The sequence below is a fragment of the Hypanus sabinus genome, chromosome 4 (genome assembly GCF_030144855.1).
Source record: "Hypanus sabinus isolate sHypSab1 chromosome 4, sHypSab1.hap1, whole genome shotgun sequence".
Lineage (NCBI taxonomy): Eukaryota > Metazoa > Chordata > Chondrichthyes > Myliobatiformes > Dasyatidae > Hypanus > Hypanus sabinus.
In genome coordinates this window covers 163,239,530-163,383,708 of record NC_082709.1, presented here as the reverse complement: position 1 = coordinate 163,383,708, position 144,179 = coordinate 163,239,530, and positions in this window count along the sequence as shown.

Below are 144,179 nucleotides of genomic sequence, written 5' to 3'. Positions count from 1 at the left end.
GTTTTGTAAACTGTCTTCAGGACATCACTTTGGTCACGTTGCTCACTAATGCCATCTTGCCAGGATGCATAGGATGCTTTCTATGGTGAATCTGTGAAAATTGTTGAGTTATTGGAGATACGCCTAATTGCCTTAGCCTTCAGAGAAAGTATAAGTGCTAGTGCACTTTCAAAAATAACTTATCACTGTAAACTACACCCCGACTCCCCAACTTGCAATGCTTTTGTTTTCTCTATTCATGCAAGTTGCATCCCTTGTCTCCTTATACCATTCCATTGGCAATTCTGCCTTCCGTCATATATTTCCACTATTTGAAATTGTGTCCTATTCTTCCTCTTTCAAACTCATCTTAAAATTCAACCTTTTGACCAAGCTTTTGGTCACTATCTATTAATCAAGTGCCTTGAAATAAACTTCTACACCAAAGCAATGCATCAATGCAAGTTGGTTCAGTCTTTCTTTTAATCCACATTTGCTGCTATACTTCTGTCATTGTGATATCCCATTCGCATTAACAGGTCTGCAGTCTCCATCAATCTACTTATAATGCCCACTTTATTGATCTGTCCTGACCAGACTTCAGAGGAAATGATGATGTCATTAGTAAATTTAAAGATTGATTGGAACACTTGCATCTGAAACTGATTGTGACAAACAAGGGTTGAAAGTTATTAAGCACTGTAAATGGAAAATGTTCCTTCAACAACCGGGGAGATTGTTCCTGAAGAAAGAAATGGAAGAAATGGATGACCAGCTTCTGTGAAGCTAGTCGGTTATTGAGTAGTCTGAATGCTGAAGGAGGTTGATACGGCGACAGCTCTGATGGAAGCATGCCAGTGACTGGCAGTACGAGTCGAGTCTGTGGCCAATGATTTATTGTTCTTGGATACAGAAAGCATAAATTCTACCATCCATCACTCTACCACGAGTCACACACTAGTACTTATGATGGGACCAGTTAAATAGTTAAGAAAGCAATGCTTGGCTGTCTGATCATGAGCTTATAGCCAAGGATATTGTAAAGTTAGCTGATGTTCTTAGTAAAATGGTTCATTGCTACAAGAGGAAGTACTGTTAGAATGAAAGGCCAACAATTTCCAGAGGGGAACTAAGGATTTACTATTTACCATTGTTAATTTTCATAATACGTTGGCTACTTATGTAAATTAGCATTTAATGAGGATTTAAGTGAACAATCTGAACCATGACAGGTGGATTCAGAATTGGCTTTCCTGCAGAAGGCAGAGGGTCGTGGTGGAGGGAGTACATTCAGATTGGAGGGCTGTGACTAGTGGTGTCCCACAAGGATCTGTTCTGGGACCTCTACTTATTGTGATTTTTATTAACGACCTGAATGTGGGGGTAGAAGGGTGGGTTGGCAAGTTTGCAGATGACACAATGGTTGGTGGTGTTGTAGATAGTGTAGCGGATTGTCAAAGATTGCAGAGAGACATTGATAGGATGCAGAAGTGGGCTGAGAAGTGGCAGATGGAGTTCAACCCAGAGAAGTGTGAGGTGGTAAACTTTGGAAGGACAAACTCCTAGGCAGAGTACAAAGTAAATGGTAGGATACTTAGTAGTGTGGAGGAGCAGGGGGATCTGGGGGTACATGTCCACAGATCCCTGAAAGTTGCCTCACAGGTAGATAGAGTAGTTAAGAAAGCTTATGGGGTGTTAGCTTTCATAAGTCAAGGGATAGAGTTTGAGACGCAATGTAATGATGCAGCTCTATAAAACTCCAGTTAGGCCACAATTGGAGTACTGTGTCCAGTTCTGGTTGCCTCAGTATAGGAAGGATGTGGAAGCATTGGAAAGGGCACAGAGGAGATTTACCAGGATGCTGCCTGGTTTAGAGAGTATGGATTATGATCAGAGATTAAGGGATCTTGGGCTGTACTCTTTGGAGAGGAGGAGGATGAGAGGAGACATGATAGAGGTGTACAAGATATTAAGAGGAATAGACAGAGTGGACAGCCAGTGTCTCTTCCCCAGGGCACCACTGCTCAGTACAAGAGGACGTGGCCTTAAGGTAAGGAGAGGGACGTTCAAGGGGGATATTAGAGGAAGGTTTTTCACTCAGAGTGGTTGGTGCGTGAAATGCACTGCCTGAGTCAGTGGTGGAGGCAGATACACTAGTGAAGTTTAAGAGACTACTAGACAGGTATATGGAGGAATTTAAGGTGGGGGGTTATATGGGAAGCAGGGTTTGCGGGTTGGCACAACATTGTGGACCAAAGGGCCTGTAATGTGCTGTACTATTCTATGACTATTCATCTTAAATTGGAATGTCAGGCATTTTATTTCTATAGTTATAAATCCTTTCACAAATTTCCTTTGCTGGTGTAACACACAAATTGCTGGAGAAATGTCCTGAAGGAGCGTCTTGGCCTGAAATGTCGACTGTTTATTTATTTCCATTTTCATTTTAAAATCTTTTTATTAATTATTATTGAAGATTAACAAAAAGATACAATAAATCAATGTCATTATGTACAGTAAGGAATTAAATTAGCAAATAACTGATTAAGAAAGCTAAGCAATATATCAATAATAATAAAAATAAAGTGTTAAGAATATTTTTTGAAAGAAAAAGGGGGAAAAACCCCCTATAAACTAAAAAGGACCCCTACTAACTGAAAAAAACGAAAAAAAACCCCATTGGTAGCACAACCCCAGAGCTATACATCGTACAAGCCTCCATAGAAAAGCATCAATCCGCCAACTCAAATCCACTTAAAGAAAAATCGGAAGGAAACCATATTAATTAATTCAAATCAGATTAGAGTAGTGGGTGACTGAACCCCATCTTTTCACAAAATCGAATCAAGGATCAAAAGTTCAACTCCTGATTTACTCTAAACTGAGACATTACATCACCCGAGAGAACCAAAGTAGGAGCAGAAACATCTTTCCATTTCAACAAAATAGCCCTTCTGGCCAATAACGTAACAAATGCAGTTACATGTTGGTCTGATGGAGAAACACCATGAATATATTGAGGGATTATACCAAATAAAACTGTCAAGTTATTAGGTTGTAAACTAATTTTTAAAACTTTAGAAATTGTAGAAAAAATAGACTTCCAAAAATGTTGCAGTACAGAACACGACCAAAACATATGTGTCAATGTGGCTGTCTTGGTTTTACATCTGTCACACTGACTATCAACTTTAGGAAATGTTTCAGACAGTCTCTCCTTTTTCAAATAGCAACCATGTACAATACTAAATTGAATTAAAGGGTGATTGGCAGAAGTCGAAGAAGAGTTAATCAATTTCAAAATCCGCAACCAATCTTCTGCTATTAGGGTCATGCTAAGCTCTCTCCCAATCTTGCTTAATCTTAAGTGAAGGGTAATTATACTGTTGTAACAATAAATTATAAGTTTTCCCAATAAAACCCTTCACTAAAGGATTCATTTTTAAAATAATATCTAACAGGTCAGAATCTTGTATATATGGACAATTACTTAAGTACTTTTGTAAGAAGTGTCTGACCTGAAGATATTGCAGGAAATGTGAATACGAGAGAGAGTTTACTTACTTCCATAGATACTGAGTCACCTGATGAGTTCCTGCAGTATTTTGAAGAAACCCAGCATATCAGGCAGCATCTATGGAGATGAATAAACAGTTGATGTTTTGGGCCATGACTCTTCCTCAGGACTGCAAAGGAAGAGGACAGAAGCCATCATAAGAAGGTAAGGGTTGAGGACAGAGTGCAAGCTTGCATCAGGCAAGGGAGAAGAATGGCCGGTGGTGGGGGGGGGGTGGATATGAAGAAAGAAGCTGGGAGGTAATAGGTGGAAGATGGTAAGGGCTAAAGAAAGAATCTTATAGGAGAGGACAGTGGACCATGGGAGAAAAAGAAGGGGTAGTGGCCACCAGGAGGTGGTGTTGGGCAGGTGAGGAGAGGGGTGAAAGGGGGCCAGAATGGGGAATGGAGAAAGAGAAGGGTGAGTAGGGGAGAGATTGCCAGAAGTTACAAAAATCGATGTTCATGCCATCAAGTTGGATGCTGCCTATGATTGTTCATGGTTTGAAAGATAGGATGTGAACAAAATAAACAAAGAAAATTAAACTCCTTTTAATCTTATTTTTGGGAATTATGTTGCTCCATGTAACAGGTCACCCTATAGAACATTAAGTGCTTTGAGACACTTTCCTGTAACCAAGCATTGCTTTAGACACTTGTAGCTGGTCACAGTCAGAATACTCACAGAAAGTGCACTGAGGTGGTACTGGAGTGTCATCAACTTCATGCAAAATTTAACCTTTTGAATTGTAAGACTGGCAGTATGTCAGAACCGGAACCATCCTTTTATACAGAGTGTAAATAACCATCTCATAATATGTTCAACAGTCATTGTGGTATACTCATGTAAGTTTAACTCAGAATGCCCAGATTTTCCAAGATTCCTAGGATTTGCTAAGCTTCAACCCAAATTAATGGCTTAGGAGCAGTTAGGAGGAGTGAGGAGTTGGCTGAAAAATTAGACAATAAATAGTGCTATCTCCTAACTAACTCCCTAAGTAACTTTAGTCATAAGACTTGGATTGGGAATTTAAGGAAACATCATAGAAAATATTAATATAATTTTGGCTGAGCTTGTAAACTTCAGCTGAACACTATCAGCACTTTGGTGGTGCCCTATTTGTTCGCTCCTTCCACCTGTCCTCACCCACATCACCACAGCAATCAGAGTGAGAGCAGGAGGAGAGTGCAATAAATCTCAAGAGCGGCACTAGGCTTCTTTTCATGTACTGCAACTGTATTGGAGATAGTAACTCAACAGAAATCCCAGCTCCCAAGCAGGATACACCCTGCACACGTGGTGTATAGGCAAAGGTAGAATTTCCTCAGCATGTCAAGGTGGTCATGGTGTAGTGCCAGATGTTGGTAAGTACTTACTTCATCGTGGAACAAGACCCATTGAATATGGGGGCTACACCACATCTTGCAGACAGTCACCACTACACTCGATTCCCACGAGAAAGAATCCCTTTCTGTGCTCTGCCACACAAAATAGCTAACTAAACAAATAAATGCAGCAAGATTTGCTGGACCTTTATACTTAAATGCTTGACACAGAAGTCTGATACCTTGTTTTCCAAGGGGGTAAGTACTTACAACATTTGATTGATAGACAAAAGATAGAAAGGTAAAAATACAAGTGGCCTGGCAGTACTAGTGATACAGTAATATATCAGTATAGCTCTACACACATACACTTTATTCAAAGCCCTCAAAGGTCCCCACAGAGGGGAAAACAAACTCAGTGAAATAATTGCACACTAAAAAATAGCACAGAACTTAGTCCCTGCCTAAAATACAGAATCATCTCTCAAATAATTGCAGCTGAAGTGATCTAATTGTGGTCTCAGCAATGCAGTAAGTGAAGCACAACTTCCCTACCTTTGTATTTAATTCCCCCAGAAATAAATTATAATGTTCTGTTAGCTTTCTTAATTAATTAACCTACATATAAGCTTTTAGTGAATCAGACTCCAGGATATGGGAATCTCTCTGCATCTCAGTTCTCTGCAATCTTGATTATCTGTTGGATATTAGATTTCTTTTTAAAAACACTGCAAAAAGAGTTAGTTTCACATTTTTCTTTACCACTTACCTACAGTATACCCCCTTCCAGCCTTCTTGTGTCTTCTTCGCAACTTTCTTGCCAACCTATTTTTTTTCCATTGCCAAATTTAGCCAACGTATTTTCAAAGCACCATGCATAAAATGTTTGAGGAACTCAACAGATCAGACAATATTTATGAAAATGAATGAACAGCTGATGTTTTGAGCCAAGACCCTTCTTCAAAACTGTCTTCAGCATACATATCTTCAGTGACTTTCCCTAAATTGTGGAATATTGAGGCCCCAATCACCGATCACTGTGGTACAAGTTAGATATCGTGAATGAGGAAAAGGCCCATTTATGTCTACTCTTTTTGTATTAACCAGCCAATATTCCATCTCAGTCTATGAGCATTTTTTTGCAATTAGTATTTGGTGCAACACACACAAAATGCTGCAGGAACTCAGCAGGCCAGGCAGTATCTATGGCAAAGAGTACAGTCGAAGTTTCAGGCTGAAGACCTTCAGGAAGACTGGAGAAAAAATGATAAGGAGTAGATTTGAAAGGTGAGGGGAGGGTAGGGAGAAACACAAGGTGATGGGTGAAACCAGGAGGAGGGGTGAAGTAACGAGCTGGGAAGTAGATTGGTGAAAGAGATACAGGGCTGGAGAAGGGGTAATCTGATAGGAGAGGACAGAGGACCATGGAAGAAGGAAAAGGGGGAGGAACACCAGAGGGAGGCAATAGACAAGCAAGGAGATAAGGTGACAGAGGGAAAAGGGGATGTGGAATTGTGAAGGTGAGGGGTGGGGGTGGGGGGGCATTACATTTTGTGAAATCGATGTTCATGCCATCAGGTTGGAGGCCACCCAGGCAAAGTATAAAGTTTTGCTCCTCCAACCTGTGTGGCTTCATCGCTACAGTAGAGGCAGCCATGGATTGACATATTGGAATAGGAATGGGATGTGGAATTAAAATGGATGGCCACCAGGAGAACCTGCTTCTTCTAGGTGCTCAGCGAAACGGTCTCCCAAACTACGGCAGTATGCCAATATACAGAATGCCACACCAGGAGCACCAGACACAGTATATAACGCCAACAGACTGACAGACGAAGTGTCGTCCCAGCTGGAAAGACAGTTTGCGGCCCTGAATGGAGATAGAGACTGGGTGCTCGGTGAAGCAGTCTCCCAGACTTTAGTAACTGTCATAGGCTTAAATACCTGGCTGATCTGGGGAATCTACAGTACATTCCAGAAGGAATTCCACTTCAATGTCATCACCCACACTTTGGCTTCTGAATGTGCCAGCCCAGCTCCCAATGGCCCAGAGGATGGAGTAGGAGGAAGAAGTGGTAAGAAGGAGGCAACAAGATGAAGCTGTTCCTAGACCTGCTGTTGGGACAGAGTTAATTCCACAATTCAGCTAAATACTTCACCCTCAGCTTTGCCTTCTGCACTGACCCAATGAATAACAACAAATGTTTGAAGAACTTCACCTCATTTTTCAAGTAGCCCTTCCATCCTTAATACTCAGTTTCAAACGGTCAGCAAATATTTCTTCCAGTTTCCTTTAACGACAAAGAGAATGGCCATTCTGGCTCTTTGGGTTTCTGCCAGCTCTCAGAGCCTTCCTGTAACCTGCTAATATTTTCTGCAACCTACTCACATCACGGTATCAAGAACTTGGCCTTCGTTCAATCAGCCTCCAAACTACAGGCAATTTACAGTAATTAATGTATATATTGATCTGCATGTATTTGGGATGTGGGATGGAATTAGAGAACTCGGCACATGGTTACAGGGGAGGTGGGGTGGTACAGACAGCACCAGAGGTCTTCGGTACCAAGAGTCTGCAGCCCTATTAGTTGTGCCATGCCACTGTATTAGATATCATTTACACCGACCTCATGTCTTTACTTGTCCCCTCTCTCCTCAGAACATTATCACTATTACCATCCTACCATCCACCCTCTCTCAGCTTCTCTCCTTTCTGCCCCTGCTTCAGTGAAAGGTCAATTACCTGGTACATTAGCACTATTTCTCCTTGAACACCGCCTGATATGACCTGTTCTTCTAACATTTCTGCTTTTATTACACCCATTTGTCACCATTGACATGAATTAACATGGAGACACTCAAGCTTGTTGTCTGGATGTAGGATGTTTTTCACTGCACTCCCAGGTTACCCAGAGCATAGAAAATAGATCACTGCAGCACAGGTCCTTTAGCCCATGATGTTGCGCCAACCTTTTAAACTACTTTAAGATCAAAATAACCCGTCCATCCTGCACAGACCTCCATGCTTCTATCATCCATGTGCCTAACTAAGAATTTCTTAAATGTCCCTCATGTAGCTGCCTCTACCTCCTCCCTTGGCAGGTCATTCCACTTACTCACCACTCGGTTTAAAAAACAACTTACCACTGACAACCCCCAACATATTCCTCCAATCACCTTAAAATTATGTTCCTGTTTTATTACTGTCTTCTTTCTTCAATAAAAACCTCAAATGGCAATCTATCCCTTGCCCATTCCATATTGTTCAGCTTTGATTGACATTCACCTGGTTGGCATGGACTCTTTGGGCCAAAGGGCTTGCATCCCATTTTTTTCTTCTAAATAATGTCACAAGTTATAAAAAAAAAATATCATTCACTAAGCATTAGGTAGCCCAACCCAGTTTATCATCCGAACAAATAATTTTGGCGTCAGTCCAAAGGCTAGAACATGCAAACATATGATTCAGGACAAGGAGTAGTCTTCTCGGCCCATCAAGTCTGTTCTGTCATTTGGTAAGATGTAACTACTTGACTACAACCTTAAGTCCATATTACTGTTCCTGCCCAGTAATAAGTATCTGTCTATAAACACGAGATCATCGCAAACATCAAAAGCTATCGCTTGTTCAGCTGAGGCAGTGCGAGATTTAAACGGAGCTCAGGGCCTTTCAGGAATTTTGAGCAGCCTGCAATCATACTAATCTACTCGGCATTCAGTAAAGGCCAATAAAAAGAAGTGAGATGAAAGAGGGGCAGCCGTTGCAGGAGTGGACAGGTTTGGCTCAATGGACTTGTGCGAGAACAGCAGAGGTTTTAAGGAACTTTCAATTGAGTTCTCTCTCTTTGTCTATTACAATAGTACATACTGTAGAGTGATGAGAATCAATCCAGGTTTAATGGCATGTTCTTTATAAGAGATGTGGGAACTCTGGGAGACCTCCCTTCTCCCTGATAACACCTGCATGAAGTGCATGGAGCTGCAGGTCCCTGGAAACCATGTTAAGGAACTAGAGCTGTAGCTGGATGACCTTTCAGCTCATATGGGAGAATGAAGAGATGATAGATAGGAGCTACAAGAAGTAGTCAGCACTAAGTTGCAGGAAACAGGTATCTGGATGATAGGAATCTGGATGATAGGTATCTGGATAGGTATCCAGGAGAAGGAATGGGAATTGGCAGCCCACGCAGAGTACCCGTGTGGCTGTTTCCCTCAGTAATAAGTATATTGCCTTGGATACTAATGGGGGAACGACCTATCAAGCCTAGAGTGCTGAGTGGCTCTGTTGGTAAAAGTGAAATCAAATCTTTAGAAAGAGGTAACATAACATTGGAAATTGTAGAATCCTTTGGGTAGAGTTAAGAAACTGAAAGGATAAAAAGACCATCATGGGAGATGTATGTAGACCTCTGAGCAGTAACCAGGATGTGGGGTACAAATTACAATGGAAGGTAGAAAACACATGTAAAAAGGGTGATGTTATGATAATCATGATGGAGTTCTTATCCAGGCAGATTGGAGAAATTATGTTGGCGCTGGATCCCAAAAGAGATAATGCATAGCAGCCCTATTAGATGGCTTTTTAGAGCAGCTTCTGGTTCAACCCATCAGGGGAAAAGCAATTCTGGATTGGGTGTTGTGTAATGAACCAGATTTGATTAGAGAGCTTAAGGTAAAGTAACCTTTAGGAGAAAGTGATTATAATATGATAGAATTCACCCTGCAGTTTGAGGAGAAACTAAATATTTCAGTTGCATAAAGGGAATTATAAAGGCATGAGAGAGGAGCTAGCCAAAGTTGATTGGAAGGGGGCACTAGCAGGGATGATGGCTAAAGAGCAATGCCTGGAGTTTCTGAGAGCAGATGTAGGATAGATACACCCCAAAGGTAAAAATGTATTTTAAATGGAGGAAGATGCAATTGTGGCTGAGAAGGGAAGTTACAGACAGCATACAAGCAAAATAGAGGGCATATATTACAAAAATTAGTTGAAAGCTAGATGAGTTGGAAACTTCCTAACACCAACAGAAAGCAACTAAAAATTGATAAGGAAAGAAAAGATGAAATATGAAGGTAAGCTAGACAATAATATAAAAGAGGATACCAAAAGTTTCTTCAAATACAGTATATAAAGAGTAAAAAGGAGGTAAGAGTGTATATCAGAAAATGATGCTGAAAAGGCAGTATTGGGGAACAAGGAAATGCCAAATATATTTAATGTTAGTCTTCATTGTGGAAGACACAAGCTGTATGCCAGAAATTCAAGAATGTCACAGGATTGAAGTAAGTGTAGTTGCTATTACTAAGGTGAAGATGCTTGAGAAGCTGAAAGATTTGAAAATAGATTTCTCGCCTGGACCAGATGGACTACATCCCAGGGTTCTGAAAGATGTATCTGAATACATTATAGAGGCATTAGTAATAATCTTTCAAGAATTACTAAATTCTGGAATGGTTTCAGAGGACTGGAAAATTGCAAATGTCACTTTGTTCTTTAAGGGGTGGAGGTTGAAGGAAAATATAGACCAGATACCTCAACTTCAGTGATTGAGAAGGAGTTGGATGAAGTTTTAGTGTACTTGGAGGCACATGGTAAAATGGGCCAAAGTCAGTAAGGTTTCTGTAAGGGAAAACCTTGCCTGGACCATTCTGTTGCAGTCCTTTCAGGAAATAACAGTCAGGCTAGACAAAGGACAGTCATTGGTGGCTTTGTGGCCAGTTTTGCAGATGATATGAAGCCAGGTGGAGGGCAGGTAGTGTTAAGGAAACAAGGAGTCTTTACCCTGCAATTCTCCCAGACAGATTTGGAGAATGAGCAAAGAAGGGGCAGAGTGCAGGGAAGGGTATGGTCATGAATTTTTGTAGAAGAAATAAAAGCCCAGACTATTTTCTAAATGGGAGAAAACTGAAATAAATCAGAGATGCAAAGGGACTCTGTGCAGGATTTCCTACAGGTTAACTTGCCAGTTGAATCAGTGATAAGGAAAGCAAATGCAATGCTAGCATTCATGTTGAGAGGACTAGAACACAGCACAGGTGTTACGCTGAGTCTTTATAAGGCATTGACTAGAATGTACATAGAGTATCGTGAGCAGTTTTGGGCTCCTCATCTAAGAGGGGTTGTGCCGGCTTTAGAGAGGGTCCAGAGTAGGTTCACAAGAATTATTCCAGGAATGAAAGGGTTAATATGAGAAACATTTGTTGGCTTTGGGGCTGTACTCTCTGAAGTTTAGAAGAATGTGGGGAATCTCACTGAAATCTATTGAATATTGAAAGGCCTAGGTAGAGTGGGTGTGGAGAGATGTTTCCTGTACTAGGCGAGTCTAGTTACAAAGGGCACAGACTCAGAATAGAGCGGTACCATTTGGAACAGAGATGAAGAGGAATTTATTTAGTCAGAGGATTGTGAATCTGTGGAATTGATTTCCACAGGGGCCTGTGGCAGTCAAGTCATTGGGTAAACTTAGATCAGAGGATGATAGTTTCTTGATAAGTAAGGAGTTTCTTGATAAGTAAGGGTATCAAAGGTTATGGGGAAATAGCATGAGAATAGTGTTGAGAGGAATAATAAATCAGCTATAACAGAAAGATGGAGTAGGCACAATGGGCTGAATGGACCAATTAGACCATAAGAACACAAGACATAGGAGCAGGATTAGGGCTTTGAGCTCATTGAGCCTTCTCCACCATTCCATCATGGCTGATTCCAGATCCCAGTCAACCCTATACACCTGCCTTCTTGCCATAGCCTTTGACCTGACCAATCAGGAAACTATCGATTTTCTCTTTAAAAATACCCAATTCTAGGCCTCAACAGCTGTCTGTGACAGAGCATTGCACAGATTCACTACTCTCTGGCTAAAAAATTCCTCCTTACCTCTGTTCTAAAGGGTCGCCCCTCAATTTTGAGAACTGTGCACTTTAGTTCTAGACACTCACATCACCAGAAACATCCTCTTCACATCCGTGTTATCTAGTCCTTTCAACATTCAGTAAGTATCAATGAGATTCCCCCGCATTCTTCTAAATTCCAGTGAGTTCAAGCCCAAAGCTGCCAAATGTGCCTTATATGTTAACCACTTCATTCCTGGAATCATCCCTGTGAACTTCCTCTGAACTCTCTCCAATGACAATACAGAATGCTGGAGGAACTCAGCAGGCCAGGCTGCATTCTATGTGTGTTGCTTGGAATTCTGGCATCTGCAGGATTTCTCTTGTTTGTGACTTGACATCCTTTCTGAGATACGTGCTCTCACAATTTCTCAACTCCACCCACAAATATTCTAAATTCTCTGACCCTGTGTCACCTCTTTCTGAAGATGTAATTCAATATCTTACCAACAGAGCCTTATCACCACCTGTCCTTTTGGTACAAAGTATATCTTTTGATATTAAGCTCCCGACTATGACCTCCTTTCAGCCACGACTCAGTAATGCCCACAACGTATTACTGACCAATCTCTAATTGCGCCACAAGTTCATTCACCTCAATCTGAATGCTACGTGCATTTAAATACAGCACCTTCCACCCTGCATTCTTTGCCCTTTGGAATTTTGCCTCTGGCACAATTTAACTCTTTGCATTGCCTGCATTTGTACCCAATCATTGGCTTGTCCTTCCTTACAGTCATGTTACAATCATCACCTACTTGTAAAGCTGTTGGCTCATTCTCAGCTCTATCATCCTAGTTCCCATCCCCCTGCCATATTAGTTTAAACCACTCCTTACAGCTCTAGCAAACTTGCCCGCAAGGTTATTGGTCCCACTCAGGTTCAAGTGCAACCCATCCCTTTTCTACTGGTCACACCTGCCCCAGAAGAGGTCCCAAAGATCGAGAAATCTGAATCCCTGACCCCTGCTCCAATGCTTCAGCCACACATTTACCTGCCATCCCATTTGATTCCTATCCTCACAGTTGTGTAGCATAGGCAACAATCCTGAGTGTAACGTTCTCCTTCGCGTGTCACGAATGCCGAATTTAATGTCGAGATAAACCAGTTAATAAGAACCAGATCGCAGTAAGATTAACCATTTACTGTTCACTCTTCACATTAACATATGGTGAAAACTGTTGATAAAACAATACAAGATTGATACAGTATTTGTTCCTTCCTTAATATCACATTTCAAGTGTAAATACTTGCAAAGGTGACTATAACTACATTACACTAAGGTGCAGTATACAGGGAGAGTTTACCTGCTCCATTGACTACTTTAAATACACTTCCATGCAAACTATCCGCGACTCTTTAACTAACGAAAGCATAAACATTATCTACCGTCGTTACTTCTAACAGGATCGGCATTAACATCTTAGTTCAATATATCGATTATCTATTAACTTACAGCGTTGCTCTCACTGTGATTTCTCATGCCTGCAAAACAACTTCTGCTCAGGTGTGCCTCGTGGTAAGCCCCCACCCTCGCGCTAATTTCAAACCGGTGTTTTCCCACAAGACGCAGCGAAACCGGATGTGACGTCATCGCATGCCGATATATTTTACATGCAATGAATATACTTTAAACACTTCTAATTCTAACTAGAAAATACTATCGAATGAATTACTAAGCGAAAATATTATAAACTAAATAACTGTCGTAAAGACAGCACACTGAGATTACTGGACTCAGGCACCCGGGAGCCAAACTACCATCCGTGTTTCCTTTTCACATCCACAGAATCACCTATTTATCCTCCTAACAATAGAGTCCCTATTACTGCAGCCATCCTCTTCAGTTCCCTAACCTTCAAAGCCACAGGGCTGGTCTCAGTGCCTGAGGCACAGTTGCTGTTGCTTCCCCCAGGTACTTCTTCTCCCATGTCTTATGGACTTATGGTCCACAAGATTCTGCAGATGTTGGACATCCAAAGTAACACACACAAAATGCTAGGGGAACTCAGTAGTTCAGGCAGCTTCAATCTATATCTGCCTGTAAAGTATTAATAATCTGAAGACACAAGACACACTGAGAGAAAAAAACATATCACTCAAGTCGAGTCAAGTCACTTTTTATTGTCATTTCAACCATAACTGCTGGTACAGTACACAGTAAAAACGAGACAAAGTTTTTCAGGACCATGGTGCTACATGAAACAATACACTGAACTACGTAAAAACAACAGAAAAAAACAACTACACTAGACTACAGACCTGCCCAGGACTGCATAAAGTGCACAAAACAGTGCAGGCAAGACAATAGGCACAGTAGAGGGCTGTAAGTTGGTGCCAGTCCAGGCTCTGGGTATTGAGGAGTCTCATAGCTCGGGGGAAGAAGCTGTTACATAGTCTGGTCGTGAGAGCCCGAATGCTTCGGCGCCTTTTCCCAGATGGCAGGAGGGAGAAGAGTTTGTATGAGGGGTGCGTGGGGTCCTTCATAATGGGGTCCTGCTTGCTTTACGGATGCAGTGTGTAATGTAAATGTCCGTGATGGCGGAAAGAGAGACCCTGATGATCTTCTCAGCCAACCTCACTATCCTCTGCAGGGTCTTGCGATCTGAGGTGGTGCAATTTCCGAACCAGGCAGTGATGCAGCTGCTCAGGATGTTCTCAATACAACCCCTGTAGAATGTGATGAGGATTGGGTGGGGGGGGGGGGGTGGGAGATGGACTTTCCTCAGCCTTTGCAGAAAGTAGAGACGCTGCTGGGCTTTCTTTGCTATGGTGCTGGTGTTGAGGGACCAGGTGAGATTCTCTGCCAGGTGTACACCAAGAAATTTGGTGCTCTTAACAATCTCTTCAGAGGAGCCATCGATGTTCAGCGGGGAGTGGTTGCTCCGTGCCCTCCTGAAGTCAACAACCATCTCTTTTGTTTTGTTCACATTAAGAGACAGGTTGTCTGCTCTGCACCAGTCCGTTAGCCGCTGCACCTCCTCTCTGTAAGCTGTCTCGTCGTTCTTGCTGATGAGACCCACCGCGGTCGTGTCATCGGCGAACTTGGTGATATGGTTCAAGCTGTGTGTTGCAGCACAGTCGTGGATCAGCAGAGTGAACAGCAGTGGACTGAGCACACAGCCCTGGGGGCCCCCTGTGCTCAGTGTGATGGTGTTGGAGATGCTGCTCCCGATCCAGACTGACTGAGGTCTCCCAGTCAGGAAGTCTAGGATCCAGTTGCAGAGGGAGGTGTTCAGGCCCAGTAGGCTCAGCTTTCCAATCAGTTTCTGAGGGATGATTGTGTTGAATGCTGAACTGAGTCTATGAACAGCATCCGAACGTATGTGTCTTTTTTGTCCAGGTGTGTTAGGGCCAGGTGGAGGGTGGTGGCAATGGTGTCATCTGTTGAACAGTTGGGACGGTACGCAAACTGCAGGGGGTCCAGTGAGGGCCGCAGCAGGGTCTTGATATGCCTCATGACAGTCTCGAAACACTTCATGATGATGGATATGAGTGCAACGGGACGGTAGTCATTGAGGCAGGACACTGAAGACTTCTTCGGCACGGGGACAATGGTGGCGGTCTTGAAGCACGGTGGAATGATGGCGCTGCTCAGGGAGATGTTGAAGATGTCAGTGAGAACATCTGACAGCTGGTCTGCACATCCTCTGAGCACTCTACCAGGAATATTGTCTCGTCCAGCAGTCTTCTGTGGGTTGACCCTGCACAGGGTTGTCCTCACATCAGCCATGGTGAGACACACCACCTGGTCATTTGGAGGAGGGGTGGACTTCCTCACTGCCATTCTCTCTCTTCCAAGAGGATCATGAACTTGTCACAGGCTGTGGAGGCTTGAGTGCTTCTGTGACCCAGGGAGCTATTAAGGCCAAAGCCACGGCATTCTACTTTGGCTCTTGGTAGGGTCATCTGTGTCAAACAGGTCAAAAGGTAGAGGCCAGACTAAGAGTGGTCCACTGGTCCTCCAGGTTCGGGGTTCAGCTCAGGACAAACAACCTTGACTGGAAAAACAAAATTGTTATGGAAACACAAGACCATAAGATCATAAGACATAGGAGCAGAATTAGGCCATTTGGCCCATCAAGTCTGCTCTGCCATTTCATCATGGCTGATCCATTTTTCTTCTTGGCTCCAATCTCCTTCCTTCTCCCTGTGTCCTTTTCTACCCTGTCCATTCTGCCTTAAATATACATACAGATTTGGCCTCAACAACTGCCTGTGGCAACAAATTCCACAGATTCACCACACTCTGGCTAAATAAATTCCTCCTCATCTTTGTTCTAAAAGGACACTTTCCTATCAAGTGTCCTCTGGTCTTAGACTCTCCCACCATTGGAAACATCCTCCTCACATCCACTCCATCAAGGCCTTTCATCTTTCAATAGGTTTCAATGAGGTCACCCCTCATTCTTCTGAATTCCAGTGAATACAGGCCCAGAGCCATCAAACACTTCTCATATGTCAAGCCTTTCAATCATGGAGTAATTTTCACAAACCTCCTTTGAACCCTCTCCAGTTTCAGCACATCCTTTTCTCACAATACTCCAAGTGAGGCCTCACCATTGCTTTATAAAGTCTCAACATTACATCCTTACTGTCATATTCCAGCCCTCTTGAAATTAATTCTAACATTGCATTTGCCTTCCTCACCACAGACACAACTTGTAAATTAATCTTTAGATAATCCTGCTCAAGGACTCCCAAATTCCTTGGCACCTCAGTTTTTTTGTTTTTTCTCTCCATTTGGAAAGTAGTCAACACTTTCATTTCTTCAGCCAATGTGCATGACCGTAGCCTTCCCGACACCATATGCCATCTGTCACTTCTTTGCTCACTCTGCTAATCCATCTAAGCCCTTCTGTAACCTCTCTGCTTCTTCAAAACTACCTGTTCCTCCATCTATCTTCATATCATCTGCGAACTTTACAACAAAGCCATCAATTCCATCATCTAAATCATTAACATATAACGGAAAAAGAATTGGTCCTAACACTGACCCCAGAGGAACACCACAGGTCACCAGCAGCCTACTAGAAAAGGCTCCCTTTATTCACACTCTTTGCCTCCTGCCAATCAGCCACAGCTTTATCCATGCTAAAATCTTTCCTGTAACACTATGGGCTTGTAGCTTGTTAAGCAGGCTCATGTGCGGTACCCTGTCAAAGGCCTTCTGAAAATTCAAGTACACATCAACTGATTCTCCTTTGTCTATTCTGCTTCTTATTTCTTCAAAGAACTCCAAAGTATTTGTCAGACAAGATTTCTCCTTGAGGAAACTATGCTGACTATGGCCTACTTTATAATGTGCCTCCAAGGACCCCAAACTGAGAGGTGGCTACTTGCATGACGAATGAAGCCCAGAACACCAGTAGAGATAAAGGACTTTCACTGCTGCCCTAAATGCCAGCAATGTAACGGGCAGTAAGTATGTACCTCATCTCTGCCTTAATATGCAACCTTTTCTTTTACCAAAGTTACCACCAGTTCTAGATTCTCAGCTCTAATGCTTAATGCATACAAAAACCTCAGCCTTGGCTGTGAAAGATTCTATGAGACGAGAGGAGTACAAAGAAAAAGATATAGATTAATTTTATTTATCTCATATGCATCAAAACTTACAGTGAAATGTGCCATTTGTGTCTAACCAAATCAGCGAGGGTTGTGCTGGGGCAACCTGCGTGTGTTACCATGTCAACATAACATACCCTCAACCTACTAACCTAAACTAATATGTTTTGGGAATGTGGGAGGAAACTGGAACACCCAGAAGTACCCCACTTGGTCACAGGGAGAAGGTACCAACTCCATACAAACAGCTGCAGGAATTGAACACCGATCTAGAGTCGGAGCTGTAAAACATTGCACTAACAGCGATGCTACTGTGCCGTGTATGAGTTTCTGATGCTGTGGGTGATGTGGGGGGGGGTGGGGGGGAAGGACGTAAAGGCAACTGGTTAATCAGATGGAGACCAGCTGAGTTCCTCCAGCAATTTGTTTCATGATCCAGATCTATTAGATGTACCACTTCCCTGAATATGATGTTATATCCAAACTTCTTATTTCAGGAATAGAAATATTTTTGCAGTATGAGTTACATCACACTGCCTTAGCCCTTGATATTTATTGCAATGCTGACATTTAAACAAGACATGATATTTATGTTCATGCATTACTACTCAGTTTTCACCAGTTTTGTAATAGTTTACTGAGCTTTTTAATAGCTTTGGAATGTGGTTCAAAGTTTCAATCCCACTCCCCATAATAAATATCAACAGGCCCTTCCCCAGCATATTGACTTCAATCAACTCCCCCCAAAAACCTGGCCAGAAAGATATTTTCTTTTAAAGCAATGCTTGATACAAAATGGAGATCCAATCCTGACTTTGTTGTTTTAATTTTCTGTCATTGTTATTTATCTTTATTTGGAAATTAAATTGATATGGAAAAGTGCACGAATACTGACATTACCTGAACCCATGAATGCGACACTGCCCTTTATGCTCGCTTGTGTTCTAATTATGCTTAATTCAGGATTATAACCTGAATCATTATCTGACCTGACAGCTAGGGTACTTACCATTATGCTGAAGGCTTTCGTGTGTAATACAATTAGTTAAATCATATTATCAAGCACCTTGGTTAACATCAAACAGCTCATTGCTGCACTTGTCATGCCAACCACACAGTCCCTATTTGTTCAGCTATGTAAGGAAAATCACAGCATCATTACAACTGAAGAAGAGGTCACAAGCCAACATGGTTCAATTTTTGTTTGTATTCATCAGCAGAATACTTCAAGATTCAAAGGCAGCCAGTTCTCACGAGTATTTCACAATATGATTGTGTTATTAAGCTTTATTTCCTCGGAGGCAGTTGTGCTGGAAAACTATCTCACTACTTGCTACTATAGCATATGGATCCTGCTGCGCCCATTTGTCCCACACACCTTAACAATCAATGTAGAACTGTGGGATAACTGAAATATGGACAAAAATTACACTGCCTTCTCAGCATTTATCCAATCATGCTTCAATCGGCAATCGGCACATTCTGCCAGAGTATTCACTCTATTTTAAATAGTAGCTGACTATTAAAAAGTTTCAATATCACATAGTAACTAAGTAATTGCAATCTTTTTTAGTGTACACATATTTTTGTTAATTATGTAATTTTTCATTTCTGGTTTTGGCCATCCTGCCTTTCAAAAACAAATTTATCTACCTCCATGCTGCCATTATGTGATGAGACTCCTTGCTGAATCTGTAAAGTTCTAAACTTACATTGATTAAACTTAGACAATACAAACTGTTTCTGCAGTGACTTTGGACTGTTGTTGAAACAATGTCTATTCTGGAGCAATGTGCTCCTTTAATCTTCATGACATCAAACTCCAGTGTGTCATACACTACAATTTTGGAATTAAGTCTTGATGCCTTCCAGTCAAGGCAAACGTAAAGGCAAGCCTTAGTACTAAGCATGCCTGAAAGCAATGCCCATCATGACTTGCTAGAGGAATTCATCAAGCCAGGCAGCATCTATTGGGGGAAATTTTCAAGAGGTCTAGAATACAAGAGCAGGGATGTGATTCTGAGGCTTTAATAGGTACTGGTGAGATCTCATCTTGAATATTGTGAACAGTTTTGAGAAAGGATGTGCTGGCATTGGAGAGGGTTCAGAGGAGGTTCACAAGAATGAATCTGGGAATGAAAGGATTAGCATATGAGGAACATTTGATAGCTGTGTCTGTACTCACTGGAATTTAGAAGAATGAGGGGGTTTATTATTGAAACCTTTCGTATGTTGAAAGGCCTAGGCATGGTAGATGCGGAAAGGATGTTTCCCATGGTGGAGGAGTCTAGGACAAGAGGGCACAGCCTCAGGATAGAGGAGCATCCATTTAAAACAGATGTAGAGACATTTCTTTAGCCAGAGTGATGAATTTGTGGAATTTGTTACCATAGGCAACTGTGGAAGTCAGGTCGTTGAGTGTATTTAAGGCAGAGCTTGATCAGTTCTTGGTTGGACATGCCATCAAAGGTTATAGGGAGAAAGCCAGGGAGCGGAGCTGAGGAGGGGAGAAAGGATCAGCCATGATGAATGGGGAAGCAGAGTCGAAAGGCCAAATGGCTTAACTCTGCTCCTTATGTCTTATGGAAATTAAACAGCTGATGTATTGGGCCGAGACCCTTCATTAGGACTGAAAAGACTGGAGGCATAAACCAGAATAAGAAGGTTGCTGCCTGACTTGCTGAGTTCCACCAACATTTTGTGTATTTTGCTCAAGATTTCCAGCATCTGCAGAATCTCTCGTATCTATCAATAGATGTGTAAGGGGTTTCTTATTGGTGTAAAGTGTTTTTTCTTTGTTACTGCTTATGTTAATCAAAATGGATTCTTTGTTTTGTTAAAAGTAGGAGTGCTTCTTTGTTGTGATAAGAGCTTTCTCTCAGTTTGTATGGGTTTAGAATTACTGATAATGAGAACCATGAGTTCATTTGTCAACTAATTGGGATTAATGCTGTTCTCTCTTCTGGGTCTGTAAACTATTGTTGGCAGTCTTTTGGGGAGGCAGCGCGAGGGGGGTGAGAGAGAGAGGACATGATGCTGTAAACTGGGTGATGGAACGGACCCCGAGTGGGGGTCCGAGACCAGGATTTTCGGCGAGGAAAGGAGACAAAGACAGATATGCCGGGGGGTACTTGGTTGATCACTTCAGGTGGTCCTGAGCTACGAGTCGAGGAGGCCTGAGGGGATTGGATGGTGGCCAGAAGACTTTGTTAATTGAGCTCAAACTGTTGTGCACGAAGTGGTTTGGACTTTGATAAGTTTTGGCACCTTTTCTTTATTTTCTTTTCCTTCATATATACTGTATTGTTATTAATCACTTAGTTCTAATAATATCTATAAAGTGTTATCTTTTAATCGCAGTGACAGGCAGTGGTCGTTTCATTGATGCAAGGGAGAGGATGGAGGTGATGGTGGAAATCATAGACCTGGAAAGAAAAGCATTACCGCCAAATGTTGTGACGGAAAATAACTGATTATTTGAGTCTCAACAGTAGAGACCTAGACACACACAGTTTTAATAATAAAGAATTTATTTACAAGGGGAAGTTGGGTCAACACAAGCAACTACAATACACAGGAAGCGGTGTGGGGAGAGGGTATAGTTACACAAACAAAGAACAAGGGAAAAGCACTACGACAGCTATCCCCCTTGACCTTGGATAGCTGCGGCTCCCTTACCAGGACAAATGATAGACCTTCCCAAACATAAATCAATGCACTTACCTCCATTGTGGTGGTCTGTAAGAGAGGGTGAGGAAGGCCTAGTCTCAGCTTTTAAAGCATGGGGCTGGGCGAGATAATCCAACTAAGGTGACCAATAATTTAGGTGTGCATTGATTAGTTGGGAGGGACCAAATGTTGATTGGCATGTGGTGTGACCTCCGACCAGCCAGGTGGCAGTGCGTCTGTCACGTGGCCGGTATCTCTGGATACACTCCACCCCTGGGAAGACACACCACATAGCCAACACACATGAGAGGGTGAAACAAAATTGCATATACCAGAAATAACCAATTTTGAGCAGCTAAGTAAATGCAGAGACACTCTTAATCAGCTGGCATGTGCAACATAGTACAGAAATGGCTATGATTACAAGAATGAGTGCCATGGACCAGTGAATGACAGTTGCCCACCACCCCCCTAGGGACCCAAACGGCCACAATTGCTCCATGAGGTGTTGTGCTGGAGGAGCTGGTCCCTTGATTTTTGAATTTTAGCCACTGAGTCCCGAATGTGAGCGGCCAAGTGAGTGATGTTGCTGGACTCATCAGGGATAAAGGTACAGCATTCCTCACCAACCACTGCACACGTTCCTCCATCAGCAGCGAGTCGGTAGTCCAGGGCCATTCGGTTCTGCAGGGCGACCATCCTGACAGCTGTCAGTTCTGCCGCCATTCGGGTGAGGGCATCCTCCGTGTGTTGCAGTGCCACTGCCGTCTCGTTGGCCAGAGTCCCGAGCACACTGGTCATCTGGATCACCTCCCGGGACAGCCACAGCTGGGAAAGGCCATCATCCAGAACCTCTCTGCCTCTGTAATGGCCCTCTTGTCCCGGTGGCCGCTGTACGCCGGATGCTCCCCGAGGTCATTCAGGGGGTGGATGAAGGGCACCACATAAGCTGGAAAGCAGCAGCCGTACCAGCTCGTGGGGAGCCACGGGTAGGCGCGGTGGCCGAGGATCCAGTAGGTCCCGTTTAGGGTCCAGCGAGCTCCCAGCTTAGCAGCATCGTCGACAGTGGTCACTGGGGCACCCGGGTACCAGTTTCGCTGACAGTTGCTGTGACCAACGGAAAAGTTAGAAGTGTGCGCATCGCGGAGTCTGCACCAGCATTCGTTAGGTCTACTCAGTGACTGTGGAATAACTCTGAGGGTGGGGACTCGGGTGGAGGTCAAATTGTAGGGAGGGAAATACCAGTTCCTGAAGCACCCACCCCATCGGGGGTCAAGCGAAGAGATGCTGTGTAGTGGGGAGGAGAGTGGTGGAGGACTGCCAGCAGGGCCCCCCCAAACAGATATGCCAAAACCAGCAGGAGCAAACAGTCTGTGTAAACAGTTCATCGCAATGCCATCCAGCGGGGTTGGCGGGAGTGGCAGCGCATCATCGGCGTGTGCTGGGGCCCGCAAGCAGATCCAGCTGTCCAATCTGTTGGTGTTGCTGGTAAACTCCTGAGTGACCCTGAGGAAGGTGTTGGCAGCTGTCACAGAGCCGAGCATCACAGCGACCAGGAGGGATGACTGGAGTCGCACCATTGTCCTGTAGAGGGAGACGGGGGTGCAGGGGTGGGGGTAGGTGTAGGAGGAAACTCATTCCCATCTGGTTAAATGCCGGGTATGTATACAGGACAAATCAGATTTGCCCCGAATGGCAACCCAGCGGGTGTCCCCTGGACCGCGCGTGACAATTTCTCCCTTTCTGGGGAGGCTCCGTGGCTGTCGGATCCATACTCTGCCCGAGTCCTCGGCCTCGGGGGGGGGGGGGGTTCGGTGGTTTCCCAGTGCCAGGTGGCGGGCCACTGGGGATCCCCCTGGCTAGTGGGCCGTGTGTTTAACTGGTCGACAGCCTGCTGAAGGACACTTAGCCACCCCTGCAGCGTGCGAGAGGGTGTCAGAGTGCAGATTTTTTCCTTGAGCAGGCCATTCATTTTTTCAATTAAGCCCGATGCCTGGGGGTGGTGGGGTATATGCAACAGCCAAGAGATCCCCGCCTCAGCCGCCCAGGTCTGGGCCTTGGTCCCAGCAAAGTGTGAGCCCTGATCGGATTGTACCTCCCATGGGACCCCACAGAGAGAGGAGAGGTGCTGTAATCCTCTGATAGTGCCGTCCGGCCGGCCTCTCACAGAGCACCGCCAACAGGACACCCGAGTATGTGTCCACCATCGTGAGGACATACTGCTTCTTATTCTGTCGCGGGAGCGGTCCAATATAGTCAATTTGCCATACCTGACCCGCCCCCGTGCCGCGATGAATGTGGCCCGGTGGTCCTATCGGCCTGTCCCGTGGCCTGACTTGCTGGCAGATGGGGCGGTTATCTCCCGAGGTTTTACATTGATCAAGTGTCAAGGCGACACCAAATTGTTCAGCCCAGCGCCGCATGCCATCGGCCCCTAAGTGGCCACCTTTGCGGTGTGCCCACTCAGCTAGTGCACTGGGGTCTGTGTCAGGGGAGGAAGTGGTGGCAGATGATATTCGGGCAGCTTGGTCCACAGCAGCGTTAAACGTTGCCATTTCATTATCTTTCCGGGTATAGGCATCCACATGGTGGACAGAAATTTTTCTGTGTGTAGCTTGGTCCCAAATGAAACGCCAGTGTGTTTACATCTATTCCCTGTTGGACTTTAGTCCTGCGGTTCTTATTTTGAAAATCCTCTTGCTTGTAACAATACTTGAGGCGACCTAATAGACGACAATACAGAACCACAGGATTTGCAATTAGCTGAATCAAGTTAGGTTTAGCTCGCTGTTGAGACCCTCACTTCCTAAGCAACCCACGGTTTTCTGGACCAGATTTGAAGGCTGAATGAGATCTCCATACTTGGAAGATTGGCTGCAAGCATTGCCTGTCAAAACGAGGATCACAACATAAATCTTTCTTAAGGTCTACTACCTAGAGAAACTTAAAACTATTGAAATTCCTGGAAATAATGTTAAACATGGAAAATATTCAAAAATTAAAAATGATGAGTAATTGAATTCATATTTTTAAAAAATTAGGAATTAAAGACATCAAAATCAAATAAAAATTTAATCTTAACTATGTCCTCCAATTTTCCAGTCTGGGAGTCTCTAGAAAAAAGATTGCATATTCAATTGTCACTGTAGATCAAATGCATTGGACCAGAGGAATAGATTACTCAGGGATGCTGGGAATCCTGGCCATGCAGAACATTGCTTTTGGACTCCATTTAGGTGAAGTATGCATGGCTTCTTACTATAAGTGAATATCATGCCAGAAATCTAATGAACCAGCTGGAGATCTGGAGACTGCTAAAGCATGTTTATCTTGTTTGCTAACTTCTCTCCATTGTACTATGTGTGTCTGCTTTCAACAAACATGCACAACATTGCCTTCCACTTTTTGAAAAGAAACTTTGATTCACATATTCATGTTTTAGATGCAGGTTTTCAGACACTTTAATTTTCTCAAAGAAATGTTGCCATTGGCAGTGCATAAAAACTTTATAAGAACAGTCGTAGATGAGTGTGGCCCCACAAAATCATTCAGAGTCTTCCCCAGCCTGAAGCCCTGGATGAAGCATGTGATCAGCAATCTGCTGATGGTCAATCAAAGGCATTCAAGTTTGGCAACCAAGGAAGTTACATGAGATTCAGGTACAATCTCTGCAAAGCCATCTCATAGGTGAAATGGCAATTCCAGACTAATCTTGAATCAGTGAAGGATAATCAACAGCTGTGGTAGGTTTTGAATGCTACCATCCCTTACAAAATGAAATCAAGCAACATAGGTGTCAACAGGGCTTTGCTTTTAGATGAACTCAATGCCTTCTATGCTCACTTTAACTGTCAAAATATGGAGGAACTATTAAGAACTATTAACAACCCTGTGGCTTCATTCCCTGAGGCCGACGTGAGAGCATCCTCCTGGAGGGTGAACCCACGGAAAGCATCCGGTCCAGACGTGGTACATGGCCAAGTACTAAAGACCTGTGTTGATCAACAGCCAGCAGTGTTCACTGAGATCTTTAACCTTTGGCTTCATCAGTCTAAGGAATCCATCTGCTTCAAGCAGGCTTTAGTTACTCCAGTGCCTAAGAAGAATGTGGTAACCTGCCTCAATGACTATCATCCGGTAGCACTTACATCCAAAGTGATGAAGTGCATTGAGAGGTTGGTGATGAAACATAGCAATGCCTGCCTGAGAAGTGACTTGGATCTGCTCCAATTTGCCCACCAGTACAACAGGACCGTAACAGATGTCATTTCATTGACTCTTTGCTCAACATTGGAAATCTGGACAGCAAAGATGAATACACCAGGATGATCTTTATCAACTACAGCTCGACATTCAATACTATTGTCCTCTTAAAATAATCAATAAGCTTCAAGGCCTTGGCCTCGATACCTCCTCGTGCACTGAGATGCTCCATTACCCAAGTTGCACACTCCAGTCAGTTCAGATTGACAACAGTTCAAAAAGCTGAAAGACTTAAAGGTACATAAGTCACCCGGACCTGATGAACTGTACCCTAGGACTCTTAAAAAGGTAGAGTTAGAGATTGCGGTGGCATTAGAAATGATCTTTCAAATATCATTGATTTCTGGCATGGTGCTAGAGGACTGGAAAATTACAAATGTCACTCCACTCTTTAAGAAAGGTGGAAGGCAGCATGAAGGAAATTATAGACCAGTTAGCCTGACCTCAGTGGTTGGGAAGTCAATTGTTAAGGATGAGGTGATGGAGTACTTGGTGACACAGGACAAGATACTGCAAAGTCAGCATGGTTTCCTTCAGGGAAAATCCTGCCTGACGAACCTGTTGGAATTCTTTAAAGACATTGTGTAGGATAGATAAAGGGGAAGCGGAGGATGTTGTATCTTTGGACTTTCAGAAGGCCTTTGACAAGTTGTCACACATGAGTCTGCTTACCAAGTTAAGAGCCCATGGTATTACAGGAACATGGTTAGAGCATTGGTTGTTTGTTTGGAGACAGTGAGTGGAAATAAAAGAATCCTTTTCTAGTTGGCTGCCAGTGACTAGTGGTATTCCGCAGGACTCAGTGTTGGGACACTTCTTTTCATGCTGTATATAAATGACTTAGATGATGGAATAGATTACTTTGTTGTCAAGTTTGCAAATGATACAAAGAGTGATGGAGGGGCTGGTAGCATTGAGGAAACAGGTAGTTTGGATAACGACTTAGACAGATTAGGAGAATGGGCAAGAAAGTGGCAAATGAAATACAATGTTGAAAAATGCATAACCATGCACTTTATTAGTAGAAATAAATGTGCAGACTATTTTCTTAATGGGGAGAAATCCAGACATCTCAGATGTAGAAGGACTTGGAAGTCCTTGTGCAGAACTCCCTGAAGATTAACTTGCAGGTTGAGTTCATGATGAGGAAGGCAAATACCATGTTAGCATTCATCTCAAGAGGTCTAGAATACAAGAGCAAGGATGTGATGCTGAGGCTTTATAAGGCACTGGTGAGGCCTCACCTTGAGTATTGTGAACAGTTTTGAGCTCCTCATCTAAGAAAAGATGTGTTGGCATTAGAGAGAGTTCAGAGGAGGTTCACAAGGATGATTCCGGGAATAAAAGGATTATCATACGAGGAATATTTGATAGCTCTGGGTCTGCATTCGCTGGAATTTAGAAGAATGAGGGAGTGTCTCATTGAAACCTTTCCAATGTTGAAAGGCCTAGACAGAGTAGATGTGGAAACAACGTTTCCCATGGAGGTGCCACAGCAACAACCTCTTACTTAATGTCAAGATCAAGGAGCTGATTATTGTCATCAGGAGTAGGAATCCTAAGGTCTATGAGAGAGTCCTTATCATGGGATCAGAGGTGGAGAGGGTCAGAAACTTTAAATTTCTCATATATGATATGTTTTTTGAAGCTATTTCATGTTATCCTGTCAGCCATTGTTATATACAAGGGGATTCTTTGCACATCCATCGATTTCCACAGTGCTGCTTTAAAAATAAAACATTCCTATGCATTCTATGTACAAAATAAATGACTATTCCGCCCCTCACACAAGATGATCAGACAAAAGACTCTCAGACAGCTTTCCCCTCCTGAAGCAGAGTTTCTTTCCTAAGCCCTACCCACTGATACTCATTCAGGATTGGCACATCATGGTCAATAAAGTTGTCTGTAATGTCAGAAACCTTATTGACTTAAAAGCAAGTGTTCTTGTGTGATTCGAACAACTTTCTTCATGCATGGTGCGTTCATCACGTCCTAATCAGTAATTTGTCGAGGATGCCTGCATTCTTATTCTAGCTACATGTCATACCAAGAAGATAATAAATCACTAAGTGAAGTGAAGAATGGCTAAAGCACTTGCAACATCTTTCGTACACTCTTTCCAACCACGATGCGAATCTTAACATCCTATATACTACAGTATGGAGTCCAGTAACTGAGCAGAGTATCACATTCTCTGATATCTATCTGAAAGCATGCCGCTCATTCCAGTCAGGTCTGTGTAGGTTTGGGACTTCCTTCCCTGGGAGTGATTGGATGTTAACAGATGTGAAGCATAACTTGATCCAAAATGTTCCGTTTTGAATGGGGGGGGGGGGTGAAACGCCAACGTGAGCAACTTCCTAAGGTGGAGGTTTGGAGGAGGGTGTTCTGCCAGCTTGCATCAATGCCTGGTATGAAGGCTCCAATGCACAGGATTAAAAGAGGCTACAAAGGGTTGTAGACTCAGTCAGCTCCACCAGGGGCAGAACTTTCGCCACCATCAAGGTATCTTCAAAAAGTGGTGCCTCAAGAGGGCAGCATTTATTGTTAAGGACCCTCACTATCTAGGACAAGCCCTCATCTTATTAGTACCATTGGGGAAGAGGTACAGGAGCCTGAAGACCCACACTCTTCTTCCCCTCTGCCATCATATTTCTGAATGGTCCATGAACCCATGAACATTACCTTGTTATTCTGCTTTTGAACTATTTATATGTTGTAAATTGTAGTAATTTTTAAGCCTTGCAGTGTATAATTGCCACAAAACAGTAATTTTCACTCTTTATGTCAGCGACAATAAACCTGATTCTGATCGTGAGGTTTCACATGATTTCTTGCTTTGATTATCTATATTATGTAACCTTTCTACATTTCTGAGTTTTTGAGGGTCACATCTTCTGCTACTTTTAAGACTGGCCTCATTTTTAATTACCTCAATATCATTCCCTCAAGATTAAGGAGGTAGAAAATGAGAATTTCTGCCAAGATTATTAGTGGGCCTATCCACCGACTCATCCTCAGCAACCTGCCAATGAATGCTTAGGGTTGGCATGGGACATACTTCACCATCTGCAGCAGAAGGATGCCACCATGAATGAATGATAAAGTCAGTACTGTCCTTTACTCACACCTTTATCTAAATTTCCAGTGAAGATCACAATTTCAACTACAATACCACTGGAAGGGGAGCACCAGAAGGATTAAGGCTATCACTGATGCCACCCCTTCCTGGGCAGAAGACCAGAGCATGACACTGTGAATGTGTGTTTCTGACGTCTGTTCCTTCACACATTACAGTAAAGAAACATAAACCATGTTAGAGGACAGGTACAAGTGATCTGCTTTCTTGCTCTACCACTGCTCTGAGACAAGGGGCAGGATTCACAGGGATTTTTCCAAGTTTGAAGTTTCTCAGAACTCTCCATCAATCCTGTGGCAGCTTTCATAACTGCTTGGCTGCCAAATGGTCCATTAACCAGTCTTTCTCAATGAAACCTGATTCTTCTTAACACATGAGATGCCAGGTATCGTGGCATGGTGGTATGCAAGTAACCTTTTGATGTTGAACTCTCTTTTATTTAACTAATGGCCTCCAAACTTAACCAGCTGCATTCCATCCACAAAACCAGGTTGGGGAAGAAACAAGCTTCCAGCAGCCGGAAAGTGAACACCAACTCCCAATATTTATTTTAAAGTGTACTCATTTGGCTTCACAAACGTTCTGGGAATTTGGTCCAGCAGCGTGGTAGTGTCGTGGTGAGCACAATCACTTTACAGTGCCAGCAATCACTGGTCAGGGTTCGCTTCCTACCGCTGCCTGAAAGGAATTTGTGTGTTCTCCTTGTGATGGCATCAGTTTCCTCCCACATTCCAAGGATGTACGGTTAGGTTTAGTAGGTTTGTGGGCATGCTATGTTGGCGCCAGAACCATGGCAATACTGATGGCTGCTCCCAGCACAATCCTCAAGCTGTGTTGGCCATTGACACAAAATGGCATATTTCCCTGTTTGTTTCAATGTACATGCGACAAATGAAGCTAATAAAATCCAGTCCAAACTGATATTCCAACAGTTCCAACCAGCCTTCTCTGGAAATTTTTAATAACATCAGTTTTCTACTAAAGCTCGATATATTCTTTGCTAACACGAGGAGATCTGCAGATGCTGGAAATTCAAACAACACACACAAAATGCTGGTGGAACACAGCAGGTCAGGCAGCATCTATAGGGAGAAGCTCTGTCGGCGTTTCGGGCCGAGACCCTTTGTCAGGACTAGCTGAAAGGAAAGATAGTAAGAGATTTGAAAGTAGGAGGGGGAGGGGAAAATGTAAAATGATCAGAGAAGACCAGAGGGGGTGGGTGAAGCTACGAGCCGGAAATATGATTGGCAAAAGGGATACAGAGCTAGAGAAGGGAAAGGATCATGGGATGGGAGGCCTTGGGAGAAAGAAAGGGGGAGGGGAGCACCAGAAGGAGATGGAGAACAGGCAATGATGGGCAGAAAGAGAGAAAAAAAAGAAAGGAGAAAAACTAAATATATCAGGGATGGGGTAAGAAGGGGAGGAGGACCATTAATGGAAGTTAGAGAAGTCAATGTTCAAATATTCTTTGCTGCTGGTTTCCCTACGCACAACTGATTTTCTGACAGTTACAATTCTCTCTTCCTCTAACATTTCAAACCCTGTAAACTCAGTTGCTCCTGATGCTCTTTTGGCCCTATCCAAACTTCGTCAAGTTTTGCTTACTTATTACTTATGTGCTTTAATGAAGTGTTCCCATTCCATAAATGCTTGATGATAAAAGCTCTTATCTCCATGCACAAGTTATTCTATACCTTTAGCTCCTCTTTATTTCATATCCTTCACGACATCCATAACGTATTGAAAATAGTGAACTCCTCTAACTCTCACCTCATCTGCAAGATCCTTGCCCTGTTGCTGGTAAAGCCATCCCCACCACTGAGTATATCTACATGAAGTACAGTATTATCACAATAAAACATAATCCATCATCAATTTATCTTTCAACTCTGCTTCTGTCTTCAGCTTTCACGGCCCTAAATTCTAGAATTCCACCCTATGACTCTTCGCTTAAGACACTGTACAATATCTATTGCTTTGAGCAAGCCCTTGATTATGTATCGTTTCTGGCTGCGTCAATTTATTATACAATATAGATGCTAGATAAATGTACATTGTTGTATATCTTTGTTCCCTGGTTTGCTGAGATAAAATGAGTTTTTTTTCTAAACTGGTATAGAATTTTCATATCTCCTTAGGTTTATATAACATCAATCACAGTAGAGTAAATCTTACTTAAATATGTCAGATATGCTTTAAATGGAAATGAGCTGTCAGCATAACAACGTTGGTAATTCTGTTTCATAAACTGTCCAATTTTAACTATCTTGTTTGGATTTCAATCTTGACAATTTGCACACAGTTCAGAGACAAAGGTTACCAGTTCAAGGTTAACAATGTGCATGTCATCAAACAGAAATAATGCTCTGACAAGTCTTTTCAAACACTAGGATACTAAGCTGCTTGGTCATTACACAATCTCCTGTATCTTTTGGTCTTTATGTATTGCCACTGTTGTCTGTTTAAACATGGTGATGGTATGACTGAGGTATTCAGAACTTCAACTAGGTCAGGATAGTCAATGAATGATTATCGGACATGCTAGCCAGCTTGACTTCCGTTCCAAAGAAATAAGATGCAGAAGTGTCTTGAATTTTCTTAAAATGTATTCCTCTCACACAAGTCAAATACACATCAGGAGGAAATTTTCAGAGGCAATCTGGCTTGTTCATTGCAGTTGAAAAGTGCATCATTGGCTATGCTAGGATAACCTGAAGCTGTAAGTGGCTCTGTAATATCACGTCTCTCTGCCACCGTGTGAGGAGATGTTAACTAAAATTCATAACTTGACAGTGTCTGTTTAGAAGTTTCTGGCTATGGGTCATCAGCTAGAAACAACAAATCTGTTTCATTCTCAGGCAGATGTTGCTTGACCTTCAGTGTACTTACAACATCCTCTGTTTTACCACATTACTCAATATGCCAGCTTTCATAATGTCACAGGAATGAAATGAAGTATCACAGGAATTTATCACTGTAAAGTCTCAATTTATCTTGATGTAAGGGGTTAATTGTGTAACAGTCCATTCACAACTTGAAGAGAGGAAACTGATACAGTGAATGGAGTTTACTGAACACTGAAGAAGAGAATGTAGTAGTCCAATTTCACATTATTATTCACAATTGCTGTGATAAGCAGTAATGTTGCTGAGTATCTCGTTGCTACAGGCCGATATGTACATTGGAAGTACCTCAAACTACCCGCAGAGGAAGGGTAAAATCATTTTGGGTACAAGTTCAGGAGGGACTCTACCAGTTAAGGTGCAGATAGAATGGAAGCGTGTACATGTCTATGATATCCAGTACTCTTTTCTTGGTCATGACTAAGATTATGTCCACTGAGATTTGCTGAAGTCACATGGCAGTGAGTAAAAATTTGATATTTTCAGGAGTAGGGTTGTGTTGCAGGTTGGTAATATCAATGAATCCTTTCTCTATATAAAGGGAATACTAACAGTATCTGAAAGCTGTGTTTGGAGTGTTTATTTCTGTACTATCTTCTGACAAGAGCAGCACATGTTTACTTCACTGAAGGACTCAAAGTAAAGCAATTATATTAGATACAAGATACTTGAGCAAATTAGTGAAGCATCTGTTGAGGCTACCATGAAGTGGAAAGAAAGCAAAATGTAAAATATTGTGAGCTACTCCAAAATGAAAGGTGGTCAGCTTTGAACAGACCAAGTTCATTTTGTCAGGGGCTTAGCATCTTTGGAACAATATTCAGTAACAAGTAGTTCAGAGAAGAGTCCATAATCCATTTGGAGAGTTCAAGACAACATTGGTATGTTTGGACATTGCAAGGAAACAAAGATCAGGTGGAACATGAGAAAAATCGGCAGAGGATTCTTGTGAGGTCATTTAAAGTTGTTTTTGTGGTGGCTGAGCTTTCATATCTTAAGGGGAAGTTTGCTACCTAAAGAGCTTCTATTCTTTATTACTCTGGCTGACTCAAGTTCAGACTGAGTCACAATGCTTCAAATGCATTGTGCAAGTGCATGCAAAAATCCATTAGTGACCTCACTCTTGGCTTGGATGTACTGCTGTTGCCTGAGTACATTGTGGCCAGAGGGTGTTAAGAAATGTTCGTGATCAAATTGTAAGTATTGGAAATAATTCATGGAGGGTAGGTCAGAGGCAACAGCATCCTAACATCAACACAAATGCACAAATGGAAGAAGATATAGCATCCACAGAAAGTCAAGCAGCAAGGCAGAGGGAGAGCACTGAGTTATACACCCTGAGGCTACTTTATTAGATACTTCCTGTGCCTGATAGGCCACTGAGTATATGCTTGTGACTTCATGAGTCCTGACGAAGGGTCTCAGCCCGAAACATCAACAGTGCTTCTCCTATAGACGCTGCCTGGCCTGCTGTGTTCCACCAGCATTTTGTGTGTGTTGCTTGAATTTCCAGCATCTGCAGATTTCCTCCTGTTTACACTTCAAGATTTGATGTGTTGCGCATTCAGAGATGCTCTACTGCACACTGCTGTTGTAACACGAGATTATCTGTGTTACAGTCACCTTCTTGCCAACTTGAACCAGTCTGGCCATTCTCCTCCGACCTCTCTCATTAGCAAGGCATTTTCACCCACAGAACTGCTGCTCTCTGGATATACTTCTGTTTTTGCACCATTCTCTGCAAAGTCACTCAAGAGCATGAGTTCCCAAAATGGGGTCCACGAACCCCTCAGTTAATGGTCGGGTCCATGGCATAAAAGAGGTTGGGAACCGCTGCTCTAGAAATTGCTGTGCATGAAAATTCCAGGAGATCAGCAATTCTGGAGATACTCAAACCACCACATCTGGCACAGACAATCATTCCACAGTCAGTCACTTGGATCACATTTCTTCCCCGTTCTGATGTTTGGTCTGAATAGCAACTGAACCTCTTGAACATAGCTGCATGTTTTTATGCATTGAGTTGCTGCCATATGATTGCATGATTAGATACTTGCATTAACGAACAGTGGCCATTGAAATAGCTCCCCATTACTCTATCATTCATGTGCATATCTAAATGTTTCTAAAATGCCCCTAATGTATCTGCCTCTGCCATTGCTCCTGGCAGGCCATTCTATGCACTTACCATTCTCTGTGTAAATAACTTCCCTCTGACATATTGTCTATTCATTCTTCCAATAACCATGAAGTTATGCCCCCTGGTAATAACTACTTCACCCCTAGGAACAAAATTTCTGGCTATCCACTTGATGTATGCCTCTTATCAACTTGCATAGCTCTATCAAGTCACCTCTCATCCCCCTTCTCTCCAAAGAGAAAAGCCTTAGCTTACTCAATCTCTCCTTATGAGACATGCCCTTTAATCCAGGCAGCATCCTGGTAAATTTCTTCTGCATCCTCTCTAAAGCTTTTATATCCTTCCTATAATGAGGCGACTAGAATTGAACACAATATTCCAAGTGTGGTCTAACTTTGGTTTTATGTAGCTGCAACATTAACTTGTGGCTGTTTTACTCAATCACCAATTATTAAAGGCCAACACACCACACACCATCGTAACTGTAGGAGTTATGGCAAGGCAAAGGTTAACAATACATACAGGCAATGATAGATTGCAGATACAGTGCAGGCAGCCCAGGCAAGAGATCTTTGAAGAGCATAGCAGTTTAGGCTTACTTGAGATGAGATTAGAATATTACAAAAGGATGTGAGCACACACAGCAATTGCTTTACTAACTTCAAAGTGTCATCGATTGTTAACTTGTCATTTCTATTGATTTTTTAACACCTCTATTGTGAATGGCAATTGATCTTGCAAGTAAGGAATCCAAACCACAGTTTACCAAATGATCAATAATGGTAACTGCAGTGTGGGTGACAGGGGCCACGCTGTTCTCCTTGTGCACAAGTAAAATAAAGTATGATAGAGGAATGAGTGCTTGTGTTCAGTTAATCTGTGATGATATAACCACACTATCAACATGCACAGCAACTTTGAGGGATTTATGGCCATGGACCCCAAGGACGCCTCTGATCCTCCACATGTGAAGAATTTTGTCATTAACCCTATAACCAGCCTTCAAATCTGACATTCCGAGGTGAATTAATTCACACTTCTCTGGGTTTGAAATGCAAAGTTCAAAGTAAATTTATTATCTAAGTACATGAGTCTTCAACTCATGTTCTCAATATTTATTGTTCGTTTGTTTATTTATTTATTTTTATTCCATTTCTTTTTTTGTATTTTCACTGTTTGTTGTTTTTGCAAATTGGTCATTTGTATGTCCTGTTGGGTGCAGTCTGTTATCGATTCTATTTCATTTCTTGTAGTTACTGTGATTGCCCACAAGAAAATGAATCTCAAGGTTGTATATGGTGACATATATGTACTTGAATAATAAAATTTACTTTCATCTTTGAACTTTCAACTTTAAATACACACAGTAGAGTCAATGAGAAACCACATACAGCAAAGACAGACAACCAATATGTTAAAGACAACAAACTGCACATTAAAAAAGTAATAATAATAAATAAATAAACAATAAATATTGACCCGAGGGAGGGATCTGAGGCTCCTGTACCTCCTTACTGATGGCAGCAGTGAGAAGAGAGCATGGCCTGGATGGTGGTGACCTTTGATGATGCTACTTTCCTGCTATAGCACTCCTTGTCAGTGTGCTCAGTGGTGGGGAGGGTTTTCCCTGTGAGGGAGGTTTTTCTGTTCAAGGCTGTTGGATTTCCATACCAGGCTCTGATGCAACCAGCCAGTATACTGTCCACTGACTATCTATAGAAGTTTGGCAATGTTTTAGATGATGTGACAAATCCTTGCAAACCTCTAAGAAAGCAGAGGTACTGCTTCACCTTCTTTGTAATGGCCATTATGTACTAGACCCAGAACATGTCCTCTTTAATGATAATGCTGAGGAATTTAAAGTTACTGACCATCTCCACCTCTGATCACTGGTCAGAACTGGCTCATGTACCTCTCGTTTCCTCCTCCTGTAGTCAATAATCAGCTCCTTGGTCTTGCTGCCATGGATTGAGAGGTTGCTGTTGTGGTACCATTCAGCCAAATTTTCAGTCGCCTTCTCATATGCTGATTCATCACCACCTTTGATTTTGAACTCCATCTGCCACTTCTATAATTTCACACTTCAATAGTTAACTGCTGATATACAATTTGTTGATCATTGATGGCTTGTGTGAGTTTATTCATTTTTAAAGGAATATGTCTCTGTATTTAACATTCGTCTGTAGCATGTGATATAACATTTGTTCCACAACTTCTCCAGCCTTTACTGCTAGCTGAATGTTGACTACTTTCCAAATACAAGGTGTAGCCATCTGCACTCCCATGGGCCCCAGCAATGCCTGCCTTTTGTTGGCTACATGGAATTCACTGACAACACTCCCCATCTCTTTCTGTGCTAAATTGACAACTGAGTTGTGCTTCTTTGTGTATCCATGCTGAGCTTGTCAATTTCACCACCTTTGATTCCAATTTCCACCCTGCACTTAAATTCATTTGGTCCATTTCTGACACCTCCCTCCACTTTCTTGATCTCTCTATCTCCATCTTTAGAGACAAACTGTTCTGATATCTTTTATAAACCTTCTGACTCTCACAACTATCTTGACTGTACTTCTTCCCACTCTGTCACTTGTAAATTTGCCATTCTCTTTTCTCAGTTCTTTCATCAGTTCCCAGGACGAGGCTTTCCTTTCCAGCGATGTTCTCCTTTCTCAAAGAATGGGGTTTCCCTTCTTCCACCTTTAATGCTGCAAATCCTCCGTATCTTGGACATCCACCCTCATCCCATCTTCTCACCATCTTAATAGGAGTAGAGTTCCTCTTGTCCTTACCTACTACCATTTGAGCCTCTGATTCCAACACGTTATTCTCTGCAATTTCATCCTGTTTCAACCAAATATATCTTCACCTCACCTTCACTAATCTCCCTCAGAAGAAATGCCACACCTGCTCATTCTTCCATCACCTCCATTCATGGCACAAAGCACTCCTTCCAGCTGTGGCCATACTTCACCTGCAAGTCTGTTGGGGTCATCTACTGCATCGGATGCTCCCAATGCAACCTCCTCTACAATGGTGAGACCTGATGTAAATTGGGGGACTGCTTCTTAGGCACCATTGCTCCATCCACAGCAAGCATTATTTTCCAGTGGTAACCATTTCAATTCCAATTCCCATTCTCATTCCAACATGTCAGTCCTTGGCTTCCTCTACTGCCTCAATGAGGCCACCCTTATATTCCATCAACCTGTTCCAATGAACATCGACTTCTCTACTTTTGGACATTTCCCCCCTTCCCTGCACCCTCATAGAACAATACAGCACAGGAATAAGTCTTTTGGCCCAGATTGTGGAATCAAGGAAGTTAATAATCAAATGGCCAGCTAAACTAATCCTTTATGCCTACACAATGTGCATATCCTTCCATTTTCTTCACATTTATGTGCATATCTAAACATCTCTTAATGCCCTTAGCATAGCCCTTAATGCCCCTCACATCGCTTTTGAAATGACCTCTCACCTTAAGTCCATGGCATCTGGTATTAGACATTCTGACCCTGAGAAAAAGATGCTGTCTGACTAATCTATCTATGCCTCTCATAAATTTATAAACCTCCATCAGATGTCCCCTCAGCCTCTACTGCTCCAGAGAAAACAAGACAAGATTGTCCAGCCTCTCATTGTAGCACATGCCCTCTAATTCAGGCATCATCCTGGTAAACCTCCTTTGCCCATTCTCTAACACCTCAGCGTCCTTCCTACACCCCTGATGTGATCTAACTAGAGTTTTATAAAGCTGCAACATAACTTCCTGACTTTTGAACTCTGTACTTCAACTAATAAAGACAAAAGTGACACATGCCTTCTTAACCACCCTATCAATCTGCTTTGCCACTTTCAGGGAGCTCTGAACTTGGACCCTAACATCCCTCTGTTGCTCAACACTGTTAAGAGTCTAACTGTTAAAATAGTGTGCTGTCTCTCTACGTTTGACCTACCAATGTGCAACACTTCACATTTGAACAGGTTAAACTCCATCTGCCATTTCTTTGTCCATAACTGTAACTGATTTACATCCCACTGTATTTTTTGCCAGTCATTTATGCTATCCACAACGCCACCATTCTTCATTTCATCTGCAAACTTCCTAAGCCACCCACCTATATTTTCATCTGTCGTTTATATACATCACAAACAACAGAAGTCACAGTACAATCCCCTCCAGAACACCGCTAATCACAGACCTCCAGTTAGAGCAAGTCCCTTTGACCTCTACCCTCTGCCTTCTTTTGGCAAGTCAGTTCTGAAACCAAATGGCCAATTCACCATTGATCCAATATTAATCTTAAATATTTCTTCCATTCCCTATGCTAGCTTCCTTCTTACCTCTTTTCTTCTCCTCACCTGTATATCACCCACCAATTGGGGCCTTCCTCTGTCTCTTTCTCTCATGTTCCGTTCCCCCGTCCCATCACATTCATTCTTCTTCAGCCCATTACCTTTTCCACCTATCACCTTCCAGCATTTCAGATCACAACCCATTCACCATCCGTCTGGCTTCACCTATTACCTTCCTTCCCCTCCCACCACCTTCTTATTCTGGTTTCTTCCCCCTTTCTGTCCCGTCCTTTAAAAGGATCTCAGCCCAAAACAACGACTGTTTATTCCCCTCCACAGATGCTGCATGATCTACTGAGTTCCTCCATCATTTTGTGTGTGTTGCTAGCTCTGCCTTCATTACTTATCTTAGTGAGATTTCAGACACTACATTCATCAATATTTTTTTTCAGTAAAGCTATTTCTGACATTTTCTTCAGTAAAAAAACAGACACACAGATCCTGACCAAAAGCAGCACTCTTGTGCTATCTCGTTCCACCATTTCAAGTCTGCACCAAAATGAGGTGAACATTTCTCCGCAGCAGTGCCTTCCACTCCATTTCTTAAATTTGCTTTAATTTAAGTCAATTTAATTACATTTAGGAAGCCCAGCACAATGAGGAATTCTAAACTGCATGATCAACACTATTGACCAAAGATGTCTGCTTTGCCTTTATACTCCTTCATACATTGGTCGTTTGTCAGTCTTTGTAATGTTTCTCATAAATGCTACTGTACTTCTTCATTTTCCTGTAAATGCCTGCAAGAAAATAAATCCCAAGGTGGTAGGTACATGGTGACATATATATACTTCGATAATAAATTTACTTCGAATTTTGTGAGCATCACTACTATTCCAGCAATTATTACTCATCCTTATTTGTTTCTGAAAAGGTGTTGCTGAATTAATTTCTGGAAAGTCTTGAGACTTTTGGCAGTTGACCGGAAAGTTGGGTCTTCTATATCAGCACATTGCTATCTCATTCCTTTCCAAATACCACAGAGTTCTGTTCAATTTTTGGCAGTGTACTACACCATGAATTTAGCTTTCTCTCACAAAAATGATATTATTTATTATCATCAACTGCTGCATTAGGGTGCAGTGCAGGAGGAGGCATGTGGAACAATGCTGCTTGGAGTTAGGGCAGAAACCTTTTTGGGGGAGTTGATTTAGATCTTTGAGAAATGTCATTTGGCATTTATTGATTGATTGATTGAGATACAGTGTGGATTAGGCCCTTTGAGGCCTGTTGTCCAGCAATCCCCCAATTTAACCCTAGCCTAATCACAGGGCAATTTACAATGACCAATTACCCTACTAACTGGTACATCTTTGGACTGTGGGAAGAAACTAGAGCACCTGGAGGAAACCCCGCACAGTCACGGGGAGAACGTGCAAACTCCTTACAGGCAGCGGTGGGAATTGAACCCTGGTTGCCTATACTGTAAAGCCTTGTGCTAACTGTTAGGCTACCATGCCATTATAGAGGTTTTTCATCCCAGCAGAGTACTTGATTTTATTGAATGGCTGATATATGCTGTGTATAAAAAAATTGGAAGATATGTCACTACTTGTTCTGCCAATCAAGAATCTATTTTTTATTGAAACTGTGCTGCGTTCCTTCTCCCTGTTTCAGACCCTTCCCTTCTTCCCATCAGCTAAGGAACTCTGCAATTTCCTTTACCACTTACAAAAATATTTTAAACCAAAGACTCAATGGTGATTGGCAGTGCCCTCTTTTTATACAACAACTTCTTAAAGAGGACCTGCTTTAAATTTAGGTCATGAGCAGTGCCTTATTGAAGAGGATTATTTAATTAAGCAAAGCAACAAGGTGGACAGGAAATTGTAGATTTAACTCATAAGGAAGTTCTTAATATAGGTCAAGACCTATTTCCTGCAAATTAAATCTAGATATTGTTACCTTTAATTGAAAAAAATAACAATATGTATAATAAATAATTCTGTAAAGTAAAAAATTAAAACAGTAAAAAAGATGCCATGATTGAAACTAATTCCAAAGTTACAAGAAAGTTTGAAACATTATTATGTGTGAGTTTGTTCTAATTGTGATCTTTGTACAAAATGCATGAAAAACAGGCTGTTCTCAGGTACCATACAGGTTTATACAGACATCAATAAATCAATTTTGTCTATTACTCAGTAAACACTGAAAAATCTGTTGGTAACCACAGTTCTGCAATTGTAAGGAATGGCATCAAAAGACATAGGACTGATAAGAAAGAACACTTACCAAAAGAAGAGAGGGAGCGATTAGTTCCATTATTTGTAGGAATGAATATATGCGCGTACTTGCGACATTTAAATTCAACAATATTATCAGAGTTCAATCATATGTCCATAAGTCAGGCAATTGTAACTGGGGACAGTCTATATTCAGAAACTTGAAACAATTCTAATGATATTAAATCATTATGATATTACATCAAGCAGCTTAATGTAAATCTAAAAATATTTGTCTAAGTGACATCGAGTTTGGTATTGTCTGATCATAATAATGATTCTGCTTAGAATTGAAACTCAAAGATTGCTTCAGTTGCTAATTAGAACAATAAGACATAAATCTTGTATTATAAGAACAACTAATTAAGCCTTTCCACTCCATCAACAGTACCCAAAATTCTTCCCATTGCTAATTCCCCATGTGCATACATTCTTTGTCTAAAGATAGTTGTATTTATATTAAGATGATTCGGGTAGATGGAGCTCATCAGCCTGGGAAGGCAGTCCATCTAAGAGAGGGAAAACTCTGATTTCAAACCTCCGCTGCCTTGCAGCCATACCCACTCATGGGAAAGGCTTCGGGAGTAAAACGAGGACAAATCCAGAGCTGGAGTTCCTAAGGCAGTCCGACGTTGCCTTCAACCTCGCTCTGGCAACTCCTACGATGTCACTGGTGCCAAGCTGTATAGGCCCTTGCCCTTCCCTTGGACAACATCGGTTTAATGGAGAGGGGAGACTTGCTGAATGGGCAATTGCTGATCTTCCATACAACCTTGCCCAGGCCTGCATCCTGGAAACCGTTCCAGGTGCAGATCCATGGTCTCGCGAGACTAACGGATGCCGTCATATTGAATTGATTAGCACTGCTACCTCTCTCAGTGATTGGTACAGGTCTTAGTTGTTCAACAAATAATATGACTGTATTAGAACTGATAGGAAAACTAAATAGAATATCATTAAAATCTTCCTACAGTTATGATCTACACACGGATTACTGTGAAGTTCCGGCTTAGGTCAAGTGGTTTAAAATAACACCTTTATTCAAAAAGATTCAAAGTTTTCCTGAAAATTAACAGCAGGCATCTTCCTATTCACAAAACAAAAGAATTGTTCCTTAAGCTGGAGTGCTCTTTTTCCCTTTCTTGCACCATAAATATTGTATTAGGACAGGGTTCATTCCTAACCATTCCCTGTCACATAATATTGAACCTAGTATACTACTTACATCTGGAAATCTAAATCTGAGGTCTAAAACTTATATATACAATACATTAAAAAAACTCAGGAAAAATGTCTCCAGTGTGAATTGAATTGATAGTGATCTAAAGGTGACAAATTTTTGAATTCTAAGATGAACCCAACTGGCGTGGTTCTCACAATCACACACATCAAACCGGCACTACGTTTTAATCCTACTTTGAGTATGCTATTAACTGATAGTAACTGAGGCATTCATGGAATTTTAGAAATCCCCCAGCAATGCAACTTAATCTCTTGGTTCTTATTGGAGGGCCATCAATGTAGCTGGGTCACAAGACCATAGTTTTGGCACAAGGCTAGGCTAATCACTAATATTGCAGACTGGACTCTGGTGGAAGTTCTGAAAGGACAAGTTGTGTACCTGAATTTAACCTGATTCAGGCTGAATCATTTGAGAATGGGCCCTGGGGCCAGCCACCACAAGCTGCACAAGTGGAAAATGATCAAAAAATCTCCCAGCTTCAATTGTGGCCACACAAGTCAGACTGCAGTTCACATCCTCAGTCCTTAACCTAAAATATTCAGTTGCAATGTCCACGTGATCTCAGTGGAAGCTAATGAATGAGTCCACAATTTTGCCATGCATTTTAAGCTGCTACAAAAATAGTTGGTTGGGAAAGGATAGGAAAAAGCTAATCTGGAATTCATTTGCTTTTTTTCAGTGGTAGAACTATAAGCTGAAGAAATTGAAGTATGTATATTAGATAGGATAGTCAAATACTTGTTCCTATAGCTGGTTATTTTTATTTCCATGTGTGCAGTGACATTGCATAAGATCTTTTGAGTTTAAGATCTGATGGCAATTCCTCTCTTTGTGACAGATAATTTGCTGGAAGAATTCAATGGATTGAGCAGCATCTGTGGGAGGGAAAGAATTGTTGATGTTTTAGGTCGAGATCCTGCATTAGAACTCAAATGCATCCTAATACAGAGCTTCGACTCCAAACTTCAACAGTTCCTCCTCCCCCACTCCTATATCCACATAGACCCACCAGCTTCAGCAGACTGTTGCTGCAGATCCTAGCAGTTACATTCTCTAAGGTTTTCTCTCTTTCAGGGCATTATCTCAAGAAGCAGGCATGGTAAAGCAGCTTAATCTGCTTTAAAGAGGTAAAAAACAGAAATATTGCAAAGTTATTTGTAAAAAGCAGTGGAATGTGCTTTCAGACACATACAGCAAACAATAGGTCAAATGGCCCGTGTCGATTAATTCAAGGGTGGTGTAATGAGCGTTATTAAAGGCCCTACAATGCTGTCTGGCCAAGTTAAACAAACATCTCATATTTGTATGCTGCATTTAACCAATTGCAAGCTATTTCTTTTACATGTTAGCGAACAGCTAACCTTGCAATGGTCTTATTTCTTAACACCATAAGTTCCCAAATGTCTCAAACAACTTTCTAAACTTATATTGTATTATTTGAATTATACAAGCTAATGATGCCCAGAGTAATGTAAGAATATCTCCTTGGAGATACAGTAGAATATCACATTCTACAATTCAGAATGAATCAGAATCAGAATCAGGTTTATCATCTCTGGCATGTGACGTGAAATTTGTTAACTTAGCAGCAGCAGTTCAATGCTGCTGCATAGTATAGAAGAAAAAAATCAGTAATAAATAGCAAGTCTTATTCAGTATACTTTATACAGTATACATTTATTGAGTAGATTAAAAAATAGTGCAAAAAAACCAGAAATACTGTATATTAAAAAAAGTGAGGTAGTGTCCAAGGGTTCAATGTTCATTCAGGAATTGGACGGCAGAGGGGAAGAAGCTGTTCCTGAATCACTGAGTGTGTGCCATCAGGCTTCTGTACCTCCTACCTGATGGTAACAGTGAGAAAAGGGCATGCCCTGTGTGCTGGATGTCCTTAAAAATGGATGCTGCCTTTCTGAGACACCGCTCCCTGAAGATGTCCTGGGTACTTTGTAGGCCAGAACCCAAGATAGAGCTGACTAAATTTACAACCCTCTGAAGCTTCTTTCAGTCCTGTGCAGTAGCCCCTTGGTACCAGACAGAGATGCAGCCTGTCAGAGTGCTCTCCACAGTACATCTATAGATGTTTTTGAGTGTATTTGTTGACATACCAAATCTCTTCAAACTCCTAATAAAGTATAGCCACTGTCTTGCCTTCTTTATAACTGCATCAATATGTTGGGACCAGGTTAAGTCCTCAGAGATCATGACACCCAGGAATTTGAAACTGCTCACTCTCTCCACTTCTGATCCCTCTACTAGGATTGGTATGTTTTCCTTCATCTTATCCTTCCAGAAGTCCACAATCCACTCTTTCATCTTACTGATGTTGATGTTTAGCGCTCTCATCACCACCTGAGATTCTACCAACAATGGTTGTATGGACAGCAGATTCATAGATGGTATTTGAGCTATGCCTAGCCACACAGTCATGGGTATATAGACAGCAGAGCAGTGGGCTAAGCACACACCCCTGAGGTACGCCAGTGTTGATCGTCAGCGAGGAGATGTTATCACCAATCCGCACAGACTGTGGTCTTCTGGTTAGGAAGTCGAGGATCCAGTTTCAGAGGGAGTTACAGAGGCCCAGGTTCTGCAACATCTCAATCAGGATTGTGGGATTGATAGTATCAAATGCTGAGCTATAGTCGATGAACAGCACCCTGACATAGGTGTTTGTGTTGTTCAGGTGGTCTAAAGCCACATGAAGAGCCACTGAGATTGCATCTGCCATTGGCCTATTGTGGCAAAATGCAAAATGCAACCAGTCCACGTCCTTGCCGAGGCACGAGTTCAATCTAGTCATAACCAACCTCTCAAAGCGTTTCATCACTGTAGATGTGAGTGCTACTAGACAATAATCATTAAGGCAGCTCACATTATTCTTCTTAGATAGTGGTATAATTGCTGCCTTTTTGAAGCAAGGGAATTTCCACCCGTAGCAGTAAGAGGTTGAAAATGTCCTTGAGTACTTCTGCCAGTTGGTTGGCACAGGTTTTCAGAACCTTACCAGGTACTCCATCAGGACCTTCTGCCTTGCCAGGATTCACTCTTTTTAAAGACAGCTTAACATTGGCCTTTGAGACAGGGATCACAGGGTCATCATCAGATGCAACAGGGATCTTCACAGCTATAGTTATATTCTCCCTTTCAAAGCGAGCATAGAAGGCATTATAAAAACTATCAGATTATTGATTTTACTTGCCACTTACCCTGCAATTTCCATGACACTCCAACCATTAAGTATCTTGGCCATACATTATAGTACAGTGATTAATATAAGCATTTAGGTGATATATATTAATAACGTAAATACATGAAAAGGATGTTTGTTTTCAGGTCTTTGAATACAACAGCTTTAAAAGGCCAACTTCACACTCTATATCCAAGTATTTCTCCACACAAGCATTCTGGTCGAAAACCAATTCATTGCGAAATGTTTTAAAATATTTTGATCTGACATTAATTATGAACGTTCATTGATTAACTCTTTCTTTTCATTGATTTTCTGTTGTCAAAAATGAAGCAAAGATATAAAATTCATTTGTACACTGAGGGTAATGTACAGAGGAAAGATGATTCTGAAGACATCTGCTAATAAAGATGGATCTCCCCAACTTTTATGAAGACTGGAAAGATGTTTCATTTGCACGGTCTGTACATAAAGACTATAATGAGCATAACCAAGTACAAACTCTGATGAACATAATAGAAGAAGAGATAATACAAGATGGCACAAATTTATTTTCTTCTAGTTAACCCTCTTTCTGTTCCTTCAGATGCTACCGAAACTATTGATTACATGCAACATATTCCATTTTGATTTCAGATTTCCAGCATTTGCAGTTTGCCGATTCTCGTTTATTATTGGATTCACTGTGGCTTCTCTTCACCTTGAAGAAGAACTGCTCCACTGTCCAGCGAGATCTCCATCCGTCTTTTTAGCCTTTTCACCCTGGGTGGTTTCGGTTTCCCTTCTTCTCTTCCCTGTGATCTTTCCACCTTCACTCACTTTCACTACTACTTAAAATTAACCTGTTTGCTCTATTCCCACTTGTGACAGAAAGGCTCTGAACTGGAACAGTAAAGATGTTGCCTGACCTGATGAACATTCCTAGCATTTTGTGTCTTAATTTCAAGTTTGCAACATCTTCATTTTTAAAAAAAAATTGCTTTTAGCATACTTTCAGACTCATTTGACAGTGCAGTAAAAACTAATTGTGCTGATGACATATATTTCTCTTTCAGGTTATTAATATTTACATTCAGAATACAATTTTCTGAACAGCGATACTTTCTGCTGCATTATGCCTTGAATATACAAGATATATGAGCCTTGCTGAAGATTTCCTAATGATTGGTGACAAATTCCATTGGTTGGAATGATATGATTAGGCTTCTCTCATCTGTGATGATATCGTCACTCTATGGAAACAACTTTAGCACAGATTCAAAATTTCCTTGAGAAAACTGCATTTTCCTCACTGACTCTTGGGAATATCTGGCCTGAGCTCACTGAGATTGGAGACAAAGCAGTCAGGATGATATTGAGAACACCATGCTTGAGGAACACACAGATTTCCTGATGTTATTGAGGAAATGGATCACCTCATCTGCAGAAGGGTCTTCAGATGCACGTTGGCTTCATCAGCTACCTCAGGATCCACAAAACCAGGGTGAATTAACTTCAGTCCTGACAAACTGATTAAGATGTTTGCTGTGCCATTTTGCAGTCAGGCTGAGTTATAATCAATGATAAATCAACCTTCCAAAACAGTTAGTTCTGCAACAAATAAGATTAATGTGAAGTTGTGATAAATTTCTTGATAGGAGAAGCTGAAACAAATGTGATTCCGATCAATATTTAACTCATCTGCCAATGTACGCGATGCTTACATCAAAACTTGTGTTAATTATTTCAAAAAAATAATGACCCATTTCTGCTTCAGATACTAATCATCTAGGCTGGAAATAAATCCAGTTAAAATCCCATTAAAGAAATTAAAATCTCTTAAAATAAGTTGTTAGTGTATAAAAGATGACTGATGGTTAAGATTATTAAACACACAGAGCAATAAAAATAATTTGGTAGAAATTGTTATTATGTGATAAATGATGAAAGTGAAATTTTACTATGGACATAAGTTAACTATATGTGATTCATTACCCTGATCAGCATTTACTGTAGGGTAAAATACAATGACTAATCTCTGTTTACCATCTCATTTTATCTAAATGCCTTTTTGCCCTTTATACAAGTGACACTAACAAACTGAAAAATTGTGTTTGCTTCAGGCAATGCACTTTTATATTTGGAGCCAATACCAGCACTTCAACATATTTCCTAAGCAAATTTGTTGGGATATTTACAGGGGACTGGAAGGAACATCCTCACTGACTCTTGGGAATATCTGGCCTGAGATTACTGAGATTGGAGAGAAAACATTCAGAATGGTTTTGAGAACATTGAAATCAAGCTTCAGAACCACAAATGTGATGGAAGAAATGGATCACCAGACAACCTAACCATTCACCCCAGCAGATACCACTTGCCACATCTGTGGAAGGGTCTTCAGAGTGGACATTGCAAGTCCCCTGTGATTAGCAACAATTTTGTTTAGGAATATAGTGACATAGTGATATGACCTAAAGAGGAAATTTACCTCAAGAAGATCATAAGGTGAGAAAAAAAATTGAACTACCAGACATTAAAGGTGGAACTAAACATCAATTATTATTTATATCTTTTTTCCATCGTTCTTCATTAATGAGATATATATATATATATATATATATATATATATATATATACAGCATATACAGTGCCTATAAAATGTATAAAACTCCCCCGGAAGTTCTCATGTTTTATTATTTTACACTATTGAATCACAGGGGATTTAATTTAGCTCTTTTGACACTGATCAACAGAAAAGACTCTTTCATGTCAAAGTGAAAACAAATTTCTACATATTGGTCTAAACTTATTACAACTATTAAACACAGAATAATTGATTGCATAATTACTCACCTACGTCTAATTAGTATTTAATAGATGCACTTTTGACTGCAATTACAACCTTGAGTTTGTGTGGATAGGTCTCTATCAGCTTTGCATATCTGGAGCCTGAAATTTTTCCCCATTGGTCTTTACAAAACTGTTCAAGCCCTGTCCAATTGCATGGAGATTGTGAGTGAATAGCTTTTTTCAAGTCCAGCCACAAATTCTCAATTGGATTGAGGTCTAAACTCTGACTTGGCCACTTCAAGACATTAACTTTGTTCTTTTTAAGCCATTCCTGTGTAGCTTTGGCTTTATGCTTGGAGTCATTGTCTTGCCAGAAAATAAATCATCTCCTAATTCAAAGCCTCTTGCAGACTGCATCAGGTTTTCCTCCAGGATTTTCCTGTATTTTGCTGCATTCATTTTACCCTCTACCTTCACAAGCCTCCCAGGGCCTGCTGCAGAGAAGCATCCTCACAGCTCGATGCAGCCACCACCTTGCTTCATGGTAGGGATGGTGTGTTTTTGATGATGTGTGGTGTTTGGCTTTTGAAAAACATAACATTTAGTCTGACGACCAAAAAGCTCAATTTTGGTTTCATCAGATCATAGAACCTTCTTCCATCTGACTTCCCACACATGCCTGCTGGCAAACTCTAGCTGCGATTTCATGTAAGTTTTTTTTTAACAGTGGCTTTCTCTTTTCCACTCTCCCATAAAGCTGTGACTGGTGAAGCACCCAGACAACAGTTGTATGCACAAATCTCCCCCATCTTAGCCACTGAAGCTTGTATATAACTCCTCCAGAGCTGACATAGGTCTCTTGGTAGCCTCCCTCACTAGTCCCCTTGCATGACCACTCAGGTTTTGAGGATGGCCTGCTCTCAGCAGATTTACAACTGTGCCATAATCTTTCAATTTCTTGATGATTGACTTGACTGCATTCCAAGGGAATTAACTGACTTGAATTTTTTTTTTATATCCATCTCCTGACTTGTGCTTTTCAGTAGCCTTTTTGCACAGTTGCTTGGAGTGTTCTTTTGTTTTCCTGGTGTAGTCTTTGACAGGATACTGACTCATCAACAGTTGGACCTTCCAGATACAGTTGTATTTTTACTACAAACAATTGATACACCTTAACTGTACACTCGTAACCTCCACTTAACTAATTATGTGACTTTTAAAACCAATTGGCTGCATCAATGATGATTTGGTATGTCATATTAAAGGGAGCGAATACTTATGCAATCAATTATTTTGTGTTTTATATTTGTAATTAATTTAGATCACTTTGTAGAGATCTGTTTTCACTTTGACAGGAGTCTTTTTCTGTCAAAAAAAGCCAAATTAAATCCACTGTGATTCAATGTTATAAAACAATAAAACATGAAAACTTCCGGGGGGGTGGGGGGGAATACTCTTTATAGGAACTGTATATATAATTTACATTGCACTAATTAAACATGTTGTAATGTAGTTTCAAATCCAGTAAACTGCTTGTCAACTTTGAACTTTATGTATGCACATGTACACGTGTGCATGCATGAGTGTGCATCATTTCTCCCTCAAAAAGCTATGCATTATGTTAATAATGATTTCCTTGAATTAATGATTTACAAATGTGTTCATCTCAGTCGAGGGCTACAATGAGTTATATGCCTAAAGGTAGGATTCTCTCAAATCCTGTTGACAGCAGTTGTTTCCCCCTCATTAATACTCCGTTTATGTTTCTAAGCAACAGCAGTGAATTCCTATGCCTTAGATTCAATGTAGTGTTTGCTTCACATCTATATGAAACATTTCTTCCACTAACATCCCTGGAGTGAGTTCCCAATTAGAGTGTAACAATCATGAATAAGTGATTATTATAAAAAGGGCGCACGAAGCATTTTAAAGTCTGGTCATTAAGTAATCTCTTTGAAATTAAGGGTCAATTTGTTGAATTGTAGATTTATGCTTCTACTTTTACCAAATGCTCCTCACATTAAGCAATTTACATTCTTTCGCAAATTTATCAGAACTAGAAGGCCCAGAATCTCACTGTAAAAAAAAAGTTGTTTAACACTACTATGAGTGCTCTTTCCAAGAAAATATGCCTGTATTCAGCTTAAAATTCTGTCCTTGGAGAAAAGCAGAGAAACAACTCTCTTTAGGAAATTACTGTTGAATCATAAAAGTGTAACTACAGTATATAAGTGACAAAGTATCTGTAACTTCAGCTGCATTGAATATTGTAATGACACTGACAGTATGTATTGGAAATGAACATTTACATTTCCTTCAGTATTTGACATTAATGTAAATGCTCAATAAATACACTGATATATAAATAATTATTAGAATTATTAATAATTGAAGAATATTTATTTTTTATGATGGTCCCTTCTTGAAAATGCTAAATCTACAGTTTTTTTGTTTTTAAGATTTTAAAGTAGTAATGTCAAAAAGGTTAATATGACTCCATCCAAGTTAAAATAATATAGTACTTCCTTTTCATTGTAAAGTTAGAAGGCCATCCAACATCTTGACAGATGATAGATGCTGTGTTAGTCAGTCATTCATTGCAGGAGTGTAAGATAAGGACTTACACATGAACCACAAGCCTTACGATGATTTCACATCCACTCAGTGATTGAAGGTCACCCTGCATCCTGGCTCTACCAGTGGGCTTTGGCCTGGACTCTGTTGGTTCTCCTCTGTGATTGTACCACACACGACCTAGCATCTAAGACTGTGATTGTAGACAATTTCCTAATGAGAATACAGATTTTGTTCGTAAGGCCTTGCTTAACTTTGTCATGACATCAGTACCTTAGCCCTCCTCTACATTGCTGATCATGTAGACAGGCTTCATTAATACCTTTATATACAGAACAGTTGAACAAAATGAAGTACAAACATTAATTATTATTAAAATGATTATAATTAGGTGCTTCCTCAGGATCGCCTGGCTTTTCTCCAGTTCTGTAGATTGGTGGCTGATAAGATCTATGTGGAACAAAAGATATGACCTCAGGTGGGATAGTGGTTCACTCAGGATAGGCACGTGGTATCTCAGAAGCTCCATCCACCACTTAAGATGGGCTCATGTGTTCTTGCAGCATGGATCTGAAATTCTCAGTACCTCTCAGATTCTCCATTCTGAGTGTTCAGAATCAGAACATCCAGTGGTCAATAGGGACATGCCAGATTTTTATGGAGGTTTTGAGGGCATCCTTAAATATTTTTCCTCTCTTTATTGCTTACCTCTTTCAGAGACATGATTGGATCAGTGTTTCAGGAATGTGGTACTGTGTATGTAAACGACATAGCCTACCCTTCGGATCCTGCTGCGTGCAATTAGTGCTACAATGCTGAAGGCTTTGGCTCAGGAATTAAGAAACCATTTAAGACTTCAGATTTACACTAACTCAAAAGATACAGTAGAGTTTGTTTTCAATTTTTCATTACTAAAGAAGCAAAATGAAATTCCCTAGCAGATGGAAAAACCCAGCTACAGAGTTGCTACATGGATCAGAGGAAAGCAAAGTACCCAAAAGAACAGTGCTATAATCATAATGGAAGAACCCCACTAGAAGTATGTACAATATAGTAAGGAGAGAAGCTGATCATTATCATCCCTTTACAATACCCTGTAACTCAAAAGTAATCTTTTAGACACTGCTGAAAACCGGCTGTGTGAGAAATGAGGAAATAAAAGAAACACTGATAACGATTATGCTATTGGGGTGAGGTTGTGTACTGAGACAAAAGTTTCTAAAATATAAGGAATTGGTATTAGAAACAGATTCAGAATCAGGTTTAATATCACTGGCATGTCATGAAATTTGTTGCCTTTGCAACCACAGTGAAATGCAATACATAATAGAAAAAATGTGAATTATAGAAATATATATATTAAATAATTAAATTAAATAAGTAGGGCAAAAATGTAAAAAAATTAGTGAGGTAATCCTCATGGGTTCAAAGTTCATTCAGGTGTCAGATGGCAGAAGGGAAGAAGATATTCCTAAATCATTGAGTGTGTGCCTTCATGCCCCTGTACCTTCTTCCTGTTGGAAGCAATGAGAATAGGGCAATGGATCATCCTGGGTGATGGAAATTCTTCATGATGGATGCTACCTTTTGAGGCACCACTCCTTGAATACCACCTGGATACTACAGAAGCTAGAGCCTGCGATGAAGCTGACTATGTTTAGAACTCTTTGCAGCTTATTTCAACCCATACAGCCAGTTAGAATGTTCTCCACAGTACATCTGCAGAAATTTGTGAGTGTCTTTGATGACATACCAAATCTTCTCAAACTCAAAAAAAAATATAGCTGTTAACGTGCCTTCTTTGTAGCTGCGTTGATATACAGGGCCTAGCATAGATCCTCAGAGCTGTTGACACCTGTTATCTCCAGGGCTGTTACTAGCAGTCTTGTGGACTTCCATCATTGTCCCAAAAGACAAAAAGATGACTGAAGTAAATGCAGCAACAGTGGAAGATTTTGGAAAAAAAAATGCGCCAGAGCTGGACCCCATACCTCTGCTTTCATAGCTGCGTGGAGGGCAGGGAATGGAGGCCAGCAACAAGAGGTTGGCTGGGGCAGGGGATCAAAACAAGCGACAGATCGTTTACCCTTTTTCATCCAACCCACTGAGGGGTATTCAACAACATATAAATACATTCTAAAAATCATTATCAAAATTTAGAATGGACTAAAATCGGTCAAAATTAGTATTCAAAGTCTCACAGAAGAATTATTGTTTTCTATAAAATACAGTAAATACATGATGAATCAATTTATACTAGACTGTATGTTTGCTGGGATTTTATGAATGTTAAATAATTACTTTGAAATTCCAGAGGATAAACTTGCATGATTACATCTATTAGAAAATGTGAGGAATTGATGTGGCAGAGTAAAATCAGTGAGAATAAATATGAGATTGTGTGTGAAGTAGCCAGCACATTTGTAATAAAGGCAAAATATACCCGCAGGTGACTGATGGTATCATTGTCTCAAGGTAAACTTTTCTTTCTTGTTAACTATTTCCTTGTTTGATTTAAATGCTATTACTTCACTCTCATGTATGCTGCTCATATACTTAACTTTTCTAGATATGCTGTAACTCCCGATCCCACCAACTAGATAAGTGTTTCCGATAAACCTAAATTTTATTCCTAACACTGAGAACCCATAGTTTATTTTTGTGTTTTATTGGCTTCATTAGGCTTCTGTTGATAAATACAGAGCAACTTTTCCCCACCAAAGTTACAAGGTGGAATCTCTTTACAACTGTCACATGCATATTGCCAGACCTGCTGCCTCTGACTGATCAACAGAATCGTGGAATAAAAACATAGAATCATTAAGGCACAAACAAAGGCCATTCAGCCCACTGAGTCTGCTAACTCTTTGCAGAACAAACAAATCTATCTTCTTTAAATGCATTTTTAAGTTCAGGTTACTGTTGTGCAGTAACTGTAGATACTGCAGAAACTGTAGATACAAAATAAAGAGATGGACATATTCAGACCTGTGAATGCTAATTTTAAATTCCTTTCAGCTCGTATTGGGTTTTCCATTCACAGCAAGATGTAGATTTTCTTTCAATATTCACAGACTGTAGATTTAAGAATATAGAACACTACAGCACAGTACAGGCCTTTGGGCCTATAATATTGTGTTGACCTTTTAAGTTACTCTAAAATCAATTTAGCCCTTCCCACCTATATAGCCTTTCATTTTTCTATCATTTAAGTGCCCATTTAAGAGTTTCTTAAATGCCCCTAATGTATTGGCCTCACCACTACCCTGGCAGGGCATTCTATGCACTCACCACTCTGTGTAAAGACTTCCCCCTCTGACTCCCATCCCACCAATACTTTCCTCCAGTCATGTTAAAGTTATTAGTTATTTTTTCCAAGGAAAAAAAAAGTTTATGCCTATCCACTTGATCTATGCACCTTACAACTTGTACAATTCTTTCAAAGCACCACCTCTGATCCTCTTTCGTTTCAAAGAGAAAAGCCCCAGCTTGCTTAACTTTTCTTTCAGCTGTCTTTACTGGAAGACAGCTTATCCTTCACACTTTTCTTCAGGAATACTTTGAGGAAGCAATTATTGTCAAGTTCAGTTGAAAACCTGTGGGCATTGTAATTACAGATTTTTCTAGGATACATTTCTGTTGCTTTGGCACAAGCACCTTTTTTGGGGTCACTGGATTTGTCTACAGCTATTCCCTTAAAAATTTATATCCCTCAATTCTTCCTTTAAAATAACAGTCAAAGGAGGTTCATGTCAATGTGCCAGATCGTTTTGTAGTTAAGTTGCATGGTGTCAACTTGTGCTTTAATAGCAGCTAATCAGCTATTCATAGCAGTGAGTTTGACTGGCATATTTATTAATTAATAATAACAGAGTTGTTTGTTTTGTACAGCCTTTTCAAACTCTGGCAGTACCTACTATATAAAAATATTGCAGGATAGAAAGAAGTCACAGAAAGCACATTCTTTACCAGACTGAATCTAATTTAAATAAAGCATTAATTGACTGAAATTCCATGGCCTTTTCATTTCCTTTAGAGCATTTATAAACCATCTCCTCATGACACCAATATTAGTTTGGCTGTTCTGTCATAACATTGTTAATGAAATGCAACTGAACAAACAGCAACCAGCAAGTACAGTTGCAAAGTTTGAAGGAACAGTGAAATGGCTGTGCACAATTCCATTTTAATCTGAGTCACCAGACAACAGCTGCTTACATATCCAGCAGTGGAATAATGATCAGAATTCCAGTGACTACTAAAAGGAGCAGAGCAAAAAATCAGTCAAGATCCCATGATGTACGAAGGCTGTCTCACAGACTAAGCTTAAAATTATGAGCCACCACCTGATGCTCCCATCAGAAAAATCAGGGAGCATTAAGATTGTATGGAACGCAGCAGCCTATAATATTGAAATTTCAGATCACAGCTTTCTAGCCCACTACGTTTTCAGATGAACACGTTTTCATCCAGTCAGTTATAGAGACTGGGAAATACAGTCTCTGTCATATACAGAGTGAATAATCCTCAATTATGTGCAATGGTGAGATAAGAATATTAACAAAATGACCTTCATAACTCCGAGTCTGTTTGCAAATTTGGAATTTCCACTGGAATTAAAATTGTGCTTTCCCACAAAGGATTTGGAAAGGCAACTTCTGGGAGTTATCCACACATTAAGCATTCTGTCAAGAGGGAAAGGCCAGCGAATTGTAATCACACAGTGAATTACTCACGAAATGCCGTGGTTATTGTTAAGTAAACAGAACGTGTCAGCAATCAGGCCGACAGCAGCATCCCACTCCCATCCTTCAACACAAGGCAGCTGTGGGAGTGGGCCTCTCTGTAGTGGCAGTCATCTGCTGAGCTGCTCAAGAGTCTGATTATGCTGTGCTTGAGAAGCACAAGCTTTTCCTTTTGGGTAGATGAAGTAAGGACGGCCCTTCGCTTCATTGCGTGACCTCACTATCTTCATGTTTCACAGAGAAATTCCACTAGAGTGCTCGATCAGGATTCTTGGCACAAGGCATAATTAACTCAAACTAATAAAAATAAGACTGAAGTATATGTTAAAGCAATGGTTTACTTACTTTACAGTCATAGAAAAATGGGCCCATCTGGTCCAACCCGAACCATTTAAACTGTCTACTCCCATTGACCTGCACTGGGATCATAGCCCTCCATACCTCTACCAGCCATGAACCTATCGAAACTTCTCTCAAACATTGAAATTGAGCTTACATGCACCACTTATGCTGACAGCTCATTCAACACTTTACTGACCATCTATGTGAAGAGGTTTCCCCTCATTTTCCCCAGAAACTATTCACCTTTCACCCTTAACCCATGACCTCTAGCTGCAGTCCCCCCCCCCCCCCCAACCTCAGTGGGAAAAAGCTGCTGGCATCCACCCCATTTGTCCTGTGGGGGGCTTGGCTTATTCTGATTGCCCAAAGTCACTTCAGTCGTGATTGTTTAGTTTAGAAACCACATCTGGTTTTCACATTGGTTAGCTGCCTGGTGTCCAGTTTCAAATATCCTGAATATATAGAAAGCACCTGTGTGAGGACTTTTCCTCTCTTCTTTCGTTTAAGGAACGTGTGCACATCGCCTTTGGGAAGGTATGCTCTGTGTGTGCTTTTAACTAAGTATGTTTGTCGAATGTACTTGTGTTTATTGAATATTTAGCTTTGTAGCATCTGTAACTTGGGGAACATGAATGGTTGGCCGAATTTTTACTGTTTGTAAACAAGTGATTAATATACTTATTTGCAGTCAGAGTTTTCTGTCTTACTCGACAGACCAGCAAACCTGATTCAATGTTACACCCTTATAATGTTGTATCCCTCTATCAAATCTCCCCTTGATCTTCTACATTCCAAGGAATAAAGTCCTAATTTATTCAATCTTTCTTCATAACTCAGGTCCTTCAGCCCAGCCAACATCCTTGCAAATTTTCTCTGTACTCTTTCAGCCTTATTTACATCTTTCTTGTAAGTAGGTGACAAAAACTGTACTCAATTGCCCAAATAAGGCCCCGTCAATGTCTTCAACATAACATCCCATCTCCTGTACTTTGATTTATGAAGGCTAAAGCAGCAAAAGCTTTCTTTGCAACCCTATCTACCCGTGATGCCACTTTCAATGTTTTATGGAACTGTACTCCTAGATCTCTTTGTTCTACAGCACTGCTCAGTGCCCTGCCGTTCATTGTGTAAGACCTACCCCGGCTGGTCCAACCTAAGTGCCACTTGTCTGCATTAAATGCCATCTACCATTTTCAGCCCATTTATCCATTTGGTCCAGATCCCTCTGCAAGCTCTGATGGTCTTCCAATCTTGGTGTCATCCACAAATTTGCGGATCCAGTTAACCACGTTTCATCCAAATCATTGATATGGATGACGATCAACAACAAACCTACTTGTCTCAAAAAGGGTCAAGGGGAACAACTTGTCGGACCCTGGGGAGTTATCCACCTTAGTTGTGAAGGCAGGGAAGAAGGCTAATGGAATGTTGGCCTTTATTACAAAGGGAATTGAGTACAAGAGCAAGGAAATCCTCTTGCATTTGTATAGAGCCTTGGTGAGACCACACCTGGAGTATTGTGTACAGTTTTGGTCTCCAGGTTAAGGAAGGACATCCTGGCTGTAGAGGAAGTGCAGCATAGATTCACAAGGTTAATTCCTGGGATGTCTGGACTGTCTATGTCCAGAGGGCATAGTTTAAGAATAAGGGGTAGGTCATTTAGGACGGAGTTAAGGAAAATCTTCTTCTCCCAGAGAGTTGTGGGGGTGTGGAATGCACTGCCTCAGAAGGCAGTGGAGGCCAATTCTCTGGATGCTTTCAAGAAGGAGCTAGATAGGTATCTTATGGATAGGGGAATCAAGGGATATGGGGACAAGGCAGGAACCGGGTATTAATAGATGATCAGTCATGATCTCAGAATGGCAGTGCAGGCTCGAAGGGCCGAATGGTCTGCTTCTGCACCTATTGTCTATTGTCTATTAATTTGCCTCAAGAAAGCAAACACCTCCTCCTCTGTAATTTGTACAGCGTCCATGAAGTCAATGCCACTTTGCCTCAGTTCCATTGACTCTCTCTCTGGTCTCAGGAAATACAGATGCAAAAAATTCATTTAAGATCTTCCCCATCTCTTTTGGCTCCACACATGGATTACCATTCTGATCTTCCAGAGGATCAATTTTGTCCCTTGCAATCCTTTTGCTCTTAACGTATCAGTGGAATCCCTTCAGAATCTCCCTCTCCTTGTCTGCTAGGGCATCATCAGCCTTTCTTTTAGCCTTCCTCCTTTCTTTATTAAGTGTTCTCTTGTATTTCTTATACTCTTCAAGTACCTCATTAGTTCCTACCTTCCTATAACTGCTTTGCACCTCCATTTTTTCTTAAACAGGACATCAATATCTCTTGAAAACCAAAGTTTCCCAAAACTGTTATTATCTTTTATTCTGACTGGTGCATACAAGCTTTGTACCTTCAAAATTTCACTTTTGAAGACATCTAACTTACCAAGTGCGCCTGAGCCAGAAAACAGCCTGTCCTAATTACACTTGCCAGATCCTTTCTGAGACTATCAAAACTGGCCCTTGTCCAATTTAGAATCTCAACCCATGGACCAGACCTATCTTTTACCATATTTATTTTGGAACTAATGGCATTATGATCACTAGATGGAAAATGATCCCCTTCACAAACTCTGTCTCCTGTCCTGTCTCATTCCCTAATAGCAGATCAAGTATTGCATACTCTCTTGTTGGGAATTCTACATACGGATTAAGGAAAATTTTCTGAACACACTTGACAAATTCCATCTCATCTACTCCTTTTACAGAATGAGTTTCCCAGTCAATATGCGGAAAGTTAAGATCACTTACTATCACAACCTTGTGTTTCTTGCAACAGTGTATGATCTCTTGACAAATTTGCTCCTTTAAATCCCTTGGACTGTTGGGTGGCCTGTAAAATAGACCATTAACATGGTCATATATTTCATATTTCTCAGTTCCACCCATAATGCCTCACTAGATGAATTCTCCTGTCTGTTCTGACTGAGCACTGTTGTAACATTTTCCCTCCCACTCTGTCACGTCTAAAAGAATGGAACCCCGGAATATCAAGCTGCCAGTCCTGCTTTGCCAGCAACCACATCTCACTAATGGCTGCAAAATCATAATTCAGTATGTTGATCCATGCTCTGAGCTCATCTGCCTTTCCCACGATACTTCTTGTATTGAAATATATGCAGCTCAGGATATTATTCACACCATGCTCAACTTTTGGATTTCTGACTTTGTCTGAAGTATTAACAACATCTGTCTCCACAACCTCTTCACTATCTGTTCTGGCATTCTGGTTCCCATCCCCTGCAACTCTCGTTTAAACTCCGCACCCTGGGCAGCACTAGCAAACCTTCATGCTAGGATATTGTTCCCCCTTCAGTTCAGCTGCAAACTATCTCTTCTGTACAGGTCTGGAAGAGAGCTCAAAGATCCAAAATCATATGTTATCCCCCCCTAAACCAACTCCTTGGCCACATACTAAACTGGGTAGTCTTCTGATTTCTGGGTCCACTAGCACATAGTATGGGTAGCAATCCTGAAATCACAACTCTGCATGTTCTGCCCTTTAACTTAGCACCTAACCCCCTGAACTGACTTTGCAGAACTTCTCTTACCTGTGCCATTGGTACAAACATAGACCACAATCTCTAGCTGTTCACCCCCTCACTTAAAAATGCTGAGGACTTAATTCAAGATGACCTGGATCCTAGTATCATGGAGGCAAAATACCATCCGGAAATCTGGTTCTCATCCACAGAACCACCATTCTGCTCCCGTAATTAATGAATCCCCTATCTGCACAGCTTGGCTTTCTCCCTGCTTTCCTTCTAACTCACAGAGCCAGACTAAATGCTAGACACCTGGCTGTTGTGATTACTGTGGGGAGGTCAGCCTCCCCAACAGTATCCAAAGTGGTATACCTGTTGTTGAGAGGGATGGCCACAGGGGTACTCTGCACTGGTTCATTAACCCCTTTACCATTGTTCAGCTGATAGAAATCCCACTTGGAACTCAGTATTGCAAAACCAACACCCCAAATCCCCGAGACTCACCAAAAGAATGTCAATATAGATTTTTGCTGAATTTTTGCCCTTCATGATGTAACAACAGCCCAAAACTCAGAAAAGTTCTTAATCACACAAAGCAACTAATTGCTTTTGGATCAAAACCCTGTTGGGCTAAAATATAATTCAAGTATTTTTCACTCTGGCTATCTAGGGAGGAACTATTTACTGATGTAACCAACTAGGAAGGCCAGGTCCCGAGTACTTTAGGAGACCATTTAAAAATATTCAAGATTCAAAGTAGATTTATTATCAAAGTATGTAGGTAGTATACAACCCTGAGATTTACCTTCCCACATATAGCGGTGAAGCAAAGAAAACCATGGAACCCATTCAAAGAAAAAAAAACCAACACACAAAAAATAGAACAAATCATGCAAATGGCAAAAATAGAGCACAAAACACAGAATACAAAATATCAAATGACAAAGTCGAAGAACCAGCCCGGGAATGTTCAGTTTCAATCTAGCACTGCACTGTTCATTGACTGCAGGCCACAGAGCCAGTCTGCCCGAATCAAAATCACACAAAATAGAAAAAAAAGGAGCAACCAGAAGCAGAAACACATAATAACATGACCTACAGAGTCCAATCCACAATCTACATTGATTAAACCTTGCACAAGACTTGAGACTCCAGCACTATCCTCAGCAAGCAGTGAGCGAGAGAGAGAGAGACCGGTCTCTCGCTGGCAGGTAGTGCTGATCACCCATGCACCTTCTGCTCTCATTCTTGTTGATTTCATTCTTTATCAATGGTTTAATTGGCAAGATTAGTGATCATGGGTTCGCACCCTGTCTCCAGGCTTTTCGGGCTCCAGGCTCCACACTTTGCTTCAAACCTCACCGAATTCCCTCGGAGACAGCAAATCACCATATCGCTCAATCGCCCCAAAAACACACCATCAGGATATAACAGACTCCAATAGTAGCAGAATCATATTTGAAAGAAGGAGGAAGGAAGGGGAAAAAAAAGTAGTTTCGTGAGCTGCCTGGGGGACGTCATCTTTGCTTGCATTGTTTGCTGACTTCTTTGTCTCTCTTCGGAACTACTCAGCATGATTCTCACCAGAATCAGAGAATGTCCCCCAAGGTCCAGCCACAAATCACAGTATGCAAAGCACCACTCTGATGAAGGATCCTGAACCTCAGATGTGAGCTCCATTTATCGTGCCACTGAGGCAACCTGACCTGCTGAGCATTATAACATTTTGTGTTTGTAATAAGTTGGCTCAATATGATCACAGACTGATAAGATGTAGTTAATAACAATTCAGAAGGGATCATATGCAGAAAGGGCAGAAGTCAAAAGGAAAGCTAAAATGGACAAAACCTGGATATGGCTCAGTACATCACAGGCAAAGCCCTCCACCACTGAGCACGTTACAAGGAATGCTGCCATAAGAAAGCCACACCCATCATTAAGGACCCCACCATCCATGCTATGCTGTCTTTTCACTGCTGCCATCAGGGAAAGGATATAGGAGCCTTAGGTCCCAAACCACTGGGTTCAGGAGCAGTTTTTACCCTTCAATCATCAAGCTCCTGGACCAGTGTGTTACACAAGCATGGCGGTGGATGAACCCAAGTACAAAACACGGGCACGGAGGCATAGTCGGGAGACATTATTGACATAGCAAGCATGGAATCAGTATCCAGGAGCAAGGCTAGACTTAGAACTGTCCTAAGAACCATGAGACAAGGTTACTCACAATGGAGTCAACCAACGAACTAGCAGCTCTTTGTTGTGATCACAGGGTCTTTATCGTGCATTTTCTGATGGAAAGCAGGTGAGTGTAGTTAGTGAAACCTGGGAATGATTGGAAACTAAACGAGGGGATTGAGGACCAATTCCTGAGGTAAATAGCAAGGTGGGGGATTGCCAGAAGGGACCATGACACAATGTGGATAACTTCACTTGCTATTCTGTAGGTTCATTCCACAACCTATAGTCTCACTTACAAGGACTCTATAATTCATTTTCAGTGTATTATTTATTTACTTATTTTAATTTGCATAGTTTGCCTTTTGCATTTTGGTTATTGGCAGTCTTTGTTTGTATGTAGGTCTTCATTGATTTTAGTATATTTCTCAGTTCTACCTTGAATGTCTGCAAGAAAATTGATCTCAAGGCAATGTATGGTGACATATATGTACCTTGATAATAAATTTACTTTGAGCTTTGAACAAATGGACCTGTTGTTCATCAATAACCAGAGAAGGCATCTTATCAGAGTAGTAATGAGGGTAACTGGCACAAACACCTTACTTTGCCTCTGAAACAGTTCTGTGAACAGTAAATCACAAAATTAGTATCATTTGATAGTGCTGAGCACAGAAACAGACACAGAGCAGACATTGTTCCAAATGCTGGGAATCACATTCAAGTCAGTCATTCTCCACTCCACTGAGCGCAATCGCTTTATGGTTTGTGATATAAATGAAGAACTTTTCCAGGAGGGGAAAATTGCTTCGCACTTTTATTTTTTCTTACAAGGAATCATTGACTGCTGGATTAATGCTTTGGCTGTGGGACTATTTTGACTACAACAAAAAAGAACTTTAGCGCATTTGACAGATTGTGAATCAAAAGAAATGGGAAGGCTGAGATGGAAGATCAGAATTTGGTTCTGTTGCATTGGCATACAGTATACTGCACCTGGATGATAAAATTCCTCAATTAAGGTAAGTGGTTAAAAAAACAGTACTCACCTTCATCAATACTCTTGCGTAATTTTTCTTCAGGAAATCTTAAAGCATTTTACTTCCCCCTAAAGTACTTCCAACTGCATCCTTGATGACCCTTCTCTATGGATCCATATTTCCTTTTGTCTTAGAAGCCCATTGTATCTATGCCAAATTACAGAGTAATCCTGTTCCTACTTGAAAATTCCTTCTTCTTACATTCCCATTGATTTTTTTACCACTCGTCTACATATCAGAAGCAATTGCAATTACCCTACTAACCTACACACTATTGGCATATGGGAGGACACTGTAACACCCAGAGGAAATCCGTGGAGTCACAAGAAACGGATGCCATCTCCACGCAGGACCATCAGATTTTTCCAGTATGATGGCGACAATATCAGAATCAGAATCAGTTTTATTATCACCAGCATGTGTCATAAAATTTGTTGACTCAGCAGCAGTAGTTCAATGCAATACATGATATAGAAGAAAAAAATAATCAATCAATCAATCAATTGATAACAGTATACGTATATTGGTCTCAATAGCCAACAAATGGTGCATTTGCTCTGGTGATTTCTAAACCCTGTTGGAAATGGGCAATATAAAGTGCCTGCATGCCTGGTTCATTGTCTCATTGGACAGGCTGACTGTGGGGGAATCGCGTTGTGCAGACCTGGCTGTTACAGCCACCCCAGATAGAAAGCACCAGAGGTAGTGTGGGAGAGCGCAGAGGTGCAGCAGTACGCTGCAATCCATGCTGTCATCTGTGCTGCTCTCCAGTGTTTGCTCCATGGAAGACAGGATGGATTGCCTGTGGCTGCCCAGTGCAAGACAAGCTGTTCTGCCTTTCTCAGTTGAACTAACACAAGATGAGGAACTGCTGTGCACTTGTTCTTGCAGAACAGGCCTCCAGGACAACATCCCATGCACCATCAATCTTCAGACTACGAGGGGTGATTGATACGTTTGTGGCCTAAGGTAGAAGGAGTCAATTTTAGAAAAACTAGCTCATTTATTTTTCAACATAGTCCCCTCCTACATTTACACACTTAGTCCAGCGGTTGTGGAGCATACAGATCTAGGATCTCCAGAAAGAGTCCACAGCAGTGGTGATTGATACGTTTGTAGCCTAAGGTAGAAGGAGATGTGTTATTAACTTCAAGCTTTCTGCAAGATCACTCAAAGAGTTGACCTGCATGTGCATGTAACGAGAGCTGTATAAATCATCTCCTTCTACCTTAGGCCACAAACTTAACAATCACCCCTGATATGTCATTCTGGATCTTGAGCAGAATTTTTTCTTATGATTGCAGGTGCTATCATAACTATATGTGCTGTCTGTGGCTGAATGTACTGTGTTTTGCACCTTGGCCCGGAAGAACAGTGTTTGGATTACCTGTATAAAGGTGTCTGGTTGAATGACAACTAAACAAACTTGTATTAGGTGTCAGGATTAAGTCTGAGCTGCTACCACTATGAGGCAGTGGCTCAACTGGTTATGCCACTACGCTGCCTCCTCTGCAGTCCCACCCTAGAGCACTATCCTTGGCCTCCATCCACAACCACACCTTCTCCATCACCCTTGTGGCCTACAGTGAGGCAGCATGATTCCCAATAAAAAAAAAGGCCCGAGCTCTTGAACTTCAGATACATCCAAAATATCAGATAGTTGGCATGTCTGTACTGGCGAGGGGATGGGTGGTATTGGTGGGATAGGAATTGTATGCCGGTGAAGAACTAAAGTAAACTTTAGCCTCCATGCCCAATGGTTATCTAGTTCAGTGAGGACTTCAATCCCAAATCAACTGAAGAAGCGCCACAGGACCAGGGTCAATATCAATAAATCGAAATGAGTGCCCTTCATATAAAAATAGAAATATTGTCCATTACTACTTAAATAAAGCATTATGAGAGCAATTATGATTAAAAGGATATTCAAAGTTACTTCACAGACAATGAAATAATTAGAAATATGATAATTGTTGAAATTAGCTGTGGCGCACCATGGAGCTGTGTGAGCAGAAAATCTGCTTTTGATGGTGTTGCTCAGGCAGAGTGGTGGATGAAACAGTTCATCTCCTTTTGAAGGATATTTAACAGCCGCCTGTTGTAAAGAGAGGGCTTTGCATTAATCCAAAGGGCGGCACCTCTGATAATATCACAACAGTCCCAGTACGCCACCAGTCGATTAACTGATTATATGCTCATTCTGAAATAGGGTTCCAACCTTTAACTTTCTAAATCAAGGATACTGACATACAAGCTGATAAGTAAAACTCTCATGTGAAAGAAAGAAACATGACAGATAAAGAGTAACAGTAAAAGAGGTCACACTTCCACACAGCTCTTACAATTAGTTTCACAACCATCGATTAAATGACAACATCAAAATTCTGTCCATTAAAATAATAGAAGGAAGAACAAACTAAAAACAAAAATGGAAGTGTTGGTGATATATCTACATGTTACTGTACATAATGCATATAATTTAAACCCCCTTCTTAGATTTGTTTTTATTGATTTGCATTTGTATGGTGCCTTTGGCTGACTCAAGGCATCGCAAGCATTTTGTAGGCACAAAGTTCTTTCAAAGTGTAATCGCTGTCACAATGTAGGAAGCATTGTAGTAAATGCCCACAAACAGCACAATTATAATTGTGAGATAATCTGCCTTTGTTATATTAATTGAGCAATAAATATATCAACGATATGAGAGAACACTCTTCTGCTGTTCATCAAACAAAATCTTTTACATCTTTCTTACAGCTTGGCTTTGATATAACGTCTCATCCAAATCAGCACACCTTTGACTATCAGTACTCCTTTGTTGTGCGCAGGAGTTTTTTTTGTGAAGAATATCATCACATTTATATACAGAAAACATAAACTGTAAGAAGTGGTGGTGCAATGGATTGTGACTCTATAGTTTATGTTTTTAGTTTTGGTCTACAATATTAATTTATTTTCTCTTTTACTTTTTTTCTCTGTTCTTATACCCAATGACTTGGCCTCATGAACAATTAGGAACATGAGCAGGTAGGATGTAATATTCAACTGAATGGTTCAAAAACAACAGAGTATTTACACAGATCATCTCACTCATTCATATACTTCCTCTGGTCTGTTTCCCTCCATTTCCCACTTTGGAGGAAAGGCTGGTCTCTGACTCTGGAAAGTTTGTAATCCATTTGTAAATATCAATTTCAATTTTGGATCATGGTGACTGGAGTGAATTTCTGCTCAGAAGGAACACAGAGATGTGCGGAGCTAATTAACTGTTTGATGCTTGATGTTTTTCCAGGAACAGCTCAGGGAGACTCCCGCACTAACCTGATATGGCTCTCTCTGGGTCTTTTTCTGTCACTACATTCTTACAAGCAGGTCAAGCGGTCTCTTGATCTAATTGATTAAGTTTTTAATCAATTAGGTTGAGCTGCATCAACAGCAAAAAAGTATCTTGACCAATCCAGTTTACAGGCATGCAACTGAAATTTAGGTTTAGTCATCTCAGTTAGTTAAACTGCTGGGTGTTTCATCAACCAAATCTCACCAATTGAGAAACACAAGAAAGTCTGCAGATGCTGGAAATCCAGCACAACACATACAAAATGCTGGAGGTACTCAGCAGGTCAGGCGGCACCTATGGAAGTGAATGCCAACTGTTTATTCATTTCTGTAGAGGCTGCCTGACCTACTGAGTTCCTCCAGCATTTTGTATGTGTTCCTTTGTTTACTTCTCTTCAGAACTACATAGAAATTCTGAATTCATTTCCCTTTATTGTGCATGTTTGTTTCATGTTCAGAATCTGTTCAATAGCACAGCTGAATAGATAAAAAGAATGTGAGCAGAATGATATATATTCATAATTCAGTGCCCTGATAGATTGATAGCAATCTATTGTCTATACAAGTTGTGAAAGAACTATCCATGCCACTTCAAATCTTGATAAATGGCATTTTGGAATTTATAGGGATTCATTATATTTATTACCTTAACAACTTAATGATTGTCCTTACAGTTGTTTAGGTAGAACAAATATTACAAACTTTGAAATAATCTTATTTACATAGAACATAGAATAGTACAGCACATTACAGGCCCTTCAGCCCACAATGTTGTGCCGACCCTCAAACCCTGCCATCCATATAACCGCCCACCTTAAATTCCTCCATATACCTGTGTAGTAGTCTCTTAAACTTCACTAGTGTATCTGCCTCCACCACTGACTCAGGCAGTGCACTCAGAATCAGAATCAGAATCAGACTTTAATTGCCAAGTACCTGTGCATATACAAGGAATTTACTTCCGGCAGATGTTGTCTCTCTGCTCATAACAATAATAATGATAAATATAAATGAAAATATAGATTATACATACAGGTAGTGCAATCCAAGTAATAGTTAGCCGACAGTTAACCAGCTGTTAACTGTTCAGCAAAGTGACTGCAGTAGGGAAAAAACTTCTCCAGTGCCTATTAGTCTTAGTCTGGAGGGATCTGAAGCGCCTACCAGACAGAAGCAGTTCAAACTGTCCGTGCGCAGGATGGAAGGAATCCTTTATGATGTTCCCCGCCCTCTTCTTCAACCTGGAAGAGTACAGGTCCACAATAAGGGCAGGGAGGCTCCAATGATGCGCTCGGCAGTCCTCACTGTGCGCTGTAGTCTGGTTCTATCCTGCTTAGTGGCGGCTCCAAACCACACAGTGATGGAGGTGCACAGGACAGACTCAATGACTGCAGTGTAGAACTGCAGCAGCAATTCCTGAGGCAGACCATATTTCCTCAAGAGCAGCAGGAAGTACATCCGCTGCTGGGCCTTCTTCAGGATGGAGCTGATGTTCTGCTCCCACTTCGGATCCTGAGAGATGGTGGTTCCACGCACCAACCAGTCTCTGAGTGAAAAACCTTCCTCTAATATCCCTCTTGAACTTCCCTCTCCTTACCTTAAAGCCATGTTCTCTTGTACGGAGCAGTGGTGCCCTGGGGAAGAGGTGCTGGCAGTCCACTCTGTCTATTTCTTTTAATATCTTGTACACCTCTATCATGTCTCCTCTCATCAATCTTCTCTCCAAAGAGTACAGCCCTAGCTCCCTTAATCTCTGATCATAATCCATACTCTCTAAACCAGGCAGCATCCTGGTAAATCTCCTCTGTACCCTTTCCAATGCTTCCACATCCTTCCTATAGTGAGGCGACCAAAACTGGACACAGTACTCCAAGTGTGACCTAACTAGAGTTTTATAGAGCTGCAACATTACATTGCATCTCTTAAACTCTATCTCTCAACTTATGAAAGCTAACACCCCATAAGCTTTCCTAACTACCCTATCTACCGGTGAGGCAAATTTCAGGGATCTGTGGACATGTACCCCCAGATCCCTCTGCTCCTCCACACTACTAAGTATCCTGCCATTTACTTTGCACTCTGCCTTGGAGTTTGTTCTTCCAAAGTGTACCACCTCACACTTCTCCAGGTTAAATTCCATCTGCTACTTCTCAGCCCATTTCTGCATCCTATCAATGTCTCTCTGCAATCTTCGACAATCCTCTACAGTATCTGCAACACCACCAACCTTTGTGTCATCCGAAAACTTGCCAACCCACCCTTCTACCCCCACGTCCAGGTCGTTAATAAAAATCACAAAAAGTGGAGGTCCCAGAACAGATCCTTGTGGGAGACCACTAGTCACAAGCCTCCAATCTGAATATACTCCCTCCACCACGACCTTCTGCCTTCTGCAGGCAAGCCAATTCTGAATCCACCTGGCCCTGGATCCCATGCCTTCTGACTTTCTGAATAAGCCTACCGTGTGGAACCTTGTCAAATGCCTTACTAAAATCCATGTGGATCACATCCACTGCACTACCCTCATCTATATGCCTGGTCACCTCCTCAAAGAAATCTATCAGGCTCGTTAGGCATGATCTGCCCTTCACAAAGCCATGCTGACTGTCCCTGATCAGAACATGATTCTCTAAATGCCCATAAATCCTATCTCTAAGAATCTTTTCCAACAGTTTTTCCACCACAGACGTAAGACTCATTGGTCTATAATTACATGGATTATCCCTACTACCATTTTTGAACAAGGGGACAACGTTCGCCTCCCTCTAATCCTCCGGTACCATTCCCATGGATAACAAGGACATAAAGATCCTAGCCAAAGGTTCAGCAATCTCTTCCCTTGCCTCGTGGAGCAGCCTGGAGAATATTCCATCAGGCCCCATGGACTTATCTGTCCTAATGTATTTTAACAAGTCCAACACATCCTCTTCCTTAATATCAACATGCTCCAGAACATCAACCTCACTCATATTGTCCTCACCATCATCAAGTTCCTCTTAGTGGTGAATATAGAAGAGAAGTATTCATTGAGGACCTCACTCACTTCCACAGCATCCAGGCACATCTTCCCAGTTTTATCTCTGATCAGTCCTACCTTCACACCTGTCATCCTTTTGTTCTTCACATAATTGAGGAATGCCTTGGGGTTTTCCTTTACCCTACTCACCAAGGCCTTCTCATGCCCCCTTCTTGCTCTCCTGTCCCTTCTTAAGCTCCTTTCTTGCTACCCTATATTCCTCAATAGACCCATCTGATCCTTGTTTCCTAAACCTCATGTATGCTGCCTTCTTCCCCCTGACTAGATTTTCCACTTCACTTGTCACCCATGGTTCCTTCACCCTACCATTCTTTATCTTCTATTCTTCACATTCTTTACATTTCTATTTTTCCATTCTTTACATTCTATTTCTTTATGGATTCCTGTAATTGCTTTCAGGAAATACTTCTTACCAATCAAACTATGCTAAATAGATGTTTTTATCCAGGAATGGTATGAGAAGCTTGACACTCACAGAATCAAGCTCTGGTATAGACTTCACCAAGTAACCAGATAGGTACTCAGACAATATTCAAAATATGCATTGAGTTTTATTCATTGGGATATTTTTTAAATGGTGTCAAGATAGAGATTCCGTTGAAGTATATTCTTATTCATAGGTTTGATCCATTGTGCAGATATTTTGTTATCTTTTATACTTGGATGAACACTGAACTTAAAAATGAATGGAATGTAATAATAAAACGGGCACTATTCTAGATTTTCTGCACTTGCTTTTCAGATATTTATTTTGGAAAAGGAGATGGTTTTCTATCTAGGTTTACATAATTTCATATAAAGCTATTCATCATGGAACAATTCTTTAATAGAACTTTAAAATATTAGATAAAAACACAAAATGCTGACAGAACTTAGCAGGCCAGACAGGATCTATGGGAGGAGGTAGTGACGACGTTTCAGGCCGAAACCCTTCATCAGGAGTGAAGTAACATGGGATGGTCGAGGGGGGATAAGAAGTGGGGGGAGGGATGAAGTAGAGAGCTGGGAAGTGATAGGCTGGAGGGAAATGGGCTAGGGGGAAGGTGGAGAATTATGAGAAATAAAAGAGAAAGAAATGTAGGGCTGGGAGGAGATTATAGTGAGGGGGGAAAGAGAGAGAAAGAGAATCAGACTACGATTATAGATAGGGATGGGGTAAGGAGGGCGGGGCAGGGGTATCAACGGAGGTCAGTGAGTTGAATGTTCATGCCGGCAGGTAGGAGGCTACCTAGGCGGGAGATAAGGTATTGCTCCATCGACCTGCGTGTGGCCTCTTCTTGACGGTAGAGGAGGCCATGGACAGACATGTCAGAGTGGGAGTGGTCTGTGGAATTGAAGTGTGTGGCCACAGGGAGATCCCGCTACTGCTGGAGGACTGAGCGCTGGTGTTCGGCAAAATGGTCTTCCAGTCTGCGACGGGTCTCCTCAATGTATAAATGGCCACATCGGGAGCACCGGATACAGTATATCACCCCAGTTGACTTCCTGAGCTTGTCGACTTCATTAACTTCGCCTCCAACTTTCACCCCGCCCTCAAATTCACCTGGTCTATTTCCGACACCTCTCTCCCTTTTCTAGATCTTTCTGTTTCTATCTCTGGAGACAGCCTATCCACCGATGTCTACTACAAACCTACAGACTCTCTCAGCTACCTAAACTATTCCTCCGCCCACCCTGTCTCCTGCAAAAATGCTATCCCTTTCTCTCAATTCCTCCGTCTCTGCCGCATCTGCTCTCAGGATGAGGCCTTTCATTCTAGGACAAAGGAGATGTCTTCCTTTTTTAAAGAAAGGGGCTTCGTCCACTATCAACTCTGCCCTCCATCGCGTCTCCCGTATTTCACTCACCTCTGCCCTCACCCCATCCCCCCGCCAACCCACCAGGGATAGAGTCCCCCTGGTCTGCATCTATCACCCTACCAGCCTACAGATCCAACGTATAATCATCCGTAACTTCCGCCACCTCCTACGTGATCCCACCACCAGCCACATCTTCCCCTCCCCCCACTCTTGGCTTTACGCAGGGATCACTGCCTACGTGACTCCCTTGTCCATTCATTCCCCCATCCCTCCCCACCGACCTCCCTCCAGGCACTTATCCCTGCAAACAGAAGTGCTACACCTGCCCCCACACTTCTTCCCTCACCACCATCCCAGGCCCCAGACAGTCCTTTCAGGTGAGGCACCACTTCACCTGCGAGTCAACTGGGGTGATATACTGTATCCGGTGCTCCCGCTGTGGCCATTTATACATTGAGGAGACCCGTCGCAGACTGGAAGACCATTTTGCCGAACACCAGCGCTCAGTCCTCCAGCAGTAGCGGGATCTCCCTGTGGCCACACACTTCAATTCCACAGACCACTCCCACTCTGACATGTCTGTCCATGGCCTCCTCTACCGTCAAGAAGAGGCCACACGCAGGTCGATGGAGCAATACCTTATCTCCCGCCTAGGTAGCCTCCTACCTGCCGGCATGAACATTCAACTCACTGACCGTTGATACCCCTGCCTCCCTCTTACCCCCATCCCTATCTATAATTTTAGTCTGGTTCTCTTTCTCTCTCTTTTCCCCCCTCACTATAATCTCCCACCAGCCCTACCTTTCTTTTTCTTTTATTTCTCATAATTCTCCACCTTCCCCATTGCCCATTTCCCTCCAGCCTATCCCTTCCCAGCCCTCTACTTCATCCCTCCCCCCTCGACCGTCCCATGTTACTTCGCTCCTGATGAAGGGTTTCAGCCCGAAACGTCGTCACTACCTCCTCCCATAGATGCTGTCTGGCCTGCTGAGTTCCGCCAGCATTTTGTGTTTTTATTTATTTCCAGCATCTGCAGATTCACTCGTGTTGCCTTTAAAATATTAGAGTTTTTATAGCTTTGAAATTGGTAAGTCAAGGGAAGAGGCTAGTGTATTCTATTTAAAGCCACTGTATTTTTACTCCTATTTCTGTGTATTTTGTCTCATTAATAAATCTCATCTGTGGTATTCATCCTATGTAAGGCAACATCAAAGAGCAACTGAAATAATGATCATGAAATAGGCATAATATGTGATCCAGAAAATCTAAAACCAAACACTGACTCAAAAAAAGCACAGGTGAACCTAGAACATAGAAATCTACAGCACATTACAAGCTCTTCAGCCTACAATGTTGTGCTGACCATCTAACCTAGTCCAGAAATTGCTTAAAGTTACCGTACGGCATAGTCCTCTATTTTTCTAAGCTCCATGTACCTATCTATGAGTCTCCTAAAAGACCCTATTGTATCTGCCTCCACCACCATCGCCGGCAGCCCATTCCATGCACCCACCACTCTGTGTGAAAAATTACCCCTAACATCCCCTCTGTACCTACTTCCACACACCTTAAAACTATGCCCCCTGTTGTTAGCCATTTCGGCCCTGGGAAAAACCCTCTGGCTATCCACATGATCAATGCCACTCATCATCTTATACACTTCTATCAGGTCACTTTTCATCCTTCGTTGATCCAAGGAGAAAAGGCCAAGTCCACTCAAACTACTCTCATAAGGCATGCTCCGCAATCCAGGCAACATCCTTGTAAATCTCCTCTGCACTCTCTCTATAGTATCCACATCCTTCCTGTAGTGAGGTGACCAGAACCGAACACTATTCCAAGTGGTGTCTAACCAAGGTCTTATATAACTGTAACATTACTTCATGGCTTTTGAACTCTATCCTACAATTGATGAATGCCAACACACCATATGCCTTCTTAACAACACTGTCAACCTGTGCAGCAGATTTGAGTGTCCGATGGACACGGATCCCAAGTTCTCTCTGATCCTTCACACTACCAAGAGTCTTACCACTAATATTATATTCTGTCTTCAAATCTTGACCTTCCAAATAAACCACTTCACACTTATCTGGGTTGAACTCTATCTGCCACTTCTCAGCCCAGTTCTGCATCCTATCGATGTCCCTCTGTAACCTCTGACACCCCTCCAGACCATCCACAACACCCCAAACTTTTGTGTCATCAGCATACTTAATAACCCGCCCCCCCCTCTACTTCTTCATTCTGATCATTTATAAAAATCACCTGCATGGGGAACCTTATCAAATGCCTTACTGAAATCCATATACACTACATCCACTGCTCTACTTTCATCTACTTTGCATCATCAATAAGGACGGGATGGGTTCCGGAGGATTGGAGGGTTGCGGATGTTGTTCACTTATTCGAGAAAGGGAGTAGAGATATCACAGGAAATTGTAGACCAGTGAGTCTTATCTCAGTTGATGGAGAAGATCCTGAGAGGCAGGATTTATGAACATTTGGAGAGGCATAACATGATTAGGAATAGTTAGCATGTCTTTGTCAAAGGCAGGTCATACCTTGTGAGCCTGATTGAATATTTTGAGGATGCGACTAAACACATTGATTAAGGTAGAGCTGCAGATGTAGAGTATACATCAAGGCATTTGATTAGGGACCCCATGCAAAGCTTATTGAGAAAGTAAGGAGGCATGGGATCTAAGGGGACATTGCTTTGTGGATGCAGAACTGGCTTGCTCACAGAAGGCAAAGAGTGGTTGTAGATGAGTCATGGAGGTCAGTAACCAGTGCCTTAGGGGTCTGTTCTGGGACGCTTACTCAAATTTGCTGCACAGGTTGATTCTGTGGTTAAGACGGCATACGGTGCATTGGCCTTCATCAACCATGGGATTGAGTTTAAGAGCCGAGAGGTAATGTTGCAGCTATGTAGGACCTTGTTCAGACACCACTTGGAGTATTATGCTCAGTTCTGGTCCCCTCACTACAGGAAGGATGTGGAAACTATAGAAAGGGTGCAGAAGGGATTTACAAGGATGTTGCCCGGGAGCATGCCTTATGAGGATAGGTTGAATGAACTCGGCCTTTTCTCCGTGGTGCAATAGAGGATGAGAGGTGACCTGATAGAGGTGTATAAGATGATGAAAGCCATTGGATTGTGTGGATAGTCAGAGGCTTTTTCCCGGGGCTGAAATGTCTAGCATACGAGGGCATAGTTTTAAGGTGCTTTGAAGTAGCAACAGAGGAGATGTCGGGGTAAGTTTTTTACGCAGAGAGTGGTGAGTGCGTGAAATAGGCTACCGGCAGTGGTGGTGGAGGCAGAAACAATAGGGTCTTTTAAGAGACTCCGGATTGATACATGGAGCTTAGAAAAATAGAGGGCTATGGGTAAGTCTAGGTAGTTCTAAGGTAGGGACATGTTTGGCACAGCTTTGTGGGCTGAAGGGCCTGTATTGTGCTGTAGGTTTTATATGTTTCTACTATCTGTGTTTCTATGTAAGACTTGATCTACCCTTGACAAAGCAATGCTGACTATCCCTAAAAAGATTATGTCTCTCCAAATGCTTATAAGTCCTGCCTCTCAAGATCTTCTCCAACAACTTGCCCACCACTGAGTCAGACTCACTGGTCTATAATTTCCTGAGTTATCTCTATTCCATTTCTTGTACAAGGAAACAACATTTTCAACCCTTCAATCCTCCAGTACTTATCCCGTCCATATTGATGATGCAAAAATCATTACTAGAAACTCAGCAATCTCTTCCTTCCTTTCCCACAGTCACCTGGGTTGTAACTCATCTGGATCCAGTGCCTTATCTAACTTAATGCTTTTTAAAATCTCTATCACATCCTCTCTCTTAATGTCTATATGCTCAAGCATTTCAGTCTGCTGTAAGTCATCCTCACAATGGCCAAAGTCCTTTTCACTGGTGAATACTGAAGCAAAGAATTCATTAAGTACCTCTGCTACCTCCTCTGACTCCATGCACATGTTTCCATTATCGCACCTGATTGGTCCTATTCTCACATGGCTTATTCCTCTTGCTCTTCACATTCTTGTTGAATGCCTTGGGGCTTTCTTTAATCCTGCTCACCAAAGCCTTCTCATGGCCCCTTCTGGCTCTCCCTATTTCCTTCTTGAGCGCCTTCCTGGAAACCCTGTAATTTACCAGAGCTCTATCAGTACCTACTTTCTTGAATCTTTCGTTAGCTTTTCTTTTCTTAACTGGATTTTCTACATCCTTCGTCCACCATGGTTCTTTTATCCTACCATCCTTTCCCTGCCTCAATGGAACATACGCATGCTGAATGCCATGCAACTGTTCCCTGAACATTTGCTACATTACTGCCATGAATTTCCCTGAGAATATCGACTCCCAATTTATGTTCCAAAGTTCCTGCCAAATAGCATCATATTTCCCCTAACCCAACTAGTGAATTGGTGAAGACCCCTCACTGGTCTCTATGGAAACTGGGCTCATTGCTGGCCCAATTAACTGCCACTGGACTCAGCAGTGAGAAGGTCATCTTTCATAAACTATAGACATTTATGATTTGGGGTTCAACCAAGTTGGACTATCGTGATGTTCCAATGAAAGAAAGCACTATTTGAGAGAATGCTTTGTAAATACTGTCTTTACTTAATTGTTGGTCAGCAAGAAATAAAACATAGAAACATAGAAAACCTACAGCACAATACAGGACATTTGGCCCACAAAGCTGTGCCAAACATGTCCTTACCTTAGAAAATACTTAGTGTTAGCCACAGCCCTCTACTTTCCTGAGCTCCATCTACCTATCCAGGAGTCTCTTGAAAGACCCTATCGTATCTTTCTCCACCACCGTCGCTGGCAGCCCATTCAATACACTCACCACTCAGTGAAAAAGCTTACCCCTGACATCTCCTCTGTACCTTCTTCCAAGCACCGTAAAACTGTGCCCTCTCATGCTAGCCATTTCAGCCCTGGGAAAAAGCCTCTAACTATCCACACAATTAAAGCCTCTAATCATCTTATACACCTCTATAACATATTGTACACCACATAAAATTATAGAATAAGTATATATACTAATTTCAGTTTTATCGAACAGTTAGAAGGAGAAAGAAAATAAATAAAAGGGCCCATTTCAGTTAACCCAGTTCATATGGGCACATGAGGTTGGAGCTCATATCGGAGTCGTCTTTAACTCACGCACTGGGCCCACAGTCTGCATGAAAACACACACCACATCTCTAACTTCGCTCGAAATCCGTCTCCAACAAACGGGTGCTCTCTGGACCCTTCCTCCTTGGAGCCATTCATTTGCACAAAGCATTTCATACTACATGGATGCCCCTCCCACGGCATCCTGGGCCATCTTCCCTCCTGTCCTCTCCACCGCTCCTGCCACAAAGACCTGTGAACTGCACTATCTGTCACAAATTTCTCTCCGCCTCACTCTCTTGAACTTTCTCCTAATTCTGCCATCCTGATTGACTGATACAACATTCCTAAGTTGAATATCAAAGCCGCTTATCTTCTAGCTGAAACCAAACATCTTAAAAGCAGAACACATTGCTTTTACAGAAATGGTAAAATGAAATACCTACAGCACAGCAGTAAAAATCTTAACCAGGGCATTGCATAAGCTTTAAAAAGTTAAAATTACCATGTAATCCAGTACCAGTATAGAATATTCAGAAATCCTAATTATTGACACAATTCCAATGCTATCATAAAAACTCTTTCAAAAACTTAATACCATTTTCCCATAAAATGCCATATATTTTACTCAAGAGTTATCATTGCTCTCAAGCAACTCATAAATATTTCAACTCAGTAATGACAGCATAAAAACAATTGTTCATCATAAAAGATGTCCCCCCAAATATTCAATATATGTTCATTCCTCCAATACTTGAGTTCAGTTGAAAAACCTATTGCTATTGGGATATTTCAATAATTCTTCAAAGCTAGGGAAGAACTGGGTATTCAAATTTTAAGACTTTATGAATTAACCAAAATTCATAGATTAATTTATAGATTTTAACTCCTCTTCCTTAATATTTAATATTTACTAGCTCATCAGGGAGTGGGCTAATTAATCTAAAATCTTTTGAAATCACTATTATAATGAAATATTCTGATCTTTTCTCAAATATGTTTCCAGAAATTTCTTACTTAAATTAAGTAGAAAATCTAAATTAAATTCAAACAAATATACTTCAGTATAAAAATGTACATTACTGTGCAAAATTCTTAGGCAGATGTAAAAAAATTCTGTAAAGTGAAAATACTTTCAAAAATAAGGAAATGAAAAGTTTCTAAACATTAAAAAATACTTTAAAGAAAAGCAAACAGTAAAAAAGCTAAATCAAATTAATATTTGGTGTGACCAACCTTTGCCTTTAAAACTGCCTCAATTCTCTTATTGATTGATTGATTGACATATAGTGTGGAGACCCTTCTGGCCCTTGGAGCTGTGCTGCCCAGCAATCCTCTGATTTACTGCTAGCCCTATCATAGGACAATTTATAATGCCCAATTAATCTACCGATCCGTACATCCTTGGACTTTGGAAGGTAGCCAGAGCATCCAGAGGAAACAACCACACAGTCACAAGGAGAACGTACAAACTCCTTACAGGCAGTAGCAAGAAATGAACCCAGGTCGCTAGTACTGGAAAGCATTCAGCTAACTACTACGCTACCCTACCACCCCAGTACCCTGTCTAAGGTACACTGTTGCGCAGTTTTATAAGATAATCAGCTTGTAGTTTGTTCCAAGCAGTTTGGAGAACTTGCCGACAGTTCTTCTGCAGACTTTAGCTGTCTCACTTGCTTGTGTCCCTCCAGATAATCTCAGAGAGCTGCAACGGTGTTGAGATCAGGGCTCTGTGGAGGCCATACTATCTGAAACCATATGAAAAACTAAGGTGCCTAAGACTTTTGCGCAGTACTGTAGCTCCAGTTAAAAATAATATTAAAATGTTCAAAGAACCTCATGTTTGTTGCCATTCAGCGTTACTGGATCAAATGTGCTATTCTTCCATTTCTAAATATCTTAAGTTATTATATGGATGCAGCATAGTAACTTATAACTTATTGGTGATTTCTTTCAATTAAGTGAATATGGTCCTAGACTTGGAGGGGAAACTGTATTGGTCTTTTCAGATCATTACTGACCATGGCTCTGCCACTGATTCTTTCCCAGTCCCTCAGGCATTATGTACAGTAAATACTCTCTGTGACTTAATTATAAACTCACATTTGAACCAGTTTATCAATTCTCCATAAACATAAATATAATAGCGCTCCTTTCCCTTAGCCGATCGCAAAATCACACAGCAAGCAATCATTGTAATTTGGTAAGTTTTTAAATTTAGCATCGTGAGCTAGATATTTGAATCTACCACTCAATCAAAGCTGTCCTATCTATCTATATACTATATATTATCTTACCAACAATAACTATAATTGTAATGGAAGTGCGAATCTGCTGATGAAATCTGTCTCTGCAACAGAAGGCAAGTGATGCTATTTTCCAATTTGAACTAACCAATTCTATTACACTTGACCTTATCCCCCTAATTACAAATCAAAAGCTCCGCATCCCCGCCCACCCATATTTATTAAACGGTTTGGCCAAGTGCGCCTGAATTACATGACTCCAGCAGTAATTGGATTTGTGTTCGGAATATGTCATTTCAGGAAGGACAGCAGAATAATTCAGAAGCAATATGCTGTCCAGAGTCTCTATGCTAAACTGTGATTTCTGTCAGCCAGGCAATCTCTTCAAGGGTAATGAAACCTTTGGAGCACGTTGATTTCATAACTGCTTAATATATGAGTTATGCTGCATGCAGCTGACGGCCAGTTTATATTTAAGACCTTCTTTCTCTGGACAATAAAACGAGCTGAATTCTGATGGAACAGTAGAGGTGGGATAGTAAACATTTAACAGCCAGATAGTACAGAGGGGTGTCTTATCCAAATCTAGCTAGGGAATAAGTTATGGCTCAATGAAGACTACTTTTATTTGTAAAGTTATCATTTTCCATGATTTTGCCTGCCTGCCACATACATCCGGATGAATTTTGTTGTTGAAAGGGAAATCTTGTTCCCAATAAATCTATGGCTTTACAGAAATTTAGTTGTAAAGGTAAAAAGCAAATAGGTTTTATCACTTCTCATTTGAGACACTTAAAAGTAATGTCAGTGGGACAGAGCCCATGTAGATTGTGGGGTGTGAGCAAACTGTGAGACAGACAACCGGCAGCATTTGCTTTTGGGATCATCTGCTATGTTGCACTGGGACTTCTGTCAATCAGCTAAGCACTTGAAGGCTAATGATTTTTTTTTATCCCTAGCATTGATTTTGTAATGTCTGGTGAGTTACACAGTTCACAGTTTATGGACAAAATATAATTTAGAATCTAAAATCAATGGCATGCTGGCTTTTATAACAAGAGGGATTGAGTATAGGAGTAAAGAGGTCCTTCTGCAGCTGTACAGGGCCCTGGTGAGACCCCCCCCCCCCCCCCCCCCCAGAGCATTGTGTGCAGATTTGGTCTCCAAATTTGAGGAAGGTCATTCTTGCTATTGAGGAAGTGCAGCGTAGGTTCACAAGGTTAATTCCCGGAATGGCGGGACTGTCATATGTTGAAAGATTGGAGCGACTGGGTTTGTATACACTGGAATTTAGAAGGATGAGAGGGGATCTGATTGAAACATATAAGATTATTAAGGGATTGGACACACTGGAGGCAGGAAGCATGTTCCCGCTGATGGGTGAGTCCAGAACTAGAGGCCATAGTTTAAGAATAAGGGGTAGGCCATTTAGAACAGAGATGTGGAAAAACTTTTTCACCCAGAGAGTGGTGGATATATGGAATGCTCTGCCCCAGAAGACAGTGGAGGCCAAGTCTCTGGATGCATTCAAGAGAGAGTTAGATAGAGCTCTATAAAGATAGAGATAAAGCTCTATAAATATCTATAAAGATAGCAGGGTCAAGGGATATGGGGAGAGGGCAGGAACGGGGTACTGATTGTGTATGATCAGCCATGATCACAGTGAATGGTGGTGCTGGCTAGAAGGGCCAAATGGCCTACTCCTGCATCTACTGTCTATTGTCTATTGTACTGCAGATACTAGAAGTCTGAATTTAAAATGTTAAAATGCTGGAAGTACTAACTTTGTTTCTCTCTATATATTTACAGTATTTTTCTTTAAATTTTACATAAAAAACTGGCATGGTACAGTAGTGCCACTGTAGTCTAGCGGTTTGCTCCATGCTACCATATCCTGGGGCCTTGGAGAGTTCAATTCCAACACAGTCTAAAAGGAATCTGTGTGTTCCCTATGTGGAATGCACGAATTTTCCCCGGGTGATCCAGTTTTTTCCCACAGTGTAACAACGTATCAGATAAGTTAATTGGTTATTGTAAATAGTCCCATGATTAGGTTAGGGTTAATCGGGTTTGTCACGCGTTGCTGGATGGAATGGCTCGAAGAGCCCAAAAGGACTATTCCACAAAATAAATAAATAAATAGATAGATAGATAGATAGATAAATAAATAAAGTAGCAGGTAGCATATTGTTTTACAAGACCAGTGACCCAGGTTCAATTCCACTGCCGTCTGCAAGGCAATTATGCATTCTCCCTACGTGCATGTGGGTTTCCTCCTACATTCTAAAGAAGTGTGATTCATGGTTTGTACGTTACAGTAGTAATCATGCAGTAAATATGCCACGTTGGCGGCGGAAGCACAAAGCTTTCGGGCAGCACGGTAGTGTAATGATCAGCTGTAATGTTTGTAAAGAGTTGCATGTTCTGCCTGTGAATGCATATGTTTCCTCCGTGTGCTCCAGTTTCCTCCTACATTCCAAAGACATAGGGGTTAGGAGGTTAATTGGCTACATGGGGGTAATCTGGCAGTGCAGGCTTGTTGGTCCAGAAGAGCCGGAATCTGTTCTGTAAGTCTCTAAATCTAAAACCTGTTTTATTTAGACAGGAAACTGGCCAATTTCAGAAAGGAATCTTCACAAAGTTAAATCCATTATCAATCCCTTACAGTAAGCCAAGCGTCAGATAAAATGATTTGATAGACCCTATTCCAAAAACAATGAAGTCAAATCACAGAAAGAGAAAATCTGCAATGCTGGAAATCCTCTTCCGGGTCCTGCTGAAGGGTTTCGACCCAAAATGTCGACTGTGCTTTTTTCTATAAATACTGCTTGGCATGCTGAGTTCCTCCAGCATTTTGTGTGTGTTGTTACAAAGAAGTCAAAAAGCACATCCTGTCATGGTCCTGATCATTTATTCCCTGTCTTGCTCCCAATTTCCATTGATTGGCCCATGATTCTGACTGTTAATTTCCCAATTGCTTCTAATTTGCTTTGATGACAGCACACCTGGTTCCCATCTAGAACTGCAGTATAAGAACTCCGGCATCACAACCACCAGTCACCAATTTGTTGGTCTTTTTTCCTGTGAGTAAACTACGTTTCCTGACCGATTAGAGCCGTTTGTTCCAAGTTTAGCTCCAGCTTCAAAGTTTACCTATGAGACTTGTTTCTCTGAGTCAAGGCTACATGTCAAGGTTCCATACCAGGGCTACGTATCAAGACCCCTCCTGCTTGCTGTTCAGCATCTGTGTATACATCTAAACTCAATCCCCGTGCCTGTGTCCTGCACTTGGGTTCACTTCCTTCACTCCTTATAACAGAACAAACTGGCCACTATGAACACGAATCCCCTGCAACAAGCCCTCACCAGCCAGGGCTCCCTATTGGGTCTGCACGTTCAACTTCTCCAGGATGTCATGGAAAACCTCCATTCCCGGTCTGCAAATGTCACGAAGATCGGTGACCAGGTAGACCGTGTATCCACTCAGTTTACCCCTTCCACTCCTGGAACTCTGTCTAACCAGCCCAAACAATCTGTAGTGGCAACCCCCTATGTGTTTGCAACACATAGAGAGCAGCACAAAACTGAACTAGAACTCACCTGGCCCTAACCCACCTGGACAAAAAAGACACATACCTTCGGATGCTGTTCATAGACTCAGTTCAGCATTCAACACAATCATCCCTCAGAAACTGATCGGAAAGCTGAGCCTACTGGGCCTGAACACCTCCCTCTGCAACTGGATCCTAGACTTCCTGACTGGGGGACCTCAGTCAGTCTGGATCGGGAGCAGCATCTCCAACACCATCACACTGAGCACGGGGTCCCTCAGGGCTGCGTGCTCAGTCCACTGCTGTTCACTCTGCTGACCCACGACTGTGCTGCAACACGCAGCTCGAACCATATCATCAAGTTTGCTGATGACATGACCATGGTGGGTCTCATCAGCAAGAATGACGAGTCAGCATACAGAGAGGAGGTGCAGCAGCTAACAGACTGGTGCAGAGCCAACAACCTGTCTCTTAATGTGAACAAAACAAAAGAGATGGTTGTTGACTTCAGGAGGGCACAGAGTGACCACTCCCCATTGAACATCGACGGCTCCTCAGTAGAGATCGTTAAGAGCACCAGATTTCTTGGTGTTCACCTGGTGAAGAATCTCACCTGGTCCCTCAACACCAGCTCCATAGCAAAGAAAGCCCAGCAGCGTCTCTACTTTCTGCGAAGGCTGAGGAAAGTCCATCTCCCACACACACCCCATCCTCATCACATTCTACACGGGTTGTATTGAGAGCATCCTGAGCAGCTGCATCACTGCCTGGTTCAGGAATTGCACCATCTCGGATTGCAAGACCCTGCAGCGGATAGTGAGGTCAGCTGAGAAGATCATCGGGGTCTCTCTTCCCGCCATCACAGACATTTACAGTACACGATGCATCTGCAAAGGAAACAACATTATGAAGGACCCCATGCACCCCTCATACAATCTCTTCTCTCTCCTGCTGTCTGGGAAAAGGCTCCGAAGCATTTGAACCTCACGACCAGACTATGTAACAGTTTCTTCCCCCAAGCTATCAGACTCCTCAATACTCAAAGCCTGGACTGACACCTTGCCCTACTGTCCTGTTTATTAGTTATTGTAATGCCTGCACTGTTTTTGTGCACTTTATGTAGTCCAGTGTAGGTCCGTAGTCTAGTGTAGCTTTCTCTGTGTTTTTTTAATTACGTAATTCTGTCTAGTTTTTGTACTATGTCATGTAACACCATGGTCCTGAAAAACGTCGTCTCGTTTTTACTACGCACTGTACCAGCAGTTATGGTCGAAATGACAATAAAAGTGACTTGACTTGATTTGAAGTGCCGGGCCCTCCTTCTGCAATGCTCATTGGTGTTTGATCAGTCATCCACGTACGCCACGGACAAGTCTAAGGTAGCTTATATCATGGGGTTGTTGCGGGGAACTGCCTTAGCATAGGCTACAGCTGTCTGGGATAATCAACTGGATATCTGCTCTCCTTTCCCCACCTTCGTCGCGGAAATGAGGAAGATTTTTGACCACCCCGTACGTGGCAAAGATGTTTGCTAAGCGTCTACTCACTCTCTGTCAGGACTCACGCAGTGTTGCCGAATATTCCATGGAGTTCCAGATGTTAGCGGCTGACTCGGGGTGGAATAATGAGGCAGTCCAAGAGGTATTTCAGGATGGTCTCAGTGACAGGGTGAAAGACGAATTGGCAGCAAGAGATGACACCAACAGCCTGGATTCCTTAATCTCCCTCGTCAACTGTCTTCGAGAACATCGTAGGGAGAGAACTGGTCATCCACTCCCTTTGGTTATTCCATGGCACTCTGTACTGTCTCCCACCAGCACAAGACTCCCTTCTCCTCCAGCTCCTAGAACATCTCTCAGCCCAGCCGTTTCCATCACCCTGGGAGAGGACCCAATGCAGCTGCGATGAAACCGTCTTTCTCCCGCAGAGCGACACCGGAGATTCAGAGCACAGGAGTGTCTCTATTGCAGCCAGTCTGGCCACCTCCGTGCAACCTGTCCCCTTCGGCCAAAAGGGAAGGCACCAATAGAAAGGGGGATCCTGGTGAGCCAGACAACGTTCCCTTCTGTCCCCGAACCCAGATGCAGATCCCAGCTACCTTATGTTACAACAGAAAATCCCTGCCTCTGTCAGCCCTGGTGGACTCCAGTGCTGAGGGAAAACCGGAATTCCTCGGGAACCGTTGAGTACCCTCTGGAAGTCTGGGCACCAGACAGCAGGCTTCTGGCCAGGGTTACACACTACCTCTGTCTCTAATTCTCTAGGGGAACCATAGGGATCAGGTACAATTTGACTTAATTTCCTCACCTCAAACTCCTAAAGTTCTTGGGTATCCCAGGTTGGTCCGCCATAATCCCCACATCGACTGGTCCACTGGGAAGATTGTCAGCCGGAGCCATTCTGTCACTCCACTTGTCTTCAATTGGCCCTTTCCCCTGTGAGAGTCACCGCCACCTTGTCTGCCACTGAAAGCCCTGACTTAACCAAGGTTCCAGCTGAATACCACGATCTGGGAGAAGTGTTCAGCAAACAACGGGCTCTTTCCCTGCCGCCCTTATGATTGTGCTATTGACCTTCTCCCCGGAGCCCCTCTACCCACCAGTCGGCTGTGAAACCTGTCCCGGCCAGAAAGGGAAGCAATGGAGGCTTTCCTAAATGAATCTCTCATGGCAGATATTATCTGACCCTCATCTTCCCCTGTTGACACAGGTTTCTTCTCTGTGGGGAAGAAAGATGGCTCACTGTGCCCCTGCATTGACTACCAAGGCCTAAATAGCATAATCGTAAAGAACAAATATCCACTACCCCTTCTCAACTCTGCTTTCAAATCACTTCATGGAGCCACCTTCTTCTGTAAGTTGGACCTACGAAGTGCCCATCATCTGGTCAGGAGAAGGGAGGGAGATGAGTGGAAAACAGTGTTCAACACCCCTCTTGTTCCCTTCATGCCATTCAGCCTCACCAATGATCCCACCATTTTCCAAGCCCTGATAAACGATGCCCTTAGAGATTTTATTAACCACTTCGTGTTTGTTTATTTGGATGATAAGTTAATCTTCTCTAGCAATCTTCAGGAACACACCCACCATATCCGTCAGGTTCTGCAGATGCTTTGGGAGAACAAACTATTCGTGAAGGCTGAGAAGTGTGAGTTTCATATCCCTTCTGTCAGTTTCTCAGGGTACATCATCGAGAGCGGGCAAGTGAGGGCGGATCCTGAAAAGATCCGGGCAGTGGCGGAGTGGCCAACACCTACGACACTCGAGCAACTCCAGCGATTTCTGGGGTTCACAAACTATTATCGTCATTTCATCAGGGATTACAGCCGGGTGGCAGTGCCCCTTACTTGACTCACCTCTCCTACGACCCCTTTTTGCTGGGACTCCGAAGCAGACTCAGCCTTCTTGGAGCTGAAGAGGCGTTTCACCTCCGCTCCCATCCTGGTTCAACCTGACTCCTCTTGCCAGTTCATTGTGCAGGTCGACGCCTCTGACTCTGGGGTGGGAGTGCTCCTCGCCCAACGTTCCGGACCTGACCATCCCTGCACCTTCTTTTCTCGCCGGCTGTCCCCAGCCAAATGAAATTACAATGTAGGGAACCGGGAGTTACTGGCATTCAAACTCGCTTTGGAGGAGTGGAGGCACTGGCTGGAGGGAGCAGAACATCCGTTTATCATCTCGACCCTTCTCCAGTGGGGGCACACGTCTCATTTCACCTGCCATCCCGGGATTGATCGGACTCTGTCCCTCCTGAAGAGACATTTCTGGTGGCCCTCCATGGACGCTGACACCCGTTCCTTTGTCTCTGCCTGTTCTGTTTCCACCAACCACCTGCTGGTTTGCTTCATCCCCTACCTGTTCCTAGCAGCCCTTGGTCTCACATTGCATTGGATTTCGTTACTGGACTACCCCTTCACATGGGAACACTGCCGTACTCACCGTGGTGGACCGCTTCTCCGAAGCTGTCCATTTCATAGCCCTTCCCAAACTCCCTACAGCTCATGAAACAGCCGACCTCCTTGTTCATCACGTCTTCCGCCTTCACGGGATTCCCTCTGACACTATTTCTGACTGTGGTCTCCAATTCATCACTCAAGTTTGGAGATCTTTCTGTCAGCCCTTGGAACCTCAGTAAGTCCGTCGTCTGGCTTTCATCCGCGGACGAAAGGGCAAACAGAGCGAGCTAACCAGGATTTGGAAGCAGCATTGCGCTGCATAACAGCCAACAACCTGTGACCTGGAGCACCCATCTCGCCTGGGTAGAGTTTGCCCACAACTCCCTGCACCTGATTATCGGCCTGGGCAGAAGGTTTGGCTCTCTTCTAAAGATATCCCCCTCAAGAATGAGCCCAAGAAACTCGCCCTGTGTTTCCTGGGACCATTTGAGATTGAGAGTATTATCAACCCTTTGGCGGTCCAACTCAAACTACCCAAATTTATGCACAACCATCCTACATTCCATGTTTCCCAATTGAAGCCGGTATCTGTCAGTCCTTTACGCCCACCTGCCAAACCCCTTCCTCGCTCCTGGATCTTTGACCAGCGTCCACTGTCTGGAGATTACTGGATGTGCACCGCTGAGGCCGGGGCCTCCAATACCTGGTCGATTGGGAGGGATATGGCCTGGAGGAATGTTCTTGGATTCCCTGCTCCTTCACCTTGGACCCATCCCTCATCTGGGATCTCCAGCAGGACAATCCAGACAAGCCTGGTAGATCACCTGGAGACTCCTGTTGAGGGGGGTGTATTGTCATGGTCCCAATCGTTTATTCCCTATATTGCTACCAATTTCCGTTGAATGTGCTTCAGTTCTACCTGTTAATTTCCCAATTGCTTCTAATTCACTTTGATGACAGCACACCTGGTTTCCATCTAGAACTGCAGTATAACTCCAGCATCACAACCACTAGTCACCAGTTCGTTGGTCTTTTTTCCTGTGAGTAAACTACATTTCCTGACCGATTAGAGCCGTTTGTTCTAAGTTTAGCTCCAGTTTCAAGGTTTACCTATGAGACTCCGTTTCTCCGAGTCAAAGCTTTGTGTCAGGTCTCTAAGTCAAGGCTCCATGTCAAAGTTCTATATCAGGGCTCTGTGTCAATATCCCTTCTGCTTGGTGTTCAGCGTTTATGCCCATGTAAACATCCAAACTCAATCTCTGTGCCTGTGTCCTGCACTTGGGTTCATTTCTTTCACTCCTTATAACACATTTGGACAAATCCTTTTTTGGACAAAGGATCCAATGGCAAACATGGAGAAAGGTTTAAGTAAATGTCTGCCCATTTCTTGCCAACATCACTTATCATCCCCAACACCACTTACCCCGTTAACCCTTTCTGTAAATATCCAGAGGTGTTACAATGAGTCAGTTTCATGATGCATGAAGTGCATAGACCATGCAGACCACAGCAGTTCTGATCCCAGTTTCAATCAGTGATTTGCCTAATCTAATTAGTCTTTGCAGTGGTATGGACACCATAATTCATTTCACTAGCCTCATTTAGAAGAATGAAATGGACTAAATGCCACACCCAAACAAGCTTTTTTGATCTTGGGTTAAGTGAAAACAGGATCATGCTTGAACATGAAAGGACAACAGATGAACAGCTTATTAACACTAAGTGAAAATCAAAAAAAAAAATTGCAGATGCTTGAAACCCGAGACAAGAACAAAAACTGCTGGTCAGACCACATCTTTTGGAAGAGTAACAGAGTAAAGTTTCAGGGCAAAGAGTCAAATTGAAATTGAAGTTGAGTTCACATACACTACTTGAACTGACAGCTCATTCCATACTCTCACAACCTCTGAGTGAAGGTTTCTCCTCATACTCCCTTAATTTTTTCACTGTTCACCCTTAACCCATGACACCTAGTTGCAGCCTCACCCAACCTCAGTGGAAAAGGCCTGCTTGTATTTATCCTGTTTATACTCCTCATAATTTGGATACCTTTATCAAATCTCCCCTCAAACTTCTACATTCCAAGGACTAAAATACTAACCTACTCAATCTTTCCTTAAACTCAGATCCTCTTGTCCCAACATTGTCCTTGTAAATATTCTCGACTCTTTCAACCTTATTTACATCTTTCCTGAAGGTAGGTGATGAAAGCTGCACAAGTACTCCAAATTAGGCCTCACCCACGTCTTCTACCATTTCAGCATAACATCCCATCTCCAGTACTCAATATTATGATTTATTTTGTTAAGGCCAATATACCAAAAGCTTTCTTTACGATCCTGTCCACTTGCGCCACCACCTTCAATGAATTACGCACCTGTATTCCCTAATCCTTTGGTAACACTGTACTCCTGATTACCTTACTGTTCCCTGTATACACTGGTTGGTCCTCCCAAAGTGCAACACCTCACACTTTAATTCCATCAGCATTTCTTCAGGCCATTTTTCCAGCTGGTCCAGATCCTGCTACAAGCTCTGATAGTCTTCCTTGCTGTCTACTACAAGCTACACCCCCCAATCACGGTGTCATCCGCAAATTCAGTCTATGATCAGGAAAGAGATACAGAAGCCATGAAGTCCTTCACCACCAGGTTCAGGAACACTTATTACTCCTCAATCATCAGGCTCTTGAATCATAGGAGACAACTTCAATCCCACCAACACTGAACTGACTCCGCAACATATGAATTCACTTTTAATGGCTCTACAACTCATGCTCTCGATATTCATTGCTTATGTATTTATAATATTTTTTTCCCTTTTTTTTGTATTTGCAAAGTTTGTCATTCGCACTTAGGTTATTTGTCTGTCTTTGTCATGTGCATTTTTTCATTTGTTCTATCCTATCTCTTTCTATTTACTGTGAATCCCCACAAGAAATGAATCTCCGAGTAGTATATTGTGACATATATGTACTTAGATCATCAATTTACTTTGAACTTTGAAAATGTGAGCTTCGTTTCTCTTCCCACAGACTTGGTTTGGCCCACTGATTACTCTCAGCATTTTCTGTTTTAATTTTATCCTATCAAACCACATTGTTCAGATTCATACTTAATTTGAATTCAAAGGAAACGAACACTTGCCATAACCACAACTCAGCTGTTTAATTCTCCACCAGGAAACGGAAGAGAGAAATTAGCATGCATTTTTTTTCCACTGAACCATAAAAACGATAGAAATACTATCAGTTATAAATGATTTGATAAACAGATTTAAACTGTCCAAATACATTTTGCACTTTTACTTGCTGACAAAAGATGTTCTAATATATTAACAGAACTTCATTGCTCATGTTGACAGATGAGTTTTTACTGAATGATGACAGGCACGTTTTAGAATCCAGTGCATGTATTTTTCTGCTGCTCTGTTCAATCTGTACTTCTGTAAGGTTACACTGTCTGGCACAGAACTCCCACACACTTGATGAGATTGGGGAAGAAGTCCATTGAGAAACTTAAATATTGAATCATTTGAAAGGTGTCTTTTTTACTGATCAGGTTATCCTGTTGTCTGGCTTTCCCCAGACAATGATGCTGTTATTGGGCAAGGTTACATCAGTGAACACACTACTCTGGAAGCAGTTGTTTGTTTGTTGGGTGGCAAAGGGTACAGGTCCTTTGCTCGAGCTAGCAAGGTGAAGAATCAGACACAAAAGGTAGCAAAGCAAGAAAGAAGGAAAAAGAAGACAAACTGTACAAAGAAGTACATGCAGTGCAATCACTGCATGGTAAATGTACCATACTTTGGCAAATTGCTTCATTTGTTTCTGTTGTCTACAACTCTGTTTGATCAAAGTTGAGTGTTGCCTTCTGCAGACATGATCGGGTGGTATTGGAATTACTATGAAAAATCAGAAAGCAAAAGGTTGACTTGCCTGATATTAGTCACTTAATTCCTGTAACAGGATTAATAAAATCAAGTCAAATCAGGTCAATTTTTATTGCTATTTTGACCATAACTACTGGTACAGTGGGTAGTAAAAATGAGACAATGTTTTTCAGGACCATGGTGCTACATGACACAGTACAAAAAACTAGACTGAACTATATAAATAAAACAACACACAGAAAGCTACACTAGACTACAGACCTACACTGGACTACGTAAAGTGCACAAAAACAGTGCAGGCATTACAATAAATAATAAACAGGACAATTGGGCAAGGTGTCAGTCCAGGTTTCAGGTATTGAGGAGTCTGATAGCTTGGGGGAAGAAACTGTTACATAGTCTGGTCTTGAGATTCAAATGCTTCGGAGCCTTTTCCCAGATGGCAGGAGGGAGAAGAGATTGTATGAGGGGTGCATGGGGTCCTTTATAATGTTGTTTCCTTTGCGGATGCAGCGTGTAGTGTAAATGTCTGTGATGGCAGGAAGAGAGACCCTGATGATCTTCTCAGCTGACCTCACTATCCGCTGCAGGGTCTTGCGATCCGAGATGATGCAATTTCCGAACCAGGCAGTGATGCAGCTGCTCAGGATGCTCCCAATACAAACCCTGTAGAATGTGATGAGAATGGGGGGGTGGGAGATGGATTTTCCTCAGCCTTCGCAAAAAGTAGAGACGCTACTGGGCTTTCTTTGCTATGGAGCTGGTGCTGAGGGACCAGGTGAGATTTTCCATCAGGTGAACACCAAGAAATTTGGTGCTGTTTATGATTTCCACGGAGTAGCCATTGATGATCAGCGGGGAATGGTCGCTCTGTGTCCTCCTGAAGTCAACAACCATCTCTTTTGTTTTGTTCGCATTAAGAGACAGGTGGTTGGCTCTGCACCAGTCCGTTAGCCGCTGCACCTCCTCTCTGTAAGCTGTCTCGTCGTTCTTGCTGATGAAACCCACCATGGTCGTGTCATCGGCGAACTTGATGATATGGTTCAAGCTGTGTATTGCAGCACAGTCGTGGGTCAGCAGAGTGAACAGCAGTGGACTGAGCACACAGCCCTGGGGGGCCCCCGTGCTCAGTGTGATGGTGTTGGAGATGCTGCTCCCGATCCAGACTGACTGAGGTCTCCCAGTCAGGAAGTCTAGGACCCAGTTGCAGAGGGTGGTGTTCAGGCCCAGTAGGCTCAGCTTCCCAATCAGTTTCTGAGGGATGATTGTGTTGAATGCTGAACTGAAGTCTATGAACAGCATCTGAATGTACATGTCTTTTTTATCCAGGCCAGGTGGAGGGTGGTGGCAATGGCGTCATTTGTTGAGCGGTTGGGACAGTACACAAACTGCAGGGGGTCCAGTGAGGGGGGCAGCAGGGTCTTGATATGCCTCATGACGAGCCTCTCAAAACACTTCATGATGATGGATGTAAGTGCAATGGGACGGTAGTCATTTAGGCAGGACACTGAAGACTTTTTCGGCATGGTCGACTTTTTCAAGGCCAATGGTGGCGGCCTTGAAGCACGTTGGAACGGTGGCGCTGCTCAGGGAGATGTTGAAGATGTCAGTGAGAACATCTGCCAGCTGGTCTGCACATCCTCTGAGCACTCTACCAGGGATGATGTCTGGTCCAGCAGCCTTCTGTGGGTTGACCCTGCACAGGGTTCTTCTCACGTCAGTCACGGAGAGACACAGCACCTGGTCATTCGTAGGAGGGGTGGACTTCCTCGCCACCATGTCATTTTCCACCTCAAACTGGGCGTAGAATTTATTCAGCGCATTTGGGAGGGAGTCATCACTTACACAGTCAGGTGATGTAATTGGTGATATCCTGGATACCCTTCCACATGCACTGCATGTCGCCGCTGTCCTGGACATGACTGTTGATTAGTTGGGCGTGTGCAAGCTTTGCCCCTCTGATGACTTGGGACAGTTTGGCCCTTGCTGTTGTTAGAGCTACCTTGTCGCCTGCTCTGAAGGCGGAGTCGCGGGACTTCAGCTACCATAAAGATAAAGGTATGATTGCCACCATTAAGAAATTGCAGTTATGTAAACACAGAATGAGTCCATTTGGAGTTTACTTGTGTTACTTGGTGAGTAAAACGTAGCTTGAAATGTTGCTGCATATTCTGGGCAAGAGATAGATATTTGGGAATGACTCAAAGTCTTCAAATATTCCAGCCAACAACTTAGAGAGATACAACATGGATTAGGCTCCTCTGACCCTTCAAGTCATGCCACCCCAGCAATCCCCAATTCAACCCTAGCCAAATTCAAGACAATCTACAATGAACAATTAACCTACCCACCGAAAGTCTTTGGACTGTGGGAGGAAACCGGAGCTCCCTGTGAAAACCCATGCATTCTTCAGGGAGGACGTGCAGACTCCTTACAGATGATGTCAGAATTGAACTTCGACCTCCGACGCCCCAAGCTGCAATAGCGTTGTGCTGTTTCCATGGTGCCCTGTAAGTTTACTTTGAACTTCTGAACTTTGAAAGCCATACAGTCACAGGGGTATTTGTAAACCCCACACAGACGGCATCTGAGGATGGGATAAAACTTGTGTTGATTGAGCTGTCAGACGGCTGCTCTACCTGTTGTACCACTCTGGCAGTGTTTATTTCTCCTTTGAAATGTGGCACAAGCATTTGAACACAGAAAAAATGCTAAACATTACAGAGGAAAATATGAATTTTTCATCAATTACAGATCATAGTATTCCAATTGCAAAACAGATTACTGCAGTGCAGCAAAAACTGCATGAACAGCATAGCTGTTTGTAAAATTAATTCCAAGACATCAAACTTAATGATTTTAATAAAAAATGAGATAGCTAGACATATGAACCAAATTTCAAACGGGTGAAAGCATTCTCAACACTATGTGTAAATGTCTCTCTGTTAGGAGGTTTTTAATATTTACAAATAAGCAGACCTATTATTCATCGATAGTCACTGGCAAAATTGTCTGCTTTTCCTTTTGCTTTCCTGAATATACAATCTTCACATTTAATATTGACTTTAGATCTTAGTATCAAAATCGGCTCTCTGCAAGGCAAATTAAACATAGGGAGCCGCCAGGTTATATAAATGTTCCATTCTAGAGAACTGTTCATAAAACAATTTCTCCATTTGTCACATATGTCTATTTTCTATAGTGTTCTATATCCTATCAATCTACATACATTTCTTTCTTTTCATTAAATAATTATCCTAACATTCCCCATCATTAAACAAATGGAATCTATACTGCACTCAGCCATTAATTAATGCACCCCCTGTGAAACACTTTATTATTATTATTCACTTTGAAATGTTTTATAATTGCATAGGAGAATTTGTGTAAAATTAGATTTCTGTAAGTCTGGTCATCTGCAACCCAGTGGCCCCTGTTTGCATAACCATTGCCATTAAAAATGGTTCTGTGTAAACTCTTCAAGTCATTGCCGTATTAAATAGAGGAAGAGGTAAGTTATAATAAAATTGAAATGGGAGAGCTTCACAAAACGCACAAAACTGTGGCTGACTTTAAACACCCAACAGAAATTGCCTCATTAGAGGAAGGATGTGAAAGCTTTAGAGAGGGTGGACATGAGATTTACCAGAATGCTGACTGGATTAGACAAAATGTTTTATGAGGGAAGATGGAGGAAGCTAGGACCAGTTTCTGAAGCAAAATAAGATGAGGGGTGACTTGATAGAGATGTATTAGATTATGAGAGACAATGGATTGAGTGCCTTTTTCCCCACAAGGTGGCAATGGCCAAAATGAGAGCACATCCAGCTAAACTGAGTGGGGAAAAGTTTTGGGGAGATGTCAGAGGTAGCTTTTTTTTACCCAGAGTGTAATGCACTCTGCCTGGAATGCACTGTCGGGGTTGGTGGTGACGGGAGGTGATCAATAGGGACATCTAAAGGACTCTTAGGCACATGGATATAAGAAAAATAGAAAGTGTTGGGATGTATCAGAGGAACGGGTCTGAATGATTGTGCCATGAGCTTGTATTGGTCAGTACAAGATTGTGGGCTGAAGGGCCCATATAGTACTGTACTGTGCTATGTTCTAAAACCTGTCTCAAAAGTGAATATAGATAAGAATGATAGAACAACAGGGACATTCTTAAAGCTTGAAAGGAGATTGTTCACCTCATCATCATGCTGTCTCTTTGAGAGACTTTTCTAAATATTTTCCGAATAAATAAAAGAATGTGGGAAGAAATCAACAGGATTTATGTCTTATACCTTTTGCTTCCACAGATAATGCTTGACCCATTCAGTTCTTCCAATATTGATTTTGTTTTGTTTCATTTGCTTGAATATCAGATGGATCTCATCCAAAAATATTGAAGATGCTTGCTATCTATGGCGGTGAAATACTTCAACTGAAGTCCTTTCTGTATTCTTAAAGATGATCAGCAAAACATGAGGAAAAGCAACGTGTTCATTATCGATGCACAGCTGGGCACTAAGTGATTAATCATACTCTGTGTAACGGGAAAGAAATTTGAATGCTGAACTGTAAGAACTATTCTGCTCCCTTGGTAATTTTGTTTATAGTTGGTACTCCAAGAACTGAACAACATATTTTTTAAAGTGATAAGTATCTCAAAGAAAATTGCCTAACTTTATAATATCTACAGTACTCTGTAGATTTGGTTTAGGGCTGAGACTGACAATTTGGTCTGATTTCAATAAATGGTGTGAGTTTTATCTCTTGCCAACTTATTGCTTGGAGCTTAGTGGAGAAAGAATGATGGATGTGTGGTCTTTCAGTATCTGCCATTACCCCAAACTGTTGGCTAAACAAGCCAAGCTAGCAAAATGTTATACTGCTGTTGTTTTTGCAACAGGATATGCACCAACAGTGTACTAATTCAGTCTAGATTTCTGTTATTTTTTATTCCAAATCATGCCATCACATAATTAAATAGATAAACTTGAAACTTGAACTTGATTATTCTAATAATGTAGAAGAGCCAAGAAATATAATCTTTAAAGACATTGTCACACACTTCATGGGCTAAAATTTGATTGTAGCTATGTGCTTTGATTGCCTTAGAAAATAAATGAGGGATGTGGATGATTGTTTCTCTTTATCTTTTGTCACCAACAGCCTGACCTGCTGGAGAATGTTCATGACACAGCCAAGATAGCTCACTGATGCTTTTACTTGCTCAGGAGTCTAAAAAGGTTTGGCATGTATGCTTTAAACTTAGGCAACTTTGGACTCTTCTTCAAGCACCTTGGACTCCTCTCCTTCCATCTCCATCTGTAGGTAAGTCTCAGCTAAGTCCACATTGATGAAGTTTTTCCCTCCAGAAAGGTTCGCAAAGATATCTTCTATCTTGGGCAGATGATATTGATCTACTTTCAGTACTGGGTTCATGAGACCTTAAAGTCACCACACATCCTGACAGACCCATGACCTTGGACAAATTCCTCCAGCCTCCATGCAATGTAACTCACTGGCTGCTCGATTATGGATAGTAAAAGGAACCGGATGGGCTATGTAAATACAGGTGTGGCATTTTCACTTAGCATTATTTTAACCTTGCTATCTTTCCCGTGGCATCCCTGAACACCACTGTGTCATCATCCCTGCCTTTCTTTCGCTTTCGGTTGATTCTATTGCAGGACATGTGGTATGAAAATGATGTTAGTTTTGAATCTAAATTTTCCTGTATTACAGTCAGCTGGTTTGGTGGGAGCAATCAAATTTCTAAGCAAACTGTGTGCTTTTCCACCCATTGCACTCAGCAACGTTAACACCCTTTCTTCATTGGCTATTTCATTTGATTCAAAATACCGCTCAATCTGTTTGGTATACATCATCCAGTTATGTGTTGTGCAATTGGATATGTCTATCAGATGCAGCCAGCCATTTCTGCTTATTCATTTATTATTATTATCACCCAATGCGCACTCTTTATGAACTCACGGGTGCACTCAGTGCTTGTTAATTTCATTCACTTTCTGCTTTTTTATTTTGAACTTGAACATCTCTCTGCACTTCCGAGGAAAAACGTGCTGCATTTCCACATGAAGGTAGTCATCTTATGTTCATTGTAAAACTTCCTTCTCGCTGTTACATTTTGTAAGTCCAGACCCTAATTGAAGGAAAAAACCACAGGAGCTCTGCCTACTTAGCTTCCATTCTTTGTTTTTAGTGAGGCTCTCACATAGGACATGGTGGCATAATGATATGTGCCACTCACATACTTCTTACATATAACCTACAATGAACAAAGAATGCTTAATCAAACAATATATTTACAAAATTACTCAAATATTGCTGAAATATTAAATGTACTACACTCGGCATATCAGAAACCAGCCTCCCCTCCATGGACTTTACCTACACTTCTTGATACCTCAGTGAAGCAGCCAGCATAAGCGAAGATTCCACCTCCCTCCTTCCAGGCATTCCCTCTCTTAACCCTCCCACTGGCAGAAGACTATAGAAAGCACATACTGACAGGCTTAAAGACAGCTGCTATTCCACTGTTATAAGACTATAGAAAGTTTCCCTAGTACAATAAATGGATTTGATCTCATAATCTACCTCATTGTGACCTTGCACCTTATGTCTACCTGTGCTGCACTTCATCTGTACTGTAACAGGTTATTCTGCACTCTGGTATTTTTTTACCTTGTATTACCTCAATACAATATTGTAATTAATTGAGGTGTACGGACAATCTGCAAGATATTCACTCTACCTCAGTGCATGTGACAATAATAATAAAGCAAAGTTACCTCAAGACATATTCCAAAATTGACAGTTCAAACTTTAGTTAAAAAAAGGTGTATGGCATAGAAATTAAAGCAAATAATCTACTTTTGAAACGAGATTTAAGGTTGAAGCTCAAACATTTCTACCTGCATCTGAAAAGCAATTCAATGGCCCTCCACGAGATTAACCCAACTCTACAAATTCAAGCTCTTCAACTTAAATATCATACATGGCTGATCAATTGTTTGTTAAACATGAACATCATCAGTTATTGGTCCAAGTCTATGTAGGAAGACATCAATCCCATTCCTAGTTATCCAGTATCCAGTAAACAAAGGAAGGCCTTTGCTTTTCTTTGGAAAGCCATTCTACATAGCTAAGTATGTCAGTCCCCCCTCATACAATCACCTCTGAGTCAAAGGTTTCCCATCTCTTTTCTTCTGGAGAGTTCAGAATATCTCATGCTGAAACTTTGAGTGCCTCACTATCAGAGATGCTGGCTGTGAAATGAAGGCTCAACCAAAGCTATGGTGGACACACATGTTATTGTTTTAAAATGCAAGGAAACTGATAGCAGTCAAATGTTCAATCTTTAGCTTTGACTCAGCATTACCAAATATAGAAAAGGTAATCATGATTGTACTGTTGTACACAGCTAGGCTCATTATAACAGTGATTATAGATCAAGAAGTATTTAATTGGATGAAAAATTATTTAGTGTTTTGGAATGTATTTGAAAGACACCATATAAATATATTGATTGTGTTCTGTAGTATTGACTTTCGTGAAGAAAAGGCAGAACAATCTTTTATAGAAAATATTCATTACTTGTTAATCTGACTGCACAATTTACCACACTGATGCCCTAAACATTATAATCAACATTCTTTGCATTTCATCCAATACTGTATGACATCATCAATGCACATCATCTTCCAACCACCTTTTTCTCAAGATAAAAGTATTTGGTTTTAAATTCTCTTTAAAGACATGTGAGATACTGATAAATAATTAATTGCCATTTTTTTCACCTGTTGTGGCTGTGCACTAAGTCACTGAAGAGGCACTGAGGTTGTGAACATGAAAGTCTTTATTCACCATGACAAATAAATATTCTTCTGGAGACCCCTAACTGTAGAGTCACACAAATTCAAAAGTACATCACATTTTATACCCTTAAAATCAAAGGAGATTTAACACAATTTTTATAGTTACAATGATGCTGTTTACTTCACTATGGTTTAACAAATGGTTACTTTGAGGTACATATTTACAGTGGATGAACATTGTAATAGATAAGATGTTTCTGAAGGTTAAACACCTTTGCTGGAGAAACTTGTTCAGATTTTCTAAAAACTTCTGAGGACAGAGAAATAGACCAACCCATAGTTCCCCAGATTGCTGCAGGCTAATTAACACAACCCCATTGTCTTAACATTTGGCTGATGCATATTCAGGTGTCTCATGGTCACCATTTTGCAAAGCTCTGCCTTTAACTTCAATTTTCTGCTTGCAATTTAGAATTTATATTAAGAACTGAAGACCAGTTCTTGCTTGAATTAATATCCAATATATTCACATAACTCCAGAATATTCCCTGATACACTGTTGGGCTGCTTTGTACAGCCTCATTAACAGGGGGCAATAGATATGTCCTGATGTTCACTGTCTGGAGGGCAGTACCAATAACCAATGTTTATGGGCTGTCCAATCTGGGATAAACAATTAGTCAGTCATAATGAAAGTACCCCATTCAAACTGTATTCTATTAAGTAAACAGATCTTACTGAAAAAAGAGGTTTTTTTTTCATTTGTTAGGAAAAATAAATCAGCCTGCGAATGATAATTTTCATTTACTTACGACTTTTCAAAGTGCATTGCAGACAACAAATGACTTTCAATGCATTCTGCTCAGTTCTGATGGAGGATCATAAACTAAAATGTTAACTGTTTCTCTCTCTATGGATGCTGGCTAACCTACCATATATTTGCCATTTTCCTGCATCCACAGCATTCTGCTTTTTATAATTACCCTCTAGTTGCTGTATTATGGGCAAGCGTAACCGTAGGCAGTTCATAGACTCCAAAAGTAGCAAAAGATAATAAACCAAATTAATCAATTTTTGTTGAAGCTGATTGATATAATTACAGACTAGACCACATCAATTAGTATAACTCAAATGTTGTATCTACTCTTGAGCAAACAAACATTGATATTATATTCAAAAGAGTATAAAGTGATAGTCTGCCAGGAATGCATTGTCTGCCCAACATTGTGTGCTCAAGTTCAAGGAAAATATGAACCAAGTATGATCGTTCATCTCCGGAGTACAGGTACTTTCACAAAGGAGCACCAATTGTTCTGGATAACTTGCTGATCTCATCTACAGCGAGCTAGGCTATCAGCATTTAAAATCTTCTGTGAAATGGACCTCTTGCGACACTTCAGGAACCTGGAGTTCATGTTCTAATGAAATACAGTGTCAACAATCTGAGGACAAACGGCATTCTTACTAGTAAAAATATTTTGGTAAAGAAATAACTGGGAAATTCAACAGATTTAAAGTATCATGAAAACCCAACAATAGATGAATGGATATACAGTTTCTCAGCATAAAATCTATGATGTAAATTTAGCTTAAGATGTCTTTTAAAGCTTTCTGGGGAGGCTGTTTTATTGATATCCTCAGCAGGTGATAACAGGCAAAGTTAATGAAAAGTTGTGTGAGTACATTGTTTCATTGTTTAAAGAGGGACAGAACTTATAATTTAATGTGTTAATCGTTCTCTTAATAGTGCACAAAATTCAAATTTGTGAACCACTAAAGAAATCAGAGGACCACAGCTTTTAAACGAGGCGACGAGATGAATTCTGATGAACGATCTTGGCCCAAAGCATTGACTTTTTATTCCTTTCCACAGATGCTGCCTGACCTGCTGAATTCCTCCATCATTGTGTGTGTGTGTTATTAAACAAGGCACAGCTTTGTTAAAGTGTGACCCCTAAAGATCTGCAGAAGATAAATCTAATGAAAATACAAACGATGTTAATAATCCTCTCTGGATCTGCCAGTACTTTATCCGATTGTCTTCTTTTGATATAACTTCACAAAGAAGATTAGCACGTAGATCAGCCTCCTTTATTTCACAATCTGGCTCTAGCGTTCAAGCAGTGCAAAATGAAGTTCAAACCCTCTGGAAAGACAAACATCACCCTTTCAAGCCTAAAGACACCCTCCTAACTAACGTGGCAGCATTTGATGTGTATTTAACTAGAAAGTACTGGCTGTCAGTCAGCTCAGCTCCAGTAACTGGCAGCAGCTGGTCTATAAGATAAATTGAATGGATCATTAAAGTGGTTTTTCCTATCGGCCTACTTGACATCTAGTTTCAAATGGGATCTAGTCAAGATGAAAGTTTAGTTTACCCTGACAAGATAGCTTTTTCTTCAGACTATTAACCTGATCAGTGACATGTGACAGACGGGGGCAGGATGCAGGAAGCTGAAACCTTACTCCCCTCCCCCTCTTTGGATTATCAGTGTAGAGCAGAGACTAATGATGGTCGATTGTTAGGATGCTTTTCCATTCAATAAATGACATGTTACATATTATTTTTGTTATGGTCTACAGCATGCACTCTGGAATAACATTAACATTACTTTAGTATTATTTGAATTTCTTGCATTGTAAGTCTGGATAGATAACTGAGAAATGTAGGTATATTTTAATGCATTTTATCAACAGAATGCTGAATTATGAAAAATAATTTCAATAAATATGCAATGTTTTTTTAATCTTGAAAATCTTATTATGATTGGAATTGTATTTTCACTGAAGCACAAAGTTAGATAGTACTGCTCTACATGCATGACAATGTTGGTGTTGTACTGGTATTTTCACAAACCCTCTCTGACATAGGCTGTGTTCAGACAGAACTCTCATCCTCTTTAGGCAGCGCCTGGGACCAGCAGACTCAGAGCTCCTACAGTGTAGATCTAGAGTGCTTTTTGAGTTTAGAATCCTTTGGCTTTTTATTCAATCAAAATTGCTCAACGTTTTTCTGAAAGCCTAAGCACACAGTATCGTGTAAAAGTCTTCGGCAGGTATGTATAGCTAGGGCGCTTAAGACTTTTGTACAGTACTGCATTTGTCAACATGGAGCAGAGAGTGAATTTGTAAATCTGGCAGAAGCAAAGGATGTTGGGAATGGAGAGGATGGAGTGCCACAGGAGGGTGTGGAGCAGGTGGCAGAGAAGGAGTATAGTGGCAGGGGGCCACACGGGTGTGATACAATCAGCCCTGAGACACCAGGCAAGGGCATTTTATTCAAAACAAGTGGTCTATTGATCATTACAGAATGTCCCTCTGGTGGTTCTATTTCTTCCCCCCCCCCCACCCCACTTCTAACCATGATTCACCTCTCCCACTTTCAGTCCACGATAGAGACCCATATCAGAATCTGGTTTCTCTTCACTCACATATGTTACGAAATGTGTCTTTTTTTGTGGCAGCACTACAATTCAATACATAAAATTACTACAGTACTATGCAAAGGTCTTAGGCTCCTAGCTGTATATATGCCTAAGGCTTTGGCACAGCACTGTACATACACAGGTCCAAAAGACAAAGGAGCAGATTAGGCCATTCACCCCATTGTGATGGCTCTGCCGCTCGATCATGGCGTATTTATTATCCTTCTTAATCTCATCCTCCTACTTTCTGCCTGTAACCTTTGATGCACCAAGTAATAAAGAACCTATCAACCTCTGTTTTAAATATACTCAATGCCTTGGCCGCCACAGTTATCTGTGGCAATGTAGTGCACAGATTCACTGCTCTCTGGCTAAATAAATTCCTCCTCATCTCTCTTCTAAAGGGACATCCTTTATTCTGAGGCTGTGCCCTCTGATCCGAGATTTTCCTCCAATTGGAAACATCTTTTGCATGTCCACTTTATCTAGGCTTTGCAATATTCAATAAATTTCCATAAGATCCCTACTCATTCTTCTGAACTCCAGAGGATGCAGTCCCAGAGACATGAAACAATCCTCATACATTCTGAAATTCTTTTTCTTCACAAATATCCACAAAAACAGAGGAGTACCCCAAAGAATGAATAACAGTTAAACATTAGAACACCAAAGGTCCCCAGCTCCAAACCTCCCACACACAAGTAGCAGCAAACCAACAATTGTTGTTATTGTTCGTCCTTCGGAGTCAAAGACGACCACGACTTCTGTCAGGTGGAGGGTTTGTGACTGTGGGTCCGGGCTAATCCGGGCCCTGAAAGCTCGCCCACATGTGGGACACATGAGGGTAGGTGCTGCAGTGGAAGTGGAGGTAGCTCGAGCCTTGTGCGCGGCGCATTTCCTCTGAGCCTCTGCGGTGCGTCTGATTTCTGCTGCATACGCTCCTTTAGTGGTCCTGCTCCACCAGGTTGGGCGGTCCAGAGCAAGCGATTCCCAGCTACTGGGATTGATATTGAGGTCTTTGAGTGCTCGCCCTGGCTCAGCTCTCCATATAGCAGCTGTTTGGTAGTCGACTGTCAGACATCCTGACGACATGGCCAGTCCATCTGGCCTGGGCTTTCTGTAGGAGGGTGTAGACGCTGTGGGTGCTAGCCCGCTCCGGGACCTCCGTGTCTGGGACTTTGTCCTGCCATCGTACGTGGAGGAGTCTGTGGAGGCAGCTCAAGTGGAAGTGGTTGAGCTGTTTAGCGTGTCTGCTGTAGACAGTCCAGGTCTCGCTGGCATAGAGGAGGGTGGTGAGAACCACTGCTCGGTAGACCTTCAGCTTGGTGGTAAGGCTGAGTCCTCTCCACTCCCATACATTCTCATGGAGTCTCCCAAAGGCGGCACTGGCTTTGGCAATTCTGTTGCTGATCTCTGCATCTATGTTCACCGCTCGTGATAGAGTACTGCCCAGATAAGTAAAGCTGTCAACTGCCAGTAGCTTCTGCCCCTTTACTGTGATGTGTGTTTCCTGGTAGGGCTTTCTGGGTGCATGCTGGTACATAACTTTAGTCTTTTTGGTGCTGATTGTAAGTCCAAAGTTGTCACAGGCTCGTGAGAAGCAGTCCATTTCTCGCTGCATCTTCTGCTCTGTGCTGGCATTGAGGGTGCAATCATCAGCGAATAAGAGGTCCCTGATGATGGTCTCCTTTACCTTTGTAACAGCCTGTAGACGCTGGAGGTTGAATAGCCCACCACCAGTCCTGTATCTGATGTGTATACCATCCTGACAATTGCGGAAGGCATCATTCAGCATAGCAGAGAAGACCATGCTAAAGAGTATAGGGGTGAGAACGCATCCTTGCTTCACACCGTTCATCACTGGGAAGCTTCTGACTCGTCACCATCATCCAAAACTTTCACTATCTTGATAGTGCCGAATTGAACTGCTGAACAATTGTGATGAACCTGCTAGGGCAGCCAAACTTCTCCATTACCTTCCATAAGCCATCTCTGCTGACTGCATCAGATGCCTTGGTCAGATCGACGAAGGTCATAAAGAGGTCATTGCTGCTCTTGACATTTTTCCTGGAGTTGGGGTGCAGCAAATATCATGTCGACAGTTCCACGCTCTGCACGGAAGCCACACTGGCTTTCTGGTAGGAGACCTTGCTCAAGGTGTTGGAGAAGGTGATTAAGCAGGACGCGAGCCAAGATCCTTCCAGCTATGGACAGGAGGGAGATGCCTCGGTGATTGTCACAAGACTGGCAGTTGCCTTTCCTCTTGTAGATGTAGACTATACTGGCATCTTTCAACTGTTGCGGGACCTTTCCTTCGTTCCACATAGACTGGAAGAGCTCAGTCAGCTTCTGCATCATGAATGGGCCTCCTGCTTTGTAGACTTCAGCAGGGATTGCATCGGATCCTGGTGCTTTGCTACAAGAAAGTTGCCTGATGGCTTTTCTGACTTCTTCTGTGGGGAGGTTGTCAAGGTCCAGGTTGATCTCCACCTGAGGTAGGTGAGCAATGGCCTCATCATTGATTTCGGCAGGGCGGTTGAGGTCCTTGTTGAAGTGTTCAGACCCTCTCTCCAAAATCTGCTTTTTCTCTGTCAGCAGCCGAGTCACATCTGCACTGGGGGGGGGGGGGGGGGGGGAGGAGCCAGAGGACTGAGGTCCATACATAGCCTACAAAGCATCTTAGAAACGCTTGGTGTTGTGACCCATCGAACCAGTCTTGATCCAGTCTTGATGTCTACGGATTGCTGGCCCAAGGCGTTCGAGAGCGGTAGAGTAGACTGCATCTCTGAAAGCCGTCCACTGCTCTTCAATGCTGGTGTGGTTATCCTGGGGTGTGTCAAGCAGCCTGCTATCTGGGTCTTCACGAAATTCTTCTGTAACTACGCTGCTCTTCAGCTTGGAGACATTGAGCCTCTTTGCAGTCTTCTGGCCTTGGGGTCTTCTCACAGGCAGGATGCAAAGTTTAAACTTGGACACTATGAGTCGATGATCCGTCCAGTAGTCGACACCACACGTGGCCTTTGTACCTCTCACGTCTTGCCAGTCCCTCTTTCTGGTGATGACATAGTCAATCAGATGCCAGTGCCTAGAGCATAGATGCATCCAAGTTGTCTTGTTATGGGTAGGGAGGCGGAATAGGGTGTCGGTGATGACAAGGTCATGCGTAGCGCATGTCTTGAGGAGCAGCAGGCCATTGCTGTTACACTTGTCAATACCACGTCTTCCAAGAATCCCTCCCCAGGTTTGGTAATCTGTCCCCACTCTGGCGTTAAAGTCCCCGAGGACAATAAGCTTCTCTGACTGTGGGACTGCAGCCTTGAGGGCATCAAGTTCTTCATAGAACTTATCTTTGATGTCATCGGGGTTGGTCATCGTTGGGGCATATGCGCTGATCAGCGTTGCACTCCTCTTATTGCCAAGTGGGAGCCGAAGCGTCATCAGGTGATCATTGATGCCCTCTGGAAGCTTGGCAAGTTTACGAGCGAGGTGGGATCGGATGATAAATCCAACGCCAGTCTCTCGTCGTTCAGTGCTGCTGCGACCGCTCCAGAAGAAGGTGTACCCACCACCATGTTCTGTAAGCTGGCCCTTGTCTGCTAGGCATGTTTCGCTGAGTGCTGCAATGTCCACGTTATAACGGGCTAGTTCTTTGGCGACCAGTGGTGTTTTTCCTTCTGGTCTGACAGCCTTGGTGATGTCAAGCAGAGTTCGCAGGTTGAGCACCTTCACTTCCGTCTTCTTTGTAGTTCGACCGCTGAGTGGGATCCCCACCAGCCGCGGTGTGCTAGCCAGGGTAAGATGAAGCAGGCTATGCTGAGGCACCTTTTCTAGCCCCTTCCTCCATGGAGGTGAGCAGAGCGATTCCTAAAGAGGACTGCTCAGACACCCAGGGGGCTGCCGAGCTCCACTGCTGTTTCATTCCAGCGGAGAACGACCCAATGCCCTGGGCCGCCTGTGTGCAGGTTTGTGACTACAGCTTCCAGTGTATCCACACCTGCTGCTTCGCCACTCGCCCATCGCCACAGAGCTTGAAGTTTTTTAGCGGAATGGGTTTGGAGTCGTGACTTGCGCTTGCCTTGGATTAAAGTGAGGGAGAGTTGCGCAAGTCGTCAGCCTCACTCTCTCGTCCCGACCTATCTGTATCCAGTTGCAAGACGGAGTCGAGACGGCTGGAGATAAGTCGGGATGCAGTGGATGGCCAGCACGTGGAGGGCACGTGTCTCACTGTGCCCTGATTGCGCTCCACAATGCTTTGCTGGGTCCGCCTTTCTACTCGTTGGACTGCCAAGTGGTGGGCTCCTCCGCGTAGTCCACCGAATTCAGTCTTCGCACACGTAGGTAGACAAGCCGTAACTCACCGAGGGTTTGAGGCCCATCGGCTACCCTCACCAGGTTTTGCCGGCCAGTCGAAGCTGTTGCCCGGGGTGTGGCCACAGTTACATGCAAACAGCTACGAAGAACCACAGGTGAGAGCTGAGTGTCAAGTGAGGACCAATGCGGACGATCTACTCAGAAGAGTATGACGTGTTCCCCGTCAGAGGTACTACCTCTCTCTGACACCCCATACACCCAAAGCAACAATACCTCCTCCCCCACCAGCAAAAAAAATCAGCACCTCCCACCAAGCACTCAAGTGTGCAGCAAAGCATTAATAAAGACACAGACTTGCAGTACCCCAAAGACTATTCGTTCACCGGGTAATTCAACATACCAGACACTCTGTCTCTCCGTAATAAAGGAAAAAGAGGTGTCTCTGTTTCACAGCGAGAGAGGAGACATAACAAACAACTCATTGATTTATGATGTTAAAAGTCTGTTGCATCGCTTTTTCCGAGCTTTGAGCCCAGAAGCTCAGCTCTCCGGACACACAGCCAGCTGCTAACCCGCTGCTCTTAATGTTCCATGTGCTCCTGCAAGGCCTCAGTCAAGGGCACCAGCCTGGAATCAACCCCTCTCCAGAGCCACAAAAATCCGCCAGCCTGAAGGTGTGCTGGTCTTCCAGTCACGTCCCTGGGATATTAAAAAGCAGCCGGTCGTGAGGCCCTGAGTGCGGGTCCCATACCTGCAAAGAACCCCCAAGTCAGAGTGTAGCTCCAGGTCAGGTCTTCAAGAGAACCTTGAAAAGGAAAACAAACAGATTTCAAAGATAGAAATAGAGCTGTTTTCAAAGATGCAAGCAAAGGAGCCGCCATTTTGCGACATCATTGACTTTGCTCCACCCAACATAACTTCCAACCTATCTAAACTCTAACAACGCAACTAAAATGGATAATGTCTTGTTCTAAGTCATGCTCTCCAACCACCTCTGTGCAAATATTATAATGCCAGGTCACTTTCATTCATACCCCAACATTGGAATGATTAGAGTTATGCAAATTTAGTATATAATTCACAAAATACTTTTGAGAAAACTTAGTTGCTTTGTATTTTGCATTGGCTCCTGGTAATGTTATAATCAATTATTTGTGGAAGTAATTTTAAGTCATGAGCCTGCAGGCAATTATCTTTTCAGCACATAACTTTTCTTCATAGGTAGTTCTTCAGGATTGAGGTTGACTTACTTCTGCCCAAGATCAGTGGGTTCTGAGGTGACTGATGAAACCAAGTGGGAACTCTAGACAATTCCACTGATAGGGCACAGTTGAAGTCTGACGGAGTTGTTGCATGGTTAATTTAGGAGCTGGTGCTCTACTTCAGCCATGTACGTGAGTACTGCTGAGGGGATCATCGGGGTCTCTCTTCCACCCATTAGAGATATTTATCAGGACCACTGCATACTCAGGGCCCTTAGCATTGTCTGTAATCCCTCCTATCCGTCCAACAATCTCTTTGACCCACTACCAACAAGCAGGAGGTACCGTAGCTTTAGGCCAAGAACTATTGGATGGGAAACAGCTTCTTCCCTGCCCAGAGTAGAATGTTGAACACCTTGCTACCACCCAGGTCCCATCAAGTATGAAGCGGCTGGAGCATTATATTGCTTACTCTTTACCATGTATCGTGTATGAATCTTATTATTTGTTAATTTGTATGTAGTAATATTATTTTATGTATTATGTGTGTGAAATATACTGTATGTAATGTATAGTGTACCTTGGTCTGGAGGAATACTGTCCCCATTGGTGGTATACATGCTGTATGTATGGTTGAATGACAATAAACTTGAACTTGTACATTGAGTTTATTGTATGTACAGGTGTAGTGAAAAACATACTTGGAACAGAATCACAGGCACAAGGCATTAGAGGTACAATATTATACAAAATTTATGACAAAGAACACAATTAGAACAAGAAATAGTCCACTATAGTGTAACATGGTCTAAATTGTCAGAGTGTTACTAAACTGAGGTAGAGATTAACCTTGTACAGGCTGGTACAAGAAGGTTGAATGAAAGAAGACAGTCATAATTGCAGAAGTCCCTGGATATAAAATTATCTTCCAGACATGGACATAGAGATTGTGAGTCATGACTAATACCTTCACTGCCAAGGGTTTTTTTATTTTTTTGTTGTAATATGGGACTTATATAATAACACATTTCAGATATATGGTCAGGCACTTCTGAATCTAATCAAGGCATGACGTTAAGGACAATCCCAGACCTAAAATGATCTTTGAAGTCCTTCCAATGGATTTTGATTGCCTCTCTTTTCTTGATAAGTTCACATGTGTTTTTGACTCTTGCTGAGATAGAGTCTTGGTTATTTGGACCATGAATAGCCTTAATATATATCCTGGCTATCACCAATCTGCTGAGCCTCCTGTATACTCTCTACCCCTCGTTCATTGTTTAGGTTACTGATTTTCTATTGGGCCCTTGCCTTCAAGTGCCTGTTTCATTTCCCTTGAGGAAAGTTTAAGTTTTGCAAGACTCATGGTGCTGCTAAGCAGAGAAACCAGGAAATTCATTAGGTATCTGTGAAGGAGGGCTGCAGGACCATCTGGAAATTGATGGGATTTCTTTGAAGATCTATTTCAGAGAACTTCAGCATTGATCTTGCAGCTATTTTTATGTTGATGTTAATGTTTTGGGGCTAGGGCTAGGTTGATGGACATAATAGACTGTGTACTGCTCAGTCCATCAGTCATTAATGCCTATCATGGTACATGTGACATGGACATTTTGATGGTCGCTCGATCTTACGACTAAATCTAGTGGATGCTCAATGTGTGAACCAGAATGTTTCCATGAGGTCTTATGCTTGACAATCCAATGGAACAAGGTGCTGGCTATGACAAGACCATTCTGCAAGGACCATGTCAGGAGGAAAACCTCAAATGAATTGGCCTACCCCAATCCACCTCTGATGATTAAGCCGTGCCAGAGGATTGTTTTCTCTCCCTTTCAGAATCAGAATCAGGTTTAGTAACAAACGCAAACAAGAGAAAATCTGCAGATGCTGGGTAGCCAAGCAACACACACACAAAATGCTGGAGGAACTCAGCAGGCCAGGCAGCGTCTACAGAAAAGAGTACAGTTGATGTTTCAGGCCAAGACCTTCTGAAGGGTCTCGGCCTGAAATGTTGACTGTACTCTTTCCCATAAGTGCTGCCTGACCTGCTGAGTTTCTCCAGTGTTTTGTGTATGTTGTCAGGTTTAATATCCCCAGTATATGTCGTGAAATTTGTTGACTTTGCAGCAGCAGTACAATGAGAAAAAAAACCGAATTACAGTAAGTACAGTGCACACACATACATATATATAATAGTTAAATTAAATAAACAGTGCAAAAATAGAATCAAAAAAGTAGTGAGATAGTGTTCATGGATTCAACATCCATTCAGAAATCAGATGGCAGAGGGGAAGAAACTGTTCCTGAATCAGTGATTGTGTGCCTTCAGACTCCTGTACCTCCTTCCTGATGGTAGCAATGAGAACAAGGTATGACCTGGTTAATGGGGGTCCTTACTGATGGATGCTGCCTCTTTTGAGGGATTTCTCATTCAAGATGTTCTGGACATTATGGAGGTTTTTGCTCATGATGGAGCTGACTAACTTTACAACTCTCTGCAGGAGCTTTCGCTTTGAGATGAGGGCTAGGATTTTTTCAAAGCTGGAATATATGTTCTGTGCAAGGTCAACTAAAGCTTCCAGCAACAGAATCTGTATGTTGTTACGACCTTTCAGATCAACAATAAATACATAGAAATAACTGTTCTGGCTTCAATAAATGAAAGAATTTGAATGAAATGCCCTGTTCTTTATTATACCTACGTACTTTCAAACATCCCTGTAATGACTTTGGACTCTAGGAAATTTATTATTTCTAAGTAATCGGACAGCGTAACTATATCAGGTCAAATTTCCATATTGCTGCACACATTATAAGTCAAATGGTTTTATATTTAGGTTATACTTCAGACTTTCTTACACTTCTATTTGTTCAAATGACCAGCCAATTACTTCCAGGTCAAGCAATTAACACCAACAGTAACACTCACATATTGAAATCTTCATAAGATTTTTAACTAGCTAAAAATGTCAATGTTGAACAGTCTCAATTGTAACAGAAATAATAAATGCCAATATAGTAAAATAATATATTTTAATTTAGGTTACATGTAGTATTTAAAAATGCATTCAGAGAATCTCTTCAACAAAGTGAAACACTTCACTTCAAGAAAGTGAAACAACAATTAGATCCCAAACAAGAAAAAATCTGCAGATGCTGGAAATGCAAGCATCACACACAAAATGCCGGAGGAACTCAGTGTTCCAGGCAGTATCTATGGAAAAGAGTAAACAGTCAACATTTCGGGCCGAGACACTTCATTAGATTCAAGTTTTTTTCTGAACCTCCTGGTCCACCAACCAAGCCCCTTTGAAGGGCATTTTCTCATGTAACCAAAGGACACAGAGCTTTTTACCTTTTCTCTTCCCACCATTCTGTGATCCTAATAGCTCTCTTTCCAATTGAAAAGCTGATTAGCTTCTGCTTCTTCCAGTCTCATCTGTTGCATTCAGTGTTCACAAAGAAGTTCACTCGATGTTGAAGAAACCAAATTTAGATGGGTAATCATTTATGGAGCTCCTGCATTTAGTCCATAATGCATACCTCAATAAGGATAAATAAAAATGCATCACTTATAAAATGGCAAGGAAATAATAAACAATTGTTTTGTTTCTCAATGCATCTTCAATGCTGGTTAAATTTTACATCAATTTTAAACCTATGGAATTGGATGTAACTTCTGAGTGAGACTCTTTATCTTGGGATTAAATCTGTAATAATGAATGGGTACATAAATCAGTAGGTAGGAATAAAACATCAAAACACTGCATAGAATAGTGTCAATAACTTATTCTGAAAAATGTTCCTCGGATAAATTGTGCAAACCTGCCTCAAAAATACACGTTGACAGTCTCCGCAAGCATTGACCAACTGCCAAGTTTTTGTTTGTCTCAGAGTTGACTATTAGTCATAAAAGTCATTATTACAAACATTATAATGGTGAATTTATTCATGTAATGTTGTGCACTTTCTTAAACCCTAAGTAACACATGGCAGAAGTCCCATAATTTAAAATACCACAGATCACCAAACTTACTGATAACCCGGGAAGAAATAGAGTTATGTTGTCCAGTGATCAGCAAGTTCTTTTTTAAAACAGAGGTTGCTATTTGACGATACAGTTTTATTTCCCACGGTACTGCATTTGTGGTTTGTTTGATAGCCGCTCATCAAGCAACAAAGCTCTATTCATGCATGCCCTGCTCAGCCTGGATGAGTGGTAATCTGCCACAGGGTGTTAAGCCAGGTAACGCAGGAAGATGCAGTGCCTGGCAGCTGGCTCCATGTGCTGTGATCACTGCAGAATGGATCTCACTGTGACATGTACAAGTCATAAATCACTGCAGCAATTCATGTAGTGTGAAGGAAAATACACAAGAGCACAGTCCCGCTGATCTTATTAAAGAAGTAAATGTCAATACCATGGAGCTTACTTAGCAAGAGACTTTCACAGTCTACTCAAACAATCAGACAGTCACAAAAGATTCTTGCAAGCTCTGGCTTCGTTTCCCGTTTTCTTTATTTTTTGTGCAGTTGTGTAAATGTTATCATCGCACAGAAAAGTTTGGAGGATTTTCTGATCACTGTTGTAGGAGGGGCTCAGATAACACCATCGCCAACTCAGGATAATTTGATTACAGCTGCGTGTCTGCTAATACAGATCTGTCACGCCACAGAACTCCAAATATGTTGTTAGCATTCAAGCAAAAACCAGGAAGCAATCAAACGGATGTCAAAGGAAGCCGAAATTGTCTGATTGATTTTTAAAGAACTCCGTTGGCTCGATACACTGTTGAAGAAAACTGTACTAATTTACCGTCCTGTTTGTATTAAGTTACTATTCTTACCTAAGGCAATAAAAGCTTCATAGAACCATGTAAAGTCCCGTAGCATATATATGATGCAGCTTGCCTGTTGCTGATTGCACCACATTCCATCTCCTTTACCTTTCCCGCATTTCCTTCTATTCACCCTCTTCCTCATCTACTCACCCAGTTTCCCTTTGAAGCATGTATTTCCTTGATAAGTGATTTCCACATTCTAACCATTCTCTGAAACAAAGGCATTTCTTTTCACTTCTCTAAGAGCTAAATAAGTAATTATGAGTAAACACATTATATTATTCTGCAGAGCAGAGAGATGCTGTAATCAATTTTTCTTTGAGATGAAAATGAATTTAGATAAAATCACTCCTTATCAGAACTGTTTTTCATACACAGATAAAACAAACAATTAGATATTCATGGATAGGTGGGAAACAGTTATTCACCCATAGCAAACCCATCTTCCAGTTCACTGATTGCCAATTAGAAATTTTCAAGTCCAGTTGACGGACCTTTAATTATTAAACAAAGACATGCCAGAGCACAGGTTAATAGCAGAATTTATAGAATATTCCAGTCATATTCAGAAGTAGAATAAGCGACAATATCATTATTCCCGAAGTCTCCAGCCAATTTTTCCAGCTCCTTTTCATTGCCAGTGAAACTCTCTTTCTTGACTCACGCATTTGAATGAGACACCTGAACAGTAACTGTACCTTTGGCTCTGAAATAGAATAGATGAAAAAGATATTGCGGAAATGATTCAATCAGTAAATGTCATAATTCTCCATGTGGAACTCCCCTCTACATCTGTTTCTCATTCTTTTAACACCAGGAGAAAATAAAACTTATGTTTATTTGTTCCTTTTTTCCTTCCTTGCTTTCAGAGTAAGTATTCATGATTGAACATCCCGATTCTCTATCTGAAAATCAATTGCCATCTCTGCACTTTAAGCTGAGAATTTATAAGGTGCTTCATTTACGATCTAACATACAAAAGTAACTACGTAATTATGGGTCTGCAGTTATTTTTGTTTTGCAGAAGTTCTGTACACTCTTCAATTTTATTCTGCTGATACATCTCATTTGTTCCACGTAGCCGGGCAGAACAAAATGATTGGATTAACTTGTCACCTTATCTGCAATGTAGTGGCAGTGAGCAGTAAATACGCTTTATTGGAAATGAGGAAATTAATGTAAATAGGTACCTCACAAATCATGAAGATTGGATGCCTCAGTAGCGTTGTGGGAGAAGGCGACTGCAGTATAACTCTCTGAGAATGAGTTGCAGAAGATGATTGGAATAGGAACTGGACAGGCAACTACTGCACTGTGCAGAAGTTCAAAGTTCAAAGTAAATTTTATTATCAGTGTGCATACAACCCTGAGATTTGTTTTCCTGTGGGCATACTCAGCAAATCTATAGAATAGTAACTGTAGACACAATCAACGGAAGATCAAGTAGAGCATAGAAGACGACAAACTGTGCAAATGCAAATATAAATAAATTACAATAAATAACGAGTACATGAAATAACAAGGTAAAGAATCCTTAAAGTGTGATCATTGGTTGTGGGAACAACTCAATGGATGAATATAGTTACCCTCTTTTGTTCAAAACCCTGATGGTCGAGGAATGGTAACTGTTCTTGAACCTGATACTGCGAGTACTGAGGCACTTGTACCTTCTACTTGATGTCAGCAATGAGAAAAAGGCATAGCCTAAATGGTGAGGATCTTTGATGATGTCCTAGGCACTCTAATTTTTTATATGGTTTCAATGGTATGACCTCCACAGAGCCCTGATATCAACATCATCGAGCCTGTCTGGGATTACCTGGAGAGAGAAAGCAAGCGAGACAGCTAAAGCCTGCAGAAGACTGTGGCATGTTCTCCAAAATGCCTGGAACAACCAACCAACCAATTTTCTTACAAAACTGCACAACGGTGCATCTAAGAGATTTGGTGCAGTTTTAAAGGCAAAGTGTATTCACACCAAGTATTGATTTGATTTAGTTTTTTTTCTGTTTACTGCTCTTTACAATATGAGTGGCAGAGTGAAGATATATCTGCCAAGGGAGGTGTAAGGCGCTCCTTCCCTCCGCAAGCCTGCAGATCTAAGGCAAGGTGTAGCATATGCTTAGTAACCACCACCCCCACAATCAAGGTCATGTGTAGCCATGGGAGCAGGTGGTGGATGGCTGTACGAGCAGCAGGTACATATCCCAAGCCCTGGCTATGCAACTGCTGACACCAGACTGGCAATCTCTGAAGAGTATTGATAATGGCTGGTGTCATCTGTTTTATAAAGACACTCCCCAGAAGAAGACAATGACAAAACACTTCTGTAGAAATATTTGCCAAGAACAATCATGGTCATAAGACCATGATTGCTCATGTCATATAACATGGCACATGATGACAATGCTCTTTACAGTAATCTTTTGATATTTAGAAACTTTTCATTTCACTATTTTGAAAGCATCTTCACTTTAGACAATTTTTTTACATATGCCTGATTTTTGCACAATACTGTACATTCCACAGATAGAACAACCCAATTAAAGGGAAGATGAATTTACTAGATGTTGACTCTTGTTTCTCTCTCCTCATCTGCTGCCCAATTGCTGAATATTTCTTTTTCACAGTTCCAACATCTTCAATTTTTTGTCTGATTGCTTCTCAAGCTCTATATGTTGATAGCACCACATTGATGGGCGAAAGGAAAGTTTACTAGCAAGGAAGGCAAAAATCTGAGAAGATCCCATTGCAGAGCATAGAAAAGAAGTAGGAGATGTAGATGGACCTGATCTGAAAACCAGTAAAACTGCAGATACTGGAAATCTGAATTAAAAACAGAAAATGATGGGAACACTCATCAAGTCAGCAGCATCTGTGAAAAGTGCAATAAAACTAATATTTGAAGTCCAAAATTTCTCATTAGAACAGTTCTGACTTCTAGGCTCAGCAACAGCTACTTCTCTTCAACTATTCAGTTCATGAACCAATCTACACAAACCTAACCATTGTCTGAGTAAAAGCATCTCTGTGATAAATTTGATCACTTTGCACTACCACAGACCTTATTTTGTACTAATTGTGTTCAAAGTAAGTTTATTATCCAAGTACTCATATGGCTCCATAGACAGCCCTGAGTTTCATTTTTTGTGGGCATACTCAGTATGTCCAAGAAACTCGAAGGAATGAGTGAAGGACTGCACCCAACAGGTTGGACAAATGACCAATGTGCAAAAGATAACATCGGTGCAAATACAAAAGAAAAAGAAAGAAATAATAATAATAAATAAATAAGCTATAATGATTGAGAATGAGATGAAGAGTCCTCAAAAGTGAGTCCATAGTCTGTGGGAACATTTCAATGATGGGGCAAATGAAGTTGTGAAATTATCCCCTCTGGTTCAATATGACTGAGGGGTAATAACTGTCCCTGAACCTGGTGGTGTGAGTCCTGAGGCTCCTGTACCTACTTCCTGATGGCAGCAGTGAGAAGAGAGCATAGCCTAGGTGGTGAGGTTCCTTGATGATGGATGCTGCTTTCCTGTGACAGTGCTCCTTGTGGATATACTCAGTGATGTGGAGAGATTTACCTATGATGGACTGGGCCATATCCACTACTGTTTACAGGATTCTCCATTCAAGGGCATTGGTGTTTCCATTCCAGGTAGTGATGCAACCAGTCAATATACTCTCCACCACACATCTATAGTAATTTGTCAAAGTTTTAGATGTCATGTTGAATCTTAGTGAACTTCTAAGGAAGGAGAGGTGCTGTTATGCTTTCTTCATAATTTCACCTATGCTCTGGGACCAGGACAGATCCTCTGAAATGATAACACCAAGGAATTTCAAGATCCTGACACTCTGCACTTCTGATCTCCCACTGAGGAATGGCTCATGGTCCTCCTTCTCCTGAGGCCAATCATCAGCACTTTGGTCTTGCAGACATTAAGTGAGAGGCTGTGGTTGTGGCACTGCTCAGCCAGATTTCCAACCTCCTTCCTATATGGTGATCCATCATCATCTTCGATTTGGCCAATGACAGTGGTGTCTTCAGCAAACTGAAATATGGCTTTACAGCTGTACTTATCCTCACAGTTATAAGTATAATGCGAGAAGAGTAGGACCTGCATATTGGTTTTTCAATCCACTTGTGCATACATGCATTTGTGCGTATGACAAACTCAACTTTGGCCTTAATGGTTTCAGAGCTTACCGTTAATGCTGCCACATTTGCTTAAGTGTTTCCAGTATTTTGTTTTTTATCTAGTTAAAACTTGAGAATACCACAATAGAGGCAAAAGCTTAACTGAAGAAAATGACTATCATTTCAGAGGTTGCAAGAAGTAACCGAGAGAAATGAAATACTTATTCAGGTAGCTCTGGAAAGTAATGGAGATTATAGAAAAGGAAATAAGGTCATAACCTTTATGAAAAAAATATATATCAGTATTCAGCAGTGAGAGTTTGTCCCAATAACAGATAGAAGCCATTGGAGAGTTTGTCCTTGACCAGGTGGAGTGCTGCCCAGCATACAACAGACCCCTTTGTCAGCAGATCTGGTGATGATGAGATCAGGATTAGGACTAAAAGAACGGAACATCAGGAATAATCTACAACATTAATGGATCTGTTCCCCTCACAGATGGTGACTGGCTGGAGTGTGCAAATAGCTTTCCCTGTGTGAAGGCTCTGACTGCCTTACCAGCTGTTATTTTATGTTCAAATTCTCCACAAATGACCTCAATGGACCATTGAGTCAAGAAATCCACAAAATATTCAATGACAAGCGATCTCATTTTCCAAACAGACAACATTGTGAAGATGATACTTCCTCCCACAGCAAGAGATCATTACCTCCAGCATACTATAACTTATCCAGTTTTCACATTGTTCTCTGCTGACTACTAGCTGAAATGATGATAGGATAACTAGTTTATAAATAAAAATGATTGCCACTCAATGGTATAAAAAATCTTATGTTTTAAAGGTGAGAGGGAAAGATTTAAAGAGGACGAGGGGGCATATATTTTCCACAGGATTGTGGGTATATGGAATGAACACTATTGTAATATTTCTAAATAAATGTTAAACAATGACTAATGCAGTTATTTAAAGATTCGTATAATCTGATACCATTATAGAAGCAGCCATTTAATCCATCTACTGTACACCGATATCTACCCTGCCAACTCCACAGAGGTTCATTTACCCCTTTAATGTCCCAGATCACTTATATTTCCTTTTCCAGAAAATATCACCTGAATGTCCTGTCAAAATTTGCAGGGATTTCATCCTAGAATTGTTAAACATTAACTGGGGTCTTGACCTTGGTACTTGCGTTCATACCTGCACTCACAGTCACTGAGATTCCACAGCCATCCAATGTAATGTTGGCAGATGAAGTGACCTGTGATCTTAAAGATCAGGAGTTGACAGGAAAATGGTTGGGAGACCATGTGTCAATCCAGACTCAGGACCATAACAATAAAAGACGTCTTGTGCAACCCCCAGGATTCAGCCAGTGCATTGAATAGAGCAGAACCGAGCAGAAAGTAAGATTTTTTGTTTTTTATAGAGCCGTAGATTCAGCACAGAAATGAGCCCTTCAGAACATCTTATTCATCCTGAGCAAGGAGCCTACCTCAGGCAACACACACAAAATGCTGGAGGAACTCAGCTAGTCCAGTAGCATCCTTGAATAACTCTTCATCATGGCCTGAAACTTCAACCATTTATTCCCCTCCATAGATGCTACATGACTTGCTGAGTTCCTCTAGCATTTTGTTCATGTTTCTCATCAAGCATCTGCAGATCCCTTGTGTTTATGATTGCTTCATATAACTAGACCTATTTTCCTGCATTTATTCCATATCCCTTTAAATCTTTCTTATCTATATACCTGTCCAGCTGTAGTTTAAACCTTGTAATTTTTCCGCCTCTACCTCTGGCAGCTCGTTCCATGTCCACACCATCCTGTAGGAAATACTTGCTCACTCAGAACCTCTTTAAATCTTTTTCCACTCACCTTATACATATTCCCTCAAGTTCCAGACTCCCCTACATTGGGGAAAAGATTGTGAACATTTGCCTTGACTATGCCCCTCATGATTTTATAAATGTCTATAAGACCACCACCCAGCCCTCTTCGCTTCAGGGAAAATGGCTTCAGCCTATCCATCTCTCCTTATAATTCAAGCTCTCCCATCCCAGCTACATGGTTGTGAATATTTCCTGCATCCTCTCCAGCTTGATCACATCCTTTCTGTCGATGACCACCAGCAATGCACATAGTCATAACTGAAGTCCCAACAATGTATTGTGCGTTCTGACATGATGCCCCAGCTCTTGTATGCAGTGACAAAATTGATGAATGTAAACATGCCATACACATTCCTGAGCTCTCTGTCCAGCTCTGGGGCCACGTTCAGGGAACTATACGCTTGCACACCTCAATCTCTCTTTTCTATAACACTCCCTAGAGCATGGCCATTCCATGTGTATGTCCTGCCCTGGTAGAACATCCTGAAATTCTTCACTTTGCACTTGTCAAATTAAATTCCATCTGCTTTTCCTTTTCCTGCTAGATCTTGATCTTGTTGTAATCTTATAGAATTGTCTTCACTATCTAATACACAACCAGTTTTGGTGCCATCTGCAAACTTAATATTCAAGCCACCAGATCATGAAATACAACAGCGATTGCAAAAGGCAGGTTACAAAGTGATGACTTCTTTGAAGAACAAGCAAAAGTGTGAACAGTACAATATGTGAGCACGAGTTTATTATCACACTGCAGGCTACCACTGATAGATATGCTGATAAGAACCTTTTCCTCAACAGTAAAGTTTCCCCAACCCTCATTCTTCTGTTGTAACTTAGAATTTCTCAACAGTTAATGTCATATTTCCAGGGAATGCTCATATCACTTTCATCCCAACTGACAATTATTGAAATGTCACCACAACCTATGGACTCACTTTCAAGGATTCTTCATCTCATGTTCTCAATATTTATTGCTTATTTATTATTATTATTATTATTATTATTTCTTTCTTCTTGCAAATACAAATTGGGTGAACGCCCAAGTTGGTGTGGTCTTTCATTGACTCAATTATTGTTATTATTCTATTATGGATTATTGAGTATGCCTGCAAAAAATGAATCTCTGGGTTGCATATAGTGACAGATACGTCCTTTGATAATAAATTTACTTTGAACTTTGAATTCAGTGAGCTGCAGTGCCTAGAGGAATGGATCTTAGGGACAAAGGGCTCCTCACACCAGCTAAGGAAGAAACACCAACGACCATGCAAGGAAAAAGAGAGCAGCTATGAATGCTATTGTTTGCAGGAAGGAGAAATTCTGCTGCTTCATCTCTCCAGGGGAACAGGGAATATACAACACAACAGGTGGGGAGAGTATGTAATTCTGTGCTACATGCTGGCAAACAGAAGGCAACAGACAGAGCCAGAGGAAAAGCCGCCAGGAGAGCTGGAGACAGAGGGACATTAAGCACAGTCTGAAAAACAGCTGGAGTGACACATGAACAGAAGGACGAGAAGACTAGCAGGGGCATCTCAGCAGTGCATCTCCATCTCACAGTGGAGCAGAGGAAGAAGGCAGCGACTGCATGGGTTTCAAGGGATCCAAGAAAAACACTTTAAAAACAGACATGCTTTTCTGTCTCTGAACATTGCCAGGAGATCGGCGTTCATTGCCCGTCCCTTGTTGCCCTGGAGAAGATGGTGTTGCGCTGCTCTTTAAACAATGTAGTCCTGTAGGTACTCCCACTTTCATAAAAAGCCTGCCAAATCACAGCCCTCAATCAGAAAAAGTGACTCACTCTGAATGACAATTTGAAACCACAAGTTAGTTCACCAACGATCAGAAATGAGAGTAATATGAGAGCCCTGATGACTCAATCATCCCACACATCCTCCTTTGCAGGATTACCTGCACTGGTCATAATGAATGAAATCATTATCCAATTACTGAATTGCAATAATACAACTGCTTCCACAGCCATGCAAATCAAATGTGTTGTCAGGAAGCTAAGCATTATTTCTGCATTGCCCAAAGTGGGATTCTCAGCACCTGGGAGGGACAATGCACTCAACTCTTCTTACTGTCACACTGGTTGGTCCATTGAACCATCTAGGTGCACAACATCTTCCCCTTGCACATAACTTTCTGGTGAATAATTCAACCTCCCTCTGCCCTCCAACCACTCCCTTCTCAATGGGAGCCATGGTGTTGCTGTCGTAAGGAGTCTGCCTTTAAGAGCCAGTGTCCTTCCAAAGTTCGTGAAGCGGCTTCAAATTGATCCTTTTTCCAGGTGTGGACCAGTTTCAGCATACTTTCATGGGTATACATCACCCTAACACCATTTCAAACTTTTTTTCAGCCAATTTCATGATATTTTTTCCTAAACCAATTGGCAAAGAAAAATGAAAGAAATGGTTTAGAGCATCGAAGAGTGAAATGAGCAGCTGAGGAAATGAAATGGAAGAAACAATTATAAACACAGATGCTGAAAATCCAAAGCAATGCATAGAAAATGCTGGAGGAACTCAGCAGATCAGGCAGCATCTATGGAGATGAATAAAGAGTCAATGTTATGGGCCAAAACCCTTCATCAGAACTCAACAATTTCTAATATACTGTGGGAGTTATTGGAAAAGACCGGACATTGGAATTGGGACAAACCAATTGGAGAAGGAACAAACTGGAGATATTGGTGCACAGTGCCTCCATGAGCTCAAATGCTGTGAAATGTTATCACTCTGAACTCCAATAAATCATTACTTTGCTTTCCACAACATGATCCTTCTCTGTTTGCTGGAACACTGATTTTGTACTCCTAGCAAAGAAATACAAAGAAACTTGAGAGCTCTTTCAATGAATTTGGTGAATAAAACATGCAGAATATAAAACCTGGGAGGATCCTGAGACCTTTTGCTACATAGAGTTCCATTTATCTTTGAGGACAGGAAAGTTCGCGGAAAAACAAATTTGGCTTTCTGTTTTATATTTGCAGTGAGGTGATTAAGTAGGTTCTATTTTCTATGCTTGAAATGTCTGTGCATATTTTCATTCCTGTCTGACAGGCTCCTTTGATTTGTTGCTAGCCTTATTATCTAATATGGATAAAACTTTGTTCCCTATTGTATACATCAAATGGGAAAAGTTTTGACATCAGCTCAGTGAAATGTACTTCTGAAATTCAGGCCCAAGTTTCAGAAGCATAGTTCAACACAGATATGTTACCATATCATGCTTTAGACTTATGTTACAAAACAATTTCTACTCCAATAATAATATATATTCATTGAACAGATATGATAATTAATAGAACAAAGAACAGTACAGCATTGTACAGGCCATTTAGCCCACGATGTTGTAACCTGTTAACCTTCTGTAAGAAGAATTGAGCCCTTCCCACCCATTTATATCTCATCCATGTGCCCATCTAAGAACCTCTTAAATGTCCTTAATGCATCTGACTCTACCTCCACCCGGAGCTGCATGATCCAGGCACCCAAAGTTCAGGATATTTACTATCAAAGAATGTATAAATTATACAACCTTGAGATTTGTTTGCTTTCAGGCAGCCACAAAGCAAAAAACCCAAAAGGAGTCAATTAAAAAAAAAATACCCATGTGCAAGAGAAAGTGGGGGTGGGGGTGAAGGGAAACAAATCGTGCAAACAATAGAAGTGAACAACAACATTCTGAACCAAATTGAGTCCTTCGATCTGAACCCCACAGCAGGCCGGGATAGCCCCAAAGAGTTGGTCCTAGGTCATCATATTAGCGTTCGTGGAGCACAACAACTTGGTCAGCCTTCATAGCCTCAGCACCATGGAGAAAGGAGTGAACATTGCCGCGAGTGAGCAAAATCGGTTCCCAGCTCTGATCCCGACACCCTGCTTGGGCCAGTCTTTAGATTGTCCAAACAGCATCTTATACCTCACACTAGGACTCGGACTCCACTCCAGGTCCAAACTATGCCACTCAGCAAATCGCTCCGGGCCCGGCCCAAACTCTCCAAATTGGCTCAGCGCCCAGAGTGATCCAACCTCATGCCCAGGCCAGTTGTACGGGCATCAGAACTCCATTTGCATTGATTCTGCAACGCACCAGCGTGGGTCGTCCCTCAAACTCGCTTCACCTTCGCTCGCCTCTTCATTGTTTGCAGTGATAATTTACCACAGTTTACTTCAGAAGAGACCTCATTAGTAATGTTTTAGTTGAATTTCTTGTGTTCTGAACTACCAGTGAACATCTTAAACCAGAAGCTGTACCTGTAAAAAAACTACCTATGACAAACACCACCCCTCTCTCAGCCATATTTTCTTACAATCACCATAGAGTTATGTACTCTCATCTTTGAAATTTTCAGGCCAGGGAAAAAGCTACTGGCTATCCATTTCATCTATGCCTCTTATCGTCTTACACACCTCTATTAAGTCATCTCTCATTCTCCTTCGCTCCAAGGGGAAAAGCCCGAAATCACTCAGCCTTTCCTCATAATCTATGCTTTTTAATCCAGTCAGCATCCTGGTAAATCTCCCTTGAGTCCTCTTAAAAGCTTCCACATCCTTCCTCTATCAGTGGATATAAACATTTAATACACAAATATTCAAACATCAAGTCCAACGGCAGTACACAAGCATGCTAAATTAGGGCAGGATGTACTGCAGGAATATCAACAACACAGCTGGAAATCAAATAAAAATACAGAATACAGAATACCAGAAACAGTCAGCAGACCAACAAGTGTCTATGGAAAGTTCAAAGTACATTTGTAATCAAATTATCTATATGTTACCATAAACAACCTTGAGATACATCTTCTTGCGAGCTTTACAGAAGAAAAGAGAAAAGCAATAGTCAATGAAATAGCAATGGAGTATCTTAGGAAAGGTGGATAACAGTGCTTAAGATGAGGTAGCTAGTTTAAAAACAGATGTGTAGTGAGGAGAGGCTATTGATAGGGCAAAGCTGCACTCTACTGGATGATTTGCAACGTAAAAGATGGCCAAAATTGAAAAGGGTGAATACAGCATTTAAGGTGCTGTATCTGAATGTGTGCTGTGTATGGAATAAGGCGGATGATCTAGCAGCACAGTTGCAGATTGGCAGGTTTGATGTTGTAGGCATCACTGAATCATGGCTGAAAGATTATAGCTGGGACTTCATGTCCAAGGGTACAGGTTGTATCAAAAGAACAGGCAGGAAGGCAGAGGGGGGTGGCATTGCTCTGTTGGTAAAAATGAAATCAAATCGCCAGAAAGAAGTGACATAGGTTTGGAAGGAATTGAATTATTGCGGATAGAGCTAAGGAACTGCAAGAGTAAAAAGACCCTGATGGGACCTGTATACAGACAGTAGTAAGGATCTTGCCTATAAATTACTATGCGAGATAGAAAACACATGCCAAAAGGGCAATGTTACTAACATCATGGGGGACTTCAAAATGCAGATTGATTGGGAAAGTAGGGTTGGTGCTGGATTACAGGAGGAGGATTACTAGGGTGTCTACGAGACGGCTTTTTAGAGTAGCTGGTGCTTGAGCCCACTACAGGATCAGCTTCTCTGGATTGGGTGCTGTGCAATGAACCAGAACTGATTACAGAGCCTAAGGTCAAAGAACCCTTGGGGCATGTGATCACAATATGATCAAATTCACTCTAAAATTTGAGAAGGAGAAGCTAAAGTCAGATGTAGCAGTATTACAGTGGAGTAAAGGGAATTATAGAGGCATGAGAGAGGGGTTGGCCAGAATTGATTGGAAAGGAACACTAGCAGAGAAGACAGCACAGCAGCCATGGCTGGAATTTCTGGAAGCAATTTGAATGTTGAGGAACAGTAGAATACTTTCAAAGAGGTTTTTCACAGTGCTCAACAAAATTATATTCCAGTCAAAAGTAAGGACAGTAAGTGTGGGGAGAGCCAGCCTTGGATAACTAAGGAAATAAAAAATAGTATCAAATTAAAAGCTCATGTGTACGAAGTCACAAAGAATAGTGGGAGACTGGAGGATTGGGAAAACTTAAAAAAGCAACAGAGAACAACTAAACAAGAAATAAGTAAAGGGAAGATAGAGTATGAAAGCAAATTAATGCAAAATTTAAAAACAGACAGCAAAAGTTTTAAAAATATATAAAGCAGAAGAGCGTGGCTAAAGTCGATGTAGGTCCCTTGAAAGACGAGAAGGGGAAATTGATCTTGGGTGATAAGAAAATGGCTGAGGCATTGAACGACTATTTTGTGTCAGTCTTCACGGTGGAGGATACGTCTAATATGCCAAAGAATGATGTTATGGACGAGATGGGAGGTGAGGACCTTGATAAAATCACTGTCACTAAAGAGATAGTGACGATCAAACTAGAGGGCCTGAAGGTAGATAAGTCCCCTGGTCCTGATGGGATGCATCCCAGGGTGCTGAAGGAATTGGCGGAGGTTATAGTAGATGCATTGGTAATTATTTATCAAAACTCTCTAGACTCTAGCGGATTGGAAGACAGCAAATGTCACGCCACTTTTTAAAACAGGATGCAGGCAAAAGACAGGCAACTATAGGCCAGTTAGCTTAACATCTGTAGTCGGGAAAATGCTTGAGGGTGTCATTAAGGAATGAATAGAAAACATTTAGAAAGGAGTGGCTTTATTAGACCGATGCAGCATGGATTCAGAAAGGGCAGCTCCTGTTTGACAAACTTACTGGAGTTCTTTGAGGACATAATGAGTGCAGTGGATAGAGGGGAACAGGTGGATATCATATACTTGATTTTCCAGTTGTATCGAGAGCATCCTGAGCAGCTGCATCATTGCCTGGTTCAGGAATTGCACTGCCTCGGATCACAAGACCCTGCGGCGGATAGTGAGGTCAGCTGAGAAGATCATTGGGGTCTCTCTTCCCACTATTACAGCCATTTACACTACACACTGCACCCACAAAGCTAACAGCATTGTGAAGGACCCCACGCACCCCTCACACAAACTCTTCTCCCTCCTGCCATCTGGCAAAAGGTACCGAAGCATTCGGGCTCTCACGACCAGACTGTGTAACAGGTTCTTCCCCCAAGCCATCAGACTCCTCAATACTCAGAGTCTAGACTGACATGTACATCATTTATTATTCTTTCTTTTCTTTCTAAATCTTTTTATTATTAATAATAATATGGACAGAATACAAATGATATATTAATAAAGAAATTACAAACATACAAATTCCATTACAGATGAAAACAAACATAAACAATAGTTACAATATAAATGAGTTTGCCAAGACATAAACCATACAATATATGTTTGAACATGGTAAGTCTAAATATTTCATAATATATGATATAAAAAAACAGAAAAAAGAAAGAAAAAAAATATATATAATGCAAAATTAGCTAATCTACTAATCTAATAACTAATAACTAATCAAGAAGAAAAAAAAGCAAAAAAAAGAAAAAAAAGAGTAAAAAAAAAGGGGGCTGTTTATAATATCTCACAAGAATAAATATTCATCAATGCCGTCACTTCCGGTCCTCTCAACATACATAAGCTAAAAGCTGGGAAATCAAATGAACTTGGAACAGGGTCATATTACATAATATGAAAATGTTGAATAAATGGTCTCCATAACTTTTTAAGTTTAATAGAAGTCTCAAAAACACCACTTCTAATTTTTTCTAAATTTAAACATAACATAGTTTGAGAGAACCAATTAAATACAGTGGGAGGATTAATTTCCTTCCAATTCAACAATATAGATCTTCTAGCCATCAGAGTTGGAAATGCAATCATTCGACGGGCAGAAGAAGATAAATGCAGTGAGTCTAACATTGGTAAACCAAAAATTGCGGTAATAGGATGAGGTTGTAAATCTATATTCAAAACCGCAGAAATAATATCAAAAATATCTTTCCAATATTTTTCCAAAAATGAACAAGACCAAAACATATGAGTTAAAGACACAATTTCAGATTGACATCTATCACAGATAGGACTTATATAAGAGTAAAAATGAGCTAATTTATCCTTTTTTATCCTATGTACAACCTTAAATTGTATTAATGAATGTTTGGCACATATCGATGATGTATTAACTAATTGAAGAATTCTATTCCAATTCTCACTAGAAATAATAAGGTTAAGCTCTCTTTCCCAATCCTTTTTGGTCTTATAAAGGGGCTCTGAATGTATCATCATAATTATATTATAAAGTTTTGAAATAAAGCCCTTTTTGAAAAGGGTCTAATTCAAATAAACTCTCCAAAATATCTGAAGGCACAAAATTTGGAAACGTAGGGAGTACAGAACTTAAAAAATGTCTAATCTATAAATATCTAAAAAAATGAAATCTAGGCAAGTTATATTTGTTGGATAATTGCTCAAAAGACATAAAACAATTGTCCAAAAATAAATCAGAAAATCTTAGTAAACCCTTAGTTTTCCAAGCCGAATAAGCTTGATCTATAATGGAAGGGTGGAAAAAACAATTAGATACAATAGGACTATTTAAAACGAATTGAGTCAACCCAAAAAAATCTCCGAAATTGAAACCATATACGTAAAGTATATTTAACTATCGGGTTGTCAATTCATTTCGGCAATTTAGAAAGAGCAAAAAAGAGAGAAGTCCGTAAATGGAACCCAGAGCATAAGCTGATACAGATTTAATTTCTAAACTTACCCAACGAGGGCCGAAAGATCCACCCCAATCTTTCAACCAGCATAACAAGTATCTAATATTAACTGCCCAATAATAAAATCTGAAATTAGGTAATGCTAACCCGCCTTCCATTTTTGTCTTCTGTAAATATATTTTACCTAACCTGGGATTTTTATTCTGCCATATATATGAGGAAATTCTTGAATCAACATTAGTAAAAAAAGATTTCGGAATAAAAATTGGTATCGCTTGCAAAATATATAAAAACTTAGGTAAAATAACCATCTTAATAGCATTAATCCTACCTATTAGGGATAAAGATAATGGTGACCACTTAGTAAACAAACCTTTAATCTGATCAATTAAGGGTAAAAAATTAAATCTAAATAAATCTTTATGGTTTCTTGTGATTTTGATCCCTAAATAAATAAAAGAATCATTAACTAATTTAAAAGGTAAATTTCCATAAATTGGGACCTGTCTATTCAAAGGAAACAATTCACTTTTATTAAGATTTAATTTATACCCAGAAAACTCACTAAATTGAGCCAATAATGATAAAACTGCTGGGATAGGTTTCTCAGGGTTAGAAATGAATAGTAATAAATCATCTGCATACAAAGATAACTTATGAATGTCTGTCCCACGATTAATACTCGAAATATCCTCTGATTGTCTGATGGCAATTGCCAAAGGTTGTAAGGCAATGTTAAATAGTAATGGACTAAGAGGACATCCTTGTCTAGTGCCCCGAAATAGGCGAAAAAAGGGAGATCTTTGATTATTGGTAAACACTGAGGCTACTGGAGTATGATAAATCAATTTAATCGGACTAAATATCGGACTAAAATTAAACTTCTCCAACACATTAAATAAGTAAGGCCATTCAACTCTATCAAATGCTTTCCCCGCATCTAATGAAATCACGCATTCTGAAATGTCATGTGAGGGAGTATAAACAATATTCAATAATCTCCTAATGTTAAAAAAAGAATAGCGATTTTTAATAAAACCAGTTTGATCTTCTGAAATAATTTTGGGTAATACCTTCTCCAATCTAGATGCCAGTAACTTGGAAAAAATCTAGGAGTCTACATTCAATAAAGATATTGGTCAATAGGATGCACAGTTAGTCTTTATCTTTCTTCCATATTAGAGAAATGGAAGCTCTATAAAAAGACTGTGGCAAATTCCCCAATCTAATGGCTTCCTCAAAAACCTTACATAACCAAGGGGAAAGAGTAGTGGAAAATTTTTTTAAAAATTCAACTGTATAACCATCTGGACCTGGTGCTTTCCCAGAATTCATTGAGGAAATAGCTCCTTTAATTCCTACATCCGTAATAGGAGTATCCAATATTGAAAGATCATCAGATGATAATCTTGGAAAATATAATTTCCCAAGAAAATCACACATGGTATTATGATCCTGAGGAAATTCAGATTGATACAGGGAGGTATAGAAGTCTTGAAATGTCTTATTTATCTCATCATGATTAACTGTCAAATTCCCATTCTGCTGACAAATCTTAGTGATTTGACGTTCTTCAATTGACTAGCTAACAGTTTACCAGATTTATCACTATGTATATAAAAATCAGATCTAGTTTTCATTAATTGATTTTCAATTGAGGATGTAAGTAATAAACTATGTTCCATTTGAAGTTCAACCCTTTGTTTGTAAAACTCCTTACTAGGAGCAATCGAATATTTCTTATCAATTTCTTTAATTTTATCAACCAATAAAAGAGTTTCCATCTTAGTACCTTTTCTCAAACCGACAGAATAAGAAATAATCTGTCCATGTATATACACTTTAAAAGTGTCCCAAAGTGTTCCGCAGGAGATATCATCTATAGAATTAGTTGAAAAGAAGAAGTCAATCTGCTCCTTCATAAATTTTATAAAGTCTTGCAATAAGGTAGAGTCAAATCACCATTGTCTGGCATTAGAAGCTGTATCCGTAAATTTCATAGAAAGTAGTAATGGAGCATGATCAGAGATAGCTATAATATTATAGTTACAACTGATTACCAATGGAATAAAACAAGAGTCTACAAAAAAATAATCAATTCTCGAATAAGAGTGTTAAAAACATGTGAGAAAAAAGAAAATTCTTTGTCATTAGGATGCCGAAATCTCCAAACATCAAAAACTCCATTGTCAGTCAAAAAAGAGTTAATACAAGTGGCCGGCTTATTAGGTAAAGTCTGAATAGATAAAGATTTATCCATCAAAGGATTTAAACAACAATTAAAGTCACCACCCATTATTAATTTATATTCATTTAGATTGGGTAAAGAAGTAAATAAGGACTTAAAAAAGTCAGGACAATCCACATTTGGAGCATAAACATTAACCAAAGCAACCTTTTTATTACAAAGTAAACCCATAATTAACAAAAATCTACCATTCGGATCCGAAAAAATATCATGTTGAACAAATGGAATAGAGGTGTCAATAAAAATTGAAACTCCTTTTACTTTAGCGTTCGAATTTGCGTGATACTGTTGACCCCGCCAAAATCTAAAAAAATGAAATTTGTCCTCCTTCCTCACATGAGTTTCTTGTACAAAAATGATATGAGCATTAAGTCTTTGGAATACTTTGAAAATCTTCTTTCGTTTAATTGGATGATTTAAACCATTAGTATTCCAAGACACAAAATTAATGGTCTGAGCCATAATTCTAAAATCAACCCTTTGGTATAGAAAGGGTTAACCAACTTGTAAACTCATGCACCCGGAAGAGGAACAAAAGTAAAGAGAGGACCCGGAAGTGACGACAACACAGACATATTTGAAGTTCAAAAACAGCCCAAATGAAAAAACTAACACAAACTGATGCAAAAAAAAAATAGAATTAGGAAACAGACCATCCCCCACCCCCCAAGAAAAAGAGAAAAAGCCAAAATATGACTAAAAAAGGAAAAAATGAGACTAATTCTACCCCTATGTCAGCAGAAGAACACTCCATATATAAAGGATATATATAAAAACAATCACCCCAACTTTAAAAATTAAAATCGCTATAATAAAAACCATATTTCTAAGTATAGTTAGTTGTAAGAAAATAAGAATATAGTCACTAAAAAAAACTTATAAATCGGGCTCTAGCCCAGACAAAACAAAAAATATTTAAGCTATGATAAGCGATGCATTGTAGGAAGAAGACAAAAGAAAGAAAAAAATAATGCCATCTTAAACAAAACCAAAAATCTTTTTCAAAAAAACCATCATCTTAATCAAAAAAAAAATTCACCTACAAAGAGTTAAAAATATACCTTCAAAGGAACAAAGTTAATAGACAAGAATGTAGTATAATGGTTAAAGTGTATAAGGCAAAACAATTGATATAACGAAAACATACTTTAACTTAAGTATAAAGTATAGGATGAACCTACACCAATAACCAGAGGTTAATTCTGGTTTAAGAAATCGAGAACCACCTTACATGATCAGAATCGTTCATTTATTAGAAACTGGTGTCTATAGCAGTAGGGAAGTTCTTCTCCAGATAATTTCTCACTTCTGAAGTTGAAATGAAAACCTGTCGTGGAGCATTCAACGGAGATATTCGAAGCTTCGCAGGGTATAGGAGCGCAGGTTTCAGATTTTTCTCATAACATTCAGCCATCAACGGTTTAAAAAGAAGCCTTTTTTTAAAAAGGTCAGGACTAAAGTCTTCAACCAGACGGAAGTAGTAATCTTGGAATTTAATCATTCCTGCTCGACGAGAAGCTCTTATAAGTTGTTCTTTGTCATGTACATAATGGAACCGGACAATTACCACCGAAGGTTTGTCTGTAACACTTGGTGATCGACACCGAATTCCATGTGCCCGATCCAATAAAGGAGGGTTATTCGGGAAAATCGTCGGAAACGCTTCTTTTAAAAGTTGAGCAAAATATTTCAAAGGGTCATCTTTTTCTATACCGTCTGGAAGACCAAGTATACGTAGGTTCTGTCTTCTGCACTGATTCTCAAAATCGTCACTCTTGGCTTTAAGGGCTTCCATCAGCTTAATGGTCGAAATTAAATCCTGTTGTAGTTTTTCAATAGTCAAATCTCGCTTCCAAGCATCTTCTTGCAGAGACGCGATAAGAGCTTGTTGCTGGTTAATTACTGAATCCGTCTTAACCATGTACTCTTGAAAAGCCTTTATATCTTCTTTAAAAAAATGTTGTAGTTGATCAAATTTTTTGTCCAAAACCTCCATAAACAATTCATAAGTTAATTGAGTTTGTTGTGGCGGAGCCTGCTTCTTTCCGTTACCGTTCGGATTGCGTCCGGGTTCTCGTCCCTTAGACCTGAGAGACATTTCTGTTTGCATATCTTCAAAAGTTCACAACAAACTCTTGGCAGTAAGTTAAAAAAAAATTAACAAAGAAACTTTCGGTATAGGTAAAAATAAGCTGAATAAGGGTGATCAAAGGTAAAAAAAAAGTAAAGGTTATGGAGCGAATCCAAAACAGTACTCACTCCATGAGCATCTCCCGCTGACTCCTGACATCATTTATTATTATATTGTAATTTGTCCTCCACTGTACATATTGTCTTGTTTATTAATTATTGTACTGCCCTGCACTGTTTTGTGCACTTTATGTAGTCCTGTTTGATGGCTCTGGGCCCGTATTCACTGGAATTCAAACGAATAAGGGGTGACTTCATGGAAACCTATTAATTGGTGAAAGGCTTTGATGGAGTGGATGTGGAGAGTATGTTTCCTATGGCGGGAGAGTACAGGGGCATCCTTTTACTGTGTGAGTGGTTTTAATAGCCAGGGAGTGGTGAATCTATGGAATTCTTTGTCATAGGCAGCTGCGGAGGCCAAGTCCTTATGTATGTTTAAGACAGAGATTGATAGATTCTTGACTGGTCAGGACATGAAAGGATACAGGGAGAAGGCAGGAGATAGGGGCTGAGCAGATGATCCTCCCAAATGATCCAGAGTTCACCCAGTTCCAGCTCCAACTGCTGAATGCAGAGCATTAAAACTGGAACTGGATGCATTTCTTGCATGTCATCAGGGACACGGGAAGGCTCCCTGCTTACCCACATCCCACAAGAGGAGCATTCTACTATCCTGCCTGGCATCTCGACCTGAGCAAATGTAAAGAAGGGGAAAAAAACTGCCTACAGCTTTTCCTTTTTGTCTTCTCTGACTGAAGCCTCTCTTCTCCAAAACCACAAAGAGCTCAAAGTACCAAAATCTCCACTCTCATTCTGTCCACTCCAAAGATGGCTGCTCTGCTTGTCACTGCCTTCCTTCGATTTGCTCCTGCTAATCAATCCCAAGCACTGATTGGTTGCTGGTCAAAGTTCAAAAAAACTGCCACAAGTCGCTGTTTTTAATAAGATCTGTGATCCTGAGGGAAGTCCGTCCTCTCAGCTTCTGATCTCGCTAGTCGGTCACTCGTCAAAGCTCCTGATCATGTGAGATCTCAGTGACACTTGGCAAATATTGAAAGCACTAGATAAAGTGGACATGGAGAAGGTGATTCCAATAGTGAGGCAGTTCAGTACCAAAGGGCCCAGACTCAGAATACAAGGTTGTCCATTTAGAACAGTGATGAGAAGGAACTTCTTTAGCCAAAGAGTGGTTTACCTGTGGAACTCTTTGCCATAGACGGTTGTGAAGGCCAAGTCATCAGCTATATTTAATGTTGAAGGTTTATAGGTTCTTGATTATTCCAGGTGCCAAAGGTTATGGGGAAAAGGCAGGAGAATGGGATTGGGAAGGATAATTAATTAGCCATTATTGAATGGCGAAGACTTGATAGGCGAAAAGGCCTAGCTCTGCTTCCATGTCTTATGGTCTTACCTTGTGGATTTCAAAGGTATTTACAAATATGTGGTGGCAGTGATGCAGGAAGTGAAATCAGTCATCAGTTGGGTTCCACTTTGGAGGATTTCAGCAGAATTGGCAGACAGGCATTGTGACTCTGGGCGGTCTGCTGAACACCCCTGCCATCATGCAGATTGACAGTGTAGTTCAGTATTCCACAGCAACTTACATGAGCATCACCTTTCCAAAGCACTTTAAATACCATCTGATGATTTTGTATTGGTACCTGCTAATATGGGTCCAGATGCAATGAAGAATAATTCACAAATGAATTACTCCCTTTCTTCTATATAAAAAAAACTATTCTGTATTTCCACCGGCTTAGGCAACACTAATAATTCAATGTGTAGTACTAGGTAATCAGTGGCACACAATCTTCCAATATCAGTTACCATGCAGATACTGAAAACAAATTGTACAAGATGTCCAGTCTTCTTTGTAGCCTTCCTGCTGAAAATGAGACCTGAGGAACCAGGCGGCACTTACCAGCCCATGGGTCACTATGTAAAGGACCCAGCTGTCTTGTTGCTATTCGTTTCAAATGGAGTCAACTTAGTCCTCATTTCTGGATCCTACTTTCAGGCTGAACTGACCCAGTGAGTGATGTGAACGTCAATTAGCTTGTAAAATCTTCTGTACGATATAATTAAACAAAATATGATATTTGATGTTTTAAAAGCCTGGTAGTAACAATATAATGATATTTCAGGGAAGTGGATTCACGGTCATTAAAGACTGCGTTTTTGAAAAATTCAATTTGTACATCAAAGGACGTTCATCAAGGTATAAGAGTAAAAGGCTTAGCCGGCCGCTGATGCATATTATTTTAATTTGTTTCACTACAATGATTGTATTAAATAGCTTGAATCTGGGTCCCTTTCAAACCACTAAGAATTCCACATTTATCAGAGAGGCTTATTAAGCAAGTTTGCAAGATTCTATTTGAATCGCACCACAAATCTCAAAAATCTAATTAGGGTTTTGGCTGAATCTAAGAACATAACAATTAACATGTAGTACTAACTGATTAACACCATCACTCACAGGCAAGTTACAGGAAATGATGTCATATCCAACATTTAACCAATCCCATTCATTTGAAGTTACTTCAGAGATATCTTGTGGAAATTCAGACTGACGAGGAACTTTTAAGATTAATTGGAACCAAATTCGAAAGGAGTGCTGTGGAAGGTTGCCAGTTGCTTGTTACCTGGCATTTAGGAGAATCAGTTATCAACATCACCTCTGGAATTACCAGCATCTGTAATGCTCAAAGTAAATTGATTATCAAAATACATATATGTCACCATAGACAACCCTGACATTCATTTTCTTGGGGGCATACTCAATAAACCTATAGAATAATAACCATAATGGAATCAATGAAAGACCTCTCAACTAGGTAGTCAGCCAGAGTGTTGACACAACAAGCTGTACAAATACAAAAGAAGAAATAATAATAAATTCATAACTCAATAAATATCAAGAGCAAGATGTGAATAGTCCTTGCAAGTGAGTCCATTGGTTCTGGGATCATTTCAATGATGGGGCAAGTGAAGTTGAGTGAAGCTATTCCCTTTAGTTCAAGAGCCTCATGTTTGAAGGGTAGTAACTGTGCCTGAACCTAGTGGTGTGAGTCTTGAGGATCCTATACCTTCTCCTGATGGCATCAGTGAGACAAGAGTATGTCCTGGGTGGTGGGGGGGGGGGGGGGTCCCTGATGATGGATGCTGCTTTCTTGTGATAGAGTTTCACGTGGATGTGCCCATTGGTCGTGGGGATTTACCAGTGATAGCCAGGACCATATCCGTTACTTTTTGTTGGCTTTTCCTTTCAAGGGCATTAGTGTTTCCACACTAGGCTGTGATGCAGTCAATTAATATACCCTCCACAACACATCTATAGAAGTTCTTCTAAGTTTTGGATGTCATCCCAAGTATGCACAAACTCCTAAGGAAGTAGAGGCGCGGCATTGCTTTCTTTATAATGGCACTTTTGTGCTAGGCTCAGGACAGGGCCTCCAAAATAATACCACCAAGGAATTTAAAGTTCCTAACTTTCTGCATCTCTGACCCTCCGCTGAGGACTGGCTCATAGACTGCTGGTTTCCTTCTCCTGAAGTCAATAATCAGTTCCTTAGTCTTGTTGACATTGAATAAGAGGCAGTTCTTATGGCACCGTTCAGCCAGATTTTCAATCTCCCTCCTATATGCTGATTCATCACGACCTTTGAGTTGACCTATGATAGTGGTGTCACCAGAAAATTTAAACATGGCATTGGAGTTGTGCTTCGCCACACAGTCATAAGTGTAAAGTGAGTAGAGCAGGGGGCTCAGCACACAACCTTGTGGTGCACCTGTGCTGATAGAAGTTGTGATTGAGACGTTGTTGCCAATCCAAACTGATGGGGATCTGCAAGGATCCAATTATTATTATTCACTTACAGGATGTTGGTTTTGCCAGCTATGCCAGCATTTATTGTCCATCCCTAGTTGCCCTTGAGAAGGTGGTGATGAGCTGCCTTCTTGAACCACTGCAGTCCCTGAGGTGTAGGTACCCACAGTGCTGTTGTAGAAAGAATTCCATGATTTTGACCCGGCAACAATGAAGGAATGGTAATGTTTCCAAGTCAGGTTGGTGAGTGACTTGGAGGGGGATTTCCAACTGGTGTGTTCCCAGGTATCTGCTGTTCTCATCCTTCTCGATGGTAGTGGTCGTGGGTCTGGAAGGTGCTGCCTTAGGAACTTTGATGTGTAGTTGCTGTGCATCTTGTAGACAGTGCACACTGGTGCAACTCTTCGTCGATGGATGCTTGTGGAAGGGGTACCAATCAAGTGGGCTGCCTTGTACTGGATGGTGTTAAGCTTCTTGAGTGTTAATGGAGTTACACTCATCCAGGCGAGTGGCAAGAATTCCATTATACTCCTGACCTGAGACTTGTAGATGGTGGGCAGGTTTTGGGGAGTCAGGAGTTGAGTTACATGCTGCAGGATTCCTTGCCTTTGACCTGCTCTGGTAGCTGTGGTGTTTATATGGCTAGACCGGTTCTGTTCCTTGTTAATGGTAACCCCCAGGATGTTGATAGTAGGGGATTCAGTGATGGTGATGCCCTTTGTTGGAGATGGCCTTTGCCTGGCACTTGCATGGCTCAAATGCTATTTGCCACTTGTCAGCCCAAGTCTGGATATTGTCCGGGTCCTGCTGCATTTGTGTATGAACTGTTTTACTCTCTGAGGAGTCACGAATGGTACAGAACATTGTGCAGTCATCTGCAAACATCCCCATTTCTGACCTTATGATGGAAGGAAGGTCTTTGATGAAGCAACTGAAGATGTTTGGTCCTAGGATGCTTCCCTGAGGAACTCCTGCACTGATGCCCTGAGGACAAGACGATTGATTTCCAACCACCACAACCATCTTCCTTTGTGTTGGGTATGATTCCAACCAGTGGAAGGTTTTTCCATTGGCTCCATTTTAGCGAGGGCACCTTGATGCCATACTCGGTCAAATGCTGCCTTGATGTTGCGGGCTATCACTCTCACCTCACCTCTGGTCTATGTTTAGACCAAGGAGGTGATGAGTTCAGGAGCTGAGTGGCCTTAAGGGAACACGAACTGGGCATCCATAAGCAGATTATTGCTGAGTAGGTGCTGCAAGATAGCACTGTTGATGACCCCTTCCATTACTCTGCTGATGATGGACAGTAGGCTGATAGAGTGGTAATTGGCTGCACTGGATTTGTCCTCTTTTTCACAAGGTTTTGAAGCTTATTAATGACTGGGAGGGCTTTACACATGATGTACTATTCTGAATCCACTTCTTTTTGTAAGATTTTATTTTCAAAAGTATTGGTGTTTTCATACCGGGCCATAATGCAGCCAGTCAATACACTCTCCACTACACATCTGTAGAAATTTGTCAAAGTTTTAGTTGTCATGCTGAATCTTAAATCAAGTCAAGTCAAGTCACCTTTTATTCTCATTTCGACCATAACTGTTGGTACAGTACACAGTAAAAATGAGAAAACGTTTTTTCAGGACCATGGTGCTACATGAAACAGTACAAAAGCTACACCGAACTACATAAAACAATACAAAACGACACTAGACTACAGACTTCCCCAAGACTGCATAAAGTGCACAAAACAGTACAGGAACTGGTTTCCCCCACTATTCGAAGGTAGAGTGTTCCTGTGAAATGGTTCGTAAGCCGGAATGTCGTAAAGTGAAGAAGCAATTACCATTTATTTATATGGAAAAAATTTGTGAGCGTTCGTAGACCCAAAAAATAACCTACCAAATCATGACAAATAACACATAAAACCTAAAATAACAGTAACATATAGTAAAAGCAGGAATGATCTGATAAATACACAGCCTATATAAAGTAGAAATAATGTACGTTCAGTATAGTTTCACTTACCGGAATTGGGAAGACAGTGAGCACACTGATGGTGTGTTAGGCTGAGTCGTCGGAGGTTGGGGGTACAGGTGGCGGGGGTGTCATCTCATCGTCGTCTGTTTCCATCAGGGCAGGCAGGTCACCTTCTTCTATGTCTGCCAGCCTTGATGTCGAAGGTCGAGGTTCATCATTTGCTGTGGCTGATGTGGAAGGCTTGAAAAACGACAGTATGCTTGACTCGCATACTCACATAGCCTCGCACATTTTTCTATCGTACAGTTCTTTGTAAGCACTCAAACCATCCTGCAAATAAACCCTAAACCTACGTACCTTTTCAAAATTAAAGTAGTACTTTTCTGCAATCATTGCAGCTTTGTCAATCGCAGCAAAAATCGCATACAATTGCTTCATGTCCATTTCCTGGATGACTTCACTTTTGGGCCATTTGCTACTGAGTTCGGCTTCCATTGTTATCCTTTCTTCTTCATCAGCTCTTCATCTGTCAGTTCTTGGTCATGGAATGCCAAAATCTCTTCAACATCATCTTCGTCAACTTCCACAAACCCTTAGCCAAACTCACTATATCCTTACTTCATTCACCCAGATCGAAACACTTTATTATGTCTAGTTTTATGCTAAGTGTAACACACTTACATGCTCTTTTAGGCTTTTCTGATACCTTAGAACTCATTACTAATCATCACTGCTCACAGGCACGTGTTTAAGCAATGCCGGCTAGAATGCAGTTCCGGGGGAGGAGCTTGGCTGCTCGGCTCGTGCGCTGCCTTTTCTCGCATACTGCCTTTTTTGTAATAGTGAAAACACCTTCTGTTAGCGAAAACAGGTAACTAATGTAGGTCTTTCATAACAGCGAGGTGGCCTAAAGTGAACATTCGAAAAACAGGCTACGCCTGTATTACAAGACAAAAGGCACAGTAGAGGGCAGTAAGTTGGTGTCAGTCCAGACTCTGGGTATTGAGGAGTCTGATGGCTTCGGGGAAGAAACTGTTAGATAGTCTGGTCGTGAGAGCCCGAATGCTTCGGTGCCTTTTCTCAGATGCAGGAGGGAGAAGAGTTTGTATGAGGGGTGCGTGGGGTCCTTCATAATGCTGTTTGCTTTGCGGATGCAGAATGTGGTGTGAATGTCTGTGATGGCAAGAAGAGAGACCCTGATGATCTTCTCAGCTGACCTCACTATTCGCTGCAGGGTCTTGCGATCTGAGATGGTGCAATTTCCGAACCAGGCAGTGATGCAGCTGCTCAGGGTGCTCTCAATACAACCCCTGTAGAATGTGATGAGGATGGGGTGTGTGTGGGAGATGGACTTTACTCAGCCTTTGCAGAAAGAAGAGACGCTGCTGGGCTTTCTTTGCTATGGAGCTGGTGTTGAGGGACCAGGTGAGATTCTTCACCAGGTGAACACCAAGAAATTTGGTGCTCTTAACAATCTCTACTGAGGAGCCGTCAATGTTCAACGGGGAGTGGTTGCTCCGTGCCCTCCTGAAGTTAACAACCATCTCTTTTGTTTTGTTCACATTCAGAGACAGGTTGTTTGCTCTGCACCAGTCTGTCAGCCACTGCACCTCCTCTCTGTAAGTTGTCTCGTCGTTCTTGCTGATGAAACCCACCACGGTCGTGTCATCGGCGAACTTGATGATATGGTTCAAGCTGTGTGTTGCAGCACAGTCGTGGGTCAGCAGAATGAACAGCAGTGGACTGAGCACACAGCCCTGGGGGGCCCCCATGCTCAGTGTGATGGTGTTGGAGATGCTGCTCCCGATCCGGACTGACTGAGGTCTCCCAGTCAGGAAGTTTCCGAAAACACCAAGGAAAGAGAGGTGCTCCCATGCTTTCTTTGCAATTGCACTTATGTGCTGGGTCCAGAACAAATCCTCTGAAATAGTAACACCAAGGAATTTAAAACTGCTGACTCTCTTCATCTCTGATCCTCTGATGAGGACTAGATCATGGTCCTCTGGTTTCCCTCTCTTGAAGTCTACAATCAGTTCCTTGGTCTTGCTGATATTGAGTGAAAGGTTGTCCTAATGACACAACTCAGCCAGATCTTCAATCTCCCTCCTGTATGCTGACTCACCACCATCTTTGACACAGTTTGACATAAGCAAACTTGAATATGGTATTGGAGCTGTCCTAAACCATACAGTCATAGGTGTAAAGTGAGTAGAATAGGGGGCTAAGTACACAGCCCTGTTGTGGAGGAGATTTTGTTGCCAATCCAAACTGACTGGGGTCTACATGTGAGAAAATCCAGGATCCAATTACACAATGAGCTATTGAGGGCAAGATTTTGGAGTTTGCTTATTATTTCTGAGAGGATGATGGTATAATGTTGAGCTGTAGTCAATAACGAGCATCCTGACATTGGCGCCTTTGCAGTCCAGAAGTTCCAGGGTTGAGTGAAGAGCCATTAAGATGGCATCTGCTGTGGACCTGTTGATCTGGTAGTCAAATTAAAGAAGATCTAAATCACTTCTCAGGTATCACCAGATGTTGATATGTTTCTTCACCAACCTCTCCAAACTATTCATCACTGTGGATATACGTGCTGCTGGGCGATGGTATTGACGCAGGTCACATAGTCTTGGGCACTGATGTAATTGAAGCCTGCTTGAAGCAGGTGACTACCACACACTGCCAAAGTGTGAAGTTAAAGATCTCAGTGAACACTTCAGCCTGTTGATCAGCACAGATCTTTAGTACTTGGCCAGGTACCCCGTCTGGGCCGGAAGTCTTCCATGCCTTCACCCTCACGAAGGTTGCTTGCAGGTTGGTTTCAAAGACTGAAATCATAGGACCATTGGTGGATGAGGGAGTTTGTGATGGTTCCTCCATATTTTTGATGGTCAAAGCGAAGGCATTATCTGCAACTGAAGCTCTGCTGTCACCTATGTCACTTGATTTAACTATATAAGAGGTGATATTATTCAAGCCCTGCCACAACTGTCAAGCATCCATTGTTGATTCAAGTTTGGTCCACAAATGCAACTTTGCCCATGAGATGGTTTTCTGGTGATAGTATCTGGACCTATTGTATCTTTCCTGGTCACCAGACTTGAAAGCCTCTGATCAGCTCTCAGCAGATTGTGATGTTTCAGTATGATAGATATAAGTTGTAGGAATATTAGAATTTTCAGTGGGAGAGTTAAAAAATAGTCCTGGTCACAGCATCTTTCCTGGATTTCTGTGGAAGTAAAAGCAGGAAACTGAAAGAACTTTGCACTAAGATTTTTAGTTACACAAGTAATCAGAGACACAAGTAATGATCTTTGTAGTAACTAACACATCATGCTACATATGTAATACTTTTTCCTTCATATTTTTGCAAAATTTCCTCACGAGGTTCAGAAGAGAGTAAGAGACTGGTAAATTTAATTTAATAGAGCATCCTCTGATGTATTCATTTGTTAATTAGTTTGAACAAATTCATAATCTCAATTAAAAATACCATTTTTTTTATATTCGTACATACACATACATGCATATTTGCATTCCCTGATAAGAAGAATCACACCTTCAAAAAGATGCAAAAGCTGGAGAAATTCTCAAGGCTATTACCATTCCTCTGCCAATTCACCACTAAAAAAGCAGTTTCAATCATATTAATAGTTCAAAGCTTGTTTATAACTTGGATTCATTTCTTTTTGTGCAAAATATTAGTATGCATTAGATCCTGATGCTACTTATTTCTGGGTAGATTAGCGACTTTTAAGACCTGGGCACAACTCGCCCCAGCACGGTCTATCAGTGATACTCCCTTTGTCCTACCCAATTCCCTAACCCATCTTCCCTCTGTGCTGCCCTGTCTCCAATACCCCCACCACCTTCTGTGCAACTTATATTGGACTTGTTTGCTCTCCTCAGTTCTGACAAAGTGTCTTTATCTGAAACTCCTTCTCTTTCCACAGATGCTGCCTGAGTGTTTCCAGCACTCTCTGTTTATATTACAAACATCATTCTTAATATACACGAAGAAGAAACCAGAAGGCCATCATTGATGGTTTGGGTAGAGCAGATATCCCACCTCTTCCGGAAGTTCCGGGAGCCTCCCGCACATTGATAGCAACTCCCTGATGCCCGCAAATTATATACAATGTGCCGGAAATTGTTTTTTTGAGAGGGAGAGTGGGAGGGTGAGGGGGAGGGAGAGGAAGAGTGAGAGTGAAAGCGAGCATCCTCTTTGTGCTCAGTTGACCAATCAGTTTTCTTTGTGGGCGGGCTTTGCAGTCGACCTCAAAAATAATGACCGTGTTGCTCGCTGCTCTGTTTGCAACAGTGACTTTTCTGTTGCCCATGGTGGGTTAAAATGTAAAAGACATGTTGAGGTGAGTTTAACAGGTGTCATTCATTCATTCATTAGCATAGCTAACATTATTTAAACTAGCTGGCCAGCTGCTAAGGAGCTACTCTATTGATGTCCTACGTAATGAGGCCAAACTCCCTGTACACTTGCTGAAAGTTGTAATAGAATAAAAAATGACTCCATGATGATATAAGTACATATTTTAATGTCACATTTTCTGCATATACCCAAATTGGTTTACAGATTAGACAAAATCACTAAATGAAGTATTACATACACCCTTAGAGGTTGACCGGGGGTGGGAGGTTGGAGGCTACCTCGCTGAAATGAGTTTTTGCAGGGTGGGATGTCTGGTGGATGTCTGGATGACAATAAATGGGTTACATCATCATATCAATGCGCAATGTGCAACATCTCAATTTGCCTTTAAAAAAATTGGCACAATATTAAACAATTCACAGGAACTCCCCCCTTAAACATGTTTAATGTCACATGACCAACATCCGGTGAACTCTGACCCCTGATCAATCCACAGCAATATTGTACTTTTCATTGTCTAAGACAGGGGTCAGCAACGTTTACCACTGAAAGAGCCACTTGGACCCGTTTCCCACAGAAAAGAAAACACTGGGAGCCGCAAAACCCGTTTGACATTTAAAATGAAATAACACTGCATACAACGTTTTGTTTTGCCTTTATGCTATGTATAAACAAACTATAATGTGTTGAATTTATGAAATTGATGAACTCCTGCAGAGAAAACGAAATTACATTTCTGCATGCAACAAAAACATTTTGAACTCCGAAAAAAAGACGTTGGGTTGAAGGTTACTTTGAAGTAAAATACTCAACGTCTATTTGAGTCCTTCTTGTATTTATGAAAAACGCCAAACTTAAATTTGCCGCCAGCAGCAAACCAAAAATAACGTCAGCCAGCTGTCAACCTGAAAAATAAAAGGACTATTTCACTGAACAATGAAAACATATGAATATACGTAAAATAATAGGCAATTAAAATATTTATCATACTTGTTCAGGTTGACTCACACCTGCCAATGCAGTCGTATTCAGTAGGGATGGATCGATGCTTAGGGGAGTGACCGGGAAGGATAATGTGTTTTTTTCCTCTCTGAACTCACAGAAGCGTTTCCCAAACGATGTTTGCATTGCGATGATTGCAGAATGTAAATACTCCGAATTTATCATGTCGTGACCTTGTTTGAACTCTCTCAAATTGGGGAAGTGAGACAATGTGTCTTTCTGTAAATCTCTGGCAAACACTGTCAACTTGCGCTCAAATGCCAAAACATCCTCCAACATGTGCAGGGCTCTGCGTCCTTTCCCCTGAAGAGCTGTGTTCAGCGTGTTCAGGTGCGCTGTCATGTCTACCATGAAGTGTAGCTTTTCCAGCCACTCTGGCTGTTCCAGCTCAGGAAAGTTGAGCCCTTTGCTGCCCAGGAAAGTTTTCACTTCTTCCAGATACGCGACAAAGCGTTTCAGCACCTCCCCTCTGGACAGCCAGCGGTAAAAACACGTTGTAGCGGTTGCTACACGCAGTCAGTAAACTGCAGTCAAAGATAGCTTTATTCGAACTAAACAGCCTTGCTTTTAAGCCTCCCTCAACCCGCCCCCCATGGGCGCGGATGCTGCAAAAGACACGTACTCACAAACCCCCGTAGGCTATCTCCCGTAGCCTGAACGCTGGCTAATTGTGAGCCGGTTCGGATGTGTCAGGAAATGGGTCGCCACAACGTCTTATTTAGATTGTACAAGATCACCATAATCTTCAAATTTAGATTTACATTTCAAAAACTAACAAACTAACATAAAATACATTTTAATTAAATACTGACCATGTAGCGGTGTGCTACACGCAGCGCTAAAATTACGACACGGAGTCGGTAACTGCAGTCGAAGGAAAAAACTTTATTCGAAATCTTCAGCCTCACTTTTAAGCCTCCCTCAACCTGCCCCCCCATGGCGCAGAGGCTCCAAAGCTCTGTGCTCGCAAACCCCCGTAGGCTATCTAATTGTGAGTCGGTTCGGATGTGCCAGGAAAAGGGTCGCCACAACCAATTATTTCCCAAAGCAACAGGGAGCCGCAGCACAGACGTAAAAGAGCCACATGTGGCTCCGGAGCCGCGGGTTGCCGACCCCCGGTCTAAGAGATCCCCTTCCCCTTCCACCATTTCCCTTCAGCTCCATGGTGTCCTTTCAACTTCTACTAAGTGGATCTTTAAGCTCTGAACAACTTTCTAGCATCTGCCTCAGCAATGATCCAATAACCATAAACTCTACAAACTGTTTCTGATAGGGTCATCAGATTACCATAGCACTACTTTTAACATATTTATTGAATTTATTGCCCAATTTTGCAGGTTTCTTCAGGGCATCTGAGCAGTCATTAACAGCATGCATCATGTGTTTCCTGCAGCCACAAAGGATAAATTCCATTTCAAGACACGCCTGTGTTTCCTACACCAGTGTGCAAGGCCTAGCCTCATCCCCTCCCTCTCGCATTAGTTTCCTTAACCTCCATGTTCCTACAGAAGCAGCTAACTGCAATTCTGTGTCTGTTTGGTGTCTACTAAGCTCACCAAAGGAATGGAAAAGAGGTCCACGCCTGCAATTGCTTGAAGCTTCCTACCAGTGAAGATGGGTACACAGAGGGCACAACCCTTCCACTCTCTTCAAACTATATTCTGCTGGTAATAAAAAAATCAATCAAATTGATACAGGATCTCTCCTTCTAACTATCTCTATACTTGTTCTTGCTTTTACTTGTGCATTTGCTTCAAATTAGTTTTTTCCTGCATTTCTTCCCTCCCTCAGGGCATTGGCTCGTTCTCCACTGGAATGAAGCAGCAGTGGAGCTTGGCAGACCCTGGGTGTCTGAGCAGTCCTCATTAGGAATCGCTCTGCTCACCTCCATGGAGGAAGGGGCTAGAAAAGGTGCCTCAAATATAGCCTGCTTCATCTTACCCTGGCCAGCACACCACGGTTGGCAGGGATCCCACTCAGCGGTCGAACTACAAAGAAGACGAAAGTGAAGGTGCTCCACCTTGGCACGTGGAATGTGCGAACTCTGCTTGACATCACCAAGGCTGTCAGACCAGAAAGAAGTACAGCACTGGTTGCCAAAGAACTAGCCCGTTATAACGTGGACATTGCAGCACTCAGCGAAACATGCCTAGCAGACAAGGGCCAGCTTACAGAACATGGTGGTGGGTACACCTTCTCCTGGAGCGGACGCAGCAGCACTGAACGACAAGAGGCTGGCGTTGGATTTACCATCTGATCCCACCTCGCTCGTAAACTTGCCAAGCTTCCAGAGGGCATCAACGATCGCCTGATGACGCTTCGGCTCCCACTTGGCAATAAGAGGAGTGCAACGCTGATCAGAAGCATCTGCCCCAACGATGACCAACCCAGATGACATCAAAGATAAGTTCTATGATGAACTTGATACCCTCATAGCAGCAGTCCCACAGTCAGAGAAGCTTATTGTCCTCGGGGACTTTAACGCCAGAGTGGGGACAGATTACCAGACCTGGGAAGGGATTCTTGGAAGACATGGTATTGGCAAGTGTAACAGCAATGGCCTGCTGCTCCTCAGGACGTGTGCTACACATGACCTTGTCATCACCAACACCCTATTCCGCCTCCCTACCCATAACAAGACATCTTGGATGCATCTATGCTCTAGGCACTGGCATCTGATTGACTATGTCATCACCAGAAAGAGGGACTGGCAAGACGTGAGAGGTACAAAGGCCATGTGTGGTGCCGACTGCTGGACGGATCATCGACTCATAGTGTCCAAGTTTAAACTTCACATTCTGCCTGTGAGAAGACCCCAAGGCCAGAAGACTGCAAAGAGGCTCAATGTCTCCAAGCTGAAGAGCAGTGTAGTTGCAGAAGAATTTCGTGAAGACCTAGATAGCAGGCTGCTTGACACACCCCAGGATGACCACACCAGCATTGAAGAGCAGTGGACGGCTTTCAGAGATGCGGTCTACTCTACCGCTCTCGAACACCTCGGGCCAGCAATCCATAGACATCAAGACTGGTTCAATGAGAACGACGAGGAGATACAGGCACTGTTGTCAGAGAAACACCGACTATTCAGAGCGCACCAGAATGATCCCACATCGCAAGCAAAGATAGATGCCTTCGCGAGTGCAGGACGGAAAGTGCAGAAGAAACTCCGTGAGATGCAGGATGTCTGGTTCAGCAATAAGGCCGATGAGATCCAGGGCTACGTAGACAGTCACAACACCAAGTGTTTCTACAACACTTTGTAGGCTATGTATGGACCTCAGTCCTTTGGCTCCTCCCCCCCCCCCCCACCCCCAGTGCAGATGTGACTCGGCTGCTGACAGAGAAAAAGCAGATTTTGGAGAGAGGGTCTGAACACTTCAACAAGGACCTCAACCGCCCTGCCGAAATCAATGATGAGGCCATTGCTCACCTACCTCAGGTGGAGATCAACCTGGACCTTGACAACCTCCCCACAGAAGAAGAAGTCAGAAAAGCCATCAGGCAACTTTCTTGTGGCAAAGCACCAGGATCAGATGCAATCCCTGCTGAAGTCTACAAAGCAGGAGGCCCATTCACGATGCAGAAGCTGACTGAGCTCTTCCAGTCTATGTGGAACGAAGGAAAGGTCCCGCAACAGTTGAAAGATGCCAGTATAGTCCACATCTACAAGAGGAAAGGCAACCGCCAGTCTTGTGACAATCACTGAGACATCTCCCTCCTGTCCATAGCTGGGAAGATTT